The following is a 123,287-nucleotide window of genomic DNA, read 5'->3' on the forward strand; positions in this document are numbered from 1 at the left end:
TTTTTCTGAGAAAACTATTTTATTTTGATAGCTTGATGATATACAAATCGAAAAACTATGAAAAATATCACCAGTAGAAAGTTTAGAATGATTCATTCATAAATTTTCAATGATTTATGTGTTATTTTAAAACACTTGATACGATCTCTCCTCGAATAGATTAGAACATTATCATGAACTATTCTATTTTATAAACTAGATTAAAATAAATAACTATACATGGTAAACCAGACATTGAAACAAGAAGGATAATATAGAAAAACACACAATGTTGACCAGTATCTATTATTATTATTATTAGGCTAATAATATCCACACAGATAACACCGATATTTTTTATTCAACTTATTTCTAAATTCTAAATTTCTAAAGTCTGCCATCAAGTCAAGTTTAGAGATTTATTATACATTACAAAGAAGTTTGCATAATAGGGAATGTATTCCTGTTAGTGACTAATTGTAAAAAGGTTAGATACACTACACACAGGGCTAGTCATAGTTGATTATAGCCTTGGTATTTTTTGGAGAACTTTATAGAAACTGATACAGTATTATAAGAGTACTATAGAGGCAATTTTAAAATAATGTATAAAATAAAAGTATAATAAGAAATGATTGGAAGAATTCAGTTATGAAAGCTATGATACATCTGTGAAATAACTCGGACCTACATGTATTCTAAGAATATTTTTGAAAACATTCAGAGCACAAACATAAAAATCATCTTTCATTTGAATAACTTACATCAGATTCATAATACATTTTTGATTTTCGAAATAAACTATTTTGTTTTCAACTCAGTGTGGAAGTATTATTAGAAAAACTGATAAGTTGAGATTCGAAAGAATTCATCAATATATACAAAGTCATTCTTCGTTTAACTTGAAAGGTGATTCCCCTCCAAAAATTGAAGAATGCAAATATAAGAGTCAAAACAATCCTAGAAGAAAACTTGATGGGCTAGAAAAACATATTTTGAAGAAGTAGTATTTGAAATATATTTCTGGACTCAAGTAAAATGCAATACTAACTGTCATATGCTAGTATTATTTGAAAAATAAGTCATTGTATGCTGGAAACTATGAGTTGTCTACTTTGAATCAAGAAAAAGAAACTTTGTGAAATAAGTATTTTTAAGTTAAATACTTTAGAATAGTTCATAGTGACTCTTCACCAGACATCGATTTATCAAAGTTTAAAGACAAGTATTAAGCATGAAAAGTTCAAATTTTGAAAAAGAAAATAGTTTTCATAAACTGAATAATCTAAAACTTTCAATAAAAACCACTAAACTTAGGACATCTACAGATACCAGCAAGTCTAATACAGTACTCATTTAATAATGGATAGAGCATTTCTCAATCTTTATTGACTAACGTAGCTTTGAAACTTTTGAGATGTAATGAAGTCAAATTATCAAGTAGTGATGAGAATTCATCATTGAATAAAAGTAAATGATTTCATAGTTCACTAGCAGAATGGAGCCAAGAAACTAGAGCCTCACGTAAAATGACTACAGCTTGGACTATTCAAACTTCTCATATTATACAAGTTATAATAAAAAATAATCATCAATTACTGTGTCAAATAACAAACAACCAAAAACTAGACAAAAATTACACTGATAAACACTTGATGACAGACAAGGATAAATGAAAAACACGATAAAAGTTCAATTTTATCATCGTCAATGAAAATGTCTACATTCATAATCGAAATGTAATTTGAAAACTATGAACTATTCATTATGAATTAGGTTGACAATCTTCTTTGCTCCTAATATTACAAAATCAATGTGTTGGAGACAACTGTCAATCCTGGAAACATAGAAAAGTCAAAATTTGAGAAATCACACATAAACAATAGACAAAAGTTATATGAATTGGCTGAACATGATTTCAACAACTTTGAACCAACCATCAGTAAACTTAATCGAGATCCTTCAAAGTTTGAACAGATTTAAGAACACTTCTTAATACTAAGACACTCTAATATTATTATCAATGTACATTTAATATACAAAATTATTAAACTATTGACATAGGGAAATTACGTTAATGCAGTGAAGGGTATGTAATATTTGAGAATGTTCCAAACCATAAAAAATACTATTTAAAAAAGTTATAAAATAGTATATCTTCCTAATAAGAAAAAACGATAAACGTAAAATTACACAATATTGCTTAGTCACAAAAGGAAGACAGAACATCTTAGATAACGTAATAATTTAGAACAATGATCACAATCACACCTTATATAAAACTTATACTCGCACTACACACACACACACACACCCACACACACGAACACACCGATACCAACTTATCACTAATCTGCCTAGGCTACAATAAATCGAAACCTAGGAAGGAGATTTTGGAGTAGGGATTATTTCTAACAAATTTTCATTGACATTTATATGAATGATTGTAATTTCTTGTAAATTTGTTAATTAGAGTTCATCTGAAAGTAGTCGTATTTAAAGCTAATATTTTTCCTTTTCAAGCACTCAAAAAACAACCTCACATTTAATAAAAATTTACAAAATATGAAAGTTAAATAAAGAGTTAAAAAATGTATTATGTCGGATGTATTCATACAGAAATGTACATGTATAATGCATTCTTATAAGAAGACAACCTGGTGAATGATTGTTAGTTATGATTTATATTTATAAAACAAGGAAAAATGTTTTATACAACCTCATAATATTTTAATGTGAATGCAGAATGAGAAGTTTTACAGCTTTCAAGAATTGGAATTATTTTGGTGTTTGAAGTTGATAATTAAGTAATATTATGTTTTAACAAATATTATTATTATTATCAAGTATTATTGAGTGAGTTGACAAATTTATTATAAATATTTTGAGTTTCTCTCACAAAGCAATGTATCAACAACCAAGTTAAGCAGTGTAAAGGAGATTTTTTTTTCATCCTTTATAAACTAAGCAACATGTGGGCTGAAACTTTTTATTCCAGCGATGAGAACGAGAAATTATAAATACGAATTTAAAGTGAAATGAAATTGATGGGTATCATCAATCATTAGCTAAGCGACCAGCATGCATACTAACAATGTATTGACACAACCAATTGTTTAAAATCAAAAACATTACCATGAAGACATCCAATCTGATTTCATATTTCACTTTAGTAGATAAAGTGCATCAGCTTGGTACTGTTAAAAATCAATATTCTGATAAATACAGGACATACATTACTAAAAGTTCACAAAACTTCATCGATAATAAATTAAAAATATTTTATATACGTTGAAGATCATCAAGCATTCAACAGTTTCCAATTTAATTGTTGACTATAAAATAGATATTGCCAACTTTAAGAAATATGAGGTAACAATAATTTTATATTTATTTGATCCTGAAGGGCCGGTTTCCGAGCTCGGGATTTAGTCAAGTTCTAGACTTTAAACAGCTGGAGTCAGAAAACTGGATTCCGAAACGGGGCGTAGTGCAGTTTTTATGATAATCTTTATTTCCTCAAGTCTATAATTGGAAACGTTTTTCCTTGACGAACTGAAACATTCCTAAATAATTAAAAATAGCTGAAACTTTACACCATTTTCTCTTTATTTTATTTTGTGTTCTATTTTCTAGTTTTTCGAAAATTTAATTTAAACGTGGACTTCGACTACGCCCCGTTTCGGAATCCAGTTTTCTGACTCCAGCTGTTTAAAGTCTAAAACTTAGCTAAATCCCGAGCTCGAAAACCGGCCCTGAATATCATAAAGGAAAGAGCAACGAAATTGAAGTATCAAGGGTGATTCAACTATCATAAGGTTGTAATCCATTATTCTAAATTAAATCATTGAACAATCCATAAAATTATATTCTAATTTGAACTTGACTCACACATGTCTTATTTGTTCCTGTTACCGAAAAATAGGCCTACCTATTAGTTTTTTCCAAGGTAACTAGAATACATTCTAGTTACATTGGTATTTTTCTAAACCTTTGCTTTATACTAGAATACTTTTTGGAAGCAAAATATTTTTTTATGGAATCGCTATGAGTAGGCATCAATTATATTTTTAAAAGATAAGTGTTATTAATATTTTTATGAAGGATATTTATTACAGCTATTATTTATTTTTCTAATTCCTTGTTCAAGTTAGATAATTTTGTTGTGTGCAATTTGGTAAGAAATCATTTAAAATTTTACGCGTAACTGAAAAGGATTTATTCATTTAGTCACTTACCACTTCCTCACTCGTAAAATGACAAAGGAATCTACAAATTGAAAATAGTATCTTACGTCACATGGACGGGAAAGGGCCTTTTGCAAGCGAGAATGATGTTTCTAGTCGAGGCGTTAACCGAGACTGGAATTTCATTCGAGCACTGCAAAATACATTCACGTCCAAGTAACGTACACTATTTTTTGTCATAATAATCTAAAGAAGAATAATTGAGAAATAGGAAACATTACCCGCTTGTTCTGAAGTTACTACATGCATTCTATAAACATAACCTAGTTTACAAATTCCGAATCAAGAATTTTGTGGAAGTTGACAAAACTTCCACCTGGAGCGCTGAAGGTTGCTTTTTGTAGCAGTTTTGCAGTTCCTATTTCGGAACTAGGAAACATACTCGACTGCAAAGAAAACATAAATGGTTTCATTACAGTAGAGTATGCTTTAATGAGAATCATATGTTTATTTGTTCTGCAAACAGCTGTTTACTGGCTTGATTTCATGCATGGAAAACATCTGAGATTGAATGACAATGACAAAAAATATATAATTAAAAACCAATAGAATACATAAAGAAGGATCCGACCAAAGGTACATAGATGGTTCAAGTTGTTTTCAATCATGAAACATTTATAAAAATACAAACTGTATAATACAAACGAACGATGAACAACGAAGGGCTGCAAAGCGGAGATTCGACGAATATCTGTAAGAAGTAGAGGAGGACAACAAGAAGCAGAAGAAGAAGAAGAGGAGGAAGGAGTAGTGTGACAGTAGGAGGTGTTCAGCAAATTGAAGGTTTCATTGCAGTTTCCTGAGGACTTCCACAGATTTCATAGTTGAGATAAACACATTAACAGTATTTTAACAAAAATAACAATAGTGACGAAATTGTATGAATAAAATTGAATACAGATATAATAAAATATAACAGAATCATAGCAAAAATAACGAGCACAAACATAAATATAGACACAGTGAACTAAACAGAACAGAAAAAACCCAAAATTCAATTTCAATTTTTAGAATAAACAACAAATTAATAAAACTAGTTGTTGTTTAGAATAAACAACAAATTAATAAAACTAGTCACAGCACGCAATATTGTTGTAAAACTATTAATTATAGTTGTGAATCTATTAATAATTATATTCAGGCCCGTATGCTCAATAGCAGATCAACCCACTAAATCCATCATTAAGGGGCCGGTTTCCGAGCTCAGGATTTAGCTAAGTTCTAGACTTCAAACAGCTAGAGTCAGAAAATTAGCTTTCCAAAACGGGGCGTAGTCGCATTTTTATGATAATCGTTATTTTCTCATTTCTATAATTAGAATAGTTTTTCCTTGACAAAATGAAACATTCCCAAGTAACTGAAAATAGCTGAAACTTTACACTATTTTCTCTCTATTTTATTTTGTGCTCAACTTTCTAGTTTTTCGAAATTAAATTTAAACGTGCACTGCGACTACGCCTCGTTTTGGAAAGCCACTTTTCTGACTCCAGCTGTTTAAAGTCTAGAACTTAGCTAAATCCCGAGCTCGGGAACCGGCCCTAAATCAAACTATTGTCGCATTTCAATTGAATTAGCTGATGCTCGAAATTTAATTAAACTGGTATAGAGCATATAGGCCTTGATGATTATGGTTTCTAAAAAATGAAGGAAAAAGTACAGTAACTTGTACAATTAGATCAACACAGGAATCCGTCATTTATAATTAAAATCCTATGATAAGTATCATCCTAATTCAACTGTCATTTATAGATAGAACAAATTGAAAAATAATCTGCATAAAATATGTTAAGCTACCAGCTGACCAAATTTCAAATTGCCAGATTGAGTGAAATTGGCATTTTCTTATGCAAGCCCATGCCACATGGGCTTACATTTATGTAACAATTTATTGTTACATAAATGTAACAATCGGCTCTCACCAACCGTGTTGTCACATTGAACATGTTCAGACAATAATGGACACCCTTTCACTCAATTTGGCAACGACGACATTTGATTGACTGGAAGCTCTAATTTTATTCAGACAATTATAATCCAGTTGATAAGTTCTCAGTTATTTAGAAAATGATTAATAATATTATGTTGGAAAAATTAATCGAAGATTAATTATACTATTCTAAATTGAATAGAGGTATTTAACAAGGCAACATTATCAGTTAATTTATCCATGGATTATTGAACGACAACAAATTCTGATTTCGTTAAAAAAATGTCAAATATAAAATTATTCCAACAATTAATAACCCACTAATTATTGTATTTTATAATAGCATGATCGAACGCAATAGAACGTTTTAAACTCACAATTACAGAGGGCGACATAATATCTCATTAAATTGTTGTAAACTGAACATATAATTCCATTCAAGATGTAATTTCAACTTGATAGAACTGAACAATTTTACGGTTAAAGCAATAATTGGTGTGGAATTCATAGTTCAGACACTTTACACTCATTTCTTCAAGTTCTTGAATAACAAATTCGGATTGAAAGAATTGGAATAACATCCAGATGAATGTGTCTTCAAGACTGAATACTGGGAATTTCATAAAAGGATGAATTATATAAATGAGAGATAACTAAAGATCAGGTAATATATATTAATAATTTATTTATTTATTCAACAGAGACAAACACATAATCAAAAAATGATTGAAAATGGAAAAACAGGCTTATAGCCCTTACTATTCCATTCCTATAATCTCAGTTTAGAGATTGTATAGATAATTTTAAAATCAACGATTATCTCTGACATCGATGAAAGACATCAATAAATCTCTGACATCAGTCAGTTCGGCTGACTGATTAGACTGAAGGCTGACCTCAAGGCCGAACGGCCTCATGGCCGAGAATATTGAAGTAATATTATGCTTTTTTGTTGGTCTCATATAGTTTAGTTTATGAACACAAACCTTTGATATATTAATAATGAACATCAAGTGTATGTGTAGAAAACACTTTTAAATTAATCAATTTATATTGTAAATATTATGAAATTACGCCGTAAATACCATTAAAGTTATACAAGGAATAGTTTAGTTTACAATTTAAGGGACTGTACAGGTAATGAACAATTTTGACAAAATGGACCACTAAAGTTTACTTGAAGTATTCTAGATCATACTAGGTTTGTTGTTTACTGGAATTTGTTATTCTTTCATGGTGATTACAAACAGGGCAACATGAAGCTTTGTTCACAGTAGAGTTGAAAAATGAGTAATTACCAATATTGAAATAGCTAGAAAAAAAACATAAATTTCACACTTCAACATTTTCATCCTTAGGCCCATGTTATACGGACAGAAAAAACGCGACAGATTTTTCGCCACGTAGACGCCAAGCCTACCGAGCAATGGACGTCACTGTGTGCAAGTTATACGAACGTTTTATCTGTCGCGTCGGACCCTGTAAACCCGGCGTCAGCGTCGACAACGCGACCGGACCGGTAAAATTGGCAGAAAAAACGCGATAGAAATGACGCGAGTACTGTTATACGGGCAGCTTTTACGCGGCAGATCCGTACTTCCCCCCACCATACTCCTCCGGGCGTACACTTCTCCCTATTGGCTCCCTCGGAGCCTGCCGCGGCGTGTTTGCTGCTCGTATAACAGCTCCCTGGCGTCGACGACGCGGCGTTATTGCTGCTCGTATAACAGCACTGAATTGTTAGTTCAGCGTCGGCGTTTTATCTGTCGCGTTTTTTCTGTCCGTATAACAAGGGCCTTACCTGTTAACTGAGAAATAAACCACGATTTTTTCCATAAAATATACAAAAATATAGCTAAGATACCGGAAATTGTACATTTATTATTGTCACTGTAGTGGGATTCACGGTATGGTTTGCTATCCTTGTTTGTCATTGGACAAGGCAGATAGCTTTATCCTTATCCAACTCCGCACCATCCCCAAAATGCCACTAATATTGGTACAATACTTATAAATATTGTTAACGGACAACCAAAATACACAACCAGGATATACAATCTCAATTAATGAAAATTTATTATTAAATTATGGAAAGAAATAATAATTATATTTGAGATTCAAGTGATAATTATTCCAATCACCAATTATAGTCCGTGCAAATTTACTTCGAACTTGGGATGGACATGCGCAGCAGAGAAAGCATACAGCGGGAGGGATACAGAGGCGCGATGTTGCCGTTTTGAAGCGGCCAGCGTTCACCAACTTCTAGTGCCATGCTACACATGAGAAGTTTCTGAAAGCAGTCAGACTGATAGATTGGCAACTGCGCTTCCACCTATTACTCTATTAATCACTGTAATTGACTGATCTCCCTCCATTTTTCTGCGCTGCATATTCCTCCAAGTCTGAAGTAAATTTGCACGGACTATATTAGACCTTTTTAGCGAGATTACTTGGATTATTGCTATCCGCCATAGAAGGCAGTGGAAAAAGGAATGTGTCAAGTACACACTCCTATGAAATACACTGACTTTAAAACCTGAATCACACTATAGTAACAAATCTTGGGTGATGTCTTTTGTCAGCCAGATTGTTTCAAGATTTGAATCTTAAACCAATCCATTATATAATATAAAAAAAATTACGACTAGGAAACAAATGAAATATAAATCAACACTGGAGTTTGAAACTGAAGTTTGAGAATTTTTTTTAGAGCTGTGAATAAAAAATAGTGTGTAGGTTTTTGATTTTGTATTCACATTTTTTTAAATAAGTGCAATATTTCTAAAGTTTTTAATTTATTGTGATTCATTTAGAGTATAAAATCAACCTTCAAAATTCAAAATTTTAAATCATCATTTCTGGACCGAAAATCAAGTGACGAAGCAGTGTGTGACTATATAACCTTATCTTTTGGACAACATTAACATTTTATCAAAATTTTTGGAGAGAAATAGTACAGGCTTAGCCTAGTTTTTCCTCCAATGTCGTAATTGTATTATGATTATAGTATTTTATACAATAAATAAATAGAGAATTGATACACTACCCAGACACCCACATAGCCTATTCAAGTACATAGCAATCGCAGTTTGTTTTAGCAACATATTTTATGAATGAACTACTACAGTAGTTGAATTAGAAAGCAATGAATGAATGAATTGTTCTCACCTGTTCTTCCTTCTCACTCCAACTAATGGCGAGCACTGCGGTGTGAAGATTCGCCTCTCTCTTCGCGCCTCTCGCGCTCTCTCTCCCGTTCCCTTTCTCTCTCGGGGTCGCGGCGACTCGGCTCTCTCTCTCGCTCGCGTTCGCGGTCTCTGTCTCGCTCACCCCTCTCGCGCTCTCTGTACCTGTCATCGTAATACCTAACAACACAAACAACAAAATGAAATCAACAATAGAATGGATATGGAAAGCTAGCAAATCAAAAAATGTTCTTACGGTCATCAGAGTAATGGTCAAGTATTGCTATATCGCAGTGTAAATTTAGTTTCATTACGAGATAACTTAGGCTAGGCGCACACCAGTTAGTCAAGACACGATCAGACACGTTTAGTCACAATACTTCACATTGATGCTTATGGCGCAACTCACACTGATTAGACATTGCAATTAAACATGTCTTCATAAGTAACTATGTGAAGTATTGTGACTAAACGTGTCTAGTCTTGTCTTGACTAAATGGTGTGTGCCTACCCTTATGCTATTATTCTATATATTTCCCTCCCAAAATTTAGCCACCCGAAGGGCTCTGCCATTGCATTTGAGAAGGTCGTCATGAGAGCAGTTAGTGTATGTTTTGTTCTAAGCCGTAGTCAAAGGCAACATTGTCCTGAATGTAACTCCATCGTGGCAGGTTTGATTTACATTTTGTTACTCCTGTTCCAAGTAGATTTAAAGACTTCCAAGTTGTGAAGGGGAGTTCACTACCACAAGACTTCCAAGAGTTAATAGTTGATAGTCAAATTCACTATTAGACTTCCAAGTTGTGAAGGGTAGTTCACTACCACAGCTTGCACTTTCTCCAAGTTTCAAGACCGAATTTTGCAGTTTCTCCAGCCATAAATTCAATCTTCGTTGTTAGGGTGTGGTAGTGAGAGGTACTGCTGACTGGATAAAACTCCTTCTTGAGTTGAGCCTTGTTGCTATTGGCTGATGGTGGAACAGAGGATGCCTTGAGTCACTGATTTGCTTTTATCGCTCTACTCCTGCTGCAACGGTTCTACAAAAAAGGTGGTGCTATTCCTAGGATCGGGAAGATTTTTTCAACAGGTGTAGGTTTGAGGCAGCCTGAAATTACGAGATTGACCACGTGCAACGCTTTGTAAACCATGCGACTTTTTGATAGAACCTCACGATTTTCTACTTTAGACAGGAATATAAATAAAAATCGGGCTTCAACTATTCTTTAGTCTGCGCAAGCCTGCGATGGTAGCATTACGCTTATGAAGTACAGTGCTGCCATATTTCACAGAAGCCAGAAAGTTTATAAGCTAATTTCCTAATAGCCGTTATCAAACTCACCGATTGTAGGCCGACATCCAAAATGTCATCCGATTAGATGAGAATCAGCTGTTGGTGAGAATTAGTCAATCGGAGAACATTATGAGTGTCGTGCAATGTTGTCCGACAATCGGTAAGTGTGAAAACCGTCATTCGGAGGACATTATGGGTGTCATGATAAAAAATGTCGTCCGACAATCGGTACCGTAGGGTAAGTGAGAAAACCGCCATTCGGAGGACATTATGGGTGTCGTGACAATTTCGTACGACAGTCTGTAAGTTTGAATACGGTCATTCTCTTGAAATCTGAAAAACTACGTTCCCTCACACTACTGTCTCTTCTTATTGTAAGGATTTTCAACAGAAAGGTTGTTTATTTTATGTTATCAGCTGATGATAAACATGTGTTTGCATGATGATGCATGTCCTAGCGTTAGTGGCCAGCCTAATGCATGCCAATTTCTATTTGTATGAATATGATTATTTATGAATAAATTTATAAATATCTCCACCTCCTTATTCTTCTTTTTCTCCTCTACCTTCCTCTCCTCCTCGAATTTCTCCTCCTACTTCTTTTCCTCCTCTCCCTCTTCCTCCTCCTACGTTTCCTCTTCTCCTCCTCAACATCCTTCTCTACCTTCCTCTCCTCCTCGAATTTCTCCTCCTACTTCTTCTCCTCCTCCTTCTTCCTCTTTGCCTCCTCTCACTCCTCCTCCTCAACATACTTCTCCTCCTTCTTCTCTATCTTCCTCTCCTCCTCGAATTTCTCCTCATCCTAACGTTAGTGGCCAGCCTAATGCATGACAATTTCTATTTATTTATTTATTTATTTATTTATTTATTCAAGGTGATACACATACTATAATTAGGAAAGAAAAAACAGGCAATTGCCCAAAACTTCTTCAGTTCCTGGATTTTCACATATTAAAAATAGTCCAAACAATTAGGTTAAGTTCAAATTTTGATTTCTGCCAAAGTTTCCGCACCATCCGAGGAAGATAACACAGATATAAAATTGATTTTGAATTTCACAATGTTGATATAAAGCCGAAAAACAATAATCAATCCGAAATTCAATTAAATTAATTGAAATAAATTAAAAAATTTGAAGACAAAAATTAGACACTCACTTTCAGCTACTTTACAGCTATTATTTGTATGAATATTATTATTTATAAATAATTTATTGTATTGTTTTCAATCTGTCGAATATTATTTGATTTGATTCATGTTCAAGATGAATAATCTGACCTTGTCTTAGAGGGGACCACAGCAGCTGTTTCAGGTGGCTCGGGAGTGGTCTTCACTCTGACTCGCACAGCTTGCCGCGTTGAACTGAACAAAACAAAAAACAATCATCAAATACACAGAAAATTATTAAAAAATCAAGCAAAGTAATTGAATAAAGTGATTTGACATTGGTACAACCACTAATTCATTGTTAAGAGTTGAGACAATTCAGTAGTATTTTGATTGTACGCCAATATGAGTCATAGAAATAATATAGTATATGCTTTCTTTTCTCTGTGGTTAAGTTGAGCTAGATTCCCCCATATCAGCAGTATCAGATACAGTGAAAATATAATTACCAAAGTTCTAATCAGTAAAGTACCGTAGTGATTACTAATATAGTGGTTACTACTACTATACAGAGTGGGTGAAAAGTTCGAGAGCGGCTCAATATCTCATACACAAAGGTAATTTGATGGTGGGTGTGATTGGGGATCCTACTCAAATTAAAAAAACTACTTTACTATTACTTTAAAAATCTGGTCCGCCATATTGAATGCAACTTTATTTTTCAAATAGGAAGGTGGTCATGCGATACATTATTTCGATACGGAATTTCAAGAAAAAAAGAATGGCGAAAGCCGCATATCGATATCTCAAACCGTTTTGAAGATATTCACATTATTAATCAGTACTATTCAAAGCAGAAAGGAAAGAAAAAAGTCCGAGAACGGCTTGGTATCTCATAAGAAAATGTGATTCCAAGGTGGGTGTGATTAGGAATCCTACTCAAATTGAAAATACTACTTTATTATGACTTTAGAAATCTGGTCCACCATCTTGGATCCGCCATTTTGAATGCACCTTTATTTTTTCTAATAGGAAGGTGGTCATGGGATACATGATTTCGATACGGAATTTCAAGAAAAAATGAATAGTGAAAACTGCACATCGATATCTCAATCATTAGAAGATATTCATATTATTAATCAATACCAATAATGTATTTCATTTCTGATTTGCATTGTATTCACTTCATTTTCATTGTATTTAATTCATTGTATTAATGTGAATATCTTCGAAACGGCTTGAGATATCGATATGCGGCTTTCGCCATTCTTTTTTTTCTTGAAATTTCGTATCGAAATAATGTATCGCATGACCACCTTCCTATTTGAAAAATAAAGTTGCATTCAATATGGTGGACAAGATTTTTAAAATAATAGTGAAATAGTTTTTTCCTACAGTTACCTTGAAAAGTGGCCATTGCTGCACTGATTACAGAACGCAAAGAATCACTTTTCCGCTCTAGTGCGGGAAAAATTTTTCTGCACTCCAGATTTGCAACATGGCAACGCAAAATACTTAGTAGGTTATATGGAGCAACAGTGCAGCAAAATCAAAATGAAGTTGGTAACAGTGACTGGGCTGCTATAGTGAGCAGAGCTGCAACGAAGCACAACGCGCTAATTATTAAGTAGATATTATAACCAAGGACAACGAGGACTTTAGGATTTTAGGATTAAGGTTTTTTATCAATAATAAAATTACACAGAAAAACATTTGATGCATTTCAGGCAATTTTACCCATGATTACCCACTTTTCATATTCAATGGTAACTGTAGGAAAAACTTAATGTGAAATACGTGCGCAAAGTTCCTCTGCTGCACTCAAGAAACCATTCCGCCCTCGCCTACGGCTCGGGCGTAAACGTTTCTTTCGGTGCAGCAAACTGTCACTTTGCGCACTAGTTGCACAAATAACTATTTTCAATTTGAATAGGATCCCCAATCACACCCACCGTCTAATTTACCTTTGTGTATGAGATATTAAGCCGTTCTCGGACTTTTCACCCACCCTGTATAGTGGATTACTATAGTGGATTTAATCAGTATCAGTAAACGTGCCCAGTACAGTGAACTTATTATTCCATAAGTTTTAATGGGACTATACATACAGCTTAGCTGGGCTGAGTAGAAATAGTCCCATAAAATCTCATGGGAATTATATTTTCACTATATCAGACACGTACACTAATACTGACTGACATGTGCAAATCCAGCTTTATTCGAAAAGTAAACTAAAAATGGTTATTTTAGTTAACTATAGATGGCGAAACAATTTATTACTTCATTATTTTCTACAATGATTGGTTCAAGATGCTAATAGTTGAATTGCTCCATGTAATTACACCATTTTTTCAATTAAAAACATTCTGATGATTTCTTTGTGTATCTTAAATTTTAAATACACCCCTACACACAGACGTATAGTCTTGTAGGGGTATTCTAGTAATAATAATACTATCAATTTTATTGTATAGTGCATTTTAAAGAATAAAGAATTTTGAATTGAATTTGAATTGACATGAAGTGATCAAAATTACAAGTAGTTTTATTCAATAAGGATATATATATATTGAGATCCACATTATAATGGCAGTGTTTGATTAGCAATGCTATAGATCCTTGTCTATCATTCAACAAAGCGGATAACTCTTTCTCGCTTTGCTCTGTTGCCAAATCGTCTTTCAACAATGTCGAATTAATAATTAACTAAATATTTCATCTTAATTATGAAATTATTGAAAAATATAATTTCTGGGCTTAATAAAATATAATTGATTATTTTAAACGAGAATGAACAATTAATATTACATCAACTACCGTCAGCTATCGTCTATAGAAGGCATTGACATGACTGAGGATCGGCAACGTTGTTCTCCTATATTTCTCCACTGCCATTACAACGTGAACCTCACTATAGCACAATATCACCTTTACCAATACACAAAAATATGATCAAAGTGATTGAAAAATTTTCGTCAAAATTATTATGTTCGGGAGTAACAATAGGCTATGTAATAGCTATGTAATGGGAGTAATATAGGCTATGAAATAGAAAAGAAGAGAATATTATCACAGAATGGTAGCAGCTTATGATAATGAAGCATTAAACAAGTGTATAGCATGTTTCTCTTCCAAAAACTAATTTCCAACACAAATCCATTGCAGTCTACAAAACACGTACCCAACATAAGCACCATCACAATAGATAAGAATTACAGCCACACAAACACACACCGAACATGAAACATAGATTACACACTACATAGATTATGAAGAGCTTAACATAATTCTCAAGTACTAAAACAAACTTTACAGCAGAAAAATTGAATTACAATGTATAAGCATAGGAGCCTGAACCTAGAGCACACACGTTTTTTAATATCAAAAAGGCAGTGAGCGAAGTTGAGTTATTAAGAGCCCACTAACACACTATAATTAGATTCACGTTATGAAGTCAGTAGAAATTATAGGAAACAGGCATAGTTAACAATTTACTTTATCCACCGCCTTCTATAGTAGGACTAAATAGATATGAATCAAGTCATCCCAATATACTTTAATAATTTATTTCAATTTAAATTATTTTTTTAATTAAGGAAAAATTTTTGTGTGTTTTGAATTGTAAATTGAGTGTGTAATTGATGAATGTTAAGTGACACATAACCTAGCTACATTTGGACTGTTGTATAAATTAGAATTGGAACCGTTTTGGGCTTATAAGCCTGTGGTACTTTTCTGTAAGTTGTGTAATTCTCATTGATTCAATAAATAAATAAATAAATATACTTGATATAATAATTTTTATTAATAGTTTATTCTTGCTAATAATGATCAATTCTATGGCCCGGTTGCACAAAAGTTAGTTAAATTTTGATCGTGATTGTTAAATTTTACAAGAACCAATCAGAAAAGGTTGTTCTAAGAAGAAAGCTTCTCTGATTGGTACTCGAGGTATTTAATCGGGAATATAGATTTGTATTACATTTACAAATGTATTGCCAGTTTGTTATAACTTAGCCTACATGGAAATGAAATAAATAAATATGAAAACTTGTATGAATTTAAAAGTAGGCTACACATCTTTATTTACAAAGTAAATATATATTTTCATGATTCAATAAATGCTTATATAATTGAGATGAATTATTCTTTTAGTTCATTAAATTTCTCCAAATGAACAGGTGTTGGAAAATGATGGAGTCATCTGCTTTGTCTAATGACAGACAAGGATGGCGAACCAATGTTAACCAGTGCTGACTTTATAATGTAAATCTCACTATAGTGTGTGAAGAATCCTCACCCACTCAACACACCAATATATATTTAGTTAGAGGGCTTTGTGGAGAAATACTACACCTTTTCCAACTGTATTTGAGAAAGTATCAATTATTGTCATTGAGAATAGTCAATTGGATTTGAGAAGTCATCACTTGTAATTGAGAATAGTGAATTTTATTTGTGAAAGTAGCATTTCAATTTGAGAACATACGATTTGAAATCGAGAAGTTGTCAGTTGTAATTGGGAAATTATTTTTAAAAAACCAGTACTTATATTTTTCTTAACTGTACTCGTATAAAATAATATGATAATATATTTAATATTCCAATAAAACGTTTAGTTTTTGAATAAAACATTATTTTCAAGCCCCAAAATCCATTGAAGAATTGCCGAATTGTTTGATCAAGAGATTCAATCACGCCGTAAACATAGAGAATTTGATCTTCATCAAGTGTAATGTTTCAAAAAATGTTTGGAGACAAAAGTCTCCAAATGTTGCCAATGCATACATAGAAATAATTCTCAATTATCATTCGTAAACAGTACAGAGGAAATACTTTCACAATTGAAAATATTAATTTTCTCCCATGCAGAGCCTATGATATTAATTGGAATACTGTGTACGTAGTAGAGTACCTTTTCCTGCTCAAATCAAACCTGTACTGTAGGCTACAGAAGAGTCACGACATGTCAATTGGAAAATTTTCTCATTTTCAATTGATATCTTCTCATTTACATTTGACGATTTCTCAAATACAATTCACTATTCTCAATTACATGTGATGACTTCCCAAATACAATTGACTATTCGCATCTACATCTGACATTCTCTCAATTACAAGTGACTATTCTCAAATACAAAATTGATACTTTCTCAAATTAACTTGATACTTTCTCAAATAAAATTGAAAAAGATGTAGATGCACTTGGAAATAAAGTTGTAATAGTGGGTGATGGCATTCAGAAAAGAGAAATAGAATATTACAAAACAATTCAAATCATTGGCAAAAGAATCAAACCATACAGGTAGCATACCAATATTACAATATTATTGTAAGTAAATTTGAGGGAATAGAATTGACTTTCTAAGCTTATTCAAGGGTAAACAATCAGAAATAATCTAGAGAGCATCAGCAAATAAACAAATCAATCTATTGTAAAATACCAAAAGTACCAATATTTCAACTATACTTCAATCATTAATATTATAAAAATATTTATACTGTAAAATAGCCAAGTTTTTGCTACGGTATCCTGGGTACTAATTACATGAATACTAGTAGCCTGGGTTGGAGAGCTTCATCAAGAACTGTTGTATTGTAATCTTTGAAACCAGCAACTTTTAATTATACAGAGTTGAATATTAAATATTTCTTTTACAAGAATAATTTGACAGTAGGTTTCATTGGGAATCCTATTTCAAATGAAAATTTCTCTTCAAAAATAACTCTGTCGCTTCAACATCTTTGTCCCTCATATAAATCCAAATTCTTTTTTTTTTTTTTAATGAGAAGGTGGTCATGTGATACAGAGTTTCTGTGAGTGTATTCAGAGTTGCTGAATTCTCTGTGATCTCGATACAGAGTTCCAAGAGGATATGAATGGCGGAAACCGCACATAGATACTTCAACCCGGCTGATAACTGTATGTTTATTTAATGAGTTGTGATCTGAAGCCACGTTTTGACGTAATGACCGCGAAGTCAAGCATGCACTAAAGATGTTGGGATTTGAAAAAGTGAATTTATTTACAGCGGATCAGATAACTTCTAACACACAGATTGTCTACCACTAGTAATGGGTAGTCTATTGATAAAAGAGCATCCAAAGTTATGAGACCCGCTATTTATGTATTAAGAGCGTAATGCGCGACTTTATCGCTCGCGCAAAACAGTTTGCAAGAGCGATAAAGAAGCATTACGCGCGAATTACATACAAAATTGTTTCTACAACTGCCCAAACCTGTTGAATTACTTATATCTGGCCGAGTTAATAATAATATTCGTCTTCACTGATATCCATCATGGCTGCAGACAGAACCGGTACACCGTAAAATTACCGAATTTTTAGGTTAAGATCTGACCTACTTTTGGCGAGCTGCTTATCATCAGCTGATTAGCGAGCGTGAATAAAATCTACTGCGCATGCGCAGATGGTTAGCGAGCGAAAAAGTAGATTCTCCTCAGAAATAAGCTGTTATACGAGGAGAATCGAGTATGTAAATTCTTTTTTACGCGCAGTTGTAGAAAAAGTTGATTTTCACACACCTGATAAACAAAATTGGTACTAATGGAATCCCTACCCTTTATATCATACTAATGTAACAGATGTCAATATTGTTACATTATCTACAACTATTTACAGAATAGAATATAATATAATAGCATGACTTTCAAAAACGATCTGTACTACAAGTTTCTTGTTATAATAATAATAATATCGAGTGACCTGGCTGGCTCAGGTCTGGTGTCAGAGTTTTCAGGTCGCAACTGATCAATTTCAGGGCCTCTGACATGACCTAACGACTGCTTTTTAGGCAGCCGGGACCGACGGCTTAACGTGTCCATCCGAAACACGGGAGTGGCCCGAGATAAATATCTTGCCCGGGCCGGGATTTGAACCCGGGCCTCTGAATCATAAAGCCAGCATCTGATCCACTCGACTACGGCCACTCCTAGTTTCTTGTTGAAAGAAGTTTTTATAGTGTAAATGAATTTTTAAGTGACAATTATGTGTATTATATAGGCTATATCTATTATATTTTCAAGTATTAATATTGAAGAGATTTTTTTTGTACTTGACAATGTTCAATTGTATAGTTGTGATCCATAATTATGACTGTACTGAACAAATAAAAAATATTCTATTCTATTCTACAATTAGATGACAGGCATTGAGGGGTGGTAGTGGGGGGAGGGTGTTTGTGACATACCTTTCCGAATACTCAGACCGACTACTACTGACAACACCATTGTCGGGTGCCCAGACCCTGCGAAGAAAACAGAATACACTCTGAAAACTCAATTTTCCTTGTTGGAAATACACCCAGCACCAGCGAGAATATCCCATTAAAAAAACTAGTTTTCCAAACTCTCTATAAAATGAGGCCGTAAATGCTTGCGATCGGTTTGTGTACTGTATTTGATCAACAATGAAAATAAATCTTACAACACATTTAATTCTAGATTGCACCCCTCTAAACTGTTACACTCCTGTAAACTGTTTCAACAATATAACTTACGACAGAGGTTGCATTATAATAATATTATTGTACAGGGTTATCATAAAATAATGGTGCGGTTTCGAACATTGTTTAAAGAAAAACCAAATTACTTACAGTTAATGTTTTTTATTCACTTAATTTGTCGTCTGAAACAGTTTTTTTACATGATTAACAACTGTCAATAAGTGCGCCCTTAGTCGCTCGACAAATATCCAAACGATAATAAATTTCTCTCTTAACATTCGATAACATTTCTTCGATTATGGTTGTCATTGGTTCTTTAATCCTGTTTTAAAGTGGTTCAGTTCGCGATTTCTTGTGGATAAACAATGTTTTTTATGTAAATTTACAAGAAAAAATCTACCTTAACCACTTAAAAACAGGATTAATGAAGCAATGACAACCATAACCAATGAAATGTTAGCGAATGTTTGGAGAAAAATTGATTGGATATTTTGTCGAACGACTAAAGGCGCACATATTTAAATTTATCAATTATGTAAAAAACTGCCTGAGACGACAAATTAGATGAATAAACAACATCAACTGTAAGTAATTTGGTTTTTCTTTAAACCATGTTCGAAACCGCACCATTCTTTTATGATAACTCTGTATTATAAATTATTCCATTGTTTGACAATGCTTATTGCCTTTTTGTTAAGTTTTACGGCGAATAAAATTCTTGATTCTTAATAACTAACTGAAGGTACCACTGATTATGAGAGTAAGTTCCGTCTACTTTTATCATTTTTAAAACATGATTATGTATTATAAATTACAGGCATGATGACCAACATCCAAAACTGATATGAATCAAGAAAATACAAATGTCATAACCGTATCTGGTTACCAGCCTAAGGCCCGGTTTCTAGGACATTTATTAAATCTAATAGATAATTTAAGCAATATCGAGTATTGCCAATTTACAAGTTCTCAAAAAAACTGGCAATACATGTCAATAAAACTTTATAACGCTTTGCCTGAAAATATCAAAAGAATGAGCTTTAATAGTTACTGTAAATATTTGAAAAAAGTACTGGTCAATAAATGTTTATATAAAGTTGAAGATTTCTTTGTAATAGATTTTTTAAATTGATGTTCTCTATGTTATTAATGACGTTGTTGTAACATTTTAATGTTGTGTGACAATAAATAATTTGATTTGATTTATAGATTTAATGATCCATTAGATTTAATAAGGGTCCTACAAACAAGGCCCAAGAGAATTCAAGAGCTTTCTAGTAGTATCTTCGGATCAACTGAAGGCATAGCATATACTTACACAGGCCGTATTTCACAAGATTTAAAAGAACGAGCACAAAAGAAGTACGATTGGTTTCCTAGCAATGGATAGAAAGAACCAATCATATGATTCTAGTTTCACTTGGCAGAATAGCTCAACTTATATCCGTTCTTCAAAGTCGTTTATATGGCATATATGGTTTATAGTCGGCATATGGTCACTATGAATTCATCTAACAAAAACGTCATAGTATGATTAAGTAACTTGTCGAAAATCAAAATATCTCATTTCCGAAATTCACAAGCTGGCGTATAGCCAGTAAAACTGTAAAAATAAACACGACCTAAAAGATGAAGAAATCTCAAGGGTTTGAAAGGTAAAAGGGAAGGTTAGAAGGTTAGGTTTTTGCTTTTAATGGCAAAATGCTTGTATTATTAAAATGTTTTGATAATTATTGTACAGCAGAAACAAAAAGCTTGCATGTCAGAACATGTTTGTGTTATATAGTTTGGCTATACGTCACCGCATGATTTTCGGGAATGCGATATTTTGCCTACCTAACTTATCATCTAGATTGGAATGTATGGCCAAGTAAAACTATTTTCTGTGACCTAAATGAATCGTTCAAAAGTTTCAAAGTCAGGGCCTAGGCTTTCAACAGGTTGGTATGGTTTCACACGTTCACTTGCAAAATTTAAAATAAAATATCAACTATAACTAGAAGAAAAAAGTCCCAATTGTAGCAAACACACACCAAAGCAGAAAAAACTGCGCCGAACAATAATTTTCTTCAGTAAACAATTTACACTTCTAATGAGATTTGTAACCTTAACGAGGTGATTGCAATTCCTTAGGGCCATATGCACCATCTCGGTTTAGTCAGAGATAAATCAGCTGTTGGTTCAAACCCAGAATGAAACACATTATGTTAAATGAGACCAAATCTTCATGTGAACCAAGATTAAACGTAGATGGTGCATATGAGCCTTAGATTTGGTTGCATAAAAGCCGGTTAAATTTTAACCGTGATTACTTTTATAAGACCAAATCAGAGAAGGCTTTTTTGAAAAGACGGCTTCTCTGATTGGTTCACGTGGAATTAATCACGGTTAAAATTTAACCGGCTTTCATGCAATCGGCACTTAGGGCCGTTTGCACAGTATAGATTGCTAAACTCGATTAAGTTAATCGAGTTTAAGTTAATCTGAAAGTTTAAACTTGAATCGGTTTTCTCAGTGCATTTACTAATCCAGTTTAAGTTAAACTAGTTTAGCGTTAAGATGGTAATAGAATGTCACTGTTTATAACAGGAAGGCTAATTTTTACAGGAAATTTGTTATTTGTTTACAAACCATCAGTAAATTGAGGTTATGTAGCTACTATTTCCTCGTACCAAATCCACAGAGATGTAAGCTATACGGTAATAAAAGTGAAAAGCGATCAAGAAGTTCTTCATAAAATGATGGAATGCTATATTACTATTAGATACAATTTATATTTAGTTGGCACCAAAAAATATATTTTAGAATGAAAGAAAAAGTTATTTTGTTACGCTTAAATCTACTACGGTATTCCTTGATTATTAGAAATCTTTCGAAAGCAAAATCTCTCTGTTATGTGTTTTAAGAACATGTTTTCTAATCAAAGACCACTGTTAAAAATATTGTTTTATCTTCTATCAAGTGGTGTATTTAATCAAATACTAAATTGGCTTTACTCAAGCATAACCGTTAAAAAAATTCTCTATCGTCCCAGAAATTTGAATGATTCGTTTTTTGCCTATTTTTTCTCTTTCGAAATTTCTTCGCAGTTATCTTTATCAATCACATTAAAAACTTCTATCAATTCCTCCATTATAATTATATTTACATTCAAATAATGATTTACTATAACCTAAATAATAATGATTATCGTCTACAGAAGCATTAAAAACAACCGTTGAAAAAAAATTACTACCACCTATTTCCCCATCAAATTCCTTACATATGTCAAGTTAATCCAAATTATTTGGTTTAAACCTCCTGCTTTGGAGGTTTAAACATTCCAAGAGTTTAAACTCAACACAGAGTTTAAACTGATACTGTGCAAACGGAATTTTAGTTTAAAAAAAAAAAAATCAGATTTGGTTTAAGCTTTAGCTTAAACTTACACTGTGCAAACGGCCCTTAGTGTTTGAAGTGTAAGCGAAAAATAATTACAAAGCTGTGAAGATATTGAAGACAAGTGTTTGATCTAATAGCGAATTACAGAAATGTTGAAACCCGATACAAAGCTAGTGACTTCGAACATACAGAGAAGCAGAGATTTCCTTAGGAAGGCAACTAACTTCGGAAACGTTATAAATTGAAGGCAGGTCATTGAGGAGGGGCAATTTACAGATATATTGTGCCACTAAAATGGATCCTAGTACTACAATGGGGATCTACAAACCTAAAAAAGCATGCTATAATATTATAAATCTAGTAGCTGTTTGAATTCTCCCGAAAAAAATGTACTTTATGTACAAGAATCCGGATCAGAAGAATTTAAAACATGCTTAATAATAGCAAAATTTTGTGAAATGATTGTGCTGTCAACTGAATGTTTTAGAGCATTTTGAATATTTTCAAAAAACAACAATACAGTGTTATTATGTGTGTAAATGCATATTAACCACTCAAATAATCAACTTTAATTACCCCATCCAACTTGGAAGAAGAATGAAAATTATCAAAATATTAAGTATTTCAATTCATTACTCCAGATGTGTTCTTATTAGTTGTTTTAAATTCTTTTGCTGGTGATACCATATATAATACGTAAATTATGTATACATATGTAAAGAGATATTTATGATTTTGTATTATTATTTACTTATTTTTAAGTTAACAGTTGTATTTTGTTTAAATTTATTGTTCATCATTTTTGATTTGCTCTTTATTTTGTGATTGTTTTTTTTAATGGCGAAATGAATTTAAACATCATCATCGTCAAATTTTACATGATTTGTAAAATTTATAAAAACGATTTCTATGATTGGATTCATTGTCAATTTTACATGATTTCTAAACATTTTCAAGTTAATCTATTAACGAGATCTTCGACTAATTGGAAAATAAACCCGGGCCAAACAGTCAGATCACAGAAAATCAAAAGAAACTCACATTTTTTCCAATACAAATTTTGGGGGTTCGTCTTGTAGAGTATAATGGTGGTACTATAGTCTGTGCAAAGCTTAGATTGCAGCGTTTCTCTTATGGAGTACAGTTCTTCAGATTTCGCAAAAGCCAGTAAGATGATTAAATACTGCATTTATTAATGGCGTAGTTGGGACTCTAATTGTCTTCTCTGCCACACAACCCTTAAATTGTGTGAGATTGTGAAAGAAAGAGCGGAAAAGAGAGCGTATGCCATCTTTATAGAACTAAAACGGCAACAGTGTGCTCCTTTTATCGTGAGATATAACATTGACCTTGAAGCCTTGTGCTGCAAACTAGTTTGAGCTTGTATAGTCTCACTATTTTGTTCACCTTCTCTTTCATAGCAACATCAATACTCATTCGACTTACCTGTCCTCACGACTTCTCTCTCTATATTCTCTGTCACGTTCCCTATCTCGGCTTCTAGAGCGTTCTCGCACATACGCTTCAGCATAGTACCTACAACAAACCACGTCAACATAAAAACATTCAACATAATAATCACGTTTTAGCTCCATACCATTCAAAGTCACCGAAAATAAATCAACATACAACAAATCACCAAAGCATAGAAAACATGCGAAAATATCAAACTTCAACTGAGTTGTGGTCGATGTTGTAGAAACGTTCCATGATGAAATAAAACACATAGATGTTGTCAGTTTTCTACACTTTAATTTGGTACACGACCATGGTTTCGTGACCACACAGGTCACATTTTCAAGCTTGAAAATGTGACCTGTGTGGTCACGAAACCATGGTCGTGTACCAAATTAAAGTGTAGAAAACTGACAACATCTATGTGTTTTTATTTCAACATAATAATCACGTTTTAGCTCTATAGCATTCGAAGTCACCGAAAATAAATCAACATCCAACAAATCACCAAAGCATAGAAAACATGCAAAATTATGATTGTTCAGCTCAAGAACACCAATGATATTTTGAACGAGTATTAACGGAATACGTTAATGAAGATTGACCAACTGGTGTGTGCCTAGCCTTAGACAGTCCTAACAAGATGGGTCGGTTATAGTGCAGTCATAAAAAACTTGCCGATGACCCACAATCAACCAATACCAACTGTTTGAAGTGAACCGTGCTATAGTTTGAGAGTGATTAATTAGAGGAGGTAACATGAAACTCGAGGATAAACAATGATGTTAGGTGAAAGCCACGATTAACAAACTACAAGTTGACATTGATACATTATATGTGAGAGAATAAATTTATGTAATGAATCAAGAAATAGTTATTTGTGCAACTAGTGCGCAAAGTGACAGTTTGCTGCACCGAAAGAAACGTTTACGCCCGAGCCGTAGGCGAGGGCGGAATGGTTTCTTGAGTGCAGCAGAGGAACTTTGCGCACGTATTTCACATTAAGTTTTTCCTACAGTTACCATTGAATATGAAAAGTGGGTAATTATGGGTAGAATTGCCTGAAATGCATCAAATGTTTTTCTGTGTATTTTTATTATTGATAAAAACCTTAATCCTAAAATCCTAAAGTCCTCGTTGTCCTTGGTTATAATATCTAATACTAATAATTAGCGCGTTGTGCTTGGTTGCACCTCTGCTCACTATAGCAGCCCAGTCACTGTTACCAACTTCATTTTGATTTTGCTGCACTGTTGCTCCATATAACCTACTAAGTATTTTGCGTTGCCATGTTGCAAATCTGGAGTGCAGAAAAATTTTTCCCGCACTAGAGCGGAAAAGTGATTCTTTGCGTTCTGTAATCAGTGCAGCAATGGCCACTTTTCAACGTAACTGTAGGAAAAAGCCATTACAATTGCCTACCCCGTCAATTACATCGATTCCAACTACCCGACCGTTGTCAAACATTTTTTTTACCGTACATTAAACAATAATCAACTGTTATATGAGGAGCAGTTAACAAAGAGCAAGTTCAAACCCCGTTTATAAGGAATAAACATGAATTCTAGCATTATTTTCTGTTTTTACAGTTGAAACTCAAGCTCAATAACAAGATATTTCCTATTTTCACATATCGATGGCTTAGAAGTGAAACAATATTGTGATTTTTCTCAATATTGTGATATGAATGTGTTAATTTGTAGAAAAATGAGCTGCTTCGAACTAGATTAACCTCGTAAATCAGAAAATGTATTTAGTCTGAAAAATAAGCAACCTAAAAACACCTCGTTCGATCAACAAATGCATTTTTAAAACAGTTTTTTCGGACTTGAGATTTCAGAAGATTAATTGACTTTTTGTTCTAGTGCTTACATTGTTATAATTGTACATACATTTATATTCTAGTGTTTATATTGCATATTGTTTCTTCTCTTTTCTTTTTCCTTCTCCTTTTATTCATGCATTTAAAATTAGTTGAAGTGATATTCATTCCTGCTTGCAAACGTGGAGTATTGTATACTTCCAGCAGGTAGTATTTTGATTCCGATCACAAAATTACCGTATATCTAATAAAACATACCAGTATTATTTTATTAATCTTCCATTATTATTTTTTATCTTACTGAGCTGAGTGTTTTGTTTTTCTTATTGATTCTGAATGTGAATATTGTGAGTTTGAATAAATAAAATTTGAATTTGAAATTTTGAATTTGGTACTAATTAAATTGTCTTAGTCATCCATCCTAATTACCTTTAACATTTTTGAACTCTCTTCCAGAGCTCAAGCATTAGCTTTTCTGGGAGAGCCCATTATTTCAATATTAAAATAAAAGAAAACATTCGTTGAATATGTTTTTAAATTAGTTTAGATTATAATTAATTATAACATTAGGCTATAAGAATGTTTTTGTTTCACTTGTTTGTAAAAAAAAGAATGGCAATAAATTGATTTGATTTGATTTCCTGAAAAGTTCACTTCTGCTGGCTTACGAGGTTTCACTTCCAAGCCATCGATATTATAAAATGATATAAAATTTAGAAATGCATTCACTATTAATTAAATCAAATATCAATGGTTAAAACAAGTTGAAAGTTGAAACGAACTATATTTTCAACACTCACCTATCCTTCTCACGCTCGCGCTCCCTATCGCGATCCCTGTCGCGATCGCGGTCACGCTCACGACTCCTCTCGCGGTACTCGCGGTCGCGCGAACGCGATCGGTCGCGGCGGTCACGTCGCCTGTGGCCGCGGTCACGGTCGCGCGACCTGGACCGCTCGCGTCGCGACGAGCCATAGCTCTTGGCTTCGACGCCGTGCAGTGTGTCCTGTAGCGAGCTGATGAGTATCTTGCAGCGGTCATCGTTGGCCACCTTCGACTGTTTGATCAGCGAGATCGCTGTCACCAGTGTCTCAATGGCGCTCGCGTATTCGCCTGCAAAACATATCCAAAATAAAATTACTTTATTCACTTCATTGTACAATTCTTACAAATAATAACAATATAAAAAAATGCCAGATGAGTCCAAAAAATCGTAAACACTCTTTGACAGCGAATATCGTGGTAGGCCGTTTCAGACCGTTGGGCATAGCTTGAAGCTGAGGCCGGTTACAGAGCTCGACCGACCGTCAGTGCGTATGTACCATCCTGGCCATACACATCCATACATCAGTTTTACACATTCAGAGCTCTCCTGGCGAACGAACTGATCTGACTCACAAAATGAACGCGTTTACAAACAGCTTGTTTAATTGCAGCTTATTATCCTAGTAACTTAAACGGAGGAGCAAAAGTAGATATCAAGTTCATCCGATGGTCACCCAAAGAGCATTACAAAGGAAATTTAGTAGCATTATATACTTAATTGCTTGGGGGTGAAGATAAATTTTTCAACTACCTCAGAAATTTTGATGAGTTATTTCGAGCTTGTATCACCATTGGGAATACTTACAGTCACTTTAAGCTACGGATCAAATAAATGTAGATGATAATAATAATAACATATGATTTTTCCAATAAAAAATTTAAAAATGATTGAAGAAATGTATAGAAAAACTCTGAATTCAAATATGACACTATAATTTGAATTCATTCATTATGATATTCAATTCAAATCAGAAGATTGTCGGGCAGAGGTGTCAGCACATTGGTTATGTTGCGATCGTGCTACTGATCAGTACAGCTCTGAGAGCTTCTATTTGCTTCAATAGCGTGTAAGTCGACCGTTGGAACGAGCTCGACCGATGGTCTTCGTACGCAGTGTAAAACGCATGGTCCTGACCTTGCGCATGCGTGCCGTCAGTCCTGCTCTGTACGGATTCATGGAATATCTATGGAAAAGACAAGCGCGACTGACGTACGCACTGAGCTCTGGAACCGGTCTTAGTCTTTTGAGAGATCAAAATCAAATCAAATCAAATTCATTTATTGCCAAAAAGAAAATCTTTTGAGAGATGTATCTCACAATGTAAATCAATCTGGCCATTTAATCGAGTCGCGTCGCTGACTATGTGTTGAGTATTGTACTCTCAGCAAGCAGTATTTTTTATCCAAATTCACAAATTGGTACTGGTTTAGCATGTTGGAATCCTTGTCTGAAGTTATTGTTTAATAATTACACAATTATGTACTTTATAATTATTATTAACTTATTACTCTAATGTTGTTAAGCTGTATGATTTTCTTTGTAAAATTTGTATATTGTGGATTGGATTGAATAAAATTTGAATTTGAATTTGTCAACGCAGTCGTCAATCCTATCTCGGGCTCTGAGCTACGTTCTGAGCTAAAGAATGACTCTTTGTCACAGCTTAAACAGTCATCAAATGCATAAATAATAAAAACATTTCGGTGTGAACTGTCTGTAGCTTGCGTACATACACTGGGATGTGTGCTACGTCGACGGAAGACGTCACTCAAACGTACGTCGGTCTGAAAATCCTTACAGTTTGAATGCGGGCTCATACCACATTACCTGTTTACAAAACATCCAGCTACAATACCAAGTGTGATTCATTGCTGTAAGTTTTTACGTTCACTGTCAATTGGTGTATTGAATTCAATACCCTCTGTATTGAATTCAATACTTTATTTGTAATTGATAGCAGTAACTTAACAATAGTCATTCATACTCAACACATATTAATTAATACACTGCTCTATCACATACTTGAAATCACGCACTCAATTGTACAATAACGCTTGATTCCCACATATCAGTGACAGTGAACGACATGGGAAGAATATTATTCCCATAAGGTCCAATGGGACTATTCATGCTCACTCGACCGTGCTGAGTGGAAACAGTCCAATCAGAACTCATTGAATTTATATTTTCACTACCGGAAGGGGCTTCAGCGTTATTGTAGAATTCAACACCCAAACACAGAACTAACACAAAACCCACAACCTTCAACTAATTTCTTCCTATCCCTTTCTCAATGATTCCTAACAAGTGTGGAACTGTGTAGCTAAACGTTTATCAGCCAGCAACGAAAACTTGATACCGTGAGTCATGAGACTAGACGAACTGAATGGTTCAACTTCCCACATGTCTCAGTAGCTCATGATCAAAATAGGCTCTTCATGAACTGAGATCCACCCCAAAAATTCAATAAACAAAAAGAGCATTTGGAAAGAAAACAAATGAGCCAAAGAAATGAGACCATAAAGCCTGGTATTTTGTATTTTATTAGACATTTATTTTTGATTGTGATTATTTTTTCATTTTGATTTTTTTCATGTACATTGTGTTGAATTGAATAAAATTATTGATTGATTGATTGAAATCTAGAGCAAATCTAGACCGGCAGCGGATGATTGACAAACTAAATGGTTCAACTTCATACTTAGGTAGATAGATGCTTATCAGTATCTCAAGGAATGGTCAAAATAGGTTCTAGATGAACTGAGATCATCACTTAAAATTCAATTAAAAAGAAAAGGACGTAGAACATGATACAGACCGGCAGCAGCATCTGATACGGCTTGTCTCAGTATCACAAGAAATGGTCGAAATAGGCTCTTGATGAACTGAGATCTCGACGACCTGATATCCTCCCTAACAATTCAATTAATAAAGAGCATTTAGAATGAGATCTAGAGCATCACGAAAGAGTGATACCGACTGGTAGCATCATACAGCTTAACTCAGTATCTTAAGAAATTGTCAAAATAGACACTTGATGAACTAAGATGCTTCATAAAGATTGATTTAACAAAAAACATTTAGAAAGAGATGTAGAGCATGATACAGACCGGCAGCAGCATCTGTTACGGCTTGTCTCAGTATCACAAGAAATGGTCAAAATAGGCTCTTGATGAGCTGAGATCTCGAAGAGCTGATATCCTCCCTAACAATCTAATTGACCTTCCGGTAGTCGCGCCCTACTCAATCACACGAGCAGTCGCGTGTTGTATTCTGTACAACATCCAAATTTCCAAGTGTTATGTACTCTGTTTACTGTCAAAACATTATAATTAATTGTATAATTACTTTCTCTATTTTATTGGATTATTTTACGCCTATGAACATTTGAATGATTACCATTTCATAGCCCAATAAGGTACATCAAACAAAGCCATCAATTATTGGTTCGTTTACAGTCCCCGTATACAGTCTTTCCCTATCTTATGCACAGTGCGACTTATGCACTGTCGCGACTAAATGGCACCTAAAGACTGAACCATTGCTCGGTTGATACTGCAACTCAGTGGAGTGATGGGGGAAAGTTTTGGAATGCATAGGTGACTCGTTCACTGACACCATCCCATTCAATAGTTTTGTGCAGACTGACACTGTTGTACTTCTTACAACAGCGCGACTGCCGGAAGGTTAATGTTCTTAAGGTATAGTTTTTCAATATTCCGCCATTTTGTTTCTACGAAGGTTAGGGAGTTGAAATTTTCCCAGAATATTTTTAGAACCTACTTTGTAAACTGTGTAAAATTTAAAAAAAGTTTGGTGCATGAATGGGCACGTAATATAAAAATCAAACGTGTAAACATCTTCGTGGGACACCCGGTATTACATATAGTTTTGTGCAGCAAAAAAACTCACACTGTTGTACTTTTTACAACAGCACGACTGCCGGAAAGTTTATAAAGAACATTTAGAATTAAATCTAGAGCATCACGAAAGAGTGATACCGACTGGCAGCATCAGAAAAGCTTATCTCAGTATCTCAAGGAATGGTCAAAATATTTACTTGATGAACTGAGATTCTCCTGAGACATTAAATAATTAACAAAAGGCATTTAGAAAGAGATGTGAAGCATGGATGACACATACCGGCAGCGGCATCGGACACGGCTCTGGCGATGGCGGAACTGGACACGGTGCGGTTACGACTCATGATCTCCTCGAATTCGGGCTCGCTGATTGGCGGAACCACTTCACCCACCACTCTATGCTCGGGCGGCGGTCCGGCTCCGTACGGCACGTGTGTCGGCGGCTGCAACAATAAACATCACAATAATCATCAAGGCTGTAACCTCAGATGGGAGCATCATATAGATTTATTTGTATAAATCTTAACTTCATATCAATTTCATTCTATAAAACCCGCAAAATACTGAATATTAATGAAGTAAAGATTCTATACTTTTTATACGTTCAGTCGGTTCTACAGTATGGGTTGGTGATATGGGGTGGAGCATACGATGTTTACATGGAAAAAATATTTATCATGCAAAAATTGATAATTAAAACAATCCTTAATAAACTGAGAATATATCACAGTAGAGAAACTTTCGACCAATTCAAGGTGATGACTATTCGCCAACTATATATACTGAAAATGTTACAGTACATACGGGTGAATAAAAACGAGTTTACATTGAGAGATAATACTGCTTTGTATAACTTCAGATTGAGTTCACACAACACATTTATTTTATCAATCAACACATCAATTACACCAATCTGACAATAGTAAGCAGACAATTGAGACAATCTTAGCACTAAACTAATAAATCTCATCCCTGGTGACAGAATTGATATTTTTTCCCTGTGGGTAGGAGAAGGATGGGAACGAAGTCATTGACTGGATCGTTGAAAACTTTTTCTTTGACATCAGTAATTTATTTTTTCACTATAACTTCTTTAGTTTCTTCTTTTCTTCATATTAGCTTGATTTTGTTTAAAATTGATACTCTCACTCAGCGGACAAGATTTTTACTTTGCTGGGTGATGCCAATAGTGTATATATTTAAAATGTTTTGTTTCAATTTTGTTCTCCATTATCGTATTATCTCAAAGAAGGTTATAGAATAATTCTATACTATATCTACTATGAAATGTTATCATGTATTAATTTTGGCAATAAACAATATTATTGCACAGTCAGCATTCTTATTGATAAAAGATTCTTATTTTTGATCATATGTTAGTAATTATTTAGTAATAAAGTATTTATTTATTTTCAAATCACTTGAAAATGGCATTAGTAGCCGAAACATGTTGTGACGAAATAATTTTAAAAAAGGGTACTCAGATTTATACTTTTATTTATATTAGAAGTAGCCGTAAAGAAAAAAAGACAATAGAAGGGAAACTTCCTATCTAAAAAATGTATTTCTCAGAGCACCAAGACACCATTTGAAGGGAATCGGAATGCCGTTTTCAAATTACACTCAAAATACTATGAGATCACATTAATTGAGTCAAATTAATTTTATACTGAATCTGGGTTTACACCAAAGTTATTAACAAAATCTTAATAACTTAATCCTTACAGATTCTATTGGATTGAATGGAACTTGACAAAAACATAATTATATGTTCATCATGTGTATGATGAGATATGTTCAATCTAATAGAAGTTTAATCTAATAGATTAAGTTATAAACATTTTGTTATTAACTTTGCTGAAAGTTATTAGACTCTATTAGATTGAATATAACTTATCATACACATGATGAACATATGTGTTTTTCAAGTTCCGTTCAATCTAATAGAATCTATAAGGATTAAGTTATTAACATTTTGTTATTAACTTTGGTGTGAACGCAGTTTAAGAATATTATTACTGAATATTCATGCTTACAATTAAGTGATTGAAAAACCCTTTATCAATAATTCTGATACAATTTGGACTATAGTATAAACTATTATAGCTATAGTCCTTGTAATAATATTGTTGTGTAATTATTGTCATGAGCTACTCAATTTTGTGCTTATATTACTTGTACATGATTGTGACTGACCCTTTGCGCAGGTGGAGGCGGATGATAGCCGGGAGGCGGCTGCTGTGGCGGGGGCGGTTGGTGCGGGGGTGGCGCGGGGACACCGGCCCCCGGTGGGCCTCCTGCCCCCTGCTGCTGGAAGAAGGCCGGATTCACGTGGGGTTGAGGCGGGCCACCGTGGCCTGGAGGCGGCAAACCTAAATCACAACATTTATTCAATCAAATTCAAATTTATTTTATAATCAAGTACTCTAATAAGGCTACTTTTCATTCATTCATTCATTTACGATACAAATAAAACTGATGTTATATATCTTGAATGAATGAATTTTATTTGCCAAAAACAAAATACAAAAAAGCTTTACAAAAAATTAATATAAGTATATGCTACTGCACTTAAACCAAGATACATACATTTATTTAATTAGATATAATAACGAAATGATATCCTTTACATTACAAACAATAGTTTTAAAATGAAGATTCAATTTATGATCACATGCATAAGTACAGTAGGTGAGGCAAAAACACCGGCAAAAGGAAGATTCCTTGTGCGCCAGTGTGAGTCGTAAATCAGCTTAATCAGGGATGTAATATATAAACTTGAATCTAGCGTATGAAGTGTTCGAAAATATAATTTATAATATGAAGTTGATTACTGTATAAAAGTCAACGATTGGAAATAATTCAAGTTTAGCAATATATAACAAATAATAAAGAATAAATCAATATATAACATTGGTAGATAAAATAATAAGGTAGCCCTTGTCCTATTTTTATTCTAAATTTATAGGTGATGACACAGTTCAAAACAGGGTTAGAATTTCTCGTGTACAATTTCTATACAATTTTAGTCCAAAATAAACATGGAGACTATACATTTTGAATATAGATGACTCAAATTAACAAATTAATTGGAAATATTCCACTCAATCACCATTTGAAGCCACCACTACTTGAATTATTTAATTAATATAGAAACAACAACATATAGTACCCTTCTTACATAAACACTACTAGATTCAGCTTCCAAAATTCTAGAATTTTCATATTTTTTCGGGCAAAAAATGTGTTAAAATGTGTGAAAGTGAAGACCCAAAATCATTTCGGAAAACATAATTTTATACTAGCAGGTAACCCGCGCTCCGCAAGCGTCAGAAAACAGTTTACCAGAGGGTTACAGGTTCAAATACATGTCCACACGATTCTATTTACATTCGGTAACCTGCCTCCCGTATTTAGAAAGTCTACTGGAATCGTGAAAACTATAGTCCGAAAGAAATTACTTTTAAAATGAAGAGAAGAAACCAGTTTCTCCTTCAACAGTTTGTAGCATGGACAGAGTAGTGGCATAGAGAAACAATAGCATAAGTAGATATCCCATGGTATAGGGCGTTTATGTCGCAACTTTTACTGTTATCTCAAGCTGATAGTCCATGTAATTCTTTCCCGTGAAGCTGTGTGACACTGGTAGTCTCTCATATTGTGCCGTTCATACACTCTCACCCCAACAAAACAGTAAAAATTCGACAATAATCAACAGTAATCGGCTTGTGATAACAGTAAAAGTTGCGACATAAACGCCCTATACCATAGGATATCTACTTACGCTATTGTTCCTCTATGGTAGTGGAGAGGAGTAAGCATGCTGCGCACAATTGGATGCTCACACAAAATTAGGGAGAATGCTGTCACAGAATATATACAGAATGGAGAGTCGGCTAGTATCCTGACGCCAAAATCCGCCATCTTGAAAGAAAGTCTAGCATTGTAACAGTAGCGGTTATTTTAATTTCTAACAAGATGTCGGTCACGATCACGTGACGTGGTCTTGGTGCACTCAAGTCTTGGCGTCATGTAAAATGCATTGGTTGGATTGATACTTCATGTATTCTGTGATGCTGTTAGGTGGTGGGAGTGATTAGTGAAGGAAAGAATATCGGGCCTCTCTGTCTTCTAGTGAGAGTCGTGTTAAAAGTAATATTTCTCGGACTATAGGCATAATACAACAGTGCTCACATAAATATCCAACTAAAATCTTAATAACTTGAAATTGCCACAAACAATATAATGAACGGAAATAACAAGGAGAATAATTTCGGTTGTTGAAAACGTTATCACTATCTAGAGCCCCGAAATTGTGCACTAGAACTCAATAATGGTGTAAGAGCCGAAACTAGTAATTTTAATAATAATATGTTATTTGAATTTTAGAGTATTCTAATTGAATACAGTTTGCTACTACAAAATCATCTGGAGGTGTCCATAAAACTCAAGCTTGATTAGAGAGACGATCTTGAAAAAAAAGAGTAGGAAGAGAAGGAGGATTAGGGTAGGAGGAGAGGGTGAAGGGGTAAGAGGCTGGTTGGAGAGAGAGGGGAAGAAGAACGGAGAAGGAGAAGAGGGTGAAGAATAGGGGAGAAGAAAGAGGGGAGAAAAATGAGAATGAGGGAGAGTTGGAAAAGAAAGATAAATAAAAAACAGGACAAGAGAAAGACGACAACCATGCTGAACTTGATGGCAGAAAGAGTGAAGGGAGAAGAGAAGAGAAAAATAGAGAGAGGGAGTGATGAAGAGAGATAATGAGGAAGACAGATCAAGGAAGAAGTAGATGAGGCAAATAACAAATAATTCTCCACATTTAATCAAGGTGGATGAGTCATATTGGCAGAACAAAAATTGAGGAGAGATAAGGGGAAGAATTATTGAATTATTGACAAGGAGCAGAGGTGGGAGCAAGATGAGAAGAAAAAGGAATGGGAGAGGGAGGAATGAGAAGTAGGAATAGTAGCCTACAACATTTGCTGGTCGTACCTCCCATTTGTCCTGGCGGTGGAGGGCCGCGAGGCGGGGGAGGACCTCCCTGGCCAGGGGGTGGAGGACCCTGCATGGGGGGACCCTGCTGATGCGGGGGGAATCCTTGCGGGGGACCACCTGCGTAGCCACAAACATACAATCCAATAACAAAACACATATAAACGACACTAATCTTAGCTATCTTCAGAGGCCTAATGCATGAGAAAATACTAATAACATCAGTATACAGCTGGTTATTATAATGGGAATTTACTAAGATACTTACTCTGTTGTATATCCATACTTTTTCACTATTAAAATTAAATTTTAAAAACATTTAGGGTGGGCACACACCAGTTAGTCAAGACAAGACTAGTCACGATTAGTCACAATACTTCACATAGTTGCTTATGAAGCAACACACACCGATTAGTCATTGCAATTAGACATGTCTTCATAAGCAACTATGTGAAGTATTGTGACTTAACGTGTCTTGTCTTTTCTTGACTAATTGGTGTGTGCCTAGCCTTATGAAGTGAAAATGCACTTACTATTGAAGTGCAATTGGTAGTGACCCACACCAGGTCGAACAATCGTCACTACCAATAGTAAGTGCATAAGTGTTTTTAAAATTCAAGTTTAAAATACCTAAGTGTATTTTCTCATGCAACAGGACCCTGGTCGTTTCTTTTGCAGATAAACGACAGGAATTGAAAAACATGACATTTATCAAGTACCCCAAAAATCCACAATACACTATATTTTCCCAATTCTCGAAAAACACCACTAAATTTTTCAATTCAGGCTTGTATTACATTAGACCACCAGTAGATCGCCAAGTGTACGATCAAGTGGCCATTAGTTCTTATCGCGCTCATTACACTAGGGTCGCCAACAAGGTTACCAGATTTTATTTATTATTTATTCATATAAGTGAGGTCCACGTTATGATGGCAGTGGAGAAAGATAGTAGAACAATCCTCTGTCTTGTCAATGCCTTCTATAGACTGTAGCTGATACAGGTTTATTGATGTAATATTAACGGTTCATTTTCGTTTAAAATAATCAATTATATTTTACCAAGCAAGAAATTGTATTTTACAATGTTTTCATAATGAATTTTTATAATTAAGATGAAATATCTTGTTAATTAGTTATTAATTCTACTTGTATCCTAGTAACCAGCTTAGCAACATAGCTAAACGTTTTTTTGGGTGCAAATTTCAAACTGAAACTCTACATTTGAATTGTTTTTATGTGATAAATTACAATATTTGAAGCAATATTGGACATTTGTAATTGTGAAGATAAATTTGAAAATGTTTTTTTTTGTGAAAATTGAGTTTCAACCTTTTTTTACCTTAAAATTGTTCCAGCAATCAGATTTTTTACTTATGTGTAACGCTAGTTCGCCTCCATGGTGCACATTGGGTAACGCTAAATGGACTAGCAAATGATGGCGGTCAGACAAACTTATGTTCTCCTGACCAAAAACTACACAACATCTCAAAGGAATTGAAAATATACAGTGTATATGTAGACATTTGAGACTCATGAGCTTTATATGTGTTGTGTATCTACCATAAGCTAAATAATAAAATTCTACTTGTTAAAAGACATGGCAACAGATCAAAGTGAGAAAGAGATAGCGCTATCCGTTTTGTTGAATGATAGACAAGGATAGTAATACCATTGCTAATCAAACACTGCTATTATAAAGTGGACCTCACTACAGAAAATTCATTTTCCTTATTCATTTTTCATTTTCTTTCAATCATTTCTTTATTTTGGCGTCTCGGCTGGTGACTCACTCGGGTCACCAACCCGGCCACCAATCTTTGACGTTTGTTACAACACTTTGTGTTTTATGACAATAACGGATTTATTGATTGAATCCTGGTATCGCGTTGGTCTCCTAGCATGCTTTAAGGTGCGTACAGATATACGCGCCGCGAACCTCACTACAGAAAATTCATTTTCCTTATTCATTTTTCATTTTCTTTCAATCATTTCTTTATTTTGGCGTCTCGGCTGGTGACTCACTCGGGTCACCAATCCGGCCACCAATCTTTGACGTTTGTTACAACACTTTGTGTTTTATGACAATAACGGATTCATTGATTGAATCCTGGTATCTCGTTGGTCTCCTAGCATGCTTTAAGGTGCGTACAGATATACGCGCCGCGAACATGAGCAATTCACTTTCAATCAGCTGACTATATCTGTATTTTTACAGAAACGGTAAGATACTGATATAAAAAGCTTGGCAACAGCTGATTAAAAGTGAATTGCTCATGTTCGCGGCGCGTATATCTGTACGCACCTTTAGATACGGTCACCAATGGTTATTCTCTGTCAACCCACCAGTGGCGGATCTACGGGGGGGGGGGGGCTTTCGGGCTCAAGCCCCCCCCCCCCCAAAACGCCTAAATTTTTTTTGTAAGAATGTAAATTTTATACAATATAATTAGTTTGAAGCTGGTAAAGTATATTCATTGGCAAGAATGACCTAATTCCACTACTACGTCTTCAATTGTATGATATCCGTTAACGTTTTAATACTTTGTATAATATCTTAGTTACATTTACATTGCCTGCCCGCTCCGTTTATCTGGTTTCATTGAAACAAACGCGCACTATAGAGGACGCACATACAGTGACTTAGCGGTTTCCCCTAGAGGCGTCGGCGCTGGTTCCCCCCCTCCTCCTTGGAACAACCGGTTTCCTTCTTCACCCCCCCCCCCAAAATAAAATTCTAGATCCGCCACTGCAACCCACTGGCGGTCTAATGTAATAAGAGCCTAATTGAACAAATAATGTATAAATACCAAAAACAAAACACTTTTATTAAACTCCCAATTTTCTAAACAAAACGCCACTTCGAAACCAAACAAACCCTCCCATACGATTGTGATGTTCACTTCAAATCATAAACATTCCTTATGAATACATTCATTTTGATGTTGAACTTATTGTATGAATCTATAAACAATAAATGAATGCTTTGTACTTATTATATGAATCAATGAAGAATAAGTGAATGCTAACAGTTTAAAGTTAAGTGAGTCTCACTGTGTTGGAAAAACAGAATAGAGTAGATATCAGAATGACTGCAAAATAATATACAAGGAACAAAATATAAGTAAAAATGAACGACAACCAAACCTACCTCAATCACATACAGTAACCAAATTCAAAAATATCATAAGTGACCATTATAAATAATTTATAAAATAGAATTATAGTACCCTTTGAAAATAATAAAAATACAATTATAACTACTAGTTTCGGTGATCACACCATGATGGATAGAGGCAGCTGCTAAAATAATATATTACTTGAAGATGATATTTAAAATAAAACAAAACTATTAGCAAACATTTATTTGATATTCATTTTTATAACCTGTCGATGGAAGTAGTTATAATATTGTAGTTTTATTCTATTATTTTCAAAGGTTAATTCTATTTTATAAATACAAGAAAGTAGCCCTGAATTCATACATTTCAAGATTATAAATAATATTAGTGGCACAATCATATGGAAAGTGGACCGTTAGTGAAACCAGCTACTTTGGAGCTAAGCCACACGAAGCGTTTTTTCAGGCGTTTTCAGATGAGTCGGCAGGGCAGGAAACTCTCCGATTGGGTTGGCGTTCAGGAATCAACTGATGATCGGAGAAACCATGCCGACTCGCCTGAAAACGCCTTAAAAAAAGCTTAGTGTAACTTGGCCCTCATCCTTAGTGCTTTATTGATATTAGAATATCATTTGTAAAACGTGCCTATGAGTGGAAACAGAAGGACAATTCAAGAGACATCATTAGCTTAGGCCCGGTTGCACAAAAGCGGTTAAATTTTAACCTTGATTCATTTCACGAGAACCAATCAGAGAAGCCGTCTTTTCAATAAAGCCTTCTCTGATTGGTTCTCGTGGAATTAATCACGGTTAAAATTTAACCGGCTTTTGTGCAGCCGGCACTTAGTTTTTGTATAATGTTGCTAATAAAGTAATATAATTTTTGTTAATACTTGAACATTGGTGATGGATTCATAATAATTATTAGAATAATTTGAAATACGTAAATATGTTATAAATTAATCTTCTTCATTTTATTTTTTTATTCATACAGAAATGTATTTATTTATTTGCTTTCTACGTGAATATAATAAATTTTATATATAATAATAGAGGATTAATAAAACAAAATAAAACTTGTAGCACCCTTTATTTATTAAAAAACTTAAAATAGTTGAACAACTAGTTTCGGTTCTAAAACCATCTTCAGGTTCTAAAATAAATAAATAAAATTCAATAACTGTTTACTAATTGATATAAAACTGACATATGTTTAAATTCGTATGACTAATTATTTATGGTAAAAGTTATTAAATTTAAATTTATATTTTAAAATTTTAATTTTATTTATTCATTTTTAATTTTATCAAAAATAGGATTATTTAAGTCAAATTGGATTATATTTATTAATTATTCCTATTCAATTTTGCAGTTTTATAGATATAAAATTCTTCTTTTACATTCAATTTATTACTTTCACTACCAATGCTTAATATTTTTAATAATTTAACTTATATTTCGGTTTTAGAACCGAAACTAGTTGTTCAACTATTTTAAGTTTTTTAATAAATAAAGGGTGCTACAAGTTTTATTTTGTTTTATTAATTTAAAAGCAGCCCATTTCAATAAGTGTTTTAATAATTGAGGACCTTGACTGACATAGGGCACATGGGTCTATGTGCCCTTTTTCCGGCAATCGTTTCAAACGAACCGTCATGATTTCCTGTACATGCTTGCCAACTTTCACATATATTTTTCCTGTGATGTTTTACATAAACTTGATTAAAGTGGTGGCAACTGATGTTCTTTGAAATAGTTCCCTCGTTCACTGTTCAGAGATTTAATTAAGTGAGCTTGTGAACTGTTAGTGTTATGTTCATGAGATTATTATTTCATAGTTTTATAAAATCATCATGGAAGTAGAAGTTGAATAAAAACGAAACACAAAAATCACACAAATGTGAAACGGGGCAGTGCCAAATCTCAAATCGTCAAAAGCCATTTCCTAAAAATGAGCTTTTGCCTTATGCGCCCTTTGTCCGGCAAGGTCCTCAATCGATAATCATCAGGAACTAATATTAAATTGATAAATAATATTGTTCATTAACTTTGATCTTGTGTCTATTATACTGCACATATATAATTTGTAACTTGTTTTGACATATGCTTGATTAATTCAAGTACTGCTTTTATGATACAATATATCATATATACTGGAATGACTTTAATCACAGCTATCTACTATACTAGGCCGTGGAAAAAATGTGACAACCTATTCCGTTCTATAATTTCCATTGACTTTATAACATGAAACTCTTAGTGGGAGTCCAAGTTACTGTATTTGAAATTGAGTCCTTCGTGTGGCCTCCAACGACTTTATAACATGAATCTCCCTAAAGGGGTTTCTCATATAGAGATAGGAGATATATAAACTAAAATAGTTTTATTTTAGTGAACTATAAACCTAAATAACAGCACAGTTCAACTGTTTCTATGCATCGTATTATACAACGTGAGTCCCACTATGTGAGTGTACCTTATTAGACTGAAATTAGGAGTGTACTGAAATTAGGTCATTAGTGGAAATTTACTGTATTTAAAATTGGGTCTTCATGTGACCCACTGACCTGGAGGACGATTCCACTCGGGACCTCTCGGAGGTGGTCCCGGAGGCGGAGGTCCGCGCTGATCGGGTGGCGGGGGGCCTCCTTGTCCTGGGGGCGGCAGGGGGCCACGTGGCGGCTGGCCCGGGGGCGGGGGCACCTGGAATGGCATGCCCCGTTGCCCCATCATTGGCCCCTGTGGCGGGCCTTGGGGTGGGCCTTGCGGAGGACCTCTCGGTGGGCCGCCTGCCATCATATCTGCAAAGTTTAATTAATATTAAAAATACTTTTAAGAATCAAATTGAAAACAGAAATTTCCATTTAGAAAACTATGCCGTTTACATTGGACAAGTTTACTTGAATTAAAATTTTGCATAAAATTGATGTATTTTTGCGAAATTAAAGTCAAGTTTACAAGGACAATCCACTATACCAATGTAAACTCTTCTTACAGTTTTGTAGATTTATTTATTTATCATTTACAATCAACTTAAGGACAAAGAAACAGACTACTAAATGTTGAACATTTGGACACATTATCATCAAAATGTTATACTTTTGCTTTTTTAATGTGAATTTGTGTTGAAAAATAGTTTTATTTTAAAGAGCGTCCGAGGAGCTTGGTTGTCGTCTACGGTCCCGGCAACTAGTCCCCTCTGAACCAGTGGGAAATTTGCTGTCGGGGAGACTAGTTGACGTTAGCGTTCAAGGAGCTTGGTTTTTGCTAGTATTTTGCGTTGGCGTTCAAGAAAGTTTAAAGAATTTGCAGTGTCGAAAAATGTAAATCATTGTTACATTTCAAGTTTTAATTTATTTTTCTCATTCCTTTTCTTCTTTGGATATTTTTCATGCAACATGATTCATATTTAATGCTGATCTGCGTTATCTGTAGTTATATGCTATGAATTTAAATAATGAATTTGGTTCCACCTATTACATGATTGGCATACATTAATTAATAGTTGGAACATTGTCATCTTACCCTATTTCATCTTATTTTTGTGTACGATCACGACAACCAGACCCCTCACACCCAGCAGGGGATCTACTTTCGGGGAGCCTAGTGTCGTGAGCGTGTGAGGAGCTTAGTTGTCGCCGACAACCAAGCTCCTTCGTTCTAGTGGGGGATTAACTGTCGGGGAGATTAGTTGACGGCAATGGTATATTTTGCCAGGGGATTTAATGACGCCTGTGATCAAAATAGCGAGGAGCTTAGTTGTCGGGGAGACAGGTTGGCGGCGACCCATATCAAGTATCAATAATAAATTAATATGCCGGCCACATAGCCGTGTTGACTAAGGCGTTGCACCCTTCAGTCTGCTAGTGCTACCTGGTCACGGGTTCGAATCCCGCCGAATCCCATTGAATAGGCATGGACGTTTGATCATCTCGTAATTCACCCTCCTAATTTCCATTACCCACGCACAAGCAATAAGCTCATGTGGGCATCATGCGCAATAAAGAGAAAAAATTTGTCTGGAGGAAGCAAGCTCAATTGCAATACAAGATGCGATGAGGGTGAGGAGAGTGCGGATGAAAACTAACATTCAATTCAGTAATAAACTCACATTTATTCATGCTGAATATTGACAACATGATTAATAATAGGAAAGGTAGAAATTAATAGAAATACAACAAAAAACAGTTAAAACGTATGGAAACAAGCTAATAATAATTGTCATGCTGTAATAATCATCTGTGAAACGTTTTCAAGGTATTCTGATTTTCAACAACTGACGAGAAATACAATTCTTCACAAGCAACCCACTATAGTGGAGTCCAAGTTATATTGGCAGTGGATAAGGAAAGGGTTGCCAATTCTACAGCAGCTACTGCCTTCTACATAGCATTCTGAGTACTATAGTACCTTTGATTGTGCTTATCACATTGATATCCCTAATACAGTGAAGTCCACGTTATAATGGAAATGGAGAAAGATAGGAAAACAGTATTGCCGATTATCTGCCTTGAGTTGCCTTCTGGAGTTGATAGGTGGATATCTGATGTAATATTAACGGTTCATTCTTGTTTAAAATAATCAATTATATTTTATCCGACAAGAACATAGGCTAAATATTGTTCAATGATTTAATAATGAATGTTCACAATTGAGATTGAATATTTTAAATCTAATTAAAATATAAGTTGATATAAAGTTAATATATAATATATAGTTAACTTATATAAGTTAAATATAAGTATAAAGGTTTAATGGTCCATTAGTTTATAAGATTTGTTAAGATCTGATGATGAATTTTCATGATTGAGGTTGAATATTTCAATTAATAATATTTTTACATTGTTGAAAAACCATCTGGCAAAGTTGCGGAACTAGAAAAGGTTAGCACTATCTGCTTTGTCGAATAATAGACAAGGATTGCAACACCAATGTTAATCAAATACTGCCATTATACGCGGACCTCTCTATACTATAGGGCATCTAAAGGTGCGTACAGATTCACGCGCCGCGAGCATGAACAATCCACTTTTAATCAGCTGATGCAAAGCTTTTTATATCTGTATCTTACCGTTTCTGTAAAAATACAGATATAATCAGCTGATTAAAAGTGAATTGCTCATGTTCGCGGCGCGTATATCTGTACCCACCTTTATATGGCAAGCAAAGATTTCAACTAAATTCAAAAGACAATTCACCTAATGTGGACAACAAAAATAAAGCACTTGAAGGAAATCTAATAATAATATCAATTAGAAGCAGCAATATTATGACTGATAAAATTTACACTTGGTAAATTTAAAAAATCATAATTTAAATGACATACTTTTGAAAATTACATTGTGCAAGGCAAACAAATAACATATATTTATAAGAGGTGTAAAGGAAAAATAATTCACCTACTTGTTATTATTGAAGGATTTCGAACCGTCATGATCAAATTCCATCATATCACGAGAAGAATATGCAACACACACACACAAACGAAATTAAAAAGCTACACTAATTTTAGTCTGAAATGAATTAGTTGAGGCTTGAGTCTCCATCGAATCAATTATTGGCGTTACCAGTTATTGTGATACTATGGAAGATATCCAATATCTCTAGTAAATTAGACATCTAGATTAATATTATTCATTTATCAATACAATCATAAATCATAATCTATTTATATGAAAGGGCGACAGAAACAGGCTAAGCCAAAACTGCTCTACTGTCATTTTTTATAAATTGAAAAACTTCCAAAAGACAGGTTATATTATCATTACTAAAAAAAATGTGAGACCAATTACATGTCCGAAATGAATAAACTAGAATCTATAACTGAAAGATAGTGTGACCAAACCAAAACTAGTATCTGAATTGTTCTAATGAATCAGTGTTTTTGACAATATCAAGTCGTTTCATTCAATATTAATCAGAAATAATGTAATTTATTCATCTAAATTTCAGATGTTGTCTCTGTGAAGCTTCAAATGAAGCAAAAGATTTGAATGTATGGAATGTATGTGCTTAAGGGCTGAAAATATACTATAGTGAGGTCCACGTTATAATGGCAGTGGAGAGAGATAGGAGAACAACGTTGTCGATCCTCTGTCTTGTCAATGCTGGTAGCTGATACGCGTTTATTGATGTAATATTAACTGTTCATACTCGTTTAAGATAATCAATTAATTTTAATTAATTTTATTTATATTTTTCAATAATTTCATAATGAATTTTAATAATTAACATGAAATATTTTGTTAATTAATTATTAATTCTACATTATTCAAAGACAATCTGGCAACAGAGCAAAGCGAGAAAGAGATAGCGCTATCCGCTTTGTTAAATGATAAGACAAGGATAGCAATACCATTGTCAATCAAACACTGCCATAACGTGGACATCACTATAGCTACTTGAGGAAGAGAGAGAAAGAGAGAGAGAGAGAGAGAAACAAAGAAATAACTGAAATTACTAATAGAGCAATAATGCGGCCATTGGTAGGCCTATTTTAAAATAGAAAAGTCGCTCTGATCACTTGGAAATTAAATGTTTTTAAAAAAGCAATAAGGTTGAGTGGTGGAGAGGACTAAGAGGTTCTAACTCCGCCAAATAAATAATGTTTTCATTTCATTAAAACACTATCTAGCAAAGCCTATACTTGGATGGCTAGGGTGGGCAGTCCACTAGAACTGTTTTCGTCCGAACTAGCATCGGCAGAAAACTACCGAACGATCCCCCAACAAAGAAAGGAATAGATGCTCGTCCATTGCAACAGGTTCATACGGCCGTCTCCGGCTGATCAATTTTTCGATCCGAATTGAATGGAATTTTCCGGCTCTATCCGGCCGAACTAATTAGTCGAGCTGAGACAACAAAGTGTTCCTAACCTAAAATTGTTTCAAAGTCTTGTTTGTTTTTGTTCTTTGAAGTTGTTCTGTTTTATAAAGTTGTAACTATGGACAATGAAAAGTTGATAAGTTTGGTTCAAGAGCATGTTCCATTGTGGGATATGCGAGACAAAAGATATCATCGTCGTTATGTTCAAAGGAATCTGTGGACAAAGATTGCTGAACAAATAGGATCTGAAGGTAAGATTATTGTAATGAATAACTAATTTAGTGGATATTTGCTTATTAAATTTTCAAAATCTCAATATAATCATTGTTTATGAAAATTTTTGGTGGCTATAATAGTAGTTAATTCATTGGCAACCAGCCAACTACTGAACTATACTGACGTAAACGGTTCCAATGGACGACCATATTCGGCCGAATTAACGGCCGGCAGATTCGTCCGATCCAACGGCCGAACAGATCGGTTGAATACGGTTCCAGTGGACGGTTACCCTAAAGGCTCAATACTCAACTCAATTGATTCAGACTAAAATTAGATAATAAAAAACACAAAACGTTGGGATAATTTAGAAAACAAAGCTCTACGACACATATTACAACATCAAAATGAACAGCATTGGAAAACATATACTGATGAATGTGAATTTAGTGGATAAGTTTGGATTATTCCGTGAATTTTTCACAATCATGCTATATAAATTACCATGCACAATATGTTTATGGAAAATATCAAGAGGAATTCAAACTTGACACATCTATCAATCCAGTAAGCCTACTGCAAACAAGGTGGTAACAAAACTAATATTAATTTTCCAAACAAAAACATAAAATATTGATTTGGCTTTCTGGTAGCCTTCTAAACCTTTTCAAATTGTATTTTATAATCCAGTAGTCACTTTCATCTACTATTAGCATAGAGAAACAATAGCGTAAATAGATATCCCATGGGCGTTTATGACGCAACTTTTACTGTTATCTCAAGCCGATTACTGTCGATTATTGTAGAGTTTTACTGTTTTGGCCGGGTGAGATTGTATGAACGGCACAATATGAGAGACTGCCATCGTCACATAGCTTTATGGGAAAGAACTACGTGGACTATCGGCTTGAGATAACAGAAAAAGTTACGACATAAACGCCCAATACCATGGGACATCTAATTATGCTATTGTTTCTCTATGCTATTAGTCACAAGCTACGAATCAGATGTATACGAAAATTGTTAATTAGGTACTGTATATGAGAAGTCATCAAATGTTTTGATGAATAAATAATGTTATAGAAGTAAAAAAAAACATCTATAGTGAGATGTCTATCTATGTGTTTTCAATTTATTGTATATTAAAAACTTTTCAAAAAAGGGTAATATTATGTTATTTTATAAATAATATATAGAGAGATTTACCTAAAGTCAGTGGAAATAATAGGACTAAAGGGTTGCCAAGTCATATTTTCATCACCTTCTAGTAAGAGTAAGTATGATTCAAGTCATCCCAGTATATTTATTTATTTATTTATTTATTAGATAGAGCGAACAATACAATAGTCGGAAAAGAAAAAACAGGCTATTGCCCAAAACTTCTTCAATTTCCTGATTTTGTCACAAATCATCCAAATATTATGTAGGTTATGTTCACTTCAATTTCAACACCAAATCTTCAATCTGAAACTATGAATCAGAATAAAACAAAGAATTTCAAATTTAGATAGTTTGATAATGAAACTTCCGTTAAAACAAAAACCAAACTTCAAATATTCACAAAATATAGAATAAAATCACTTAAATTTTGAGCTCGAATATATCTGGATAATATTAATGGTAGATTCTTGTTAATAATGATAAATTACATTTTATTCGTCAATAGAATAAAACGATCATCAATAATACATTTTCATGATTGAGGTAGAATATTTTGGTAATTTACTGTCAACCAACGACCATTGTCGATTACTGTCGACTATTGTCGTTTACTGTCGATTGTTACTGTCATGGCCGGATGAGAGTGTATGAGCGGCACATTTTTAGTACAGAGATTTTAAATGTATTCATAGTCACTGCAAGTATGACTACCAGCGCCACAAAGCTCCACAAAAAAAAACTACTATCAGCTTGACTTGTCTTGTAAACATAACCTATGTATAATATTTGGACAATTTGAAACTAAATAAAGAAATTGAAGAAGGTTTGGGCAATAGCCTGCTTTTTCTTTTCCGATCGTTGTATTTTTTTGCTAACGTAACCTAATAAATAGTAAAATTTGGAGCATAAGCACTCTATAACATGAGCCATTTTCTTATATTATACCTCTATGCTAAAATGTTTTAAAAATTCAATGACCATAAAATTCTATTCATATTTAATACTATACCATGAGACATATTCTTATCCTAAATTTACTCTTCAAACCCTTCAAGTTTTTTCCCGTTGCACCTATTTCATTATTTTTGATAATAATTGAGTTTATTACCTTACTATCAATATAACACAAATCTATTAAACTATGTTCATTTCCCTCTTTCTTTCTTCTTTTTCACCTTTTGTCTTCTGTTCTTTATCTTCTTCCATCACTTCATAAGATTCACTCTAATTTATTGTATACCGGCACCACCCTCCTAATTCATAATATATTAATTTAATACGATATAATAATATAATAGCATACGATCAAGGTTTTTGAGAGATGTCAAGAGATTTGTAATGGAATGTGAGAATATAGATACCTTTTTTAGAATTCTCATGTAGCCTTATAAACTTGTATATCATAATATTGTACAATATACTTCAAAGCTAAAACTGATAAATCATCGATACTGTTTGTCACATATATGCGACTGTAGGCCTCAGTAACTACTTTTTAGCACTAGTTTTGTAATCAATTTTTATAACACCATCTCAAAAAGGTCTAGTACCTCGAGATGCAAATACTCAATTGACATTTCATTTCATTTTGTAATAGTATTTTCCCATGTTGTAAAATTTATATTGCTTTTATTATGTATTTCTAAGATGTTGTATTTTTTATTCCTGCCAATAAAAACAAAAAAAACATTTTTTGAATTAAAACTTATTTTACCTTTAAGATGGTATTTTCTTGCTCACCCTGTTTTAGTGTTTGCCATAGGTCTTATCAGACATGGCAACGTAAGATGTATGAATTCAAATAAGTACTAAAATATATTTTCTCTATGTTCTATGAATTCAATGGAAAAATCGTCTAATTTTGAAGACTTACCGGGCTGCCGGGGGGGTCCGTTCCAGTTGTTATGCTGCTGATAGTTGTGATGGGGTGGGGGCGGACCTCCACCACCGCCTCCCATCGGCATAGGCATGCGTGGCGGCCCCTGAGGGGGGCCTTGTGGAGGCGGAGGACCACCTCTTGGAGGCGGTGGCCCCCCTCTGAATTGTGGCGGACCACCAGGATGGCCGGGGGGACCCCCTGGATGCGGCATACGACGCATCATCATGGGGTCGCCACCGCGCGGGGGTCCTGGGGGCATGGGGCCGCCAGGGGGCGGGCCCATGCCGCCCATCATGCCCGGTGGATGCGGAGGAGGGCCGCCGTGGTTGTTGTGTGGGCCTACTCCCCCAACCATGCGTCCGTCCTGTTGGTTGGGGGCCGGAGGGGTACGGCGGGTTTTCGATTGCGCCTCAAACTGAAATAAATAAAAATAATAAATAATTATCTCATTTGTTCTAGATCCTTAGCTCATACAGATGAGAGGATAGTGAGGTCTTACCATTCGAACAAATGAGAATTGCTTTTTTTTAAAGAAGTTTTGTTCCCATCAATTGTACAGAGTGAATAGTTGATTGTTATAGCCTGATTGCGATTCACGTTATAGCCTAATGGAAGTGGGAAAAAATATAACACGTTACCGATTCTCTGCCTTGTCAGTGCCTTCTATAGAAGACAGCTGATACCAGTAGCCTATATCTGATGTAATATCAACTGTTCATTCATGTTTGAAATAAGATATATTTCATTTGTCATTTATATTCTTCATAACTGGGATTAAATATTTAGTTAATTATTTACATTTCTAGTGATATTCAAAAGACAACATAATTTTGCGTTGCCATATTTTCTCAATCCTCAAGCCTTAAAATTGTTCAGCATCACTGGAAATATCGGGGATGTTATTCTACATACAATTTTGTGGTTAAATTATAAATTTGAGAAAGTTGCAAATTTACACAATTTGGAAACGCTGCAATTTCTTCGGATGGATGTCCAATGCTCAACTTATTTTATACAAACTAGAGTACTCACATGACTGAGTGCATGTTTGGTTGGGTAGGTGAAGCTACAAACTCCATCCTAGCAACGAAATAAGAGATAACTAGAGTACTCACATGACTGAGCGCAAGTTTGGTTGGGTGGATGATAACCTTGGACCACTTATAGAATAGACACGGCCCATTGTATATTCATACTGAACGTCGATGAAGTCAACATCTACTGCCATATCTCCAAATCGTGACGTCAGCATCAGATAGAAAACTTTTCTGTAGAGTTTGTTTACATTGTTTTCCATAGCAGATTGTGTCTATTTCAGCGGGAGCGTAGCGGGAGTTTACCATTTTAATTAATAATAATTTACATCCTTTTGAAATAGACACAATCTGAAAGTTTTCTATCCGACGTCACGATTTGGTGATATGGCAGTAGATGTTGGCTTCAGAGGCTAGACTTCCCAGCGTGTCTATTCTATAACTGGTCTAAGGTGATAACAACCAAACTCCATCCTAGCAACGAAATAAGAGATAAATAGAGTACTCACATGACTGAGCGCATGTTTGGTCGGGTAGGTGACAACCAAACTCTGTCCGTGCAGCTCTTTCTTGGGCAGTCGATCCATGCAAACACGAATCGAGTCTAGCGAGCCCAGGGTGATGGCACAGAAGCCCTTCGATTGGCCGTTGGCTCTGTTCTCAAAGAACTTCACCTCATTGAAGTCAGTCACACCAATTGATGCCACCGTATCCGTTATGTCCTGATCTGTGGTCCACTGCAATCATTCATCAAATAAAAACAACTAGACTATGATTTATTATTTTAAAACTACCATTAACGACACCCATAATATATATTCAATGCAATGTTGAATTAAGTATTAGGAGGATAGACTCCCATAGACGAGCAAGCAAGTTGTATTTTTTTAAGTACCTGGTGATGATTTTTATTCTCATTATTGTTTGTTTTTTGAGTGTGAATCGTTATTTTAATAAGTGATAGTAGCTTAGCCTACATTATAATTTGGACTGCATTATAAATTTGAGAAGGTACAGTTTTGGGCATAAACATATTGTGCCTTCTCAAATAAGTGTGATAATAATAATTGTGCATGACCGACTGAGTAAATAAATACATTATAGTGAATATTAATTTTTCTTGACAAATATAAACGCCTCTTTACTGATGATTCAAACCTGCGCAGGCTTACCCAAGTAAGATTGCCAATGTACAGCTGATGACGACGACCGCCTTCAGACTTTTGCAAGTTGTTCATGTTTTCGGGACCCGGGCCAGTTCCGTTGTCGGTGGCACCAGTGGGCGGTCCACTGCTGCCTCCAGACGGACCACTTCCCGAGGTGTTGTTGACGCCGCTCCCGGGGGCGGCTGCAATGACGTCATCGTACAAATCGACTCCATCTCCGCCGAAGTCCTCCTGGAAGTTAGTACGTTAGAAGGAACAATTATAAATTCGAAGTTTCAAAACTAAACTAACTTGAAATAGGGATGAAAGAGCGTTTAAAGTAACAAAAAAACTTTAGACTTTTTAATTAACTTTTAGTTATTTGTAATGAAGAAAAATGAAAAAATACTATACATCAAAGATAGCCCAAAATTGAAAGTATTGCAACAATTGCACTATCCGTCACCTAACATATCTATCCATTAGCTTATCTACTGATGCATTTGAAAAATTAATAAAAAGAAGGTTAGGTGGGCCGTAGGGATGAGTTTAAAAATAGATTTGATTAGTTAGTATTTAGAAATAGGGCTATTATTTAACAAATCCCTTCAAAAGTTGTAATTAATCCCTTCAAAATTTATAATTAAGGTTTATAAAACAGCACATGAATGCGTCATAATTTCAGGGGCTGTTTAGGTTATCCTGGCAAATATCTACTGAATAGTCCTAGATTGCCCAATTATTGATTTATAGCAATATATAGGCAATATAGTAGGAAGTTTTTAAATTATACTGTTTTCTATACGTGATAAATTAAGTTTATGTATTACAAATTTACAATCAATGGAAAGACGAATTGTTAATTGTTATGAAACCAAATTGATTTAGTACAGTACCGTTAGCAATTTAGCAAACACGATTTAATTGTTTTGAAAGCCAACTCAATAAATATACATTTAGATTAGATGTAGTTGTGTAGTTATTGGAATTAGTAATGATTCAACGGAGATAATAAAATGGTTTTATTTAAAATTAAAATCTACCGTACGACTATGACGCCATGCAACATAGATGTGATTGTAGTTATTAGAAGTAAAGTACGTTGAATTTATGCTTCAAAATTGAAATACATAATTTTAAATACTAATTTTATAGATAACTATTAACTGAAATAAGAAATAATAAATTACTTGAGCAAAATCCTGTTCTAAATCGTCGGCGTACAAATCCAAATCGACGCCGTCCGCCATTTTCATTAGGACTGACGAGACGAGACGAGACGAGACGAGTGAGAGAGATGAGTGAATGAGAAAATGTTTCAAAACAGAGTGACAGAGAAGGAAAAAATTTCCACTTTGTAGTCTCGATGGAGAATAAAGCCCAGTACCGACGGGTGCGAACGTGAAGAGTTGTGCTGAGGCAGCCTCACTCCTCGAATGCCTTGGTGCGGCAACGTGCATTATTTTGTCAATTCGGGTTCCACGTCAAATTGAACATGATGAATGTTGCACAAGTCTATAAACAATTTGAAATAAGTCATGTTGAAAGGTTTTAAATACAGGTACTCTTAACTGGAATCATATATTGTAAGTGAGGTCCACGTTATAATGGCAGTGGAAAAGGATACGAGAACGGCATTGCTGAATTTCTGCCTTGCCAGATTATATTTCTACACTGTTGAAAAACGATCTGGTAGCGTTGTGGAGCTAGAGAAGTATAGCGCTATCAGCTTTGTCGAATGACAGACAAGGATAACAAGACCAATGTTAATCAAATACTGACATTATAACGTGGACCGCACTATAGAGTCGTGTTAGTGTGAGTAATGCTTAGTAACCGATATCAGAGAGAGCGTTAACTGCGCATGTTCATTGCAAAGCTGTGTTTGACATGGATCCCCTTCAACTTGAAGAAATTAGAAATAATAGAAAACGAAAAGTTGGCCAGTTCCCAGTTGGTATACACCCCTTGCCACTTTGGGCACAGTATACATACAGTACGGAAACTTGGCTAGTACCCTGACGCTAAAATCCGCCATCTTGTTAGGAAGCGCCGCATTGTAATAGTATTGATGGTAGGTTCGGATCACTCTAATGATCCGGATCAATTGATCTGGTTCACTGCTACGAGCCAATCAGAAGACCAGGATTGGAACTTCCCAAGGTCACGTGACGTGTTTAGTATTGGCGTCATGTAAAAAGCATTGGTTAGATAGGCGATTGATTACAAGTTTCCATTCTGTATATTCTGTGCTTTGGGCTTGGGGTTAGCTTAGATTCTTTTGTGTTCTATTTTATTTCTGGTTTTAATGCATTTTTAAAAAGTTCATCTTTTGTTCACCGTTACTAGAAATGGATAACAAAGTAAGATCATCAACAACGTTATTTTTCTTTGTAAATAAGTATAATACAACCTAATTAATATTGCTCTAATTCAAAGTAGGTAGTCTACATTATCAGATTTTAAACAATTCCTCCTTTACAAGATTGTTTTTCTGGTTAATCCGAACGTAAATAATAATGCAATAATAATTTTTGCCTCGTATAACTTTTCCCTCGGTAGGCCACTACCGAGGAATACCTGTATAACCTACATGTTGTGTATACCCTCCGGTCGGTAAACCTCACCTAAAACTTCGTGTACCAGATATACATCATACGGTTCAAAAAATCCACTGTCAGAAGACAAAGCGACCTGAGCAAGTATGCAAAACGGACAAAGTCCTCACGCATACGGCCCAGTCTCTCACAGAATCTTAAAAACTACTTGCACACTGGTCACACACTTCAAACATTCCCTCTACAGACCATTCAGTCAACATATAACATAATTATTCATACCATTGGCCCATACCACATCGCCACACCTAACCTAATCACACCCTTCTTCTTCTGTCTCTTTCTTCTCCTCCTCCTTCTTGACAAAAAGGGGAAACATCATTCATTTGTTGTTGGTCCACCCCTGCAGACAACACAAAGTGCATCCCCTCTTAAGCCCCAATTACGTCTGGCGACCCCTCCACAGCGCGAGAAGACGCGGACGCACTTCTCCTCAAGCCTGACAACGTTGCCCTCCATCTATTTTACTTAACTTGTTAGTCATATAAAACTGCATCAAGGAAGCAATGCTTCCGCAGTATATGATCACTACCTCCGTAAACAAAGCCGTAGTGCATTCGTGTGACGTCAGCACAATAAAAACACTAGCTGATATAGATCAGCTGAAATCAACGAATTTTTATTGGTGTAGGAGCCCTACCTGTGCTGACGTCACACGAAGGGCTCTATGACGAAGGACTGTATGACACGTCAAAATGTAATCTGATATGTTACTAATATCCTTCATCTTTCAACACAACAGTCAAGAGAACACAATAGATTTCATGTAACATATAATTGACCAACAAGGAAGTCATCCGTAGATCCTCGCCCAGGGGTGATGCCCAAATACACACTCACATTCATTCACGTACCTTTCAGGTACCCCATTCATACATACATTCCTTCTGCGAGACTGGCTGCGCATACCTCTCATACTCCTGCACATAGACTTCTCCTGTGCGAACTCTAACTTGACACAAATTATCATAACTTAACATAAAATTATCTATAAAAACCGTAATTGGATACTGATAAAATATAAATCCCTTTTTCCTCGCACTTTAAATTCAATTGTTAATAATTATAATTTAATGCCCATTGCAAATAGATATAGGCCTATCACATATCATACCAATATTGAATGTTTAAGGAAACAGTTGATCTAAATAAGCACTAAAATAATAAACCTTATTCCGGACCACTTCCTCTAAGATTAGTAGAAAAACTAAACTAGAAATAAAAATCTGAACATACAGTAACTTTTCTTCCATATCAACGTATGAATCTCGAGATTTCTGCTCAAACTACTGTTTGCAAGGCCAATTCTTTTAGATACATTTGTTGAAAGTGGACTCGCTTACAATTTTTGCACATTTTTCCTCTTTTTTCCTACTTTCTACTCCAATACTTCCCTTTTATTCTCCTCTTCACCCTTCTTTCCTTACTTTTATACCCTCTACCTGCCTATTACATGGGAAACCATAGTTGGCTGGGTATTTTTCATCCTTTATTTCTTTTCGTGCCACCCCACCATGAAGCCTGTATTAAAAATTTATTTTTGATTGTCATCTTTTGTGTTTTGATTTCGTTATGTATATTGTGTTGATTTGAATAAAATTATTGATTGATTGAATATTCTCGACATATAGGCTAGATCTGTTTTTAATTAGAATAATAGGCTTGATTGGCAGAGAATCTGCAACGTTGTTGTCCTATCTTTTCCACTGACATTATAAAGTGGACCACCTCACTATAGTATCCATATTTCACTGGATGCAATAAGGATTGTTGCCTAAAACGTCTTGATCCCCACTGACCCTTGGTCCCCACTGATGAACTAATATTATATTACAGATGAAAATAACCTATAATATTTGGACAATTTAAGACAAAATTAGGAAATTGAAGAAGTTTTGGGCAGTAGCCTGTCTTTTCTTTTCCGACTACTGTATTTTTTACTCTATATTACAATTTAATATGTTATATGTTAATAATTTGAACTATTATAATTTAATTTATAAACATTCTTCAACAAATCAAATAATATAAATTGTACATAAAAAATTCATACTAGATATAAGTATATACAGACATATTATATGAATAGTAGCTTAATGGGTATAGTACTCACTAGAAATGGCGAATTCGCTATGAGTTCAAGCTCTGAATGTGTAGGCGGATTGAATCATTTGCTCTGCAGCATCCCTGCCAATTTCTAATAACCATCTACTGAAATGTTGCTTGTAGGTGTTAATACTGTAATTTTCCGACTGTTTTAAATGATTGGGAACGTTTCCATACAATGTATGACAAATGTATTTACTATTATTTTTCAAGCAGTTATGTAGGAGTCGGGGATGGGCAATACCAAAGTTAATTAGATTTCTTGTATTATGAGTATGAACTAAATTATTAAAAATGGAGTGCTTGTTGTAGTATATGTAATTCATTAAAACTCGTATGTAAAGTTGTCTAATATTAAAAACTTGAAACTCTTGGTAAGCAAGATTATATGGGTAGCGATAGTCTCGCCTGAGACATGTCTTGATGATTGCTCGCTGTGCCACCGCCACCGGCTCCAAAGCAAACAAGGAGGCTCCAACCCAAGCGATGATACCATACATAAGAACTGACTGGATATATGCGTAGTACGCCACCCGCAGTTGATGTAGAGGGATGACCTCTCTTAGCTGTCTGAAGGCATATATCATTTTTCGCACTCGCTGCTTCGGTGAAACTGTCTGTGGAGCCCAGCTTAATTTATGATCAATCAGAACGTTAAGGTACCTGTACTTTGGATGGAGCTCACTCGCTGCAATACCCCACAATCACATGTAGTGGACTGATAGTCATCACATGAGTGGAGCCTGAGGATCTCCTGCACTGGGCTACTGTTTGATTTAAAATAAACAGGCAAATACTTTGTTTTGTCTACATGCGGCATTATAAGGTGCTCAGGAATTGAGGCTTGAGCAAATGTGCTAATTTTTAATAATATTCAGAATCACCAAATTCACCAACAGTATTATCTTATTATTTCTTGTTTCTAAGGTATCACTTATCGTATTTAACTGTTGTAAATATTGCAGACGGTGGCAATAATTGCTGTTGAGCAGAAGTTCGATAAAAGCCAAATCCCAGTGCCAGGATGCAGCTCTGTATCGTCTCTATTCAACGATGATAGTGATGATGATTATGATGATACACAACGTGCAGGCTGTTCTTTCAAAAAAGAAACGCATGGTGAGATTGTTTTTATATCTATCAACCTATACTCATTTGTACAGAGTGGTCACGTGAAACATTTACATTTTTGAATTAAAAAAATCAATATTATTTTTTCGAGATACTATTTATTCAATGTGGGTAAAATTGAAAAAATGTACAATATTATTCAATTAAAAATAGTTGTGAGTATATCACAAATCATTCAATAGAAAACCCAAGAAGATTGAGAACTGCCGCTAAGAACTGGATTATTTCAACTGGAAGACATCAAATAGAAAACATAATCTCAAACAATATGTAAGCTCACTTACCCAACGTATTTGCAGTTTGCATCTCAACCCAGAATCTATTACTACTAACACCTCTAGTACATGGTTTCCCATAGTTGAGTAGGTTAATTTCCAATAGAATTGAATTCCATGTTTTTTCATAAGCCTATTGTATTGTGGATATATTGTACTTTTTATGTTTTAATTGCTTGATTGTATTTTTTAAAGTAAATAAATGCATTTATTATTATTGTTATATGCCATTTACTTTTCGTAGTGGGAAGGCAGATAATCGGCAACTGCCATTACAACGTGGACCTCACTATATAGAATGGACATAATACAGGGTGATCACGAGAAACATTTACATTTTAGAAATGAAAAAACAATATTAATCTTTCAAGATACTATTTATTCTACTTGATTAAAATAGTTCTGAGTATATGCCATTTACTTTTCGTAGAGAAAATTTTGTCAGGAAGGTGACGTCCATTTTCCCTGAGGCAATTGAAATCGAATCAAGTTTTATTCAATGATATCACTTACATGATAAATTCCGTTACACAAATGATATTACAGATCATTGAATACAATACTGTTAGCTTAAGAAAAATCTTGTCCGCAAACAGGAGTGAAATACATTCAGGGGCCCGTTTTACAAAGGTACAAGTAGGTTACAAGTCTTGTTACAACCATGGTTTTGGAGAACAGCTGATTACTAGCGTTTCACAAAAGCAGAATTGTAAACCTTAGTTACAATGAATTTCTACAAGTTTACAAGTGATTTGCTTGCTACGAACAAGTGTTTCACAAGATTTTCATTGTAGCCAACAATTTTTGTCGAAATTACTTGTTCGTAACTATGAAATTTCTACCGAAGTGGAAAACTATGTAAAGGATTTACAAGTGATTATTAAAATGATTTTAAATATTCAATAAATATTTCTAATAATCAATAATGCCCTATATTCCTGTATAATTCATTATTTTGGAAATATATGCATCAGAAAATTGAATTTAATAAATTTCCAAAATAGTTATTAATGTGTTACCTCATAGGTTATGTGTACTATAGTATATATACACAGTAGGCCTATATATAGTATACATTATATAGTACATTTACTATATATATATTTATATACAGAGTACATATATACTGTGTAGGTTACAAATTCAGCAATAAATGAAGTAGACTGTACCAAAAATATTATATTAATTTCAAATATTTTCAAAGTAATTATTGAAAAGTACAAGTAACCTTTATAAAAGATGAAAAAAGGAAATCATCATGAAAATAGGTTATGTTTACTATTGAAGTGATAACTGTTTTGAGGTTAAAGATGATTTTGTATCCCTGGGCTCCCTCGTCGATGGTAAAAACGAAACAACAAAGGAGGTGGAAAGGAGAATTCTCCTGTCCAGCAGATGCTTCTATGGTCTCTCCAAGTATGTAAAAAACAAAGTGCTGAGCAGAGCCACAAAGTTTAAAATTTATCGCTCGCTAATCCTGCCAGTACTCATGTATGGCAGTGAAACATGGACACTGTCCAAAAAAGACGAGAGCCAACTCAAAGTTTTTGAGAGGAGGGTACTGCGAAGCATCTGTGGTGGAATAAAAGTGGATGAGACCTGGCGGAGGAGGAAGAATGAGGAGCTCTACCAAGTATATCGTGAACCTGATGTGGTCAAAATGATCAAAATTGGTAGACTGCGATGGGCTGGCCACCTTATTTGGGCAGATGAGACATACCCACCAAGGAGACTCATGCTGTACAGGATGGAAGGGAGGCGAAGACCAGGAAGGCCGAGACTGCGCTGGATGGACGGTGTGGACAAGGACGCACAAGTGATTGGAGTCAGAGGTTGGAAATTGAGAGCGGAAGACAGAGACGAATGGAGGCGAATACTGGAGGAGGCCAAGACCTGTAGCGGGTTGTAGCGCCACTGATGATGATTACTATTGAAGTACTTGTGGACTTGTAAAATTGTAAACTTGTAGATCATAATTTTTTGTGAAACGTGAGTACTTGTCAACTTGTAACTACAAGTACTTGTTCGTAACCATGGTTGGTAACAATACTTGTACCTTTGTGAAATAGGCCCCAGAACTCAACTAAAAATGCTTATCTATAGACTCAAATAAAAATACTTATCATTATTAAATTTAATTATCTTAATTGATACACGCGCACACACACACACACACTCACACACCATGGAGAAATCATAATTATACTAGTAAATTACTGAAAGAATTGAAACAAGTGACTGTCAAGGTGATTCATCTAAGAATAAGAAAAAGCTCATTAATCTCAACCGGAGAATGATCCATCATCAAATTATCCATTTGTAAGATTTTAGATTATTTGCATTTTTAATTTTCTATTCTGTTCAGAAAGCTCTTTCACACTCGTTCCAGTGTATCCTCAGTGATCAACATCACCTTAGTAAATATTGCCGCTTCGCTTTCAAGTACGAGGTTTATGTCAATAAACATGTCCTCACAAATAAAAATCACTTTGGATGACTTGAAAGCAGCGATACTGTAAGCTGTGGTGTCGTGGATCACTGAGAATACACTAAAACGAGTGTGGAAGAGATTCCTAAACAGAATAGAAAATTACCTCATGGAAAAGGACGTCACCTTCCTGACAAAATTTTCTCTACTAAAAGAAAACACAACTGTTTTACTCTAGTTGAATAAATAGTATCTTGAAAGATTAATATTGTTTTTCATTTTCAAATTGTAAATGTTTAAATGTTCTAGAAAACATTCTAGATACATTGTAATAAATTATATTTTATCTGTCGAGAAAATAAATATTTTATTATTAATTCATTTTCATAATTGAGATTACACATAGTTAAATATACAATATCGGGGACCGAGCTTCGCTCTCGAGTACAAAAGCATAAAAAATTTATTACGTGAGAAGAAATTATACTAACATTCTTAGCTCATACATAAATATTCTATCTAATCACAGTAAATTGAGATTAATTCCCAGAGAAGTGCAAAAATTCCCCTCACAAAGACCCGGTTGTACAAAAGCCAGTTAAATTTTAATCCTGATTAATATCACGTGAAGACCATTTCAAAAAGATGGATCTACTGGAATTAATCAGGATTGAAAATAACCCGGTTTTTGGCAAGTGGCACTAAGTACCTGATTAAATGACTACAAAAGTTCAACAGCTGAGTCATAATTTTGACACAGTCCCACACACATGAACTCGCTCACTCACTTCCATCATCAACATACTACGAAATAATATTATTATAAGCTGTTTTTTTTCCAAGGATAAATAATAATTATCCTTTCCATCTCCTTCAGCGAGTTTTCCCAGGGATGACCTAGTGCAATCGAATCTTTATATTATAAACCTAATATGTTCTGAATTTCGTGAGAATCGTTAGAGCCGTTTTCGAGATCCGGTAAAATACAAACATATAAACATAAAAACAGAAATTGCTCGTTTAATAGTATAGGATTGTTGTAAAACGATCTGGCGACGTTGCTAAGCTAGATAAGGATGGCGTTATCTGCTTTGTCGAATGATAGACATAAATAACAGACAGAATGATAGCAACACAATGTTGATAGAATACTGCCATTAAAACGTGGACCTCACCATTAGTAGCATAAGGACTAAAGATCAACCTGTATAATCATCAATTACATTTTTTGCGTTTTATGAAACAATTAATTTTCATTTTATTGTGCTGTTTCATTTTCTAATGCTCTCAGTTACCTTTTACTGATTTTCTTAGTTTCCCATATCTCATATTTCTACTAAGATTTAAGCTATACTCTGTACAGAATTAGTTAAGACTTGGGTTGGACATGCGCAGCAGAGAAAAGCATACAGCGGGAGAGATACAGAGGCGCGATGTTGCCGTTGTGAAGTGGCCAGCGATCTCCAACTTCTAGTGACTGTTCATATGCTCATGCTACACATGCGAAGTCCCCTGTCTGGAAGCGGTCAGACGACTGACAAATTGCCAACTGCGCTTCTACCTATGACTCTATTAATCACTGTAATTGGCTGATCTCCCTCCACTTCTCTGCGCTACATATTCCTCCAAGTCTGAAGTACATTTGTACGGACTATAACTGTCTAGTTTATCATATCTCATCTTTTTACCAAGGTTTGAAAGTTTCTCATATCTCATCTTTTTACCAAGGTTTGAAAGTTTCTCATATTTCATCTTTCTGCAAAGATTTGGGATAAAATTCATGGCTCTTTTGGTGTTTGCAGTGAAGCAAGAAGTGGCAGAACGTTCAGACGAGGATTCGAGCACAGTGAAAATGTGGCCTTCTAACCGCAGACAATATGGCGCTGCTAAAGCAAGAAAAGTAAGTGAACCCAACTGCTATAATCAAAACTCTTTTCTGAATCATGTTCGACAAATTGTAATGAGCTTCTTTATAGAATGAAAACACTGGGTTCTTGTCTAGAATCACTTATTTATTGTAAAAATTACGCTGAAGACACCATTGGTTTTGAAACATGTTTGTAATTTTTACAATAAATCAGCGATATTTTTGGCAACAACCCAATGTTTTCATTATGGATAGATCACAACATCTCAGTAGCAACAGTACCTTTTTTATCCTATTATATTAAGCGAGCAATTTCTGTATATCTGTTTATATTTTTATATCTGGTTATTTATGTTCAACGGATCTCGAAACGGCTCTAACGATTTTTACGAAATTTAGAACATAGTAGGTTTATGATATAAAAATTGGATTGTACTAGGTCTCATCCTTGGGAAAACTCCTGAACGACATTAGAAGGATAATTCATCCTTGGCTGAAACAGCTGAGTCTTTCGTCGTCTGTGGATAGTAAAAAGTGAGCGAGTGATTCTGTGGAAAATCAAAATATCGCATCCCCGAAATTCATAAGCTGACGTATAGCCAGCTGTAAAATATAAACACGATAATTTTAGAGAATTGTGTTCTGTTTATCAACAAAATATCGGGGCAATATCAACTTCTCAACTACGGTACACAAAAAGTGAAAGAAGCATTGTTTCATAAATAGTTGCATTTCCTATTATTTCAACTTACATTTGACATTCTTTGTTTTTTCAAAACATCTACTGTAGCTTCAATGATGAAATCAGTGTATTAGAAATATTAAATCAACTTCAATCAAATTTGTAAAAATATTACCATGCGGCTAGCATGAGGCTATCTTGAATGAATGCATTTCAGTACTATTCTAACCGTTTTGGGAAAAGTTTTGACAAAACTCTAAAAAAGTAATTTTCTTATAAATAATAGGCTACTCACTACACATAACTATAATTGTATTTCACATTAATAAAGAGATGTTGCTTAGCAGTTTGCTTTTATTGTCAAAAAAGTGTGTTTCAAGTTTTTCAGATGAGACGTCTTGTTTTATTCTTACAGATCGAGGTAAAGAAGGAAGATAATGCATTTGAAAATAATAAAATTGAATCAAATGAGTCAAACTTGCAGAAAGTTTCAACCATAACTCAGGCAAGTATTTGATCCAGCTATAAATTTTTAGCTAACTAATTCTATATCTTATTGTAGCTGATATATCTAAATATCTAATTTATATTTTACAAACTAATTTTAGCCAATTTATAATTTTTAGTGAAAATTATTATCTTGGATAATAAAATTATAATTGGATAATAGAAAACTATTTTTTTCCAATTGAAAGCATTATCTAATGTTTTAAAACATATTTTTAAGAGTGGATTATTTATTTTATTTTTTCTCTATTATTGTATAAAACCAGGAAACAACCAATGTAACAAATTTATTCAAGCATAACAAACTACTGATTGCAACTCTCACCAGTGAGCAAGGCTTAAGGCTGTGCAAAGGCTAAAAATAAACTTTCTACTCTGATATTTTTCAAAGTTAAAAAAAAGAAAATACATAATTTTATAATCAAAAGTATAAAATAATGAAATAACAAGTAAGCATAACTAATACCAAAATCATAATTAGATACTTTTCATGTGTAATTTGGAATCACCAGCTAAAGGAATAAAGGCTTTTCGATTTGTATATCATCAAGCTATCATAACGAAAAAGTTTTCTCAAGAAATATTTTTTTTCTTATCATTACTTTTTGAGATATGAGCGCGTAAAGATTAAATTTTTGGGACAGAACATTTCAAACTCGGTAAGAGATAAATCCATGAGATTTAGAGTATAGATTCTTCATGGTATTGTTGATCTAGTAGAACCAATATTTTCTTAAAATATCAATTGTTTAGATAGTTATTCAATTCACTAAAAGTAACCAAAAATGACTTTTAGTTGAGTGAATTGGATAACTTTTTCAAAAATTGATAGATATTTCCAGAAAATGTTTATTTGACTAGATTAGCAATACCGTGAAGAATCAATCCTCCAAATCTCATGGATTTATATCTTACCGAATTTGAAATGTTCTGTCCCAAAAATTCAAACTTCAGGCGCTCATATCTCGAAAAGTAATAATCGGAAAAAAAATGTTTTCCTGAGGAAACTTTTTCATTTTGATAGCTTGATGATATACAAATCGAAAAACTTTCAAAAATATCACGAGTAGAAAGTTTATTTTCAGCCTTTGCATAGCCTTTATTTTTTTATTTTTTTTTTGCTGGTGATGCCAAATTACACATGAAAAGTATCTAATTATTATTTTGGTATTATTTATGCTTACTTGTTATTTTATCATTTTATACTTTTAATTATAAAATTATGTATTTTTTTATTTATTTTTTAATATGTATTTATTGTATGGCAAATAAATGATTTGATTTGATTTGGAAAAGTACATTGTAAACTACTCAGAGATAGCCCACTGCTATGCACAGTGTATTAATATTTTACAATTCATTCGAATAAATGCATATAGAAATACTGTATTGGATGCTGGATGTAAGCTCTTGTTAGCTGCTCACTGATAATTTACAGTAATTGCTCTTAATAAAACAACTGTCTTGTTTACATTTTTTTTAACCATTGAAAACGACTCAGACATAGCCCACTGCCATCCACATATCAAGATTTTACAATTAATTTTAATCAATTAATATACACTAATTGGATGTTCAATATTAGCTCTCATGAACTGTTTTACCAATGCTGTAAAAATTGTATTTTTCTGATCTATTGGTGATTTATTTTAATATCACAGTTTATAATTTAAAGTTATTAGAGCTATTCAAAGGAAATGAGTAATAAGTATTAATTTTAATTTCATGGGCTCAATTGTATGATGAATGATGCAAAAGTTTCAACAATTTGTGAATGTAATACTCTAATAATTGAATTAGTAATAAATAATTAGTAATTAATAATTTAATAATTATAATTTGTCACTGAAAATTTATTTCTCTTACATCAAACTGGATGGTGTTCTTATAGTGACGAGGTCCACGTTATAATGACAGTGTTTGATGAGCAATTGTATTGCTATCCTTGACTATCATTCAACAAAACGGATAGCGCTATCTCTTTCTCGCTTTGCTCTGTTGTCAGATCGTCTTTTAACAATGTGGAATTGATAATCAACAAAATATTCCATCTTATTTATGAACTTATTTAAAAATATAATTTCTTGCTTAATATAATATAATTGATTATTTTAAACAAGAATAAACAGTTAATAATTACATCAATAAACCTATATCAACTACTGTCTTTAGAAGGCATTGACAAGACAGGATCGGCAACGTTGTTCTCTCATATTTCTCCACTGCCATTATAACGTGGACCTCACTATATGATTGCCGCACTTTATGATTTTGTATTGCAGAAAGAATGAAAAATTCCATTGATTTGAATTTTTGAATAGTTTCATTTTTTGACAATTTATGGCTAAGCAGATTTATGTTTTTAATTTTATAATTTATGTCTTTTCAAACTTGATATCTCATTTTATAGTCTCTCAATCCTAGTGAGGTCAACTATAGAACAATCGATTCATGAGATGAATTCGGCTCAGCAGGGTGAATAGGAATGTTACATAAAGGAAATGTTGACAGTTGAAAGTGAATCTTATTATTGTAATTGTATTGAGTCTGATATGCCTGATAGTGCCGGTTGCAAAAAAGCCAGTTGAATTTTAATCGCAATTAATTTCACGAGAACCAATCAGAGAAGCCTTCCTTTTGAAAAAGCGTTCTCTGATTGGTTCTCGCGAATTTAATCTCGATTAAAATTCAACTGCGTGGTGTGAACTGGGCCATCGTGTTGTAATTCTATTGTGATGTCATTATTGCAGATGGCAGTTGATAGCAGCCAAGAACCTACGCCAGGGTGCAGCACTGCATGGTATCCTAATGATGATCATGATCATGTTGTTGATGATGATGATGATAATCATGATCATGTTGATGATGATGATGATAATCATGATCATGTTGATGATGATGATGATAATGATAGTATTGATGATGATGATTGTGATGATGACAATGATGTTGATGATGGTGAATACACACAACATTTGTGTCTGGAGGTCTTCAATGAAGAAGCGCATGGTTAGTTTCATTTTATTATCAGTTCCACTTAATTTTCAGAATCTTGCTCAATTCAATCCTTAATTTTATTTTTTATCATTACCCACGCTCTTTGAGCTAACAGAACAAATCGAGAAAGAGATAGAGCTATCAGCTTTGTTGAATGATAGACAAGGGTACAAATAATAAAACAAAATAGCTGCCATTTAATTTTTTTTCCTAAATAACTCAGAAACCGTTGATTTTACAAAAACTTTACAAGAGTAACTTTTTTTAGTAAATTTAATTTCCTATCGATTTGTACCAGATTTTGTAGGATTGAACCAATATTAACTGAGATATGGCAGCCTTAGTGATAGGTGACCATTGAAAGTTTGTTACAGTGCAAACCAACAAGGCATGCTGATAGAGTCGCCTCAATGATGCAACAATCTCTATTTCCATTGCATGTTAATTGTAAGTGATTTTAGGTCATTTCAAACAATAAAATAACGTTACATAACACTCTAAAGGTGGGTCACCAACTATTAAAGCTGCCATATATCAGTTAATATTGGTTCAATCCTACAAAATCTGGTACCAATCGATAGGAAATTAAATTTACTAAAAAAAAGTTACTCTTGTAAAGTTTTTGTAAAATCAACGGTTTCTGAGTTATTTGAGAAACAAAATTTTAAATGGCTGCCATTTTGTTTTATTAATTTGAAAAATTATCATATTGTTTTCTAGCTTTGTCTAGTTGTTATAAATAATCCTGCAAAGTTTCAATTTCGTATGTTCAACCATTATTTAGAAAAAAATAATAAGTGAAAAAAGCAAAATGGCCGCTGTGTGAGTAACTGAAGACTTCCGAACAATTCAAATATGATATTTAGATATGTTTGTTACCCAGGAACAATGCCCTAGAGTGTTGGTAGGCAGTTCGTAAACATCCTTTATATGCCGTGCCTTTCAGGGGCCTATTTCACAAAGGTACAAATATTGTTACCAACCATGGTTACGAACAAGTACTTGTAGTTACAAGTTTACAAGTACTCACGTTTCACAAAATTTATGATCTACAAGTTTACAATTTTACAAGTCTACAAGTACTTCAATAGTAAACATCACCTATTTTCATGATAATTTCCTTTTTTCATCCTTTATAAAGGTTACTTGTACTTTTCAACAAAAACTTGAAATATTTTAAAGCAATATAATGTTTTTTGTACAGTCTACTCCATTTATTGCTGAATTTGTATCCTACACAGTATTAGTACTCTCTCTCTCTCTCTCTCTCTCTCTCTCTCTCTATATATATATATATATATATATATATATATAATATATATATATATATATATATACCGTATACATATAGTATATAGTATATATATACTATATATACTATATGTATATATATTATATAGTACATATACTATATATATATATATATTATATATATATATATATATATATACCGTATACATATAGTATATAGTATATATATACTATATATACTATATGTATATATATTATATAGTACATATACTATATATATATATATATATAGTATATGTACTATATACAATGTATATACTACATATACTGTGTATATATGCTATAATATTACACATAACCTACGAGGTAACACATTAATAACTATTTTTGAAATTTATTAAATTCAATTTTCTGATGCATATATTTCCAAAATAATGAATTATAGAGGAATATAGGGCATTTTTGATTATTAGAAATATTTATTAAATATTTAAAATCATTTTAATGATCACTTTTAAATCCTTTACATAGCTTTCCACTTCGGTAGAAATTTCATAGTTACGAACAAGTAATTTCGACAAAAATTGTTGGCTACAATAAAAATCTTTGTGAAACAATTGTTCGTAACAAGCAATCACTTGTAAACTTGTATAAATTCATTGTAACTACAAGTTTAAAATTCTGCTTTTGTGAAACGCTTGTAATCAGCTGTTCTCCAAAACCATGGTTGTCAACAAGACTTGTAACCTACTTGTACCTTTGTGAAACAGGCCCCAGATGATTCTCGAATATTGTGAAGTGATTAATCGAAACTACGTTTAGTATGATATAATTCATATTGAAGAGTGTTAATTTCACAAATAACGAGCTATTTAAAAAAAATAGGTAGTTGAGTATTTACAATTCCCTTTCTGAAGTATCTATATGATGTATTATTCAGATTTTCCGGAGACTACAGGAAGTTCAGAAGAATTAGACAGCAGCTCAGCGAAGAGTGAACCAGTGATGTATCCTCCCACCTGCAGTACATCTCACCAGAGCAATGCCACACAAGTAGCTGAATTGGACAGTAATAAAGCAAACAGCACTGCATGCTCTCCAATCATTGATGATAATGATGATGATGGTGATAACACACAACATTTGTGTCTGGAGGTCTTCAATGAAGAAGCGCATGGTTAGTTTCATGTTATTATCAGTTCCACTTAATTTTCAGAATCTTGCTAAATTCAATCCTTAATTTTATTTTTTATCATTACCCACGCTCTTTGAGCTAACAGAGCAAATCGAGAAAGAGATAGTGCTATCAGCTTTGTTGAATGATAGACAAGGGTACAAATAATAAAACAAAATGGCGGTCATTTAAAATTTTGTTTCCTAAATAACTCAGAAACCGTTGATTTTTCAAAAACTTCACAAGAGTAACTTTTATTAGTAAATTTAATTTCCTATCGATTGGTATCAGATTTTGTAGGATTGAACCAATATTAACTGAGATATGGCAGCCTTAGTGATAGGTGACCATTGAAAGTTTGTTACAGTGCAAACCAAGGCATGCTGATAGAGTCGCCTCAATGATGCAACAATCTCTATTTCCATTGCATGTTGATTGTAAGTGATTTTAGGTCATTTCAAACAATAAAATAACGTTACATAACCCTCTAAAGGTGGGTCACCAACTATTAAAGCTGCCATATATCAGTTAATATTGGTTCAATCCTACAAAATATGGTACCAATCGATAGGAAATTAAATTTACTAAAAAAAAGTTACTCTTGTAAAGTTTTTGTAAAATCAACGATTTCTGAGTTATTTAGGAAACAAAATTTAAAAGACCGCCATTTTGTTTATTATTTGTACCCTTGTCTATCATTCAACAAAGCTGATAGCACTATCTCTTTCTCGATTTGTTCTGTTACCACAAAGAGCGTGGGTAATGATAAAAAATAAAATTGAGGATTGAATTGAGCAAGATTCTGAAAATTAAGTGGAACTTTATTATTATATTATTATTATTATATTATTATTATTATATTATTATTATTATATTTTATGGCCTTCATTGGACCACTGTAGTCAGTATCTTCCACCTTTACTCCGTCCTCTCTCAGCCCAATATTTCTTCATTCGTTCAGAAATTAATTTCCTTTCCTCGTCCGAAATCACTCTTCCCATTCTGTGTCTGACTTTGATCTGCAGTCTGGTCTGTTTGTCCTTCAAGATTCTGATGTTGTCCGACTTGTTCTTCAAATCTTCGAATGTTATATTCAACTCTCCATATCCTCCTTGAGTTCGTCAATCCATTTTATATTTGTTTTACTTTTCCACAACTTTTCAATAATTCTTCTGCTTAGTCTGTCCTCTTTGTGGAACTTTATTATTTATTATTTATTCATAATTTTTACAACTGATATAAATGAAGAGTGTTAAGAAACAACATTTTAAATAGCCGCCATTTATTTATGATTTTGAAAAATTATCATAATTTTTCTCTAGCTTTGTCTAGTTGTTATAAATGATCCTGCAAAGTTTCAATTTCATATGTTTAACCATTATTTAGAAAAAAATAATAAGTGAAAAAAGCAAAATGGCCGCTGTGTGAGTAACTGAAGACTTATGAGTAACTATTCAAATATGATATTTAGATATGGGTTACCCAGTTTGTTGCCCTAGAGTGTTGGTAGGCAGTTCGTAAACATCCTGTATATGCCGTGCCTTTCAGATGCTTCTGGAATTATGCAATTGTGAAGTGGTTAATCGAAACTACGTTTAGTATGATATAATTCATATTGAAGAGTGTTAATTCCACAAATAACGAGCTATTTAAAAAAATTTAGGTAGTTGAGTATTTACAATTCCCTTTCTGAAGTATCTATATGATGTATTATTCAGATTTTCCGGAGACTACAGGAAGTTCAGAAGAATTAGACAGCAGCTCAGCGGAGAGTGAACCAATGATGTATCCTCCTACCTGCAGTACATCTCACCAGAGCAATGCCACACAAGTAGCTGAATTGGCCAGCAATAAAGCTAACAGCACTGCATGCTCTCCAATCATTGATGATGATGATGATGATGGTGATAACACACAACATCTGTGTCTCGAGGTCTTCAATGAAGAAGCGCATGGTTAGTTTCATTTTATTATCAGCTCTATAGTGAGGTTCACCTTATAATGGCAGTGGAGAAAGATAGGAGAACAGCGTAATATTATGCAATATTAACTGTCATTATTGTTAAAATAATCAATTGACATGAAATATTATGTTAATTATCTTTCTACATTGTTGAAAAACTATTCTGGCTCTAAATTTTGTCAAATTACGCAAAAATGTTCCAATTAATGGTGATTTGAGTGTGATATTTTTGTTTTTTATTCTGTTTTTAACCATCAAAATTTAAAATTCTTAGTTTTTGTTGTTTTTTTAGTGAAAATTGACTAAATTTTAGAAAAGTGAAACCATAACCCCTATTTCGGACTTTTAAACTGTTATATAAATTTGGGAGAGAAATAGTACAAGGAGTATCCTTAGTTTTTCTCTCCCAATCAGTGCTACTTTGTAAAAATTATAAAGAAATAAATATTTGGCAACGTTGCAGAGCTAGAAAAAGATAGCACAATCTGCTTTATCAAATATTAGACAAGGATAGTAAAAAATATATAAAATCAAGTACTGCCATTATAACGTGGAGATTACTAAACTTCAAAATCTGGCTGGATATCATTCAGTTCAATTATCAATTTTATCATCGGACAGTAATAAAAAAATTCTATAATTATTTTTTTATTTAAGTCTACACTTTTAAATTGGTATAATATACTTGTGAATTGCCAGGAGCATATTATATTCTTTTGAGTAATGTGAAAATATGAATTGGGAATAAAATAGGAGCTAATTAGCTAATGAATATTATGACTTTTCTCAATTCCAGTACCAATGATATATTGCTTAGTTGGTTAGCTGGTTTTGAAATCATGAATACATAGAAACATACATACAAAAATAGCTTAATAGAAACGATCTGGCAACGATGCAGAGCTGGAAAGGATATAGAGCTATCTGCCTCATTGAATGATAGACAAGGATAGTAACATTATTGTAATCCAATACTGTCATTATAGAGTGAACCACACTATGGCATCCAATTTTCATATTAGTATTAAGAGGCATAACTTTACCTTAGAGAGTTTTTCTCCAGCATGTTTTGCAATGTGATTTTTCAAATATTGCAGCTCGCGAGTTTCAAAGCTACAGTGGATAGAGGATAGCCTTTAATAGCGTTTCTATTATATAACTTATACCTTAGTATTAACTTAAGGCTCCGATCTTTGGAGAATAACAATACCACTGAGTGTAGGTTTTGCCAATTTGTCAGTCTGGGTTGAAGCAGAGAAAAGATTATCAATTCCCTTCCAAAACTATGTATGTGTATTTTTCAGATTCAATGGTAACTGTAGGAAAAACTTAATGTGAAATACGTGCGCAAAGTTCCTCTGCTGCACTCAAGAAACCATTCCGCCCTCGCCTACGGCTCGGGCGTAAACGTTTCTTTCGGTGCAGCAAACTGACACTTTGCGCACTAGTTGCACAAATAACTATTCTACATTGTTGAAAAACTATTCTGGCTCTAAATTTTGTCAAATTACGCAAAAATGTTCCAATTAATGGTGATTTGAGTGTGATATTTTTGTTTTTTATTCTGTTTTCAACCATCAAAATTTAAAATTCTTAGTTTTTGTTGTTTTTTTAGTGAAAATGGACTAAATTTTAGAAAAGTGAAACCATAACCCCTATTTCGGACTTATAAAATGTTATATAAATTTGGGAGAGGAATAGTACAAGGAGTATCCTTAGTTTTTCTCTCCCAATCAGTGCTACTTTATAAAAATTATAAATAAATATTTGGCAACGTTGCAGAGCTAGAAAAAGATAGCACAATCTGCTTTATCAAATATTAGACAAGGATAGTAAAAAATATATAAAGTACTGCCATTATAACGTGGAGATTACTAAACTTCAAAATCTGGCTGGATATCATTCAGTTCAATTATCAATTTTATCATCGGACAGTAATAAAAAAATGCTATGATTATTTTTTTATTAAAATCTACACTTTTAAATTGGTATAATATACTTGTGAATTGCCAGGAGCATATTATATTCTTTTGAGTAATGTGAAAATATGAATAGGGAATAAAAAAGGAGCTAATTAGCTAATGAATATTATGACTTTTCTCAATTCCAGTACCGGTAATAGATTGCTTAGCTGGTTTTGAAATCATGAATACAAACAAACATAGATACAAACATAGGTTAATAGAAACGATCTGGCAACGATGCAGAGCTGGAAAGGATATAGAGCTATCTGCCTCATTGAATGATAGACAAGGATAGTAACATTATTGTAATCCAATACTGTCATTATAGAGTGAACCTCACAATGGCATCCAATTTTCATATTAGTATTAAGAGGCATAACTTTACCTTAGAGAGTTTTTCTCCAGCATGTTTTGCAATGTGATTTTTCAAATATTGCAGCTCGCGAGTTTCAAAGCTACAGTGGATAGAGGATAGCCTTTAATAGCGTTTCTATTATATAACTTATACCTTAGTATTAACTTAAGGCTCCGATCTTTGGAGAATAACAATACCACTGAGTGTAGGTTTTGCCAATTTGTCAGTCTGGGTTGAAGCAGAGAAAAGATTATCAATTCCCTTCCAAAACTATGTATGTGTATTTTTCAGATTTGCAGGAGGCTGCAGGAAGTTTAGAAGTGGAGTGCAGCTCAGCGAATAGCGAACCAGTGATGTGTCCTCCTCCCTGCAGCACATCTCACCAGAGCAATGCCACACAAGTAGCTGAATTGGACAGCAATAAAACACTTTCTATCAATCAACCAAATAATGTCCATGCAAAAAAGGCTATGCTCTATAGGTGTGCTCACTGCAACTTTGAAACTCGCCAGTTGCAATATTTGAAAAATCACATTGCAAAAAAACATGCTGGAGAAAAACTCTCTAACTGTGGTTTTTGTGATTACAAATCATCCAATTTAGTTGATTTGAAAAGACATCTTAAAATGCATTCTGGCGAAAAACTCTTTAGTTGTAAGCTCTGTGATTATAAAACTGCTGAACCAGCTAAATTAGTAAAACATCTACAAATAACTCTTTCAGACGTAAAACATCTCAAAAAACAAACAGGCAAAAAATATTTTAGTTGTCAATTTTGCGATTATAAGTGCTATCGTATAAGTAATTTTAAAATACATTTAATGATTCATACAGGTGAAAACCCTTTCTGTTGTAAATTCTGTGACTATAGATGCAATGAGTTAGGCATTTTAAAAGAACATATCAGCCAAAGTCATGCGGGAGAAGAGCTTTTCAGATGTGGAATTTGTGAAAAGAATTTTAGTACTAAATCCAATTTGAGAAATCACCTCACAGTACATACAGAGGAAATTCCATTCAGATGTAAATTTTGTGACTATAAATGCAATCAGTCAATTGATATGAAAATCCATCTAAGATCAAATGAAGGCGAAAACCCTTTCAGCTGTAAGTTGTGTAAATATTCATGTGCTTGTGAAGGTCTTTTAAAAGTTCATCTCAAAACCCATGAAAGCAAAAAATCGTTCATTTGCGAATTTTGTGGCGTTCTATTCAGTAGGATACACTATTTTTCAGTTCATCTCAGAACACATACGGGAGAAAAGCCTTTCAGCTGTAAATTCTGTGATCGTAAATTCTCTTCGTTAGACTGTTTGAAAAAGCATCTCAGAACACATACTGGTGAAAAACCTTTCAGTTGTCAATTTTGCGATTATAAAACCTCCGCCACAGGTAATTTAGAAAGACATGTAAGAACACATACTGGTGAAAAGCCTTATTGTTGTGAATTGTGTGATTACAAATGCAATCAGTCAGGTATACTGAAAACCCACATCAGGACTCATACAGGAGAAAAAACTTACAAATGTGCATTCTGTAACTTCAAATGTAGTGACAAGGATAGTTTAAAAATTCATCTCTTAACACATGAAGGCGAAAAACCTGAAAATCGACTAAAAAACCATAAAAGAGGAAAATCTTTCATATGTGAATTTTGTGGCGTGTCATTAAGTAACTCACGTCAAATTGCAGATCATCTCAGAACACATACGGGAGAGAAGCCTTTCAGCTGTAAATTCTGTGATCGTAAATTCTCTTCGTTAGAATATTTGAAAATGCATCTCAGAACACATACTGGCGAAAAACCGTATAGTTGTCAATTTTGCGATTATAAAAGCTCCGCTAAAAGTAATTTGCAAAGACATATATTGACTCATACTGGTGAAAAACCTTATAGTTGTGAATTGTGTGACTTCAAATGCACTCAGCCAAGTATTTTAAAAGTTCACATCAGGTCACATACAGGAGAAAAACCGTATAGCTGCAAGTTATGCCCCAAAAAATACTCAGATTCAAGAAATTTGAAAAGACATCTCAAAAAACACGAAGTAGAAAAGCCCTCACAGCCTTAAATTCTCCAGGGTTTATGAATTCTGGTTCTGATAGGAAAACATTCTGCTGTAAAAAAAAATTTCCACTGAATGAATGCAGACCTTTTTAGTTTTCTGTTGTAGTTTAATTTGTAAACAACATTTCCATTTTTATTGGCATAGTAATCATCAGGGCCAGAATCTCTTCAAATGTGTGAGCCTTTGTGAATATGATCATGAACTAATCTATAATGAGTTCTCTTAACTATTTTCTAGGCTGACTGAGAACATAGTGAAGCAACAAAGCAATAGTGTTCCCTAGTGCATAGTAGATTTCGATGGGTGACTAATTCTTGAAGAAAAATTATTTTTCAATTCAATGGTTATTAATGTGATTTTAAAATGTTGCCATTTATTGTACAATAAGTGAAAAATGTTTTTGATGATAAAATCTGCCAAAAATAATAATCTGCAGCCATTACACAGTCATTATCTGTTATACGATCTAATTCATACTAAACTCGCTGTTTTTGGGCTGGGATTGGTCCTATTTCTGAGTCCAGGGTCATGGCTTGTTGCTCCGTAAACAACATTGCAACTCTACAATTGCCATGAACTCTGTGAATGCTTTGTTCCAGGCAGCATCATTTCCTAAAACAGGGACGAATTCTTTTCCATGACCTGCAACCTCATTACATGGGTTTACTAACTTAATGTCGAGAGTTTCCCTGAGCTCTCAGAACTATCTCAGCGCAGAAATAACTAGTTCAATTTGAATTTGATGGAATACTTTATCAAATAACCAGAAAATTAATGTAATATTTTATCAAATTGAAAACAATACAACGATGAATACAATAAGCTGTAAAATGATTTTTTGACTAACCAGCCGAAGCGTGAGTGGTGAAAGATGCAAAGCAGTTTGAACGAACTGTAGGATAGTGAATGGCCCGCTATACCTAATAATTTAAACTCACATTAGGCCTACCAGCCTTCAGAGATTGGCCATCACATAATACAATCATTGCTCAAAGAGGCTGCTACCTATATTTTGAATATCCATGGTGATATTAATTAATATTATTATTCATATTTTTGAAGGGACGGATTCAAGGATCCAAAGGTTCAAAGAACCCCACACGTCAACCGAAGCTTATTGTGTTCCCAAGTAGTATGTTAGTGAAGCAAACCAATACATGTGTCCTTTACAATAACCAGGAGTTTTTCCCTATGCTAACATCCCATTCATCACCTGGTTGCTTGACGCAATCTAGTGTGATATGCTTGGCAGTCTCTTCAGACTGATTAGTCCTCGTAACCTTCGTGAGTAGCACTCCTGGCCTTCTTTGAAAGTCCTTTCGCTGAGAGAGGGGCGCCAAACTGCCTCTAGGGCTCCCGGCGCCCGGCCAACCTCGACTCAGCCTCTTGACCCACATTTGTGCCTGGAGTTTCATCCATCTCTGGTATCTTGGGTTTTTCTTTTTGCCCCTCCGAAACTGCCCAGATGGGGCAGATCCCGTGGGTTTGAAGGCAAGACAACTTTCGGAGTTGCCTTGGGGTCCCTTTTAGGCGCCAAGCAGGTATACTGTGGGTGAATTCTGGCTTTCAACACATTTTTGAGTACGATGTTCGACTCAAAGCTCCCCCAACCCACATGGGGCGACTACCACCAGGGAACACTCAAGTGAATACTTATTTTGATACCGTACTCAATTTTTTCATTATTGTAGCTGTCAATTATTATTGTTTAATTATTTTATGTGAATATTATTTCTATTTACAATTAAGATAATTTTGTAAATTGTATGTTGACAATAAAAGAAAGTTCAATCTATATAAAGCTGAATCATTTATTTAATTGAATTTATATAAATTATTTATTGTTCATCTAGGGACTCTCATTTGAGGGAGTCCAATAATATTATTGTTGATTCTCAAAACCTGTCTTCTTAAAATTGTTTTTGTTGTACATAATTGTTTCAGTACAGTACCTATTTTTTATTATGACAAGAAGGTTTTCATGAAACAACACGATTAATACGGAGTATTAATTTTTTTAATTGCTGTTGAAACTTGAAGTGCATACAGTATGCGAACTGGAAAGCGGTTGATTCCATGGACGCGCTGATAATCTATGATAAGAGAGAGAGAAATAATCTCTGATGAGATGAGCTCCATGCGCGTGCTAGGTGACCAAGACAAGAGCCGACTATGAGTTTAAAAATCGCTTCCCGGTGGTTCGGAGCCCACCTAGAGCGGTCGGTACAATCATCGCTTATTAGTCTCTTTCTCATTACCCACACACTTTGAGCTATCAGAGCAAATCGAGAAAGAGATAGTGTCATCAGCTTTGTTGAATGATAGACAAGGGTAGCAATACCATTGCTAATCAAACACTGCCATTATAACGTGAACCTCACTATAGTGTTGTTTGCACAAAAGCCTGTTGAATTTCAATCGTGATTAAATTCCAAGGGAACCAATCAGAAAGCCTTATTTCCGAAAAAGCCTTCTCAAATTGATTCATTTAATCATTATTAAGACTTAACAGGCTTTTGTAAAACTGGCCCCTATGGTTTCTATCGTATTTAATTGCAGAATGCAAAAAATCAGCATCTAAATACTTGGTCTTGGTTATTGTTAAATTTTCCTGCAGTTACCTTGAAAAGTGACCATTCCTGCACTGATTACAGAACGCAAAGAATCACTTTTCTGCTCTAGTGCGCAAAGTATTACTCTATGTATACTTTAAAAATATATACTTAGCGTATTATCTTGCAGCCATCCCAATCAGCTGTTGACATTGTTGGCGTGTATTTTGAATGCGAATTTGTTCTATCTATATTTTTTCTGATTTTCAAATGAATAAAAATGAAAATTCATTAAATTATACATTTTGAATATTATTCTTTATTTCTAATAATATTTTTTCCATTCATAAATTGATTGGTTGAAAAGTTATTTAGAAATTAAGATTTACTCAAAATTATTCAAATTTTCAAATTAATTGGATTAATTTAATTTTAAATTTGAATAAATTATTGATTATTAATTTTAAATTGTATTATCAAGTTTAAAATAAATTAAAGTTGTTATTAAAAACAAAATTATACAGACAAACATTTGATGGATTTAATCCATCATTTTACCCATAATCAACCACTTCTCATATTCAATGGTAAATGCAGGAAAAATTTAATGTGAAATACGTGAGCAAAGTTCCTCTGCTGCACTCAAGAAACCATTCCGCCCTCGCCTACGGCTCGTGCGTAAACATTTCTTTCGGTGCAGCAAACTGTCACTTTGCGCACTACTTGCACAAATAACTATTTGTGATTTGCCACGAGCATTATTATGCAATTGTAAAGTGATTAATCAAAACTACATTCTGTGAATACATAGTATGATATAAATCATATTGTGAAGTGTTAATTTCACAAATGTCGAGGTATTTAAAAAAAATTAAGGTATTCAAGTATTTACAATTTCCTTTCTAAATTATGTATGTGTATTTTTCAGATTTTCAGGAGGCTGCAGGAAGTTCAGAAGAAGTGGAGTGCAGCTCAGCGATGAGCGAACCAGTGATGTGTCCTCCTATCAGCAGCACATCTCACCAGAGCAATGCCACACAAGTAGCTGAATTGGAGAGCAATAAAACACATTCTATCAATCAACCAAATAATGCCCATGCAAAAAAGGCTATGCTCTATAGGTGTGCTCACTGTAGCTATGAAACTCGCCAGTTGCAATATTTGAAAAATCACATTGCAAAAAAACATGCTGGAGAAAAACTCTCTAAATGTGGTCTTTGTAGTTACAGATCATCCAATTTAGTTGATTTGAAAAGACATCTTAAATTGCATTCTGGCGAAAAACTTTCTAATTGTAAGCTCTGTGATTATAAAACTGCTGAACCAGCTAAATTAGTAAAACATCTACGAATAAATCATTCTGATGTAAAACATCTCAAAAAACAAACAGGCGAAGAATGTTTTTGTTGTCGATTTTGCAGTTATAAATGCGATAGTATAGGATATTTAAAAAAACATTTAAAGATTCATAAAATTGGAAAAGCTTTCTGTTGTAAATTCTGTGACTATAAATGCAATCAGTCAGGTATTTTAAAAGATCATATCAGCCAAACACATGCGGTAGAAGAGCTTTTTGGATGTGGAATCTGTGAAAAGAAGTTTAATACTAAATCCAAATTGAGATATCACCTCACAGTACATACAGGAGAAAAACAATTGAAATGTAAATTTTGTGACTATAAATGCAATCGGTCAATTAATATGAAAATCCATCTAAGATCAAATGAAGGCGAAAACCCTTTCAGCTGTAAGTTATGTAAATATTCATGTGCTTGTAAAGGTCTTCTAAAAGTTCATCGCAAAACTCATAAAAGCAAAAAATCGTTCATTTGCGAATTTTGTGGCGTTCTATTCAGTAAGATACAAGTTTTTACATGTCATCTCAAAACACATACGGGAGAAAATACTTTCAGCTGTAAATTCTGTGATCGTAAATTCTCTCGATTAAACAAATTGGAAATCCATGTCCGAACACATACTGGTGAAAAACCTTTCAGTTGTCAATTTTGCGATTATAAAAGCTCTATCAAATGTAATTTAGAAAGACATGAAAGGACGCATACTGGTGAAAAGCCTTACTGTTGTGAATTGTGTGATTACAAATGCAATCAGTCAGGTATCTTGAAAGTTCACCTCAGGACTCATACAAGAGATAATTTTTACAAATGTGCATTCTGTAACTTCAAATGTAGTGACAAGGATAGTTTAAAAATTCATCTCTTAACACAACATGAAGGAGAAAAACCTGAATATCGACCAAAAAAACAGAAAAACCTAAGAGGAAAATCTTTCATATGTGAATTTTGTGGCGTGTCACACAGTAACTCACGTCAATTTGTAGATCATCTCAGAACACATACGGGTGAAAAGCCTTTCAGCTGTAAATTCTGTGATCGTAAATTCTCTTCGTTAAACTTATTGAAAATGCATCTCAGAACACATACTGGCGAAAAACCGTATAGTTGTCAATTTTGCGATTATAAAAGCTCCACTCTAGGTAATTTGCAAAGACATATATTGATTCATACTGGTGAAAAACCTTATAGTTGTGAATTGTGTGACTTCAAATGCACTCAGCCAAGTATTTTAAAAGGTCACATCAGGTCACACACAGGAGAAAAACCGTATAGCTGCAAGTTATGCCCCAAAAAATACTCAGATTCAAGAAATTTGAAAAGACATCTCAAAAAACACGAAGTGGAAGAGCCCTCACAGCCTTAAATTCTCCAAGGTTTTTGAATACTGGTTCTGGTAGGAAAACATTCTGCTGTAAAAAAGTTGTTATGAATAAAGACAATTTCAGTTGGTACGGTAATTTTTATGTATCATATTAATTTTTATTGGCTTAGTAATCATTAGGGCCTGAATCTCTTCAACTGTGTGAGCCTTTGTAAATACTATCATGAACTAATCTATAATAATGAGTTCTCTTAACTATATTCTAGGCTGACTGAGAACATAGTGAAGCAACAAAGCAATAGTGTTTCCTAGTGCAGTGCATTTTTCAATTCAATGGTCATAAATGTGATTCAAAAATGTTTTCATTCAACATACAATAAGGCTCAACTCACACTTACGCGACTCAGGTCGACAAGAGACTCGACTCAAGTCGAGAGCATGTGTTTCCAAATGGTGATACCTCAGACCAGTAGATTCTAGTCTCCTCGACGTTACCATTTAAAAACACATGCTCTCGACTAGATTCGAGTCTCTTCTCGACCTGAGTCTCGTAAGTGTGAGTTGAGTAAGTGAAAAAATGTTTTTGATGATAAAATCTGCTAAAATTTCTTCTTTGAATTCTTTATTGTTAGAACAACTTTACATTGTATAGTATCTATGCAATTCTCAAGTTCCCCATGACATTTAGTAGAATAATGACTAGTATTCGACCAAATTCATACTGAACTCGCTGTTGTTGGGCTGGGATGGCTCTTATTTCTGAGTTCAGGATCGAGCAGTGTGGCTTGTTGCTCCGAAAACAACATTGCAACACAACAGTTGCCATGAACTGTGAATGCTTTGTTTCCAGGCATTTTCTGCTCATCGTTTCCCGTAACCGGTAACGTTATTCTGTGGGGTTTCTAACTTAATTTCAAGAGTTTCCCTGAGCTCTCAGAACTATCTCAGCGCAAAAACAAAGAGTTTAGTATAAATTTGATAGAATACCGGTACCCTGTCAAATCAAAATTTTTTCTATCAATTGCTGTAAAATGTCATGAAAAAGTTGAGATTGCATAACATTCAGATGTTGTAATTTCCACCTATTGTAAAGTACCTAAATGGCAATCTATTTCCTTCACATTTAAGAAATGAATAAAAATTATTAAAGAATTAAGTTAGTCACGTAATAAATGAATTTTAATGTTTCACTGAAACACCCCATATATATTCAAGATAAATTGATACAAAAATCAAAAATATATTAGTCAATTTTGTTTCTTCTATTTCCTCTCCGTAGTCTTTCAAATCAAATCAAGTTTTATTCAATGATATCACTTACATGACAAATTCCGTTACACAAATGATATTACAGGTCATTGAATGCTATACTGTTTGCTTGAGAAAAAAATATATAATAAAGTATAAATACTACTGGTATGGATTATACAAGGTGATAATAAAAGGAATTTACAACTTGATTGGACATAAATATTTATTGAAATTACTTATAGAATTGAAAAAGGTGTCATTTTGTTACAAAACACGTGTTATTTTGGTTCGATATGACAGCCGTTGGTAATGCGACATACATACCACCGATAATCGATTCCTTGCCACACTCGTACCAGCATATCAGTTGTAACTTGTGCAACCGCAGCAATCCGAATGTGATCCGATTTCGGAGATCATTAAGATTGTCTGGTAGAGGCGAGAACATAAACCTTATCCCTAATGAAACCCCACAGGAAGAAATGCATCGGTGTTCAATCCAGTGAGCGAGGTGCCCATGCAATCGGCCCTGCATGGTAAATCCAGCGAAGTTGAAAATTGCTTTCTGTCTAGAAAATCCCAAACTTCTCCGTAGAAATGAGGTGGTGCACCGTCATGCTGAACAAGATGAAGAAGTGTCATTTTTCTTTCAGCCTGACGGTGTACCTTCTCATTTCCACGGAATATTTTGGGATTTTCTAGACAATTGCTTCCAAATTTGCTGGATTTACCGTGCAGGGCCGATTGCATGGCCACCTCGCTCACCGGATTTAACACCGATGGATTTCTTCCTGTGGGGTTTCATTGAGGATAAGGTTTATGCTCCGCCTCTACCAGATAATCTTGATGACCTCCGAAATCGGATCGCTGCGGTGGCACAAGTTACGCCTGATATGCTGGCACAAGTGTGGCAAGAAATCGATCATCGGTGTGATGTATGTTGCATTACCAACGGCTGTCACATCGAACCAAAATAACACCCACACCTTGAGTGTTTTGTAAAAAAATCACACCTTTCTCAATTCTGTAAGTAATCTCAATAAGTATTTATGTGCTTACAATGTTGTAAAGTCCTTTTATAATCACTCTGTATTTAACCGTACTGTTTGTACAGGGTTGTGCAGAGGAAACACATGTTTTTCGAACAGCCAGTAATCGTCAACGGGAGAGGGTATTGCCCTAGAACGAATGTTGGCAGACGACCCATACTATGCCATTTCAGTTGCTATGAGCGTTGGAACGTACAACATCGTGTGTTCGCTGTTAAGCAGTTTTTTTAGAAACAATTAATCTGTAGTCACAGTGCAACGCTTTTCCGTCAATATTTTAGAGTTGGGCGTCGAGGTGCAATGCCCGATCGAAATACTGTACTCCGATGGGCTGCTACACTTAGCTCTTTATTGATTGATTGATTCTTTATTGATTGTTTATCACAAATGATAATGTATTGCCAGGTCTTGCAAGACCCATTGCATACTAGCACTGCATTATAAAGGAAACAAATGAACAATTAACATATTCAGAACAGAAAATAAATATGTAGATGAGTGTATAACTTTTAGAAACAAAGAGTAGAACATATTTGTTTACAGAATACAGCTCTGTGATGAAAAAGAAACCACCTGGTCTTTCCCGTTCAGTTCGTACTCCTGAAAATGTAGACCGTGTCAGTGTCATCGAGTCGATCGTCTAGGATTAGTAACAACTGCCGTTCTGACTCGGTCTACACTTTCCGAGGAACGGGGAAGACCAGGTGGTTTCTTTTTCATCACAGAACTAGTAGGCTACTCCTAAACGCTGCAACCCATCGGAGTACAGTATTTCGATCGGGCATTGCACCTCGACCTTCAACTCTAAAATATTGACGAAAAAGCGTTGCACTGGGACTACAGATTCATTGTTTCTAAAAAAAAACTGCTTAACAGCGAACACACGATGTTGTACGTTCCAACGCTCATAGCAACTGAAATGGCATAGTATGGGTCGTCTGCCAACATTCGTTCCAGGGCAATACCATAGAGAAACGATAGCATACCGTAAACCGGGGTGAAGTCGGACACTTTTTCAGGTTTTTTAAATATTTAAGTGGTTTATATTAAAATGATCATTTTCATACTTGGAATATAAAATCTACTGTTCTTCCCGGTGCTTTCTATCCCATTTTCATATTTGTACACCAACCCGTTTTTTTTTTTTTAAATCCCAAATTGTGTCCGGATTCACCCCATGGGTTGGGGTGAAGTCGGACACAGGTTGTTTTGCATTTATTTCCGAATTCTGATGACACTAGGGGCTATTTCGGACACATATTTTCGTTTTAAAAAAAAAACAGAAAACCCTTTAAAAATAATTAGAAGCATTTATCCATAAAATTCACTATTGAAATTTACTATAATGCAAAATCAATAATGCAAAAAATCAAAAATACAATCAGATAATATGAAGGAATGAATTGAACACAATCAGATAATATTAGTATACATTCTTAATATTTACAAAGTCTTCTAGTCCAGGGAACATGAACTTTTCTCTACGCAGTTTTTTGGGTTTCAGTTTTGTTATGATTGATCCCAGTGACACAGTTTCAATGTCTGGGATATCAGGAAAACTGAAAGTAATCTCCTTTTTTCCATCCTTCTTTCTTAAAAATCGAATTTCATATTCGGTGTTCTCTGTATCAAGGATGTTTTCGATTCTTCCAACATAAACTTTGTCCCGGTTATCTTCTTGTGTCACGAATTTAACAAGGACGAAGTCACCTTCAGCCTTGTGCTCATCAGGGATGTCGACCAGCTCTTCATGGGAGGTGCCAGCATCACTTTCTTCAGACTCAGATGCAAAGATTCCTTCCTCTTCAGCCATAACAGTTTGCAGGACGTTATTGTCGGTGTCATTATTCAAACATGTTGTTGTGATGCTCTGCCCTGGATGGACAGTCACGCGTTTCCCACGACTTTTAGGAGTGTCACCTTTTCGTGTCTCCTCCAACTTTTCTCTTAGAGCATCGCACCAATTTGGTGAAGTATCATCTGCTTGCTTAGGTAGCTTCTTGAGCACCTCCTCTTTGTCTAATGGGATTAGACCAGTAGCCCTAAATCCAGCAATGATGTTCGCTCGAAGTTTGTCCCCCATGGATTCTATAGCTTCACGCAAAAGTCTGGGGAACACAGATTTTTGCACAGCACCTCTGTTCCTCTTCTTCCACTCTCCTAATGTGCTACGCCAGGCAGCTTTCATGCTTCTGAAAACTGCAACATCCAACGGCTGGAATAAGTGGGTAGAATTTGGCGGAAAGAAAACAAAATCAATGCCATTCAGCTTACACAGTCTTATAACCTCAGCTGAGAAGTGACTGGCTAGGTTGTCACCAATCAACAACTTTCTCCCCACTTTGTCACGAAAATAGACGAGGGCCACCGTGATGAACCATTCCTCGAACAGGCGCATGTCAAACCACCCACTCTTGCTACATCCATATCTCATTCCTGGGAGACCACCCTCTATCCAGGTGGGGTACAAAAATTGAGATTTGTACACAGTGAATGGTGGCAGTAGATCACCCCTCCCATTTACTGCCATCATAACACTAGTGGAGCTTTTAGAGTGGTCCATTATTCTTTCTGGACGGCGGCAGCCTCGACGCACAATTACTTTTTTGGATCCGGGGTCATCGGAAAAATTTGTTTCATCGAAGTTCACCCAATTTTCAGGTGGAATTGCAGCACTTCCTTCAGGCTCAAGAGTTTTGTCTAAGTGTTCAAAATAGCTTTTTACTGCCTCAGCATCAACTGCTGCTCTGCACCTCTTGATGTTCTCCGCGAACCTATTGGTCAGTTGGGGGTGTCTTTTTAAAAAATTCCAAGTCCAATCCTCTCCAGGCCTATTGTCTTTGAAACGCTTCACTACCCTACCCTCCCGGTTCAGAAAAGACTGCACAACATCTTTCACGTCTGCAGCGTGTAGTGGGTAACCCCACTCTGCACATACAAGGAGTCCATCCATCAAACATTGTTCATCATTGTTTGACAAAACAGGTTGTCCCCCGGTTTACGATGCATTTGTCCTGAACGGCTTCTTTTCAGATAATCTGATAGCGTAGACCTTGGGACCCCATGTTTCTCTGCAGCTTTACGTATCGTTAGTAATCCAGTCTTCACCTCTCTTACAGCTTTTAGAAGTGATTCTTCACTATATTTCTTGTGGCCAGTTGGCCCAAGGACTGGCTTATATTTCCTTGTCATGTTGAAAACCCTTAAAAAAAAGAATTTTGTCAATGCCTGAACTACACAATATTGACATGTTGTACTCCACAAAAAATATTTTTGCCCCCCCCCCCCCCATTTTAAAAAAGTAGGTCACGGTACGCCTCCGTACCACTAAGCTAATAATAATGAAACATTACACTGTAACTCATTTTATCTAAACATAAAATAATGAAAAAGTTCACAATATTGGCATGTTGTACCCCCTTCAAGAAAAAGTTATTCTACTCCCCCCCTCCCAACAATAAAAGTTGATCACAGTACACCTCTGTACCGACATGCATAGAATAGGTAATAAAAATGTAGGTACACAATAATGCATTAGCTAAACATAAAATAATGAAAAACTACACAATATTGGCATGTTGTACACCCCTTCACTCATAAAACATTTTGGGGCCCCCCCCCCCCCCAAAAAAAGTTTGTCACGATACCGTATCTGTACCGCAATGCATAGAATAATGAAAAATTACGTTTGTTTTGACATTTAAACTTTAAACACCATTTTACAACCATTCTTGGCATGTCCGAATTCGCCCCTGAAAAGTGTGACTTTTCAGTATTTATTATATAAAAAATACTAAAAAGTCGAAAACATAGAATGTGAAAGTTTGGTTATGTAGCTGAGAATATGTATTATCGAAGAAAAATAAGTGCAAGCTTCAACTTACTTTGATATCGATGATTTGTGGAGGTTTTGATCAATATAAATGTAAATCAATATTTTTGGCACTTCAAATTTCTATTTATTCACTCGAAATATCACGTGTGTTGGTTCTTAAAACATGTAAACAACATTCAACAGCTTACTGCCTTCTCGAGTCACCACTTTTTGAGGTTATATCGAGTGTCTAATGCCTCCAAATTCAAAATCAGTAGACGCGGGTAGCTCTGTCCTACTTGTTGAGGTCCATAAATTCGACGTTGGAACTTGAATGGGGTTGATGTGGGTGGGGCTGATAATAATACTATCAGAATTTTGTTGAACCTTTCCACCAGGACTTCCTATAAACCGTCGTATATAGGAGGTCCTGGTTACACGCAAGGTCAGCCGCTTATTCAGGTTAGATTTGGAACGTGAGTGCGGATGTTTGACTAACCAGCCGAACCGTGAGTGGTGAAAGATGCAAAGCAGTTTGAACAAACTGTAGGATAGTGAATGGCCCGCTATACCTATATTTGAACTTACATTAGGCCTACCAGCCTTCAGAGATGGGCCAACACATAATACAATCTTTGCTCAAAGAGGCTGCAACCTATTTTTAAATATCCATGGTGATAACACTGAAGTGAATACTTATTTTGATGCTAACATTACTTATTTTGATACCGTACTCAATTCGTTTTTTATTGTAGCTGTCGATTATCATTGTTTTATTATTTTATGTGAATATTATTTCTATTTACAGATAAATTAATTTTGTAAATTGTATGTTGACAATAAAAGAAAGTTCAATCAAATATTAAGCTGTATCATTTATTTAATTAAATTTATATTAATTAATTATTGCTCATCTAGAGACTCTTATTTGATGGACTCCAATTCCAATAATATTATTGTGGTTGGTTTCTCCATGCCTGGTTTCTTAAAATTATATTTGTTGTACATCATTGTTTCAATACATAGTACCTATTTTTCATTATTGATAAGATATAGTTAGTTATAATTTCTTTCAAGAAACAACAAGATTAATAAAGAGTATTAATTTTCTTCAATTGCTGTTGAAACTTCAAGTACATACATGAACTGGAAAGCGGTTGATTCCATGGTTGCGCTGTAAGTGAAAGAGGGATAATCTCTGATAAGCTATTGATAAGTTCCATGCACATGCTAGGTGATCGCTTCCCGGTGGTTTGGAGCCCACTTAGAGCGGTCGGTAAACTAATCGCTTTTATTAGTCTCTTTCTTATTACCCACGCACTTTGAGCTAACAGAGCGAAGCGAGAAAGAGATAGTGCTATCAGCTATGTTGAATGATAGACAAGCATAACAATAAGATTTACATGGGGGGGGGCGATCGCCCCCTCCCACCACTTTCGGAGTGGTGTTTGAAAAATCTACAGTTACTTAAGTCCAGTCAATATATAGACATAAAAAAGGGGGTAAAAAATAATAATAATATCGAGTGACCTGGCTGGCTCAGGTCTGGTGTCAGAGTTTTCAGGTCGCAACTGATCAATTTCAGGGCCTCTGACATGACCTAACGACTGCTTTTTAGGCAGCCGGGACCTACAGCTTAACGTGTCCATCCGAAACACGGGAGTGGCCCGAGATAAATATCTTGCCCGGGCCGGGATTTGAACCCGGGCCTCTGAATCATCAAGCCAGCATCTGATCCACTCGACTACGGCCACTCCTTAAAAAGGGGGTGTGTTTGCTATTTATATTGTAGTTCTGATTTTTCAATATATTGTTTGGATACAATCATTTATAAAAGAAGTCTTTCTAGAACCAATCATGTCATGCAAAATTTCCTTCTGCTAGATACTCGATGGCCCAATAACCTCTTATTATTTTTGGTCCAGTTTTCAGTTACTTCCACCAAATCCTGATAGAAAAATCCGTTTCGCCTTTTTTTAGATCATGGAATTCTTAATAATGAATTCTCCATTATCATCGCAATGCAATTTCGCACTATATGATATAAGTTCATTAAATCATGCTCTATGAGAATCACCCGTTAGATGCTCTTAATTTAGTGGAGAGGCGCGCGTAAGGACACCTCAAGGATCAAAATTTCAAACACTCATAACTTTTGACACAATAATCGGATCTCATTGTACCACAACTCATTCTTCTCTGCTCGTCAAGACGGTATAAAATCATGTATCAAGTCGAATTCGATCGAAAAATATAAAATTCATCCCTGAGTGTAGTTTAAACAGTACCGGTATTTCAATACACAAAAGAAATGACCAATAATTTAGAGCTATATATCTCGATAACCCATTTTTATAAATAAGGACTTAATCTTGAATTTTAGAATTGAATTTGAATTTTTTCTCCTCTTTTAGTTGCTGAAAATGGAAGAATATGATCATAATGTGAAAATCAATCATTAAAAAAATCAAGAAATCGAAGATACTTCCCTCATATAGAAAGTACTTCCCTCATACTCAAAGATAGATAGTTCCGAATGATCTCATTTTATCAGGCATTTCATAATCTAAATAAAAGGCAAGAGCAAGTTTTTCTTATCGATTACAGGATTTGGCGGAAAAACTGGAAAATGAACCGAAAATACGAGGTTTTTGGGTCACTCTGTATCTAGCTCAAGGGGAATTTTCCTATGAAATAATTGGTACTGGATTTCTCTAATGTATCCAAACAACATATTAAAAAAATCAGAACTACACAATATAAAATGCAAGCACCAATGTATATAGTGACTGGACTACTACTGTAGTTGCAGAAATAAGTCTCGGTAAAAAATTATCCGTGTGATGGGGGATTCGAACGGGGGGGGGTCCCCTGGACGACCACCCCAAATTGCCCCCCCCCAGGTCAGGGTCCTGGATCCGCGCCTGAGTGAGGTTGATGTTATAATAGCAGTGTTTGATTAGCAATGGTATTGCTATCCTTGTCTATCATTAAACAAAGCAGATAGCACTATCTGTTCATCACTTTGCTCTCTTTCCAGATAATCTTTTAACAATGTAGAATAATTATTAATTGATTAACAAAATATTTCATCTTAATTATAACAATTCATTATTGAGAAATCTATCTTTTGCCTAATAAAATATAATCTATCATTTTAAACGAGAATGAACCGTTAATAGACTATTTCATCAATAAACCTGTATCTGCTCACCATCTATAGAAGGCATTGACAAGACAGAGGATCGGCAACGTTTTTCTCCTATCTTTCTCCACTGCCATTGTAACGTAGACCTCATTATAGAGAATTGATCAACTTTGGTTTTGCTATCCTTGTCTATCATTCCACAAAGCCGGTGGTACTATCCTTTTCTAGGTCCACAACGATGCCAATTATGTTTTTGACAGTGTAGAAATATAATTAATTAATGCAGAGAATCAGCATCGCTATTCTCCTATCTTTTTCCACTGCCATTATAACGTGGACCTCACTATAGCTGACTAAAATGACTTTTTATCATTCTCATGGAATAGGTCAAATAGGTGTCATCTATTTCATTTCTGACATCTTAAAACAAGCCTTCTCCCTCATGCATTAAATTTATTCTCTTACCCACAGTATTAAGATCTTCTATATACAGTGCTCATATCTATAGTGAGGTCCACGTTATAATGGAAGTATATGATTAAGAATAGTACTGCTGATAGCGCTATCTCTTCCTTGCTTTGTTCTGATGCCAGATCGTATCTTAACAATGTAGAATTAATAATTAATAACCAAAATATGTCATCTTAATTATTAAAATTAAATGAAATTATTGGAAAATAAAATGTATTGCTTAATAGCATATAATTGATTATTTTAAACGAGAATAGTTAATATTAAAATTATAAACCTGTATCAGCTACCGTCTACAGAAGGCATTGACAAGACAGAGGTTCGGCAACGTTGTTCGCCCATGTTTCTCCATTCCCATTATAACGTGAACCTCACCATAGTTCTGACTCTCATTACCTCGCCAAGGCATACGCGTGTGGCTTGCCTCAAACGAATCTGTGCGTCCGTCATTACTGGGCTTCTATTTTCCTCTTGTTCTTGTTCTTGTTATTTTTTGTCTGAAAGTTTTCAAAATGAAAAAGTTTATAAACGCTACAGTCATTTTATCTTATTCTTTCAATCTACTCTACGAATAACTATCATAGTACCATTACTTGTAAGTATTTGGTTCTACAGCTCAGTATAAATAAATATAAACTCCTTAAAGTGTGCTAATCTTGTGATAGCTAAAGCGCATAATTGGTGCGCCACATAACCTATAAAAGTTTCTGATTAATTTATCATCTTTTAAAAGATTGGATTTCACTTTAAAATTTCACTTGATCTTATTTCTAAATTGTCAATAAGAAACGCCTCTCGTTACAATGATATAATTATTATCATTATACAAGGACGGCCCCAATTTTCTGTGGAGTATTTGTTTTGTACCAATTCAAAGAGTTGAACTGGAGGCTTGAGCCACAGAGTAGAGAAGCACTACTGGTATTCCGTTCTTGAGCTATGCTGTAACCTCTCAATTGTATGCGATAGAGTGTTAAGTGGTTATAAAAAAGAATTAAGAATATTCAAATCTTCATAATATTTTTTACATTATATTTACAGTAATAATTTCTATTTCCAAAAATTTGAGCACTTCAAATGATAGTAAATAGATACCTACTATGTCGTGGAATAAATGCGCATTCAGGAATTGTTCCAATTGTTGCGCAAAAAATGTTCTCCTTTCCCCGGGATACTGATACAGCAAAGATCTGGGTGGCCAACTCTCAGGTGAATTTTAATAATGATAATAATAATATGTTTCTGTTCATGGCGTGGTCTTACTACATCGGTATGTCCACAAGTGAACAAGTCAAGAACAATAAAAAACTGTCATAAGACAGGTCAAGAACAAAAGTTACAAGTAAAAACACACACATAGTATGCAGCGAGACATACCAAGCAGCCAAGGTCTATAAAACGTATAGCCTAGATTTAAATTTATTTCTATCAAAACAAGGTTTCTAAAGACCTTGCAAGCCGAAGAAGCAGCAAGACTAATACGAGAAGTATCTACCATAGAGAAATTTATTTTTATAAAACCAAGGTTTCTATTGACCTTGCAAGCAGCAAGCAGAATAAGCTGCAAGACTAAGGCAAAAATCATCTACTCACAGTCTGAGGATTACAATCTGTGAGGACGCGGAACCCGCCTCCACCAATTATGTAAGGAGGGGAAACGGTGGGAGAAGCCTCCACCAAATTTATAAGGAGGGAAAGAACTATGATAACAAAAGATAACAGAAAAACTAGAACTTAATTTAATTGGTATCTTTCGGTTTTACATGGTTGAAAATGATAGATATTAATTTTCATACATTTCAAAAAGGTAAATATAAATATATATACAAACATAATATTAAAATTGAATTTAATGGGGAAAACAACTTGCTGCTGCTTAAGATGATTCAATCTTTGTGGTAATAAAAATTAAGAACAATGATTATATCCAGTAGTCACCTACCTTTTGAATATGGCTTCCCCCTTTGGCATCCACTGGTTTAATCGCGACTTTACAGTTAGTATTTTAAAAGAACAAAAATTAACTGAACCAATGAATAAGTTAATCAAAACCCGTCTCCCTTAAAAATACAATTATTTTTGAACTGCCCGATCTGTGACAATAACTGTATTATAAAACTAAACGAAATCTAGCCTTCTTTACTGGATCAGCCGGACTTTACTCACAGTCCTAACGAACGAGCTCTGCCCCAAAAGCTAACTTTTGGGTATTAATATAAACTCAGTCTATGCCAAACATGAAAGCCATTTCAAGTACATATTTTTATCTGTCGCACAGGCGGCACGTTTGTTATTAGAAACAAAAAGAAGCTACGTTAATATTGACAACAAATAAAATAAACAATCTTTCTGTCGATGACAAAGATTGTTCAAAGACAAAAATACTGTTCATTAAACTTTTAATTGAAAAACTCTAAAATCTTGATCAATACGAGATAAATATATGATTCATATATATGTCCCATATGACCAGGTGACAAATCATAGAACTCCCTCAGAGAATAAAAGGGGTTCTTTGAAGGAAATCCCTCAGTCCCCTCTTCACCCCCGGTAGATAAAGTATGGACACTGTGGAAGGCCTTTATAGCTGATCTGTAAATAAAAAAGAGTGAAAACAGTGAGAATCTTCTCACTCACAAAGAAAGCCCTACAATGTGCTAATAATTTGGCCTTACCAAGAATCCGGATATACTATCAGTATCGTTTTATTTCATTTAGGGTCAATTAACAATGTATAATATAGCCTAGATTTTGGACAATTTTCATGAATAGTAATCCATTTTACTATAAATAATCCAAATATATTTCTTTTCGTTGGAAAACATTGTCATCATCATCCACGGCTCTACAATCCAAAACGGATCTTGGCCTCCTCCAGCAATCGCCTCCATTCTACTCTGTCCATGGCAGCTCGTCTCCAATTTCTTACACCAAGCCTCCTTGCATCTTCAGTGACTGAGTCCATCCATCTCAGTCTTGGTCGACCAGGGTGTCTTCTTCCTTCCTTGTTGTAATTCATGATTCTTTTAGCCGGATATGAGTCATCAGATCTTTCAACATGGCCTGCCCACCTGAGTCTCCCTACTCTGATAATAGCCAGTGCATTGGTGTGGCCGTACATATCATACAGATCCCTATTCTTTCTTCTGTGCCACACTCCATCAATTTGCAAACCACCAAAAATTCGGCGTAGAATCTTTCGTTCGAAAATGTTGATCATAAACACATTGTAATTAATAGAAATTTCTATTTAAAAAGTTGATATAATGTGTTTAGATAGAACTAATAGCATCATTTTGACATTGGTTTGAAGTAGCTAATCAAAGTTCCAAGTAATTTTTCATGGAATAAAATTAAATATTTCATTCCAAATATGTTTCTAATTTTCAGGAAATCCAGAACTGACAGCAGTATCACCAAAATTACTGGTTAGAAAGGAGATATGTGAGCTGCATTTCCAACAGCAGGATATTCTATCCAGTGAACGTCTCATGAGAGGTATGTAAAACAATGATATTGTTTTTTCTCCTGAAAAGGCAAACATGTACTATTAAAGGGGCGCTGGGCCAAAATATTTTACTTTGTGGTGTTTCATCTAACAACGTTGCCTCCAGTCTAAAGTTAAGTGAACGCAACACGTGACATCCTTTTTAAAAAGATTTATTGTTGAAACAAACCGGCATAGTGACTGCCCAAAATACACAAATGAGACAACGAATCTTAATTACTAGAGCTTATATACTATTCCAAGTGCTGTATCAGCTACTATACCATAACAATGGGTATAACTTGAGACTGAATGATGATTTGTGGTCAAATATAGTGCATTAAGAGTTGGGTGATCATGAGGAAATCAAGTGTATGGTGGTTCCCATCTCCAGGGCAAATAATAGTATATTAGTGGGCCTAACCAGTTGTCTGTTTGTACTAAAACAAGATTGATTACAGAGAACAAAGTTAGAATGTTTTGTGATGGACTGAGAAATGTGAACTGGCTGGTGCTGGTGCTGGCTGCATCTGGATGCAGAATCCAACTTCACAGCATTCTCTGACTGCTTTCTGGGAATGTTCAATCAGTAGCCACTTATCAACTTTGGGAGCAAAGGAAGAAAGGAATCACCATCTATAAGTAGCGAACTGTTGAATCTCAGGGATATTGTTCTCATTGAGAGGTACAGAGTTGATGGCTCCACACTTTAAAAGTTGATCTATACTGATCTGATGGCCGGTTGCAGAGTCGTCACATAAAGTTAAAATCAGGCATTTAACTTATTTATGAAGCCATAACTCCACTTTTCGTTGCACAAAAAGTAAATTATAGCTCCCATAAAACTAAAAACGCCCACTTAGACACATGATTTCGATGCAGAGTCGTCAAATAGAGCTTATTTATGTCTCCAATCGCTAAAAACGGTCATTTAAATTATAGGACATTTGAAAAGCAAAAACTATAAAATTTTGATGATAGCTTTTTTGAAAGATGTTTACGAAAAACCATCTGTATATATAAGTAAATTATTTTTCTCTCCCTATGTTTTTTCAAGTTGTTTATAAGCTCCAAAACTCTATGGCACCAAATAAATAATATGGTGAGAAATCTCGCCACATATTATGTTGTTTTTAATGCTTCTGTAGACGATTAATAATTATTTAGGTTAAAGTGAATCATTATTTGAATGTATAAATAATTATAATCGAGGAATTGGTAGAAGTTTTCAATGCGATTGATAAAGATGACTGCAAAGAAATTTTGAAACTGAGAAAAATTGGGCAAAAACGAATTATTTAAATTTGTGGGATGATAGAGAATTTTTTTACGGTTTTGCTTGAGTAAAGCAACTGCCAATTTAGTATTTGATTGAATAAACCACTTGATAGAAAATAGGACAATTTTTAATAGTGTTGTTTGATTAGAAAACATGTTTTTAATAACACATAACTGAAATATTTTGCTTTTGAAAGATTCCTAATAAACGAGGAAGACCGTAGTAGATTTAAGCGTAACGAAATAACTTTTTTATCTTACATTCTAAAATATATTTTTTGGTGCCAACTAAATAGAAGTTTGAAATAGTAATATAGCATTTCATCATTTTTTGAAGAATTTCTCAATTGCTTTTCACTTTTATTACCGTACATCTTACAGCTCTGTGGATTTTGAACGAGGAAATAGTAGCTACATAACCTCAATTTACTGATGGTATGTTAACAAATAACAAAATTTCCTATAAAAATCAGCCTTCCTGATATTATAAACTTCGACATTCTATTAACGCTAAACTAGTTTAACTTAAACTGGATTAGTAAATGCACTGAGAACAGCCTCTTCACCGGCTCCAGCATCTCTGACAACACCATCAACTCCAATATCAGTATATCACTGACAGCACCATCATTGGTGGCATCGTCATTGACAGCATCATCATCGACATCAGCATCAGTAACAGCCCCTTGGCCAACACCAACATTGCCAGTTCGAGGGATGGCTGCATCAGTGGCACTGTCTGTGTGTCATCTTATGCGGGTTCGGCAGCCAGCCACAGCTACACTGGTGTGGCACAGTGTCACATGCGAGGATGTCCTGCGGATCACCATGGACCTCAAGTGTTCGGCAAGCAAGGACATTTATTATATGTCAAGTAATTTCTTAAAACGTATCAAGTTTATTTTGATCCCTTTGATTCAATTTATAAATGAGTGTCTGGCTCAGAATGTATTCCCGGATGGCAAGTTGGCGAGGGTTGTACCAATTCAGAAGAAGGGTTCTCGCCTGGATCCCAACAACTATAACCCAGTCTCAATTTTTTCCAGTTCTGTCAAAAATATTTGAGATTATGATAGCTGGCCAATTGTATGAGTTCAGTGAGCTGAATGGTCTGTTTGCTGACACTCAGTTTGGGTTCAGGGCTAGGCGGCGAATAGTGGGCGCAGTTGAATTGATAATTAAATAATAATTTATTTTTGTCAAAGAAGAATTACAAAATTGCATTAGACAATGTCAGAGTATTTGAAAAAAACATTACATTAGTAATTAGGGTGGAGACCCACTCAAAACAAATTTATACCATCTAGGTAACTCATAAATAACAAATATAATCGTATACACATATTAGTATAATATACAGTATTTTATAAGACAAACATTAATTGAAGGAGTTTTCATGAAATTCAGTCAAACTATAGAATGGGTTGTCACTTAGGAATTTGTTTATTGCTTTTCTAAAACTAGGATAAGGTAAATCTTAAACATATGATGGCAAATGATTGAAAATTTCTTATTCCCACATTAAAATGGCTTCTCAAAGTCCTTGATAGCCTTACTTGAGGAATATGAACATTTCTATGGCACCTCGTATGATGATTATGTACATTTATGCTACAATTAAGATTTTTTTCCTTTAATTTTATATTGAAGGATATGTGATAGTTTTGGAGGGGGGAGCCTTGCTGGGCTGACGCTCTGTGATGATCTCAGGAAGGCTTTGGACACCCTGGATCATGAAATCTTGCTGTTTTAAGTTGATTCTTTATGGTGTGGTTGGGGGCCCTCTCCAGCTTCTGCGCTCATACTTGGGCGGACGCAGGCAGGTGGTAAGCTCTCACAGGCTAGAGCCCTGAGCTATGGGGTGCCCCAGGGATATGTGCTGGGACCCCTTCTGTTTCTGATAATGATAAATGATATTGCCCTTTCAGATCATAGTATGCTACGCCAATGACACCTCCACCTCTATCATGGATGTTGGCTAGAATATGCATGAGGTCCAGGCCTTGATGAATGCATCCAGAGGGGCAGCTGCTAACCGGTTTGCCTTAAACAGTGAAAATACATATCATTGTCTCCAGCCTTAGCAATACGATGCAGTATGGGTTCCCTCCAGTAAAGCTCTTGGGCTTCCATCTTGATAGGAACAAGAATATCGTTATCATCAATTCAACAATATTTTTAAGGAACTGTGTGTTGTTCACATGAAACACGTCGACTTGTGTTCAGCTGTTTGATCATGAAAGTTGCATTAGCCTATGTGGGAGGAGGAAATACATGCAAGTGACCAATTATTCATAATTTTAGAATGATATTTTATGTATCAATTTATAAATAAATAAAAGATGTTGCCCAACGTGACCAGACCTTGTTACTTGGAACCGATTGCAAAAGGCAGGGAGACATTTTTGAAAATTCGACTGTTTTTACATAATAAACTTGTAGTCTTTTTGTCTCTTTCCTCCTTTCTAGTTGTTATCTGAAAGTTCTGTCCTAAAAAAGATAGATTTATGTAGGCTTAACTTGTCTTATCCCTATAAACAAATATCGCACTTTATTCCCTGGTTGTATGATTATACTGATAATTGTAATTTGCTTACAATAGCCTAATTACTAAAAGTAATTGAACAAATTAATTATGAACAACCGCCTCATTTGAAATAATGACTGACTGTATTCCACTCTCTCTATCCTATATACTCTTTCATTGAATGAAGGAAATTACTGTAATATAACAATCATAACAATGTTGTTAATTTTCAGATGCAGTACCGCAGGTCTACGCTTACACTGAAAGTCATCCAGGCCCATTGACAAGCACAAATAGCCTAGATACTATGCCTGGAAATAGATGCGTATTCAGGAATTGTTCCAACATTCGCACAAAAGGATTGAAAATGTTCACCTTTCCCCGGGATATTTACACAGCAAATATCTGGGTGGCCAACTCAGGTGAGTTTTAATAATGATAATGCTAATGTGTTTTTGTTCATGGCGTGGTCATACTACATTGGTATGTTCACAAATGAACAAGTCAAGAACAAGAAAAATTGCATGGTTGCCTGTAAAGTCGGTATACGGGCGAAAGTTTTACGTGACAACGACTTTGAGTGGTAAAATAATTTTAATGTGAATATTCATTCGTATAGTAGGAAGAAGGATGAAATAATAATAGTAACAATTTAAAACACTTATTTTATTTATACATAACGATTTATACTACTTTTGTGATTGAAAACTACCACAACGTTGAAGGAACGTTGCCAGCCTGGGAAGTAGTGGCGCAGTCGCAGGAGATTGCTTGCGGCGCCTGTGCAGGTTGACTGCTCCGTTTCACTCTCTCTCCAGGTGAATGCCTTCGGGTTGCTGCTGCGTTGCTTGCCACTGCTCCTATTCGTGCTCTTTCCAGACGACCGTGAACCGAAACGAACGCTCTCACTCGCTCTCATTATGAGCGCATAACGCGGAGCGTAACGCAGTTTCTTGAAGTGTCACCCGGCAAACCAATTTATAAGACGTTGTCACGTCAAAAACTTCATAAGACAGGTCAAGAACAAGAGTTACAAGTCAAAAGACACATAGTATGCAGCGAGACATACAGTGAAATCATTTATTTCTTTCCAAAATATACATGAAAATGTACATGGAAAATTCAAAAACTAAAAACTAACGGTCAAATTGCATTTGATGTTTACGAAACTTGGTCCTAAAATAGTAAATATTATATTTCCTATAAGTTGGAAAAAGTTGTGATTAATATAACTTTCTATTTAAAAAGTAAATAAAAGTTGATCATGTGTTTAGATAAAACCTATAGCAACCTTTTGACATTGGTTTGAAGTAGCTAATCAAAGTTCCAAGTAATACTACAGGGAATAAATATGTTTTCAATTTCTCAGGAAATGCAGAACTGATCGCATTATCACCAGAATTACTTGTTAAAAAGGTGATATGTGAGCAGCATTTCCAAGAGAAGGATATTCTATTGAGTGGACGTCTCATTAAAGGTATGTAAAACAATAATTTTGGGTTTTCCCTGAAAAGGCAAAAATGTACTATTAAGTCGGCTTCAGGTCAAAATAATTTACTATGTACGGGTACAAAGCTCTAACATTGAACTGAATCTATTTAATAAACTTGTAATCGCCTTTTCTCCTTTCTCGTTGTTATCGGAAAGTTCTGTCCTAAAAAAGATAGATTTATGTTGGCTTAACTTGTCTTTGTCCTACTGTAAACAAATATCGCACTTAATTCCCTGGTTGCATGATTTATATTTATTTTTATTTATTTATTTATTTATTCCTTGAAAATGCATTACAATAATTCACAATTTAGAAATATAACAACAAAATGAATCAATAGGAAATACAAATAAACATAAGGAACTACTTCCCCAAAAGAGCAAGCTCGAGCTTGGGGAAGGAGCAGCCGTACTTTGACTACTTACTTATTATTAATTAACATTACAGTATATACATTAACAACTAAAATCAAATCCTTTCAATAAACAAGATAAATCAGTGATGCTATAATAGATCAATATATTTACATACAATATGTGTTAGAATGCAACAAAATTTGTAAATTATAATAATGACCTGATATTGCCTAGCCCAGTGTATAACATGATATAAGATGTGGTACAAAATGAAATCTATTCAATTGGAATAATTACTATACTAATGTAATCCAGAAATTCTCGGCACTATCCCAGCCATGAGAGCTAACCAGATACTTTTTCAAATGTAGTCCAAAGTTTTTTTGGGCGAGTAAACCTCTCAAATTACTTGGAAGAATATTAAAAAATAATGGAGATAAATATATGAAGCTACGCTGACCAGCAGTAGTCAATAATCTAGGAACAGTAACCAGACCTGACTCCTCCCGTCTTGTAATAGCACAATCCGTTCTATTAATGAAATGAAAAAGTGATAGCTTCTTATAATATAATATGATGTGTTTCAGGTATATCTGTCTAATCGGTAGAACTGAAAATTCCAAAAAAGCCAATCTTGTTGCATGATTATAATGATAATTGTAAACTGCTTACAATGTTTACTAGAAGTAATTGAATAAATTTAATAATGAACAACCTTCTCATTTTAAATAATGACTGACGGTATTCTACTCTCTCTTTCTATCCAACATTCTTTCATTGAATAAAGGAAATTATTTCAACAATGTTGTTAATTTTCAGATGCAGTACCGCAGGTCTACTCTCACACTGAAAGTGATCCAGGCCCATTCACAACCACAAATAGCCTTGATACTATGCCTGGAAATAGATGCGTTTTCAGAAATTGTTCCAACATTCGCACAAAAGGATTGAAAATGTTCTCCTTTCCCCAGGATATTGACACAGCGAAGATCTGGGTGGCCAACTCAGGTGAGTTTTGATAATGGTAATGGTAATAAGTTTCTGTTCATGGTATGTCCATGAATAAGTTTCTGGTCTACTACATTGGTATGTCCACAAGTGAACAAGTCAAGAACAATAAAAAACTGTCATAGGACAGGTCAAGAACAAAAGTTACAAGTAAAAACACACACATAGTATGCAGCGAGACTTACCAAGCAGCCAAGGTCTATAAAACGTATAGATTTAAATTTATTTCTATCAAAACAAGGTTTCTAAAGACCTTGCTAGCCGAAGAAGCAGCAAGACTAATGCGAGAAGTATCTACCATAGAGAAACAATAGCGTAAGTGTATATCCCATGCTATAGGGAATTTATGACGCAACTTTTACTGTTATCTCAAGCCGATCACTGTCGATTATTGTCAATTTTTACTGTTTTGTTGGGGTGAGAGTGTATGAACGGCACAATTTGAGAGACTACCAGCGTCACACAGCTGCATGAGAAAGAACTACGTGAACTAGCGGCTTGGGATAACAGTAAAAGTTGCTACATAAACGCCCTATACCATGGGATATCTACTTATGCTATCGTTTCTCTATGTATCTACTCACAGCCTGAGGAGGATAACAATCATAGAACTCCCTCAGAGAATAAAAGGGGTTCTTCTGAAGGAAATCCCTCAGTCTCCTCTTCACCCCCGGTAGGCAAAGTATGGACACTGTGGAAGGCCTTTATAGCCGATCTGTATATCAATTATATCTTTAGATCGGTTTATTTCATCTCTCTCTCTCTCTCTCTCTCTCTCTCTCTCTCTCTCTCTCTCTATATATATATATATATATATATATATATATATATATATATATATATATATATATAGAGAGAGAGAGAGAGAGAGAGAGATATATATCTATATATATATCTATATCTATATATATATATATATATAATATATATATATATATATAGAGAGAGAGAGAGAGAGAGAGAGAGAGAGAGAGAGAAATGAATGTCTGTTTGTATGTTAGTTTATTTGTTCCCTATAGACTTGTATGTTAGTTTATTTGTTCCCTATAGACTCGAGAACTACTTGACAGGACGGCATGAAACTTTGGGAATATGTTGTTTGAATATTGGGGATGGTTTCTGACCAGAACTTTTAATAGGGGGGGCTAATAATAAATATATATTAATCCATTTTACAGACCTATGTTTTCGAAATTGTCAGCCGAGCGGTTAACGTAGAACGGGAAGATCATCATGATTCAAGATCATGTTGTGATAATATGATTTAGCATATGAACTTACCAGCTGTAATAAACACGTCACTCTGTGATAAAATTGTTTACTGGTATTAAAACGGTATTTTTAAACACATAGGAAGTCCGTATTGAGATGTAAATAAAAATATTGATTGTCAGATAAATTTCATGATTCACCAAATAAACTCAAGTGTGACATGATATACATTGACTTTTTGGCAGTACGTAGTTCGCCGGTTAAGCTAGTATAGTATAAATTAATTATTTCAATGTACAATATAGCCTAGATTTTGAACAAGTTTCATGAATAGTAATCTATTTTTCGAAGGTAATAGAAAATATTAAACTTTTGAATCATGAAATAACATGCATTTGACAAGTTTCTAAATTTTAAAATACATTTCTGAAGCATCGTATCATAAGTCAAGCAAGTTGAAATGCACTATTGTACTTGAAAGGCCTCCTCATCTCTGTTGCATGGGGTAATATAAAATTTGATCTGTGATTAAATGACAGTTTAATGCTACTTGAGCCAACCAAAGAGGAAGACGTCATTAATCGACACCTAATTACGGTCAAATTGCATGTTTGTTAAACTTGGTCCTAAAATAGTAAAAATTTTATTTCTCATACAATAGTAATTTGTAATTAATAAAAATTTATATTTAAAAAGTAAATAAAAGTTGATCATGTGTTTAGATAAAACCAATAGGCCTAGCTAGCATCATTTTGACAAAGTTCTAAGTAATACTACATGGAAGAAAATAAAATATTCTATGTCTAATATGTTTCCAATTTCTCAGGAAATGCAGAACTAATTGCATTATCTCCAGAATTACTTGTTAAAAAGGTGATATGTGAGAAGCATTTCCAAGAGAAGGATATTCTATCGTGTGGACGTCTCATTAAAGGTATGTAAAACAATAATATTGGGTTTTCCCTGAAAAGGCAAAAATGTACTATTAAAAAGGGGCTCTAGGTCAAAATAATTTACTTTATAGTAGGGGCCTATCTAACATTGAGCCATATGGATGTTTCAATAGACTGCATAAAAAATGGACGGGACTAGACTATAACGGAATGTTTCATAACTGGGTGTATTATATTGAGGCTTCAATTTATTTATCTCTGTTTGCTATGTTTTCATTTCTTATGTTTGAACTAATGTTCCAATGAACAAGCTTAGGCTTAAAAAGATATCATTGAATTTTTTTTCTTGCTTTGAATATATATATGCATATGCACTCATAGGCCAATAAAAAAACTTAGAACATTCAAAGAGTCAATAACTTATTTGGCCTATGTTGAAGTTGAAGTATTTAAAGAAATAATTGATGAAGTTCAATCAGCCGCCATTTTGGATTTATAAGTTTCATAGAACATTTTTATCGATGTCATCTTTCTTGTTTTAAAAAGGAATTTAAAATGATATACCACACAATGGGTCTTTACATTCAAAATATTTGAGTTACAACCTCTCATTTCCTTAGAACTAAAACTTCAATCAGTCGCTATTTTGAATACAAGTATCATAGAACATTTTTATCGATGCCGTATTTCTTGTTTTAAAAAGGCCTTTAAAATGATGTCCTACATAATGGGTGTTTACATTTAAAATATTCGAGTTACAACCCCTAAGTCACCCCTTTATAAGGGGTTGGAATTCAGTTGTAGACTTCAGTTGTAGGGGTTGAAGTTCTAGACTTCATACAGCTGAAGTAAGAAAATTGGCTTTCCGAAACTGGGCGTAGTCGTAGTCATTGTCATAGTCACGTTTGAATTAAATTTCAAAAAACTAGAAAATTAAACACAAAATAAAATAAAGAGAAAATAGTGTAAAGTTTCAGCTATTTTGAATTATTTAGAAACGTTTAATTTCGTCAAGGAAAAACGTGTCTAATTATAGAAATGAGAAAATAAAAACCGTCAAAAGGTAGAGTATTTGACCGATAACTTATCCTGAGAGTTACAGTAATATATTATCTACAGCAGTCTACAACTTATTGAGGTGTTCCCATACATATGGCTGTGTACTCTTTCATCGAATGAAGGAAATTACTGTAATATCACAATTACAACAATGTTGTTGATTTTCAGGTGCAGTACCGGAGGTCTACCCTTTCACTGACAGTGATCCAGATCCATTCGCAAACATTAACTCATCTAGTCCTGCTTCTCCTCGTTTCAACCACACATTGGCGTCACCAAATAAACATGCTGCAAAAAAATCTGAGCTTCTACCATCTCCATCGGTGAGCAAATTTTTCAATTCAGATGTCTCCTTCAGTACACAACTGGATAGAGAGTGCTCCCCCAACAAAAGGTACAGATGCTAGAACATCTCTTTTCACAGTCCCAACCAAATTTCAGAAGGAGGCTTAGATATAAAAGTTAATATCGGGAACCGAGCTTCGCTCTGGAGTACGAAAGGATAAAAAATGTATTACAAAAAAATAAATCATAATTATATCTATAGTTCATACAGAATTGTTCTATCTAATCACAGTGAATAGAGATTAATCCCCAGAGGAATGCAAAAATTTCCCTCACAAAGGCTCGGTTGAACAAAAGCCGGTTAAATTTTAAGCCTGATTAATTTCACGTGAACCAAATCAGAGAAGACCATTTCAAAAAGATGGTTCTACTGGAATTAATCAGGATTGAAAATAACCCGGCTTTTTTGCAACCGGCACTAAGTACCTGATTGAATGATTACAAAAGTTCAACAGCTGAGTCAAAATTTTGTCACAGTCCCACACACATGAACTCGCTCACTCACTTCAATCACCAACAGACGACGAAATAATTATTATCAGCTGTTTTTCCAAGGATGAATAATAATATTATCCTTTTAATGTCATTCAGCGAGTTTTCCCAGGGATGAGACCTAGTGCAATCGAATTTTTATATTATAAACCTACTATGTTCTGAATTTCGTGAGAATCGTTAGAGCCGTTTTCGAGATCCGGTGAAATTCAAACATATATACAGAAATTGCTCGTTTAATAGTATAGGATTGAGAGACTACAAAATGAGATATCAAGTTTGAAAAGACATAAATTATAAAATAAAAAACATAAATCTGCTTAGTCATAAATTGTCAAAAAATGAAACTTTTCAAAAATTCAAATCAATGGAATTTTTCATTCTTTCTGCAATGCAAAATCATAAAGTGCGGCAAAGTGAGGTACACGTTATAATGGCAGTGGAGGAAGATAGCAGAACAACTTTGCCGATCCTCAGTCTTTTCAATGCCTTCTATAGACGGTAGCTGATACAGGTTTGTTAATGTAATATTAACTGTTCATTCTCGTTTAAAATAATAAATTATAATTTCCAATAATATCATAATGAATTTTCGTAATTAAGATGAAATATTTTGTTAGTTAATTATTAATTCTACATTGTTAAAAGACGATCTGGCAACAGAGCTAAGCTGAAAGAGATAGCACTATCCGCTTTGTTGAATGATAGACAAGGATAGCAGTACTATTGCTAATCAAACAATGCCATTATAACGTGGACCTCACTATAGAAGAAAAGAGATTGGCTATTAGCATATTTTTGCGTTTACCATCTACTGAAGGTAGACGCACACAGATCGTCATCGGACGGATCGGACGATTAGATTTGATGCATTGTTTTCTGGAGTGCGCATACCTATACGATGCGGATAGGTATGCGCACTCCAATTGAAAACAATGCATAGAATCTAATCGTCCGATGCGTGCCGTCCGTCCGATGACGATCTGTGTGCGTCTACCTTTACAGATACTTTCGCAAAACAATGATCCTTCCTGGTGAATCAACAATAAGAATGTGGCTTTCTTCGAAGAAATGCCACTCCACAGTTTTGAACAAAAACCTTCTCGAAAAAATTAAGATAATAGTTGACACCATGTCAGACATGGAGATGGCTTGTGTGTTCATGTTTGAACAAATCAAACACAATGCCTCGAATATTCTCCCTTGTATGATATTATTGAGGGATTTCATGATTTGTGATCGAATAATATAGCCAAAAATGCAAGTGTTTTCATGATTAGAGGGCTGTATTATCAGTGGAAACTTCCGATTGGCTATTTCTTGTCGGAAAAAGGTTTGAATGTGAGCGACTCATCGGCAGCAATAAAATACTGCACTTCAAGTCTTGAAAATGTTGGTCTTGCAGTGAAGGCAATTATTGCATATGACCTATCTACAACGGGCTTGAAGGAATTGGGAGTTCACATATCACTCAACAAATTTCAGAAGATGTCTGTCTCTAACAGCTCAAGTTTTTAGCCACACAACTGCAGCAGCGCTCAATCGCCCACATTGCAACTGGCCAATTGAAAACATCAACTGCTCTAGAAACTGCAAATTTCTTGCAAAAAATTAATTCCTTGTTGGATGCTATAAATACCGTAGCTGAATACTTTCTGCTAAAAATACCGACAACTGTGCATTATTGTGCATAAACCCGAGAATTATTGAAGCTTTTAATAAAGCCCTGGTTATATTTTCAAATTAAAAGAAAATTAGTGCCGAATCCCCAAGACCGTCATGTTTTGATGGGTTCATAATCACTATTACCTCATTTCTGCAGCTCCTGAAAATAAGTGAAAATTGCAAATCTATTCTTACTTAATGTTTAAACCAGGACACCAGGACCCTCTCGAAAATTTGTTCTGATCGACCGAAATCCAAGTGTAACAACAATCCGTCAGAGGGGAGGATTCGACCAGAATCCAAGTGTAAGAATTCTCAGGGCAACATTAAGGGCCGGTTTCCGAGCTCGGGATTTGGCTAAGTCCTAGACTTAGAACAGCTGGAGTCGGAAAATTAGCTTTCCAAAACGGGGCTTAGTCGCAGCTTTTATAACAGTAGTCGCAGTTTTTATTTTTTCATTCTATAATTTGAAACGTTTTTCCTTGACGAAACTAAACATTTCTAAATAACTCAAAATAGCTGAAACTTTACAATATTTTATCTTTATTTTATCAAGTAGTGTTTAATTATCTAGTTTTTTGAAATTTAATTCAAACGTGACTATGACAATGACTGCGACTACGCCCTGTTTCGGAAAGCCAATTTTCTGACTCCAGCTGTTTAAAGTCTAGGACTTGGCCAAATCCTGAGCTCGGAAACCGGCCCTAAAAATCTTGACCCTTCAAAAAGTACTGGAGCCTCCAAAAAGCACAAGCTACGATCCAGACTTTGACGTTCTTCTTGCTCACATTAGTGAGAAATCGAAAGCGAATCCACCACCTTTCCCTCAACCAAGTCTTAGATCGGATAGTTCCTCATCATCAAGCAGTGAAGATGCTTCGATAAGAGTCTCTCCAGCTAATGATGTCCCTTGAAGGAATGCTCACAAGTTTATTTTGTGTGTTCCAATGTAGTAATTGCTGTGAACTCCTGAGCCAAGCTGATTCAAAACTGACCAGTAGAAAGGAGATTCTGATCTTTAACAGGACATTTTCAAATTTGAAAGTTGATACGACTACCAGGCTGGTATCACCAACTGAGACAATTCTACAAATTTGTAATATGGCCTTCGAAGTTTAAAAAAAAATCCAAAAGATTGCTCATGAAAAAGAGTTTTGGAAAGATTGTGGGCGATAACTGAGAGAATATTATCGGTTGTGAAGCAGCAGTTTGTACAAAATTTATGTTGAATTTGTTGTTTGAAGTTTTGATACACAATCACTTCAAGTGGATATCGAGTAGTTTAAAAGCTCGATCCTCTGAAAAGTTTAAAGGTGCGTACAGACTTTTGCTCTGCTCCGCAATCGAACGTCACTCGAGCAGATCGATTGATGATCGACCGGGGAGCAAGAGTGGAACGCGAGAAGAGCTAACATGTCCCGTAACGTTCATGATCGAAGCAATTGTGGAGCGTGCGTGGAGCGTGCGCGGAGCGTGTTGGAGACGCGTATATATGTACGCACCTTAAGATTGTAAAATTGTACTACAGCTCTTTCTTCTCGGCTTGTCAAGGTGGTTCAATGTGGTCATAGCAGTACGGGTCACATCACCCGTACACACCCATATCACACCACCCATACTCTGTACAAAATTACTTTTGACTTGGGATGGACATGCGCAGCAGAGAAGGCATAGAGCGGTAGGGATACAACGGCAGCGATGTTGCCGTTCTGAACCGGTCAGCGTTCTCTAATTTCTAGTGAGTATTCAAGCGCTCATGTTAAACTTACGAAGTTTCCTGACTCACAAGCACTGACTCGACTGATTCTAATCGACAAATTGGCAACTGCGCTTCCACCTATGACTCTATCCATCACTGTAATTGGCTGATCTCCCTCCGTTTCTTTGCGCTGCATATTCCTCCAAGTCAGAAGTAATTTCGTACGGAGTATAGTGTCAGTGTACATGTTAGATGCGTCTACTTAGTCGTTTGACTTGATTTTGATTTTGTTGTATCAATATTGCAGATGGCGGACACTGTTGTTGTGAAGGAGGAGGATGAAAGCTGCCAAGAACCAGCCCCAGAGTGCAGCACTGGCACTGTTTGTTCGCAAATTGATAATGACGTTGATCAACCACAAGCAGACATTGACTTTTCTCAAACAAATGCATCAACGGATGAGTGTGTGGTAAGCCTATTAGCTAGAATTTAGTGTAATACATACAAACCTCTTGAAAATACTTCTCCTATTTTCATTACAATTACCTATTTGGTGACTAAACTGTTTCAAGCATAAATTCAGCATGATTCAATATTATTTTCAAGTAGAAAATCAATTCAATTATTGTGAGGTCCGCATTATAATGGCAGTATTTGATTGAAATTGGTGTTACTATCCTTGTCTATCATTCCACAAAGCAGATAGCGCTATCCTTTAAAATCCGATAGGCACCTCTTGCAGCTTTCATGGAGGGCCATATCCACTTTCTTTGCATGGGATAATAAACGACTTTAAACCGGACATGCATGTTCAGTAATTCTGCCATTGATAAGCACAGAGTAAAGTTAGCTATGATGGCAGTATTTGATCGATATCCTTGTCTATCATTCGATAGCACTATCATTTCCTAGCTCCACAACGTTGCCAGATCGTTTTTCAACAATGTAGAAATATAATTGATTAACGAAATATTTAATTATATAAAATATTTATCATGAAAACTTATCATTTGATCATTGAAAATAAGTTTTCTTGACGAATAAATTATAATTGATTATTTTAAACAATAATGAACAGTAAGGCTCAACTCACACTACCTCGACTCAAATCGTACGCCTCCAGTCGAGGATACTCCAGTCTCTCGACCTTATAACTTTTTTGCTCATTGTCACTACTTCAGTTTATGCTATTTCATTTCTAACATCACTTCACCTCAATTTTATTATAATTATCATGAATATATTGTCTTATCTAATTCTTATTATTGTTTTATCTAAAATGATAGAACAAAAAAGAAGCAACAAGAAAGAAAATTTGCTTTAACCAAGAAGATGAAACTTCAAAGTTCAATTTCTAACCTCATTTCATAATAAATGCACGGTACTACCATAGAGAAACAATAGCGTAAGTAGATATCCCATGGTATAGGGCGTTTATGTCGCAACTTTTACTGTTATCTCAAGTCGATTACTGTCGATTATTGTCGATTTTTACTGTTTTGAACGGGTAAGAGTGTATGAACGGCATAATATGAGAGACTACCAACATCACACAGCTTCATAGGAAAGAACTACGTGGACTATCGGCTTGAGATAACAGTGAAAGTTACGACATAAACGCCCTATACATGGGATATCTTCTTACGCTATTGTTTCTCTATGGTACTACTCAACTCAAGTCGATGCTCGACCAACATGTCAAGTCGACGCTCGACTCAGTCTCACAGTCGTAAGGTCGCGGAGAGTAGAATCGACTGGTCTGAGTGTCACCATTTGAAACCACATGCTGCGACGAGAAGAGACTAGAGTCGCAGTCTCTTCTCGACTTGATTCGCGTAAGTGTGAGTTGAGCCTTAATATTACATCTGATAGGCCTACAGTGGTATTAGCTATCCTTTATGGAAGGTAGTGGCAAGGCAGAGAATTGACAACACTGTTTACCCACTGTCATTATAACGTGGACCTCACTATAGTTTGTTTATGATTGCAGATACCGGCAGTTGATAGCAGTCAAGAACCAGCCCCAGAGTGCAGCACTGCATGGAATCCAAACGAACTCGATGTTGTTGATTCTGGCCTGCAACGTTTCTTGCAAGTATTCATCAAAGGAGAATTGAATGGTGAGATTCTACTGTTATACCGGGTGATTCCAAAATGACTTAATAACTTTGACAATTCATATAAATCTTATTAAACAAGGTACAGAGCTGGTTTTGGTGTAGTTTTAAAGGAAAACACTCAAAGTTTTGACTCGCGTACTCCGCTAGTGCCTGGTCGCGCCGCACAAGCGCTAGTGGCAGTTACGTCAAAGATCACTGGCTTCACTGGACCCGAGCGTGCTAGCTGTGTGTTTTGGTTTGAAGAATCAAAGTCTGCGACAACAGTTTAGCGTAATTTTTGTACTAATTACACTACAGATCCTCCTAGTAGGCCTACAATATATGAGTGGTATAAATGTTTTGTAGAAACAGGGTGTTCAATAAAACACAATAAATCCTCAGGGATCGAACGGGATTTTCTTAATGACCGCTTTCCAAATCAGTGGATTGGCCGTAATGCGCCAATTGCATGGCCCCCTCGTTCCCAGACCTAACACCGCTGATCTTTTTCTTGTGGAGTTTCAGAAAAGATATGGTGTACGTACCTCCTTTGCCAGCCACTCTACCTGAACTTAGAGCAAGCATTTGCGCTGCAGTTGTGCAAGTTACACCTGAAATGCTAGTGCGAGTCTGGGAAGAAATCGACTATCGATGGGATGTCTGCAGGATAACCAACGGAAGTCACATAGTACATCTTTAGTTTAAGTTAAAAAAACTTGAATTGTTTAGTGTTTTCCTTTAAAAAAATACCAAAACCAGCTCTGTACCTTGTTTAATTGACCGAGCGAAGTGAGGTCTAAGATTCAAGTCGACGGTTTGGCATTTTTCTAAATGTTTATATGTTGCGCATTTACGGCGAAACGCGGTAATAGATTTCCATGAAATTTGACATGTATGTTCCTTTTTAAATTGCGCGTCGAGGTATATACAAGGTTTTTGGAAATTTTTGCATTTCAAGGATAATATAAAAGGAAAAATCTGGTGTGGCGCACTCACACAACTTTCCTTGCCGTTATGAAAATTGATCGCCTGACGCTAGTGTTCCCGCGCATCACAAGTCTACTATTCAAAGATTTGAGCCAGCTGGTGACAGGGTAATAACGCTGGAGACACACATGAGGTCTGCTATCTCTTCATAGTGAATGATTTAATAGAATCAACAATAATTTGCAATTGAATAATCACATTTTCTCGAATTTAAAGCTTATTTTCAATTTTAGGAGAAAATGTTACTGAACATTAATTGTAGAGATTTTCATGCTCAATCTACTCCACTTGATTTTTTTTGTTTCAATTGTATCTGAAGCCTGATAATTGGGAATCTATCTGCATTGATGGGGCGGAGCTCCTGAAATTTTTACAGATATGGGACTTGTGGCAGTTGATAGAGCTTATCGATGACTATTTTAGGTATGAATTTGATCAAAATCGTTGGAGCCGTTTCCGAGAAAATCACGAAAAACCCTGATTTTGACAACATTTTCGCTATTTTAGCCGCCATCTTGAATTGCATTTGATCGAAATTGTTCGTGTCGGATCCTTAGTGAAAGGACCTTAAGTTCCCAATTTCAAGTCATTCCGTTAATTGGGAGATGAGATATCGTGTACACAGACGCACATACACTCATACACACACACACACCACACACACACACCACACACCACATACATACCAATACCCAAAAACCAGTTTTTTGGACTCAGGGGACCTTGAAACGTATAGAAATTTAGAAATTAGGGTACCTTAATTTTTTTCGGAAAGCAATACTTTCCTTACCTATGGTAATAGGGCAAGGAAAGTAAAAATGAGCCTCCTTCATACGCCAATATTACCGTAAAAATCAGACTATAGAATTATTCATGATAAATCAGCTGTCTAGTGGACTATAATACTATCCGTTCAAAAACATCGAACATCTTGAAAATATATCATCCATCAACGTTAGTAGACAGTTGACTATAATACTACCCGTTCAAAAACAACGAACATCTTGAAAATTGTATCTTTCCATCAACGTTGTAGACAGTAGTTGCAGCCAGACCTGATAACAGCGCTCACACCCACATTCGGGGACGACACGTCACGTTACGATAGGACAGAAAGCTGTATGTTTATTTAGGATTTTTTCTAGACATTTTAAATTGATAAATTATTTATTAATTTTTGAGAAAACACAACAACAGGTCAATGTAACTTACTGAGCGCGAGGTCTACTGTTCACAGAACTACTGAGCAAGTTACACCTGAAATGCTAGTGCGAGTCTGGGAAAAAATCGACTATCGATGGGATGTCTGCAGGACAACCAACGGAAGTTACATAGTACATTTTTAGTTTAAGTTAAAAAAAACTTGAAGTGTTTAGTGTTTTCCTTTAAAACATCATCAAAACCAGCTGTGTACCTTGTTTAATAAGATTTATATGCATTTTCAAAGTTGTTAAGTCCTTTTGGAATCACCCGGTATTTTCTGGGATGTGAATTGGTCCGGCTAATGATTGGCTGATGTCTATCCCGGTTGACAGGAAAACAGTCGGTACTTCACATCAGAGGCCGTGAAAGAAATCAGATGATTCTAAGAAACTCTGACATTGGACCTGGGGGACCTACTGTAGTGAGATTCGAGTTATAACGTCATCAACTGATCAACATTAGTGGCTATCCTTCTCTGTCATTTGACCAAGCCGATAGCTCTATCCACTTCTAGCTCCGCACCATTGCCTGAGCGTTTTATTCATTTATTCATGCCATACAAACATGGGAAGGCTCACAGACAGATTCCAGTACGAGCCTTAAATACATATCTGATAGCATAGCAGTACAATAAAAAAAATAAAAACTAAAGAAAAAAAATCTGGTGTGGTATACTCACACAACTTTCCTTGCTCATTGAACTGTAAGCCCCATTCTTAAAGGAGAATAATTTAGGGGAATAACATAATGACGATTGGCAGCAACATATTTGAAACTACGATCAGACTACTGTATAAGTGTTTATAATTGTTTTCAGAGTATTTTTCATTTCTGTAAATTGTGAAATTCGATGAGATTTTTTAAAAGTCGTCAAAACAGCTGTTCTACAGATGAAATATCTCGACTATGTGTTCTTTTTATGAACTGCTCTACAGTCTACCTACCTCATGCACGAGAAGGAGGTTACAAAGTCCATTTCACACACATCCATGGGGTGGACCCCCCATTAGTTTCCCAGATAGGAGACTCATGCCAGTTAATAGAGCTGATAAATAACTATACAGGGTATGAATTTGAAGAAAATCTGTAGAGTCATTTTTGAGAAAATCGTGAAAAACATGGTTTTTTAGTAATCATCCGCCATTTTTCTCAAGAATATTACGGAGCTTTTGCAATTTTCCCAGAAATGAGACTCATGTCAGTCGATAGGGCTTATGAATAGCTATCCTTGGTATAAATTTGAAGAAAATCGTTAGAGCCGTTTTCGAGGAAACCGTAAAAAACATGGTTTTTTAGTGATTATCCGCCATTTTTCTCAAGAATATTACGGAGCTCCTGCAATTTTCCCAGAAATGAGACTTATGTCAGTTGATAGGGCTTATAAATAGCTATAAAAGAATAGCTATAAATGGCTTATAAAAGAAAATCGTTAGAGCCGTTTTTGATAAAACCGTGAAAAACATGGTTTTTTAGCAATTATCCGCCATTTTTTCCACCATTTTGAATTGAATTTTATTGAATATCTTATTGTCGGATCCTCATGGTAAAAGGACCTTAAGTTTAAAATTTCAAATAAATCGGTTAGTTAGGAATGGAGTTATCGTGTTCACAGACACACACACACACACACACACACACACACACACACACACCCAAAAATCATGTTTTTGGACTCAGGGGATCTTGAAACGTATAGAAAACATTGAATTAGGGTACCTTAATTTTTTTTGGAAAGTAATACTTTTCTTACCTATGGTAATAGGGCAAGGAAAGTAATAATATCGCACTTCATTAAATATTCACAATGATTCAGTATAACTTAATGACATTAGAAGAGAACGATATAATATAGCGTTTGAAGGCTATAATAATAATATAGGCCAATGAACTACCAGAATATTCAGTCTGAATCATGGAGTGAATTATTAAATTATGACAAGATGTATTTTCTTGGTGAATACAATGTATTATTGACAAGATGTATTTTCTTGGTGAATACAATGTATTATTGACAAGATGTATTTTCTTGGTGAATACAATGTATTATTAACAAGAATTAACAATTAATATGATATCAGTTATATACCAGGATGACTTGAATCTCAGCTAGGATCCACAGTGCTATAGAAGCGTTCATATCATGTGGAACATTCCTTATTCAAATGTATAATCAATATCAATGTTCAATTAAGTTTCTTTTTTCACATAATTAAACATATTCCCAATTTTTCAGATCTACAAAAGGCAGGAGAATGCTTGGAGGAAGTTGAATGCAGCTCAATCGACCCTCTTGATATAACAGAAGTAAGTGGAAGTGCACTGAAAAACATCAACACAAATGCTCAATTTTCTAAAATCTTATCTAATCATTTTTTAATCCCTTCTAAAATTCAATGTAATATGTGCAAAATAGAACAGACGAGTTGAATGATGTTCTGGTGAAAAGAATTCGTTCAATCCTTTTATATTAAGCGAGCAATTTCTGTATATCTGTTTATAATTTTATATTTGGTTATTTATGTTCAACGGACTTCGAAAACGGCTTTCACGAAATTTGGAACATAGTAGGTTTATGATATAAAAATTCGATTGCACTAGGTCTCATCCTTGGGAATACTCGCTGAACGACATTAAAAGGATAATTCATCCTTGGCTGAAACAGCTGAGTCTGTGGATAGTAATAAAGTGATTGAGAAAGTGTGTCTGTGGAAAATCAAAATATCGCATCCCCGAAATTCATAAGAAGACATATAGCCAGCTGTAAAATATAAACATGATCATTTTAGTGGATTGTGTTCTGTTTATCAATAGATAAGAATAACGAGCGAAGCTCGGTGCCCCGATATTATCATTTAACTGATTTCAAGATACACTTCAAGAAAGATACATGGATAACAGTCCAGATGTGAAATTTGTCACCATTATCACAATACTTTGGGTCATTTGAAAAATCATCTCAGAATATATAAAAAATTTGTTATTCTCAGTGTAATAATATTATTGTAATGAATAATAACCTACAATTTACTTGGAAAGGTGAATATTGATTTATTTGATGATTAATATTAAACGGAAATCCAAATTAAATGCTGTAAATCACCCCGAAGACTTCTGCTTCTTCAAATATTGACAACTGGGTAAACGGCTATAGTGAGGTCCACGTTATAATGGCAGTGGATAAAGATAGAAGAATAGCGATGCCGATTCTCTGCATTATTAATTATATTTCTACATTGTCAAAAACATAATTGGCATCGTTGAGGATCTAGAAAAGGATAGTACCACCGGCTTTGTCGAATGATAGACAAGGATAGCAAAACCAAAGTTGATAAAATACTGTCATTATAAAGTGGACCTCACTATAGCTGGAAATTCATCTATTCTCCGGGGTGATTCACATCATTTAATTTGGATTTTCTTTTAATAATAATTATTAATTCATTGGCATTTGAATAATTGCAATATCTCAGTAATTTCCATCACTAAATAATTGAAATTGTGTAATTTATTTTCAATTATATGTGTTTCATTGAAAAATGTATACTTGAATAGCATTGTAGCCTACCAATATACTGTAATATATAGATATTATTATTCTACTGTTGTGGTATCACCATTAATTCATAGTATTGAAGCTATTTGAAATTAGTAAGTATTTGAATGAATGAATAACATATTTGCCAAAAAACAAAATACAAAAAACGCTTTACAAAAAATAAATAAGTATATGCTAATGCACTTAGATACATTTAGGAAATGTTAATTTATTTAATTTTCAATTATATTTTTTTTAATGTTATTGCTAGCATAGTCAATTATTAGTATGTTTGCTTCTTGATTGCACTGCTGGGGAGGATGGGATGGTAAATCCAATTTCTTTAATAAGTGAATATTTCCTATTTTAGTGATATTAATGTTAAATTTTTCTTCTATGTTTGGTTTTGAAGCATCTAAATTTAAAAATCTACTTTTTGAAAATAATTATTAAGAACCGAAAATTTTGTGAATTGATCAATTACAAGATTTGATGTATTTCGGACTATGTATAACCTTATCTAGATTTGAGAGAGGAATAGCATCATTTCTATTTTGAATCCCTTCTACTTTCTCGCCGACTTTCACTTTAGTCTTTCTCTCCACAAGGTTACCGTATTTTTTCTCTCTCTATCATTTTCGATAATGTACTTGTTGTATGAATCAATCAATAAAGAAATAAAGAAATCCAACATGATTCATGTGATGCGGCAATTTGTCAACGTTGTTGTCGGTTTGTCAATAATTTGTGAAACTATTATCAGTTTGTCATTGAAAAATTAATTTTGCAAAACCATGAAACTGAATTATATTCTTGGAACAATCGATAATGCTGTCAGCATTGGTTAAATGGGGAAGCATCGATGCCATCTCTGAGGAATGCTGTCAATTTGAGGTGAATCTCACTATGGAGCCTCTTTTTGTGTTTATTACGTTGAGCCTCGAAAGCGTTGTAATTCTATTGTGATGTGAATATTTCAGATGAAGACAGTTGCAGTGAAGGAGAAAGATAGCAGCCAAAAACCAACGCCAGGGTGCAGCACTGCATGCTCTCCTAATGATGATGATGATGACTTCATTTCCTTTCAAGATCTGTGTCTGGAGTACTTCAGAAAAGAAGCGCATGGTGAGATCAATGTTATCAGTTCTACCAAGGTCTATAAATGCACGATCCCGTGATGCATTGAAAAATCGCCATTTTGTGGGGTTCCAGTTCAGCAATTTTCAAATTTATTTTCAGCTGTTATCATTATAGATTGAACATAAAGCTGCTTACACATATTCGTGCTTCCAACCCGCACCGAGCACGCTCCTCCCTCGTACCGCCCTCGTTCCTCCATCGCACGGCAGTCGCTCCGCCTCCGCTCTCCAGTCGCACCCATCATGCACGTTACGGAAGATGGTAGATCTTCTCGCGTTCCCCGGTCGAACCATTGTTGCTCGCCGGTCGATCATCAATCGCTCTGCTGGAGTGACGTTCGGTTGCGGAGCAGAGCGAAAGTCTGTACGCACCTTAACATGATGTATTATTATTAATAGGAATTGTAAAAAAAATTCTTCCGACAGAATTATAGCTTTTTTGGAAAATACTAGAAACTGAATTGTTGATTTTTAGATTTAATGGATCGGGAACTTTTACTCTTTTACAGATGGAATTAAATAGAGAATGCATTTATTCAAATGCTAATTAATATATAATTATTATTTAACGAAAATCCTAAATAAATGCTGCAAATCACCCCGAAGACCTCTTCGAAGCAGAGGTCTTCGGGGTGATTTGCAGCATTTATTTAGGATTTTCGTTAAATAATAATTATATATTAATTAGCATTTGAATAAATGCATTCTCTATTTAATTCCATCTGTATCTGGTTGGCCGCTGTGGCTTTGTATAAAATGAGCGCTGCTATCCAGAGATTGTCAGTTTGGTGTAAGGGCAAGCATACCTGACTAGCAATTGGGAGGTACCGGGTTCGATTCCCGGGCTGGCAACTAATTTTTGGATAGTAGTTCTCATCGAATTTCCATCTAGCTGTTAACCCTGTTGTCAATGTCTGCAGTAGCAGAGGTCTTCGGGGTGATTTGCAGCATTTATTTAGGATTTTCGTTAAATAATAATTAATAATTTTACTCTTTTTGTGGTTAGCCTCGCATATTTCTGTCTTGTCCCAATGCCTTATGAATCATAATCCATAGGCTACAAGAATAAGAACAATTTTTTGACTGAATTATTGAACCGTTTATTATTAAAATTTCATTATTAAAAAATTGAAAACCTGAATTCAAATATTATTTTAACCACAATATTGTTTTTAAAATGCATAAGGCATGCTTTTGTTATGAGTGAGTTGAATTAAATTGGATTTTCAAATGTACCGCCATAAAAACCCCACAAAATGGCCGCTCCATAAGGAACACGGGTGTCTTGACCTGGTTTTTATAGACCTTGGTTCTACTGAATCTCCAGCATCTGACTGAAAATCAATCTGTTCTATTAATCATCAATTCTACTTTTCGCCAATAATGCGACGACGAATTATTGTGGAGCTCAATTTCACTAAATTTAAATCTTTTTTTCAAAGCTTGGCAATTGATTTGGAATTCAAACCTATGAAAATTAACCACAAAGCTTCCCCTTTCCATGACGAGCTGTTAAGCTGCGTACACATATACGCGCTTCCAACCCGCACCGAGCACGCTCCGCCCACGTACCGCCCTCGTTCCTTCCTCGTACCGCAGTCGCTCCGCCCCCGCACCCATCATGAACGTTATGGAAGATGTTAGATCTTCTCGCGTTCCCCGGTCGAACCACTGTTGCTCCCCGGTCGATCATCAATCGCTCTGCTGGAGTGACGTTCGGTTGCGGAGCAGAGCGAAAGTCTGTACGCACCTTTAGTTAATAGTAAGTCTGTACGCACCTTTAGTTAATAGTTATTTTTTTAACTTTTAGTTGACAGTTCTCTTTTGAACTGTTAGTTAATAGTTAATTTTTGAACTATTGTTCGTGTCGTCAAAAATAGTTCAAAAAGTTTCCATTCCGATGTAACGTAGGTGGGTCAGATATGCTGATCTACCAATCTCATTACTCTACAATTTATTGTGAGAGCTATCCTAAACTTGATATGATCTGTACTGGATGGAAAAATAATACCTGAGCAAGCTGGGTTATGATCAGGAATGTTCTAGTTTTAAACCTGACTAACATATGGAGCTATGGAAGACGGATTTCAGGTTAAAAAAAAATCAGTTTTGGTTGATTTGTCTGCGGCTATGATACTATTAACCGTAAACAGCTTCTTGACAAACTGTATAATAACTATCAACCGTAGACAGCTTCTTGATAAACTGTATAATACCTATCAACCTTAGACAGCTTCTTGACACATACCACATATGGCCATGACTTGATGAATATTATCTAGATGATACTCACTGATTGCAAAGTCCATCTACAGAACAACTGTAGTAAGTGGAAAACGGGATAGTCTCCCACAGGGATGTGTACTAGTCCTAGTTCTGTTAAACATTTCTGTTAATGTTCAAACAATATTACTGGATACAGTAGAAACGTAGACAATTCTAACCACAATATATAGACAAAGGTGATATAAAGACGATAAAAAACCACTTTGTCTACACTGATGACTTTGCATAGCATAGCTAAAGCTAGCTTTGAAGAAGTGTTGAATGACGTCATCCTAGAGCTGGACTTTTATTCATCACATTGTGCACAAATACTTAACATGAGGAAAGGCACAACAGGCTCATGCCCAAAACTGTCCCATTTCCAATTTATACTATACTGTCCAAATCAAAATGTTGGTTATGTCACTTTCACTTTTCAAAATAGTCTACAATTTACGCTCTTCAATACTCAGATAAACGAGCAAATTTTGAATCAGGCACCACCCCTAGCAACATGTAGGCCGCTTTTTCGTAAACTAGGTGTCTTGACTCTCCCATCTTTATATGTTTTTACTTGTCTGATGTACATGAAAAAAACCTCAATGAATATAGTCGAAATGGTGACATACATAATTATCATACCAGAGGAAGGTTAAATCTCAGAATTGATTCTCACCAATATGCGAGTACCCATAGGAATTGGAGAAACATGTCCATTAAGGTATTCAATGAGCTTGCCCCTCAAGTAAGACTGTTGAGTACCTCACTATTCAAGTCACACATAAAAGGCTTACAGAAAGATGTCTTTATTCTGTTGGAGAATTTTTTGAATAGCTTCAGTGTTCATATGTTTAACTGTAACAGCCTTGTTGTGACTTGTGTTGGATCCCGTTTTAATACCTGCTATTTATCAATTGCTGTTGTTTATTACTATTTGCCAATTTAGTTGTAAATTTTTTTTTACAAAAATACTACTTTGACTATATTATTATTATTATTTTAAAAATATTTTGACTGTTTTAATTTTATTGTATATTGACGTTTGTTACAACACTTTGTGTTTTATGACAATAAAGGATTATTGATTGATTGATTGATTGATTGATCAAATATATACTATTGGAGTCTAAAATAAAAAATCTAGAACTCAATAATCATTCAAAAAGTCTAAATTTCATTCAAAACTAGAAATTTTTGAGCTAAAAACTTTACACTTTACAAAAAACCACAGCTGTTTTTGAATAATCAGCTTTTATGGATAATCTCATCATCTGCCATATAAGGGCACGCCACACCAAGCTCGCTACCGCGGCGGTAGCGAAGTTTTAAAAATCGCTAGCCATGTATTCAGGTTGAGCGCGCCACACCGAGTTCCAGCTTTAATCCACCTCTTCCTTGGTCTCACCAAGCTTCTTTTTCCTACTGGACAATATTGCAACGCTTGGATCGCCACTCCTATCATCCTTCCCTTAATTAAGGGAAAATAACCTTGAAGGTTTTCCCTTTGAATCATAAGTAAAGATAACTTTCAGGTTATGCCGTGAAATTCGACGAACTGAACAGCTCAACATCCCACTTTGTTTCAGTTTATCAAGAAATGGTCAACATAGGCATGTGAAGAACCAATACCCTCCCGTTAGTAATAATAGCCTATATGATAGTATTCAAAGTTGAAAAATTGCCGTTAGGCTAGACCCCTCATCCAAATATCAAACCAAATATATTTACAGTTTTTTTATTGGAATTATTGATAAATGTTGAGTTAGTCTTTATTTTTCAAGTAAAATTACTTCTTTCCAATTTTTCAGATCTTAAAAAGGCAAGAGAAAGATTGGAAGACGTTGATTGCAGCTCATCTGGCCACGTTGATGCAACAGAAGAAGGTGAAAGTGAACCAAACATGCATGACGCCCGTGCAGCGATGCAAAACTGCTCGAATGATGCGGAGGCTACAAGTGATAGCTGTGCGCAATGTAACTATCAATCTCCCCAGTTCACTATGAAACACTTTTTGAACCACAATGCAAAGAAATTTTTCAATCTTGAATCATTTAGTACAAGTGATTTCAAAAAAAGTATTGAGACATGTAACGGCGAAAAAAAATTATTTTGTGAATTTTGTAAAGGTAAATTAAATAAGTCAAGTAAAGTGAAAAGTCGTCTCCGAACTCAAAATGTAGATAAAGAACAGACATATAGCGGCGATAAACATATCTGTGTACTCTGTAAACGTAAATTAAATAAACTGAAAAGTCATCTCCGACGTAGATTGGAACGTCTTCTCCGAGCTCAAATTGCACGTAACAAACCAAAACGTACGGCCGAAAAGCATTTCTGTTGTGAATTCTGTAAATCTAAATTTAGTGATTCAAGTTATTTTAAAAGACATCTCCGAACTCAACATGCTGATAAGAAACCTTTCTGTTGTGAACTGTGCGACTACAAATGCTCTGATCCAAAATTTTTGAAAGATCATCTCAAAACACATAAAGATGAAAAACCTTTCTCTTGTGAATTTTGTGACCGTAAATGCAAGAGTGCATATTTATTGAAGGCCCATCTCCGAACACATACAGGAGAAAAACTGTGTTGTGAACTGTGCGACTTTAAATGCTCTGCTCCAAGTTATTTAAGAAGTCATCTCAAAAAACATACGGGCGACACAATCATTTGTGAAATTTGTGGATTTAGATGCACCGAATTGAGTAGTTTGAGAGGTCATCGCAAAACACATTCAGACGAAAAACCTTTTAGCTGCAAATTTTGTGAATTCAACTGCAAAGATTCATTGGCTCTGAAAAGACATAACAGAACACATACAGACAAAAAACCTTTCAGCTGTGAACTGTGCGAATTCAAAACCTCTCAACAATCATATTTGAAAAAGCATTTGAAAACACATACAGGCGAAAAACCTTTCAACTGTAAACTCTGCGACTATAAATTCAGACGGTCATTCCACTTAGCAGCTCATATGAGGACGCATACAGGTGAAATGCCTTACAGCTGTAAACTCTGTGACTTCAGATGCGCTCAGATTGGTAGTATTCAATATCATTTTCGCAAGCATCATAAAGATGAAGATCACAGTAAACTCTATGACTATAAATGCTCTACAAATTAGACTGGCTGTTTGCAGTATGATCTTCGCAGGATTCATAAAGATGAATTAAGGAAAGTTCATGAAAGAATTACTCAATTCATTTTACTGATATAAAGCTGAAGAGCGTTCTGCTACTCACATCCACAGAATTCACGATCTTGTGTAGATAATTGGCTTGAAGCATTATGAAAAATTATACCTAATAATGGCAATGTTTCTTTCAGAGATCGTAATGATTTTATTAAACTCTAGACACTTGACAATTCAAAGTAACTAAAGAAAAGAAAATACAATACCTTGCCTTTTAGTGTAAAATTTTGTAAATTTCGCCAAAACAATATAATTTGATGTCTATGTGAATACTTGCTGTACAAATTTAAATCTCATCTTCCACTTGAAGGGAAATAGAAATAAATGTCTAGCCAATCCTATTTTGTGAAGTAAATTGAAACAATTTTTATTTTGCACTGAAACGTTAAAAAATAATAAACTGAAATCATGTTGTATCTTATTGAAAAAATATGAAATTGAAAATAACTTTATTCAAATACCTGTTAATATTACAATCAAATAGTTATCAAGAACTTTCACACCTCTCTAAAACCTTCTAAACTTGTAAGCTATTTTTGTCAAGTACCTAGCCGAAACTATTCTGTCTAATAGTGTTGTATTTTTCTAACACAAATAGATTATCTCCAGTTTCTAGTAGTAATGAGTTTAAAAGTCTTCATAACACAGCTAGAATAAAATCTTATACTGTCATGAAATTCAGGAATGTGTTTATATTCATAACCAAACTATTTTATCTTTTCATTCACTAATTAAGTCTTATAACTCACCTAAATTTGCAACATAAACTACCTATACCATATGAGATATCTTTTCTCTATGCTCCTACTTGAATAGCCTTCAAAGTTTGATGAAAAATTAGTTTTCATTTTTTTATTCATTCACTAGCAGGTAACCCGTGCTCCGTATCGGTCTATTTGAAGCACAAATATATTGAAATATATTGAACTAGCAGGATCCGTGCTAAAATATTTATTCAAAATTCCATGTTATTATATCAGTAGCTCAGACGTGATGCATCATCATGTATTTTCCATCCCGTACATGTATAAACCGCTTCTTACCTTTATTATATGTTATAGAAAGATTACATCGACTGACATAACACTATTGCGGAAGAGAACAATATGCTCAAGCCCCAGAGTGCTTTTATTTCAACAATTTATACAACAAAAAAGATCATAAATATATGTTATATCTTATATTATATGAATCACATTACAGACTAGAGAATTATCACTTAGGCAGAGATTGACCTCAACTTTATTGTAGCTTCAGAGCAAGGTCATTGACAGATCAGCAAGAGGATGTGGAGACCTTTGTGGTACATGAAGTCTTTCAGATTTGCTCATCAACATCCACACTGATCAAGAAATGAACTAGCAAAGAAAAGAGTTCATTTCAGGATCAGTGTTGACTTGGGAAAGCTTGTTATCTTGGAGTATTGTTGCATGACGTCTAAATCTGTTGATTCAGCTCAGCCACGTCCACACTGACCAAACACGGAACTAGAAAATAACTGAGTTCATTCCAGGATCAGTGTTGACTTGGGAAAGCTTGTTATCTTGGAGTATTGTTGCATGACGTCTAAATCTGTTGATTCAGCTCAGCCACGTCCACACTGACCAAAGACGGAACTAGAAAATAGCTGAGTTCATTCCAGGATCAGTGTTGACTTGAGAGAGCTTTGTTGTCTTGGAGTATTGTTGCAAGACGTCTCAATCTGTTGATTCAGCTCACCCACGTCCACACTGATCAAAGACTGTACTAGAAAATAGCTGAGTTCATTCCAGGATCAGTGTTGACTTGGGAAAGCTTGTTATCTCGGAGTATTGTTGCAAGACGTCTCAATCAGTTGATTCAGTTCAGCCACGTCAACACTGACCAAGGAGAGAATTAGCAAATGAATGAGTTCATTTCAGGATCTGTGTGGACTTGGGAAAGCTTGTTATCTTAGAGTATTGTTGCAAGACGTCTCAATCAGGTGATCAGCTCAGCCACGTCCACACTGACCAAGCAATGTACTAGCAAATAAATGAGTTCATTTCATGATCAGTGTTGACTTGAGAGAGCTTTGTTGTCTTGGAGTATTTTTGCAAGATG

General features: G+C 34.7%; 3 protein-coding genes across 12 annotated transcripts; 2 read left to right on the plus strand and 1 right to left on the minus strand.

Annotated features, from left to right (window-relative positions):
- Window positions 1-269: 269 nt before the first annotated feature.
- On the minus strand, window positions 270-52,258 carry LOC111056229 (cleavage and polyadenylation specificity factor subunit 6). Of its 5 annotated transcripts, none has more exons than XM_039428678.1 (14): window positions 52,111-52,258; window positions 50,948-51,172; window positions 50,285-50,512; window positions 48,736-49,156; window positions 41,228-41,449; window positions 35,541-35,660; window positions 32,748-32,923; window positions 30,832-30,994; window positions 26,663-26,975; window positions 24,032-24,121; window positions 18,950-19,006; window positions 11,911-11,994; window positions 9,325-9,521; window positions 270-1,816 (listed from the first exon to the last, which is right to left on the minus strand). In XM_039428678.1, the coding sequence occupies exons 1-13, from the start codon at window positions 52,174-52,176 to the stop codon at window positions 9,347-9,349; spliced, it is 2,340 nt and encodes a 779-aa protein (XP_039284612.1). In that variant the 5' UTR covers window positions 52,177-52,258; the 3' UTR covers window positions 270-1,816; window positions 9,325-9,346. The 5 variants fall into 5 exon arrangements, with proteins under 5 accessions (XP_039284612.1, XP_039284606.1, XP_039284625.1 ...); XM_039428672.1 differs by having other exon boundaries at window positions 41,228-41,461; XM_039428691.1 differs by lacking the exon at window positions 18,950-19,006.
- Window positions 52,259-52,845: 587 nt separating this feature from the next.
- Window positions 52,846-80,908, plus strand: LOC111056228 (oocyte zinc finger protein XlCOF6). Of its 3 annotated transcripts, none has more exons than XM_039428706.1 (10): window positions 52,846-52,893; window positions 53,172-53,283; window positions 56,610-56,763; window positions 61,281-61,378; window positions 62,443-62,532; window positions 65,285-65,359; window positions 65,423-65,543; window positions 67,723-67,959; window positions 69,675-69,911; window positions 72,530-76,318. In XM_039428706.1, the coding sequence occupies exons 2-10, from the start codon at window positions 53,272-53,274 to the stop codon at window positions 74,308-74,310; spliced, it is 2,805 nt and encodes a 934-aa protein (XP_039284640.1). In that variant the 5' UTR covers window positions 52,846-52,893; window positions 53,172-53,271; the 3' UTR covers window positions 74,311-76,318. The 3 variants fall into 3 exon arrangements, with proteins under 3 accessions (XP_039284640.1, XP_039284649.1, XP_039284634.1); XM_039428700.1 differs by lacking the exon at window positions 72,530-76,318 and adding an exon at window positions 77,788-80,905 and having other exon boundaries at window positions 52,860-52,894; window positions 53,173-53,283; XM_039428715.1 differs by lacking the exons at window positions 67,723-67,959; window positions 72,530-76,318 and adding an exon at window positions 77,788-80,908.
- Window positions 80,909-89,704: 8,796 nt separating this feature from the next.
- Window positions 89,705-121,986, plus strand: LOC111056230 (oocyte zinc finger protein XlCOF22). 4 transcript variants are annotated; one of them, XM_039428724.1, is made up of 12 exons: window positions 89,716-89,866; window positions 92,662-92,769; window positions 96,797-96,985; window positions 97,933-98,040; window positions 99,231-99,419; window positions 101,458-101,565; window positions 102,752-102,906; window positions 107,092-107,253; window positions 108,775-108,904; window positions 113,307-113,377; window positions 115,589-115,733; window positions 119,821-121,986. In XM_039428724.1, exons 2-12 carry the CDS (start codon window positions 92,763-92,765, stop codon window positions 121,134-121,136), a joined length of 2,580 nt encoding a protein of 859 aa, XP_039284658.1. In that variant the 5' UTR covers window positions 89,716-89,866; window positions 92,662-92,762; the 3' UTR covers window positions 121,137-121,986. The 4 variants fall into 4 exon arrangements, with proteins under 4 accessions (XP_039284671.1, XP_039284664.1, XP_039284679.1 ...); XM_039428737.1 differs by lacking the exon at window positions 101,458-101,565 and having other exon boundaries at window positions 89,705-89,866; XM_039428730.1 differs by lacking the exon at window positions 97,933-98,040 and having other exon boundaries at window positions 89,705-89,866.
- Window positions 121,987-123,287: the final 1,301 nt, after the last annotated feature.

The sequence above is a fragment of the Nilaparvata lugens genome, chromosome 1 (assembly GCF_014356525.2).
Source record: "Nilaparvata lugens isolate BPH chromosome 1, ASM1435652v1, whole genome shotgun sequence".
Classification (NCBI taxonomy): Eukaryota; Metazoa; Arthropoda; class Insecta; order Hemiptera; family Delphacidae; genus Nilaparvata; species Nilaparvata lugens.

What these genes read in the sequence shown, in the direction of transcription:
- LOC111056229 (XM_039428672.1), bottom strand. Translation starts at nt 52,176, where the DNA reads ATGAAAATGGCGGACGGCGTCGATTTGGATTTGTACGCCGACGATTTA. An exon ending in CGGACCCCCCCGGCAGCCCG is followed by an intron (nt 41,462 to 48,735) that starts GTAAGTCTTCAA and finishes TAAACTTTGCAG; the next exon opens with ATATGATGGCAGGCGGCCCA. An exon ending in CGAGTGGAATCGTCCTCCAG is followed by an intron (nt 35,661 to 41,227) that starts GTCAGTGGGTCA and finishes GTGGCTACGCAG; the next exon opens with GTGGTCCCCCGCAAGGATTC.
- LOC111056228 (XM_039428700.1), top strand. An exon ending in GCGCTGCTAAAGCAAGAAAA is followed by an intron (nt 61,379 to 62,442) that starts GTAAGTGAACCC and finishes TTATTCTTACAG; the next exon opens with ATCGAGGTAAAGAAGGAAGA. An exon ending in CTTCAATGAAGAAGCGCATG is followed by an intron (nt 69,912 to 77,787) that starts GTTAGTTTCATT and finishes TGTATTTTTCAG; the next exon opens with ATTTTCAGGAGGCTGCAGGA.
- LOC111056230 (XM_039428724.1), top strand. An exon ending in CATCAACGGATGAGTGTGTG is followed by an intron (nt 107,254 to 108,774) that starts GTAAGCCTATTA and finishes TTATGATTGCAG; the next exon opens with ATACCGGCAGTTGATAGCAG. An exon ending in ACCCTCTTGATATAACAGAA is followed by an intron (nt 113,378 to 115,588) that starts GTAAGTGGAAGT and finishes TGAATATTTCAG; the next exon opens with ATGAAGACAGTTGCAGTGAA.